Raw genomic sequence first — 126490 nt, 5'->3', positions numbered from 1 at the left:
CATTCCCTTCTCTAGGAGATCTTCCTCACCCAAGGATCAAGCCAGGGTCTCCAGCATTGCAGGCAGATTCTTTACCATCTGAGCTGCTGCTGCTGCTAAGTCGCTTCAGTCGTGTCCGACTCTGTGCGACCCCATAGACGGCACTAGAAAGCCCCAATAAGTGACAGAAATCTAATTAAATCATGGTTCCTAATTTGATGAACACACTGGATTTGGTAGGGAGCAAGCAGAAAACAAATTCATTCTCTCTCATTATTGTCCCTGAATATCTCTAAGGATCCCTCCCTATTCCTCAGACAAAATCTTGGTCAAAGCCTTTAGTTTTTTCCCTGGAATTATGATCTCTTTAATATTCATTTTTTTGAGTTTGCCATCTTACAGGGTTTTGTTTTTTTTGGTCATGCCACACAGCTTGTGAGATCTTAGTTCCCCAACCAGCGTGACAAAACTCTCTTAGCATTTTCCCTGCTTCATTGTGTACTTCAAGGCCAAACTTCCCTATTATTCTGAGTATCTCTTGACTTCCTACTTTTGCATTCTGATCCCTTATGATGAAAAGAACATCTTTCTGGAGTGTGAGTTCTAAAAGATCTTATAGGTCTTCACAGAACCGGTGAACTTCAGGTACTTCAGCATCAGTGATTGGGGTATAGGCCTAGATTACTATGATGTTGAATAGTTTGCCTTAGAAGCAAACTGAGATCATTTCGTCATTTTTGAAGTTACATCCAAGTACTGAATTCTGGACTCTTGTTGACTATGAGGGCTATTCCATTTCTTCTAAGGGATTCTTGCCCACAGTAGCAGATATAATGGTAATCTGAATTAAATTCTCCCATTCCCATCCATTTTAGTTCACTGATTCCTAGGATATCTATATTCAGTCTTGCCATCTCCTGCTTGCCATGTCCAATTTACCTTGATTCATGGACCTAACATTCCAGGTTCCTATGCAGCAATGGACTTTATTTCATCATCAGACATATCCACAACTGAATGTTGTTTCTGCTTTGGCCCAACCAACTTCATTCTTTCTGGAGCTATTAGTAATTGCCCTCCACTCTTCCCCAGTAGCATATTGGATACCTTCTGATCTGAGAGGCTCAACTTCTGGTGTGGTGTCTTTCTGCCTTTTCATACCGTTCTCGGGGTTCTCAAGGCAAGAATACTGGAATAACATGGCATTTCCTCCTGCCATTTACTTCTTTTTTTTTTCCATTTACTTCTTAAAGAGATGAGAATACCAGATCAACTTACTTGTCTCCTGAGAAATCTGTATGCAGATCAAGAAGCAACAGAACCAGACATGGAACAACTGACTGGTTCAAAATTGGGAAAGGAGTATGACAAGGCTGCCTGCTTACATAACTTATATGCAGAGTACATCAAGCAAAATGCCAGGCTGAATGAATCACAAGCTGGAATCAAGATTGCCAGGAGAACTGTTAACAACCTTAGATATGCAGAAGATACTACTCTAATGGCAGATGGTGAAGAGATACTAAAGAGCCTCTTGATGCAGATGAAACAGGAGAATGAAAAAGCTGGCTTGAAACTCAGTATTTAAAAAAAAGCTAAGATCATGGCATCTGATCCCATCGCTTCATGGCAAATAGAAGGGGAAAAAGTGGAAGCAGTGACAGATTTTATTTTCTTGGACTCCAAAATCACTGCAGGAGGTGACTGCAGCCTTGAAATTAAAAGATGCCTACTCCTTAGAAGGAAAACTATGACAAACCTAGATAGCATGTTAAAAAGCAGAGACATCACTTTGCTGACAAAGGACCATATAGTCAAAGGTATGGTGTTTCCAGTAGTCGTGTACAGATGTGAGAGTTGAACCATCAAAAAGACTGAACACCAAAGAATTGATGCTTTTGAATGGTGGTACTGGAGAAGACTCTTGAGAGTTCCTTAGACAGCAAGGAGATCAAACCTATCAATCCTAAAAGAAATCAACCCTGAATTTCATTGGAAGGACAAATGCTGAAGCTGAAGCTGTAATACTTTGGTCACCTGATACGAAGAGCTGACTCATGAAAAAGACCTTGATGCTGGGAAAGATTGAATGTAAAAGGAGAAAGCGGTGGTAGAGGATGAGATGGTTAACTAGCATCAATAACCTGGAGGACATGAATTTAAACAAACTCAGGGAGACAGTAGAGGACAGAGGAGCCTGGCTTGCTGCAGTCTATAGAGTTGCAAAGAGTCAGACCTGACTTAGTGACTGAAAGACAATTTCCTGTACCAGGTATTGAATGATGACCCTTGGCAGTGAAAATACAGATAACCAGTGGACCATCCAACAGATGAGATGGTTGGATGGCATCTCTGACTCCATGGACATAAGTTTGAGTAAACTCTGGGAGTTGGTGATGGACAGGGAGGCCTGGTGTGCTACAGTCCATGGGGTTGCAAAGAGTTGGACACAACTGAGCGACTGAACTGAAACTGACTGAACCACTGGACCACCAGGGATTTCCCTTCATCTCACTGTTCTAAGAGCAGAGATTTCAGTTTAAAAAAATCCCAAATTGGGACTTTCCTGGTAGTCCAGTGAGTAAGACTCCAGGCTCCCAAAATAGGGGGCCTGGGTTCAATCCCTGGTCAGGGAACTAGATCCTACATGCATACTGTGAGTAAGAGTCTGCAACGAAGACCCTGAGAAAGCCATAACTAAGACCCAGCACAGCCAAAATAAACAAATACATGAATATTAAAAAAAATTTAAATCCCAAATAATGGGCTTATTGTCTTCACCTGGATTAAATGTTTGCCTTGGAGCATTCAGCAAGTACATAAAAGAATAGAGTAGCTCCAATGACAATTACATGGATGAATGGAATGGAAATTTCCAAGAGAGAAAAGTAGGGGATCAGGTCAACCCAATATCACACACACACAAACTGATACTCGTTTAAAAGCTGAGGAAGAAGGTTTCTGATAAGCCAGAGAGGGGAGAATTTTTAGGCACAGTGAACTGCTTAGATGAAACCACATCAGCAAGAGGCCAAGTGCTAATCTGGGAATTTGCAAGGGGTCAGTTTTACTGGTCCAGAGATTGAGGGCAGGGAGTAACAGGACAGACTACACATAGAAGGCAGGTCATGAATGATCATGTCAGTAAAGCAGACTTTCCTCTCTAAAGATCCATGAAGAACTTTGAGAAAACCAACGACATGATGAGATTTACATGTTGGATTACTTGGATAGTAATGATGAGCATAGATTGGAGACTATTGAAGAATCTAGACAAAGCGAAGTAAAGGCCCCGCAGCGGAGATGACTGTGAGAACTACTTAGGGGAATAAAATCAGTAGACTTTGAACTGACTACATGGGGATGGAACCTCAGAAGTTTCCTCTACAGAGTCTCTTCCTTTCTATTTTGATAGTTCCCTACCACGTTTCTCTGACTCTAGTCTCACTCTACTCTAGTACCATACCATACTTCTGAACACAACTCTTCCTAAAACACAAATCAAATCACATAATGCTTTAATGATTCCTTGTTACTCCAGAGATTTTCTTTTTTCTCTTCAAGGATCTATGATGAGAGGAGCAAATTGCCCAGGGTTTAACATCTAAGTATCTTGCACCTGTCTGAACAAGAGACTAGCTTTTCAAATTGTGTGCCCTAAGCACCTGCTTCCCTGATCCTACTCCCCCTTGTCTTTAGTATTAGCCAAATTTACTCCTTCTATCTCATTTTTTGTTCACCAAACGAAACATCCTATCCTCATCTATTCTAATTTACATCCCATTCTCCTAAAAGGCAAAACACTTACGTGTGCCCCTCCTATTTAGTGCCGCTTTCCTTAAGCCTAAATCCTTAGAATGCCCCCTCCTCCTTTTTAAAAAATCTTGGCTGCGCTGCATCTTCTCTGTAAAGTGCAGGCTCCTTACTGCCGGGGCGCAGGCTTTCTCTAGTTGTGGCACCTAGGGCCTTCTTTCTAGTTGTGGTCAGCGGGCCTTCTCTTGCGGCCTAGCATGGGCTCCAGAGCACACTAACTCAGCAGTTGTGGCAAGGCGGCTCTCTAGCTACAGCCCTGGCGCCCAGGGTCACTTGCCCCTAGGTATGTGGAATCTCCTCTCAGCAGGGATCCAACATGCATCCCTTGTTAGCAAGGCAAATTCTTAACCACTAGACCCCCAGGGAAGACATCGTATTTTTTGTTAAAAGTGAACCCCCACTCATCTTTCAAGAGTTATCTCCTAGGAGAAGCTTTCTTTAACTTTCCCAGGCCATATGAGCCTGTCCTTGTATTCTCTAGAATACTTTCTAGTGATATTATACTGCTGATTATAAATTGTACAGTGTAATATCATTATACATTGCAATAATTTTTTCAGTCTCCTGAATCAAACTATGGGCAGGGATCTTTCTTACTTATTCTGGTATTTCCAGCATTAAGCATAGTACAAGGCACAGTGTAGAAAATGGACAAATCAATAAATTTGCTGCTTAAAAATATGAATAAATGTGAAAATATGCAAAAATTATGTATTTTCTAACTTGGAGAGAGAATTACTTTTTCATACTTTTCAAAATGTCCATCATTTAAATATACAGGCAGTAGATACACTTTATCTTATTAATTAATTAATTTATTTTTGTTTTCAGGCTGCACTGGGCTGCATGCAAGAGTTCTTTGACCAGGGATCGAACCTGCACCTTCTGCAGCAGAAGCATAGAGTCTTAAGCACTGGACCACCAGGGAAGTCCTTCATTTTATTTATTTATTTATATTTTTAAAAATTTATTTATTTATTGAAGGATAATTGCTTTACCAACTTTTGTTGTTTTCTGTCAAACCTCAACATGAAACAGCCATAGGTATACATATATCCCCTCCCTTTTGAGCCTCCCTCCCATCTCAATCCCCATCCCACCCCTCTAGGTTGATACAGAGCCCCATTTGAGTTTCCTGAGCCATACAGCGAATTCCTGTTGGCTATCTATTTTACATATGGTAATGTAAGTTTCCATGTTACTCTTTCCATACATCTCACCCCCTACTCCCCTCTCTCCATGTCCATAAGTCTATTCTCTACGTCTGTTTCTCCTTTGCTGTCCTGTAAATCAATTCTTCAGTACCAATTTTCTAGATTCTGTATATGTGCATTCAGTTCAGTTCAGTTGCTCAGCCATGTCCAACTCTTTGCGACCCCATGGACTGCAGCACGCCAGGCTTCCCTGTCCATCACCAACTCCTGGAGCTTACTTAAACTCATGTCCATCGAGTCGGTGTTGCCATCCAACCATCTCATCCTCTGTCGTCCCCTTCTCCTCCTACCTTCAATCTTTCCCAGCATCAGGGTCTTTTTAAATGAGTCAGCTCTTCTCATCAGGTGGCCAAAGTGTTGGAGTTTCAGCTTGAGCATCAGTCCTTTCAATGAATATTCAGGACTGATCTCCTTTAGGATGGATTGGTTGGATCTCCTTGCAGTCCAAGGGACTCTCAAGAGTCTTCTCCAACACCACAGTTCAAAAGCATCAATTCTTCGGAGCTCAGCTTTCTTTATAGTCCAACTCTCACATCCATACATGACTATGGAAAAACCATAACCTTGACTAGATGGACCTTTGTTGGCAAAGTAATGTCTTTGCTTTTTAATATGCTGTCTAGGTTAATTCTTCTAGGTCTTTGTTAATTGATTCTTGCATTTTCTCCATTTTGTTTTCAAGATTTTTGATCATCTTTACTATCATTATTCTGAATTGTTTTTCAAGTAGTTTGCCTATTACCTCTTCATTTATTTGGACTTCTGTGTTTCTAGTTTGTTCCTTCAATTGTGTAGTTTCATTATTTTTTTTTTTTAACTTATTGTGTTTGAAGCCTCCTTTTTCAAGGCTTCAGGGATGAATTCTTTCTTCCTTTTGGTCTCTGCCCTCCTAAGGTTGGTCCAGTGGTTTGTGTAAGCTTATTATAGGGTGAGATTTGTGCTGAGAATTTTTTTTTTCATTTGTTTGTTTTTCCTCTGATGGGCAAGGCTAAGTGAGGTGGTAATCCTGTCTGCTGATGATTGGGTTTGTATTTTTATTTTGTTTGTTTTTTAGATGAGGCATCCTGCACAGGGTGCTCCTGGTTGTAGGATGATGCTGGGTCTTATATTCAAGTGGTTTCCTTTGTGTGAGTTCTCACTATTTGATACTGCCTAGGTTTAGTTCTCTAGTAGTCTAGGGTCTTAGAGTCAGTGTTCTTACTCCAAAGGCTCAGGGCTTGATCTCTGGTCAGGAACGAAGATCCACAAGTGGTTTGTTATGGCATTAAGTGAGATTAAAACAAATACCCAAAAACAAGAAACCAAGTTGAACCCCAGACAAATGGCAGTTAATAATCAGGCAAATAATAATTAAAATAATGGAATATATACATATACGTATACATCCATCAGTCAGTTCAGTTCAGTCATTCAGTCATGTCTGACTCTTTGCAACCCCATGGACTGCAGCACGCCAGGCTTTCCTGTCCATCACCAACTCCCAGAGCTTGCTCAAACTCATGTCCATTGAGTTGGTGATGCCATCCAACCATCTCATCCTCTGTCGTCCCCTTCTCCTCCTGCCTTCAGTCTTTCCCAGCATCAAGGTCTTTTCCAGTGAGTCAGTTCTTCACATCAGGTGGCCAAAGTATTGAAGTTTCAGATTCAGCATCAGTCTTTCCAATGAATATTCATGACTGATTTCCTTTAGGACAGACTGGTTGATCTCCTTGCAGTCCAAGAGACTCTCAAGTCTTCTCCAACACCACAGTTCAAAAGCATCAGTTCTTCAGAGCTCAGCTTGCTTTATAGTCCAACTCTCACATCCATACACACCCATAAGCAAAGTCAAAACAGTCCAGCAAAAATAAAGTACAGTAGATTGACTTGGCAAACAAAGGAAATCAAAAATTATATTTACCAGTTAAGAACAAAACTAACTAAAGCACAAACTGGAAAACAAAACTAAAGCAAGGTGCCAAGAGGGGAATAAAGCAATGAAAATAAAACTAACAAATATGTTGAGAGGAAAAGAAAGAAAGAATAGATATGCAAAGTTAAATAGAGGTAGATGAAGAAAATTTATATACATTAAAGATTAACTGCAAGGGGAAAAGAACAGAAGGAAAGGCAAACAAAGGAATAAGTGTAGAAAAATATAATAGTTTTAAAGAAATTAAAAATCAAAATTATAAAAAAGAGATAAGAAAAAGGAAGAAGAAAGAAAAAAAGGAAAAAAGATAACTCCACAGAACTGCAAAAGCCCAATGTAGAGGCAGAGGTTTATAACAACAATAAAAAGCGTGGCTGAATATACACATACACACATACACCCATAAGCAAAATCAAAACAGTCCAACAAAAATAAAGTACAACAGATTGACCCAGCGAACAAAGGAAACCAAAAATTATATCTACCAATTAAGAACAAAACTAAATAAAGCACAAACTGGAAAACCAAACTAAAGCAAGGTGCCAACTGGGGAATAAAGCAATGAAAACAAAACTAACAAAATCTAAAGCAAAAAAGAAAAGATGAAAAAATAGATATGCAAAGTTAAATAGAGGTAGATAAAGATTTATATACATTAAAGATTAACTGAAAGGGGAAAAGAACAATAGGAAAAGCAAACAAAGGAATAAATGTAGAAGAAATAATAATAGGCTTTAAAATTAAAAAGAGCAGGAAAAAAAAGGAAAATTCCACAGAACTGCAATAGCCCAACATAGAGTCAGAGGTATATAACAACAATAAAAAATGTGACTGAGAAAGAAAAAAAAGCTCAAAAGCTTAATTAGATTTCATAGTACCAGAGCTTGAGCTTTTTTGCTGTTTTTTTCGTTACATCTGAGATTTCTTTTTCTAATCCACTGAAATTATTGTGTACTAAATTTGGGAAGCAAATCTATTCTAACTCATTAACCCAGTTGAGATTTAGGTCTGTCATCTTAATATATCATGCAGTAAAAGGAAGACTCTTCACAAAGAAACACACCTTTCATGCTACGCCAGCATTGTCCTGCTTGTGCCGATGATGTGATTAAATGTAGAGAATTTGCTTAAATTTAACCTCAGAGTTTATCACACAGCTTAATGGGTCTCATTGAAATATTCAATAATTGAACTGCAAATCACTTTTAGTTACTAAAAGAGCTGAAGCATGTCAGTGGCATGATGCTTGCCAAGCCAGACCTAGGTATCTAGGATAATTAAGGTATTTTAGTATGCAATTTACTGCCATAGTATCAAAGGTCAGTAACAGTGTTCTTTCTTTCTTCAAACTTAAGTATACCTTTGAAGATAACTTTCATGGATAAAACTGACAACCACAAGAGAGGGGGGGAAAAAGGGAAAAAAATTCCCGAAAGAATCTACAACAAGTCAAAACATAAGAATAATAAATGTTTTTCTTGAGTTACTGCTATCAGAGTCCTTTCCCTCGCTGGGAATCACAGTCCACCTCACCTCCCTAGGATGCCCTCCGACACTGTGCTGATCTCTGGACCTGCTGTGGGGGCAGCTCAGGTTCCAATCTGGTTCTACCCCTGTGTGTTCTTGCCTCTAATGTGCACAGCTATCAGGACTAGTGTGTTTTCTTTTGTGGGAGCTCTCAATGTCCTTTTATATATTCCATAGACACAGAGTCTGCCTAGTTGATCGTGTGGATTTAATCTGCAGCTTGTACAGCTGGTGGTAAGGTTTTGGGTCTTCTTCCTTAGCCACACTGCCCCTGAGTTTCAATTGTGGTTTTATTTCTACCTCTGCATGTGGGTCGTCCACTGAGGCTGCCCTGGAGGACTTGGGTTTGCCCCTGTGAGGGCCAGGTGTGGAAGTGGTACAGTTGCTTGGGTCGCAGGGGTTCTGGCAGCACCAGGTACTCAGGCGAGTTGGCAGCTAGGGCAGCAGGAAATGGCAACCAGTATTGGGCAATAAGCTCCAATATTCTTGTCTGGAGAACCCCCCTGACAGAGAAGCCTGGCAGGCCACAGTCTACAGGTTTGCAAAGAGTTGGACCAAAGATGGATAGATGGAAGGTGCATAGATGAAAGACTTTTTTTTGCCTGTGACAGCTCCGTCCCAGAAAGAATTGAGCATGAAGGTGGCACAGCTGCTTGGCTTGCAGGGATCCTGGTGGTGCTAAGTGTGCAGGGCCACAGACTGCCTCCACTGCAGGAGTTATGGCCCTATAAGAGTCTGTTTTTGAGCCTCTTGTAGCTGGCGATCAGAAGGCCTCTTTGGCCAGTCTTTCTCTGTAGCTCTGCCCATTCAAGCACTTAGAGGGTTCCCTTGCCTGGGGTCCACCCTGTAGATAGGCACATCAGGCACTTAAAGGGGCACCCTGGGTGGGGTCCTACCCTGTCGTTCAGTGCATCAGGCATTTGATGAACCAGTCTCTTTATTAGGCACCTTCCAGTGGAGAAGGAAATGGCAACCCACTCCAGTATTCATGCCTGGAGAATCCTGTGGATGGAGGAGCCAGGGGGGCTGCTGTCCATGGGGTCGCACAGAGTCGGACATGACTGAGGCAACTTAGCATGCATGCATGCATCGGAGAGGGAAATGGCAACCCACTCCAGTATTCTAGCCTGGAGAATCCCAGGGATGGAGGAGCCTGGTGGGCTGCCGTCTATGTGGTCGCACAGTCAGGGGTACATATGGCTGCCTCAAGGACTGTCTGATTCTCATTCCATTTAGGCTGCCACAGATCAGCTGTTTCACTTTCAGCCTTAAATGTTTCTCCTCTGACTCAGACACTTGCCCTGAAGTGGGGATTGGACCCTTGTTTTGGTTCCCCTATCTGCCGAAGGCAGGTCTAATCCTACTAACACTCTTGTTTTTCCCCCAATTCCTTCGTCCTACCGAGTTTTGCCATGATTCTATATATTCTTTCCTGCTGGTCAGGTACTCCTGTCCGCTCTCACCTGGTATTCTGCATGGACTTCTGTGTCTGAAGGTGTATTCCTGATGTATTTGTGGAGAGAGGTGAACTCCACATCCACCTACTTCTCCGCCATATTGTTCTCTCCCTTAAATTTATTAACTTTAAAAATACAACGTGGTTTTCTAGACCTTTTAAATATTATGAGTTCTTAATGTACAAAATAGGAATTATTGTTTCCTTGAGGTTTAATTCTAATTTTATTGCTCTTCACTTTAAAGTAGTGTTAGAATGAAGCTCTTAATAGGAAAACATTTGTGTTGTTTTTGCTTTATATTACATTTTGATGTAAATACCTCCTGATAGAATGCATGCATCTTATTGGAGCAGCTCAGTATTTTGATAACTACTGAGGCCCATGTTCAGTTCAGTTCAGTCGCTCAGTTGTGTCCGACTCTATGTGACCCCATGGACTGCAGGACGCCAGGTTTCCCTGTCCTTCACTAACTCCCAAAGCTTGCTCAAACTCATGTCCATCCAGTTGGCGATGCCATCCAACCATCTCATCTTCTGTCATCCTATTCTCCTGCCTTCAATCTTTCCCAGCATCTGGGTCTTTTCTAAGGAGTCTGTTCTTCACATCAGGTGGCCAAAATATTGGAGTTTCAGCTTCAGCATCAAAGGAGATCAAACCAGTCAATCCTAAAGAAAATCAGTCCTGAATATTCATTGGAAGGACTGATGCTGAAGCTGAGGCCCAGGTGGCTCAGTAGTAAAGAACCCACCTGCTAATGCAGGAGACGTGGATTCAATCTCTGGGTCAGGAAGATCCCCTGAAGGAGGAAATGACAATCCACTCCAGTATTCTTGCCTATAAAATCCCTTGGACAGAAGAGGCTGGCAGGCTACCACTCATGGGGTGGAAAGAATTGGATATGACTGAGTGAGCATGTACATAAGGCAATGCAGGAAAAGCATGCAGTCTCTGGCCTCCCATCTCTAGCTTTTATCATTTTCATAACCTCCTTAAGTCTCAATTTTTTTCACATAAAAAATCTTGGAGGATAACGCCTTTATTAAGATACAATTCACATGCTATACGATTAACATATTTAAAGTATACAGTTGAATAGTTTTTAGTATATTCACACATTTGCACAACCAGAACCACAATCTAAATTTAGAACATTTCACTATCCCGCAAAAGAAGTTTCATGCTATATAGGAATCCCCTCCATTTCCCCTCAGCTCTTTCTACCCTGGGTGACCATTAACCTGCTTTCTTAATAGAGTTGTCTTCTGGAAGTTTCACATAAGCAAAATCATACAATAACATAATCCTTTATGACTGGCTTCTTAACACATTTTCAAAGTTTACCCATGTTGTAGCGTGTATCAGTATTTCAATTATTTTTATGGCCAAATAATATTCTATTATGTAAATTTACTACATTTTATTTATCCATTTATCAGTTAGTAGACATTTGAGTTGCTTTTATTTTTCTTTTTGTTCTTTCTTGATTGTGTCTTAGTGCCCCAACCAGGGATAAACCATGCCCCGGACAGTGGAAGCACAATAGTCTTAACCACTGAACTGCCAGGGAAGTCCCTGGATTGCTTTTATTTTTCAGCTATTATGAATAATGCTACTATGCACATTCATGTATAATTTGTACTTTGATGTATGTTCTCATTTCTCTTTCATATTGTCTAGGCGTAGAATTGCTGGGTCATGTAGTAACTCTATGTTTAACATTTTGAGGAACTGAATCTGCAATATTTGGATGTGTAGGGAATAGATGTTCTAAATTAGCATCTAGATGTCTGGGTTGGCTTAGTTCTGACTTGTAGAGGAGTCTTGTCAAACACTCTTGGGTGGGTGAAAAGAACAAAGATACAAGAGCCAGTATGTGCCCAATGGCATTCTGTTGATTTAAAGGAAGGACCTGAGTTATTTCTGGGGACTCTGCCAGGTTTTAGCAGTTAATGCAATAGGTAATTGGATACATGAATTACCTAAAATAATTCATTTACTTAGGTAATGTAATTGGTTTTAATTGTCAGAGTGCTAGACTTTGTTCAGGCTTAAAGTTGACACTTGATAAGTACAGGTTCCACCAATAATTAATGAAGTACATTGGTTATATATTATCTCAGCTGGAGTGAGCAGTAATCCTAAGTATCTGGAATAAAATGTCAGAAATACCCAATCAGTAGAGTCAAATCCAACTTTGGTGTTTTCTGCATGTGGTCTACTCCTAAGAGCTGGCTGGGTCTTTTCTTCGGTCCCTTTAACACATTCCTCCATGATGATCTCCTCCCCTCTCCCAACTTGCTGGGTACTTTTCACTGTTTCATTTCCTAATACTTCAAAAAAAAAAAAAAAAAAAATCTGTAGCTAACCATTTAGATGGTCCACTTTGGTCCTGATTTCAAGATATAACCTTTTAAGATATAATAATTCAAGCCTGCTACATTCTGTTGTATTCTCATGGTTCATAGGAAAATTTTCCTTGCAAAATTGCAAGTATAGGCCATTTCTGCTGTAGTCCTCTCTCTTTCTGCTGTGTCATCAAATGCCTCTTTGGATAGTCTATTGCCTTTAGATTCTCCCAGATGATACAAACTACTGGGCACAGAGCTCAAATTGAGTGTTTTTTTTTTTTTTTTTTGGCTGCACCACACAGTATATGGGATCTTAGTTCCCTCAGGATTAGATCCCTGAGTCTGGAAGATCCTCTGGAGTAGGAAATGGCAACCCACTCTAGTATTCTTGCTTGGGAAATTCCTTGGACAGAGGAGCCTCACGGGCTACAGTTCATGGGATAGCAAAGAGTTGAACAGGACTGAGCACACACATCATCATCATTATTACTCTTCTTCCCATTAGGCTCAAAGTTTGAAAGTTGTGGGAAGTAGAAAAGAGGCAGCAGAGAGAAGATGGAGAAATAAACAAACACAGCCTTACAAATTTCAGGTTCTTCAAGTGTCAAGAGCACCATTTAGTTTATGCTGCTGCTGTTGCTGCTGCTAAGTCATGTCCGACTCTGTGCGACCCCGTAGATGGCAGCCCACCAGGCTCCCCCGTCCCTGGGATTCTCCAGGTAAGAACGCTGGAGTGGGCTGCCATTTCCTTTTCCAATGCATGAAAATGAAAAGTAAAAGTGAAGTCGCTCAGTCGTGTCCGACTCTTAGCAACCCCATGGATTGCAGCCTAACAGGCTCCTCTGTCCATGGGATTTTCCAAGCAAGAGTACTGGAGTGGGGTGCCACTGCCTTCTCCAACGCATGAAAGTGAAAAGTGAAAGTGAAGTCATTCAGTCGTGTCCGACTCTTATCGACCCCATGGACTGCAGCCTACCAGGCTCCTTTGTCCATGGGATTTTCCAGGCAAGAGTACTGGAGTGGGTTGCCATTGCCTTCTCCGATTTACTTTATAAGTGCACAATATTTTTAAATAGGGGCTTCCCAGGTGGCGCTAGTGATAAAGAATTGGCCTGCCAGTGCTGGAGACAAAGAGAGGTGGGGTTTGATCCCTGGGTCTTGAAGATCTCTTGGAGGACGGCATGGCAACTCACTCCAGTATTCTTGCCTGGATAATCCCATGGACAGAGGAGCCTGGCAGACTACAGTCCACAGGGTTGCAAAGAGTTGGACACGACTGAAGTGACTTACCACCCACGCATACGTTTTCACTTAGAACTCAGTCTGTACAATTTTAGTTATTATTCATCTAGTAATGTCACCTGTGGGCTTCCCCAGTGGCTCAGCAGTAAAGAATCTGCCTGCAAAGCGGGAGACAAGGAGACTCCTGTTCCATCTCTGGGTCAGGAAGATCTCCTGGATTAGGAAATGGCAACCCACTCCAGTGATCTTGCCCAGAAAATCCCAAGGACGGGGGAGCTTAGCGGAGTACAGTCCACGGGGTTGCAAGAGTCAGACACAACTGAGCCACTAAACAACAACAATAATGTCACACATTGGTATTACTGTTCATCCTATTTTCCATTTCACTAACAGGGACTTTTGAACACCACCAGTAATAATTGTTCATTCTTGTTTCTTAGATAGGAATAGTAACATGTGCTCTCATGTTTTAGCAATCCTTGCAAAATTATTTTGGCTTTTCACCACAAATATGCTCAGAAGTTGGAATTTTTAAATCCGCAATTTGGACGAAATGTTTGGGCTCAGGACTGCATATAAAAACAGCATGTTGTTTTGTTGTTCTCCCTCCTCCCTCGTTAGTGTATGTGTTTTAGACAGAACCTCAGAGCTGTGAATACCTTGCCTAACTTAGGGAAAAGCTAAAAAGGAATCGAAGCAAATAAAACATCATTAATACAGGATTGGAATGATCAACATTAATTTATTTAGGGGCTGAAGGTCTGTAGTAGACGTTCTTAACCTGGGAGCCATGGATTGGTTCAGAGTATCTAACTATATATATATAATAGATATATATTATATATATTCTCTTGGTAATGTACAAGCTATTTTCTTTTACTAATGTATTTAAATGACATATAGAGAAAATGCCCCATATTTTTCACCAGATTCCTAGGATGGTCCTGGGGCCCTCAAAAGGTTACAAACTGCGATGCCATTTCTTGACAGCAGTGTAACAGGATGCAATTCTTCCACTGTACATTTCACAGCCATTCGGGAAAGGCAGGAGCCTCTACCCTCAACAGAAATGGCGGGAGCTGCTTCACACGTAGCCCCTCACGCAGAAAGGCTAGGAGGCCCCCGCTACTTTCTCTCCACCTTCCCATTCCTGACCCCGGAAGGACTCCGCCCCCGGGGCCAGGCTGCGGCTCAGCGCCGGGCTGCGGCGGGGAAGCAGGCGTGGACCGGCTGCACTGGGCCTGGAGCATCAGGTACGTGGGTGGAGGGCTGTGTGGGGTCTCAGCGGCCGCGGGTTAGTGGCAGAGGGGTGGGCGGGAGCTCTGGCCTTCGCCCTCTGGATTCCGTGTCTGGGAGGAGGAATAGAAAGCCGAAGGGAGGCCCGCCACGGAGCGCTGAATCAGGGTGGGCTGGCTGGCGACCGCTTGGAGCCCGAGCGAGGGTCTGGGTGGCCGAGCCGAGAGGGAGCCCCTTTCCTGGTCATCTTGGTGAAGAAAAAGAAGGCTGCAGAGGAGAACGCAGTGAGGGCGGAGGAGGCTTGCGGGAGGAGCCGCTGGTGTGGTCCAAGTTTCTGCAAGAATGTCAGTGGTTTGAGCGGGGAGTGGTTTTTGGAGGAGGAAGATTATGCTTTCTTTCAAGGGGCTTACTGAGAATAATTTAGCATCAGGAGGTTTGTGGCGTCGGAGCCCTCCTGTAAATAAAGTTGTTCAACGTTTATTTTATGGAGAGAAGACTCTAAAAGATTTTGCTCATGCACAGACCTTTATTATTATTATTTTATCAGTGTTTCAAGTAAGCGTTTTTGCTGTATTTCAAGTATCTTTTCAGAATTCTGTTGTATAGATTTACATTTCATGACAAAATTTGGGGGATATTGCAGACTTTCATTCTTGCTTGGATTATAAAGTCCAATTTAAGTGTGTTTAAGAAACAAACTGTGTATATGACACATTTTAAAAAGTGTCTCATGGTTAGAATGGAGAGAAGCGAGTGATATTACAGAGTATAATATTTTTGGTGATGATGAAACTGTCTCCATTTTTTTTTATTAATACGTTTGAAAGCAACTGAAATGACTGGTTTTAAAAAGCTGTTCAATTATTAATGATTAAGTTTGGAATCACTCAGCAATTTTAAATGAAAGGGTATGAGGTGATTAGAATGCAAAAGTGAACATTTATTTTAAGAAAACCACTGCAGCAAATTGAAGTGTTTGCTTTATTTTCTTTTTCTTCTGCTTCAAAATCTGGAACTATATTACGGAGAAAATCACTTTGGGTGAATTACTTTCAGGATTTAAAAAAAATGCAATAGTATAGGTACCTTTATTGGTCCAGAATCTATTTAGTTACTAAAAATGTTTCTCAAAATGAAGGTTTTTTTCCGGGGGGAGGGGTAAATGTGCTTCCTTCTTGTTTTGTGAAACATTTGAGAAAAGTAATACATGTAGACACTTTATAAAGCAAATATTACAGAAGCACTTTTAATGAAAAATAGTGGTTTCCTGCCACCCTGCATTCCTAGTCTTATTTCTCAGACTTATTTTTCACTTGTTTAACAGTTTCTTCATGGTTTCCTTGTATTTCTCATTAATATGTCTGTACCACAGTTTGTCAGTTGGGATTAACATATTGATTATACTAAGACGAAAGATTGTAGTTAGAATATGAGTGTGGGGAAAATTAAGTTTCCACTCCTTGGGTGTCACTAATAGGGAAAAAGTTAACTGTCAGTAGTAGTAACCTGCCTTAAGAAATCTTGCTGTGTTTGATATGAAAACGAAACTATTAATCAGTGGTTTTGATAGACTTTTGAAAAAAAAAATAGGGTTATTAACAGAAAGGTTAGAAAAAGAGCAGAAATAAATGACTTGAAGAAAGTATAGCAAATAAGCTATAGAGGGATTGTTGCTAATTTTAATTTTCTGGTAGTTTGTACAGCACCATCCAAGGAAAAGAAATATTAAATTTGGTAGGCAAAAACATTCTAGTTAGTGGGAAGGCCTACTCTTGTATAATCCATCAGAAACAGTTCTCAGGCTTTTTCCCAGCCTGTATGAAATGTTGTTAAGTGAAAGTGGAAGTGAAGTTGCTCAGTTGTGCCTGACTCTTTGGGACCCTATGGACAGTAGCCTGCACCAAGCTCCTCCGTCCATGGGATTTTCAAGGCAAGAGTACTGGAGTGGGTTGCCATTTCATTCTCCAGGGAATCTTCCCTACCCAGGGATCGAACCCTGGTCTCTCCCATTGTAGACAAGACGCTCTACCGTCTGAGCCACCAGGGAAGTACTACACTTGATCTTAGCCAAAACGCCGAGAAGCGAAATATTGTTAAGGACCCATTAATTTTGTGCTTACCACAGAGCCTTTTATACTTAATTCAACTCCCTACAATGTCTTATTTCAGAAAGGTTATGTTTTGATAACATATAAAAGTATTGGGAGGTGATATATGTATACCTATGGCTGATTCATGTTGAGGTTTGACAGGAAACAAAATTCTGTAAAGCAGTTACCCTTCAATTAGAAAATAAATAAATTTTTAAAAGTTTTCTTTCACTAGTGTATTTCCTTAATATAAGTGAACAAATTTGTATACTTAATTTATATATTAGTATTGTGTGAATTTGTTTAATGTGTGTCCAGCTGGGTACACGTATAAAATTTGAGTTTCTGGCTCTACAAAGCATAGACCTAGGCCATTAACCATTGTGTTTTTATCAGCATTCTGCTCTCTTTATGGGTCTCTCTTAGTGATGACTGCCTTCTCTGTGAACAACTGACATTTCTTTCATTGGTTTCAGTAGAAATCGGCATTAAAGCAATATTAAAATTTCATAGCCGGTATATGTCATTTCTTTCAAGAGCTTAACAGTTTTTAAAAAATGGGAACAGTTCACTTTCACTTTTCACTTTCATGCACTGGAGAAGGAAATGGCAACCCACTCCAGTATTCTTGCCTGGAGGACCCCAGGGCCGGGGAGCCTGTTGGGCTGCCGTCTATGGGGTCGCACAGAGTTGGACACGACTGAAGCGACTTAGCAGCAGCAGCAGGAAGATAAATGCTTGAACTATGAAGTTCAGTGAGCCCTGAGGTTCATTTCTAGCCCCTAAAGTCAAGATTCCAATCAAATTTCTTTCAGTGCCCCCCCCCACAATCCCTGTTGTTGTTGGAAGGAAAGTGGAAATAAAAATATTTTAAGTTACTGTTTAAAAGCTGAAACATTTATTTCACTAGAAAAGAGAGAATCTAGAACCCACAGTTTTTAAAGGAAGGTTTACTAGCTGAACTCAAAGTTCAAATCTAACTCATTTTCTTTTTGGCTACTTTGGCTAATAAATAAACTTTTAGCTTAAGTAAATTTGGTTCAGAATATTATTTTCTTCAGGTTAGTGTAATATGATTAATTAAGTGCAAAAAAAAAAAAGCTTTTTAAAGAGTTAAATTTTCAATTTGTATCTTTCATTTGGTAGAATAACTAGAAATCTTTGTGGCTAATATATTTTGTGTTTCATTTAATTAAGATAGAAGAGGAGTCATGTCAGAAGAAACAGTGAGCGAATCACAGTTTTCCTTGAAGACAGCAGCACTGAGAGTGTTTGATCTTCCTCTGTCTTGGTACTATTCTCTCTGCCAGGTAAAAAAACTAAAGGAAACACAACGTTGAATAATAAGTTTATTGCTCAGAGCATATTATGTTTACAGTATTTAAATTTCCTTTGGGGTTTTAAATGGTTCAAAGTGTTTGTTAAAGTAGTTTAAAACTTACTTGGTTTTTATTTATTTCATGTTTTTTTTGTTGTTTTTGTTATCAAAAATCTTAAGTGAATTTACACAGTCTGTTCTTACAATTATTTTCAGATAATTATGTTATTTAAATAGACTTGTTCTCACTATTGGAGAAGGCAATGGCACCCCACTCCAGTACTCTTGCCTGGAAAATCCCATGGACGGAGGAGCCTGGTGGGCTGCAGTCCATGGGGTCGCTAAGAGTCGGACACGACTGTAACTTCACTTTCACTTTTCACTTTCATGCATTGGAGAAGGAAATGGCAACCCACTCCAGTGTTCTTGCCTGGAGAATCCCAGGGACAGGGGAGCCTGGTGGGCTGCTGTCTATGGGGTCGCACAGCGTCAGACACGACTGAAGTGACTTAGCAGTAGTAGCAGTTCTCACTATTAAATAATCCTTTCATTTTAATTTTGTTTTACTGTGGTAAAATATATATATAGCATAAAATTTACCATTTTCACCATTTTTAAATGTGCAGTTCAGTAGCATTAGGTGCATTTATACTATTATGCAACCAACCTTGAGAACTCTTCATCTTGTAAAACTGGAACTCTAGTGCCACTAAGCAGCAGTTTTTATTTTTCCTCCCACCAGCTACTTGCAACCTCCATTGTATGTTCTGTCTCTATGAATGTGACTACTCTAGATACTTCATAGGGCTTCCCTGGTGACTCAGTTGGTAACGAATCTGCCTGCAATGCAGGAGACCATCTGCAGTGCAGGAGACCTGGGTTCAAAAGATCCCCTGGAGAAGGACATGGAAACCCACTCCAGTATTCTTGCCTGGGAAACCCCTTGGACAGAAGAGCCTGGTGGGCTGCAGTCCATGGGGTCACAAGAGTCGGACTTGACTTAGCCACTAAACCACGACAAGTATCACCAGGTAGTTCATAAGTGGAGCTATGTAATATTTGTCTTTTTGTGACTGGCTTATTTTCAATTAGCGTAATGTTTTCAGGATTCATCTATATTGTAGTGTGTGTCAGAATTTCCTCTTTTTCTTCCAAGTTGAATAACATTTGATTTTATGTATATACCACATTTTGTTTAATCATTCATTGCTGGATACTTGGGTTGCATCTACCTTGTGGTTTTTGTGACTAATACTTTTGTGAACATGACTGTACAAATAACTGCTTTCAGTTCTTTGGGATGTATACCCAGAAGTGAGGTTTCTGGATCATATGGTAATTCTATTTTTAATTTTTTGAGGAATTATGATACTGTTAACCATAGTGGCTGCACCATTTTTAATTTCTATCAGCACTGCACAAGGATTCCAATTTTTTCTCATTGTGGTTTTGATTTGCTTTTCCCTAATTAGTCATGGTGAGCATCTTTTCATGTGCTTATTCTCCATTTGTGTATTTTATATAGTAACGGTCCTTTTTTTTTTTTTTCCTTTGGGCCAGGCCACACAGCCTGCAGGATTCTAGTTCCCTGTCCAAGGATTGAACCCAGGCCCTGACAGTGAAAGTGCTGAGTCCTAACTACTGGACTTCCAAGAAAGTCTCAATCCTTTTCTTTTTAATACCTGCTTCCAATGCAGTTTGTACTCCATTGTAGTAAATAAGTAAAGGCTTCCTCAGTGGCTCAGAGGTAAAGAATCTGCCTGCAGTGCAGGAGCTACAGGAGAAACAGGTTCAATCCCTGAGTCAGGAAGATTCCCCTGGAGAAGGGCATTGCAACCTGCCGGGGTCCAGCCCCGGCTGATCCAGGGTATTCGAAGGAGAGACGGCGTAGGCGACCTATTTATTTAAATATTCATCAAAGATATAATGAGTAATAGAATGAGGATAGCTCAGTGAGGAAATTCAGTGAAGAAAAGAGGCTGAATAATTCAGCCAGAAGGTAAGAGAAAGAATGACATGGGGAGACCAAGTTTCAGTGAACAAGGCCTGCACTTTATTTTTCAAAGTAGTTTTTATACCTTAAGTTGTGCATAGAGGATAATGGGGGAAGGGGTGGAGTCACGCAAGGACAGCAGTTCCTGACCCTAATCGAAGCCAGGCTTTCAAACTTATCATATGCAAAAGTTTAGGTGATTTACATCATCTTCTGGCCAGGAGGCCTGTTAACATTTTAAGAAACTTGTTTTTCTCTAAAGGTGATTATTCTAAAGTCAGGCGCCAGCCTCCAAAAAGCATTGGATAGAATTGCATTCCTATAGGGCAAAGGTGAGGTGGGCTCAATCAAGAAAAGAATTAACTCAAGGGTCCAAGGTTACAAACATTGAGGCTACTACTTACATTTCTATACACCCATTATATCAATCAATACACTGCCAAGGACACAGTAGGTAAGGGATACGGAGACTTAGCAGCAAACATTGGCCCAATAAGTGAAAAACCCTTCACCAATACAATTCCTACTCAAAGGACTCTGTGTTTAGACAGTTTAGAACATCTCCTGCCTATCACAGTTGGGAGGCTCTGAACAATCACATGTGACCGGAAAAACCTATTCTGGCAGGCTAGAGGATTTCCAAAGGAGTTTGTAAGTTGAAACACTGTCACACTCAGGAACTTTATTAACTGGAGCTATAAGTTAACTCTTTTTTCAGAGATAGGTAGTGGGGGACAGCCCCCCATAAAGTCAGAGGTGTAGGTGAAAGCACAAAGCAGAAAGTAGGCAGACTCTGGTTTTGGGGGTAGATGCTCGAGAATTTCCAGGGGGACTCCTGAGGCTCGATCCTGCCTTTGCGTATGCCGAGCCTCCTTCCTCATGACCTTTGCCACGGGCGGAGTTCCTCACGCTTGCTCCCAGCAGTGATAAAATTCCAACTGAGCTATTCCAGATCCTGAAAGATGATGCTGTGGAAAGTGTTGCACTCAATATGCAATATGCACTCAATATGCAATATGCCAGCTCCCGGCAGCAACCCACTCCAGCATTCTTGCTTTGAGAATCCCATGGGTAGAGGAGCCTGATGGGCTACAGTCCATGGGGTCGCAAGAGTTGGACATGAGTGAAGCAACTTAGCATGCACAAGTAGTAAATAAAAAGATACATATGGAGTGCTCGCTTTGGCAGCACATATACTAAAATTGGAGCAACACAGAGAAGTTTAGCTATGGCCCCTGCTCAAGGATGACACGCAAATTCATGAAGTGTTCCATATTTCTGAGTCAGAAAGAGAAACACCAATACAGTATACTAACGCATATATATGGAATTCAGAAAGATGGTAACGGTGACTCTATATGTGAGACAGCAAAAGAGACTGTAAAAAACAGTCTTTCAGACTCTGTGGGAGAAAGCGAGGGTGGGATGATTTGAGAGGATAGCATTGAAACATGTATATTATCATATGTGAAACAGATCGCCAGTCAAGGTGTGATGCATGAGACAGGGTGCTCAGGGCTGGTGCACTGGGATGACCCTGAGGGATGGGATGCAGAGGGAGGTGGGAAGGGGGTTCAGGATGGGGAACACATGTACACCCATGGCTGATTCATGCCAATGTATGGCAAAAACCACTACAATATTATAAAGTAATTAGCTTCCAATTAAAATAAATAAATTAAAAAAAAAGATACATATGGAAAGTAGCATTTATTTCACTAAACTTAGAATGAATTTCATCAAATCTAAGATAATCATTTTTCAAACTTCAACATTTCTAAAACTTGCTTACATCTTAAAATGAATAGTGTCTTAGAATGATAAAATATAGTATCATTTTATTTCTCTCTCTTTTTTTGGCCACATCATGTGGCATGTGGGATCGAATAGTTAGTTCCGTGACCAGGGATCACTTCCTGGTCCACTTCCCCAGCAGTGGAAGCTCAAGAGTTTTTAACCACTGGACCGCTAGGGAAGTCCCCTATATAATTTTATATAGGAGAGGATGTTACACAGATATAATGGATGAGAGTGATACTACTTAGTGTTCACAGTGTTTAAGATATTAGTTAGGTCTTTTGTACATATAATGTCTCTAATCCTTAAAAGATTCTTCGAATTTTTATATTGTCTCCAATTTATAGATCTGGTGGCTTTTTAATGGCTTATTTAACTTGTCTAAAATTGTGTATATTATATGGCATTTGAACTTGCTTTTCTTTGATCCCAAAACCTACGTTCTCTCTCTTTCTTTCTTTTCCTTTTTAGGATTACATGATTAAAAGAAAATTTGAAAAATACAGAAAAGAATTAAAGAGAAAATAAAAATTACCAACAACCCCTCTATAAAAGTTTACTGGCTATACTTTACCTAGGTCTTTTATTTCTGCATACATCTCTCTGCTCCCCAGTCCCTCACTCCCCACCCCCACTGCTTTGTCCCCCTCATTTGAGATTACATTTGAGATTATAAAGTTGTATATTTTGAGCATTTTCTCTGTCATAAAAAATGCTTTGTAAATATAGACGTGCTATAGTTTATTGAATATTTCCCTATTTTTGGGTTGTTTCAACAGTTCATTATATATATGTGTGTGTATATGTGTGTGTATATATATATATTTGTCCAATTTATATATATGTATATATATATATTTTTATTATTAAGTCTAAGTGTCTGGTATTTATTCTTTTATTTGTTTATGTTACCACACCATTTGGATGACATTTAAAAAGACCAGCAATAGGACATAGCAGCACCCACAGTGCGTAAAACACTGTCTTAGAGATTTTATATTGTATACATTTGTAAATTCTTTAATCCTTACAATGATCCTAAACTAATGTTATTCTTTAAAATGTATTATTTAAATAGTTGGAGGCTTCCCTGGTAGCTCAGTGGTAAAGAATCTGCCTGCTGATGGAGGAGATGGGGTTTGACCCCAGAGGGATCGGGAAGATTGCTTGGAGAAAGAAATGGCAATCCACTCCAGTATTCTTGTCTGGGAAATCCCATGGACAGAGGAGCCTGGTGGGCTACAGTCCATGTGGTTGCAAAAGAATCATTGTCTAAACAACATTCAGTTCAGTTGCTCAGTCGTGTCCAACTCTTTGCGACCCCATGAATCGCAGCACGCCAGGCCTCCCTGTCCATCACCAACTCCTGGAGTTCACTCAGACTCAGGTGCATCGAGTCGGTGATGCCATCCAGCCATTTCATCCTCTGTCGTCCCCTTCTCCTCGTGCCCCCAGTCCCTCCCAGCATCAGGGTCTTTTCCAATGAGTCAACTCTTCGAATGAGGTGGCCAAAGTACTGGAGTTTCAGCTTCAGCATCAGTCCTTCCAATGAACATCCAGGACTGATCTCCTTTAGGATGGACTGGTTGGATCTCCTTGCAGTCCAAGGGACTCTCAAGAGTCTTCTCCAACATCACAGTTCAGAAGCGTTAATTCTTCGGCGCTCAACTTTCTTCACAGTCCAACTCTCACATCCATACATGACCACTGGAAAAACCATAGCCCTGACTAGACGGATCTTTTTGGCAAAGTAATATCTCTGCTTTTCAATATACTACCTAGGTTGGTCATGACTTTCCTTCCAAGGAGTAAGTGTCTTAATTTCATGGCTGCAGTCACCATCTGCAGTGATTTTGGAGCTCAGAAAAATACAGTCCGACACTTTCCACTGTTTCCTCATCTATTTCCCATGAAGTGATGGGACCAGATGTCATGATTTTAGTTTTCTAAATGTTGAGCTTTAGCCACCTTTTTCACTCTCCTCTTTCATCAGGAAGCTTTTTATAGTTTCTCTTCACTTTCTGCCATAAGGGTGGTATCATCTGCATATCTGAGGTTATTGATATTTCTCCTGGCAATCTTGATTCCGGCTTGTGCTTCTTCCAGTCCAGCGTTTCTCATGATGTACTCTGCATATAAGTTAAATAAGCAGGGTGACAGTATACAGCCTTGACGTACTCCTTTTCCTTTTTGGAACCAGTCTGTTGTTCCATGTCCAGTTCTGACTGTTGCTTCCTGACCTGCATACAAATTTCTCAAGAGGCAGGTCAGGTGGTCTGGTATTGCCATCTCTTTCAGAATTTTCCACAGTTTATTGTGATCCACATAGTCAAAGGCTTTGGCATAGTAAATAAAGCAGAAATAGATGTTTTTCTGGAACTCTTGCTTTTTCCATGATCCAGCAGATGTTGGCAATTTGATCTCTGGTTCCTCTGCCTTTTCTAAAACCAGCTTGAACGTCTGAAAGTTCACGGTTCACATATTGCTGAAGCCTGGCTTGGAGAATTTTGAGCATTACTTTACTAGCGTGTGAGATGAGTGATTTTGGAGCTCCCAAAATAAAGTCTGTCTCTGTTTCCATTGTTGCCTCATCTATTTTCCGTGAAGCAATGGGGCTGGATGCCATGATCATAGTTTTCTGAATGATGAATTTTAAGGAAGCTTTTTCAATCTCCTCTTTCACTTGCATCAAGAGGCTCTTTAGTTCTTCACTTTCTGCAATAGGGGTGGTGTCTTCTGCATATCTGAGGTTGTTATTTCTCCTGGTAATCTTGATTCCAGCCCAATGCTATAATGAATAAGCTTGATATACATTAATTCACACAGTACAGATATAGGATTAATTTTTAGGCTTTGTATTTTTGGGTTGAGGAGTAAATGTATTAAAGTTTGATAGATATTGCTAAATTTTCTCCCATAAGGGTAGTATTGTTTTGCACTCCCCAAAGCTTTGGGATTTTTGCCAGTTATTTTTGTATGTTTTATCCAAACTAATTCTACTATACAACCTGCTTTTCAATCATAGGACTAATTTTCTGAGGCCATGACTATTGTCCACATTGTTCCATGGAATATTTTTTAAAATAATATAAAGAATCATTGCAGATAAATTAAGGATGCATCCTTTACTCTCCAGTCGTAGTATTGGGTATCCAAAACTCATTCCATGTTATGAAATGCACCAAGGTGGGTAAGCAGTCTACAGCCTATGGGCTAAATCAAGGCCACCACCTATTTTTACAAGTAAAGTTTTATTGGAACACAGCCATGCTCATTTGTTAATATATTACCTGTAACTGTTTTTGTGCTACAACAGCAGAGTTAAGTAGTTGCAGTAGAGACCTGTATGTTCCCTAAGCCTAAGATAATTACTATCTGGCCCTTACAAAAAGTATTTTGGCCCTGTACTAAGAGAGCAGACTATGTTTTGAATAGCATCAAAGGACCAAGGAAAAGCTCGGAGTTCTTGTGTAGACAGTTCTGTAGCTGTAGAATTATATTGGTGTTTTATGGAAAAAGACATGTATGAAAATTTTTGTTCATTAGTTCAGCCTCCCAAAACTGACAGTCCATTTTGGATGCCATTCAGTATAATTAATCGCACAGTAAGATACGTCAGTGCAACTGGAGTAATTTTAGCACATGGTACATAGCGTGCATGGGTTTAAACACATCTTCTGTGATGTGTTTTGATTCACATCCCACTGCTCTGGAATTGTGTGATTTTTGGCAAGTTTCTTATCCTTTTTGAAAGCCAATTTGTATCATCTATGAAAAGGAATGAAAAGCATGTTGTCTGGCATACAGAAAAGATGAGTGAACACCTCAATAAATGTGAGCTCCTGTTTTATTGTGTATTTAAGGAATGATATATTTTCCAAATATTTTTTTCTTTTATTTGATAAATACATACTGTAAATAAAGTACTCGTCTTTTGCTTCTGTGGTCTTTTTAAGGATTTCTTTGATACATTACTGTGTATCATACTAAGACAAGCAGACTGTTTTTTCAGTTGGAAACCACAGAGTGAAGTGGTAAGTAGTTTAGTTGGTTCTCCAGATTCAGGGTGTTAATCAGAAGAGTCTAACAATTAACTCAGCACTTTAAAATGTTAATAAAAAATCTGTCTAAATGTAATGAATGTGGTATCCTGAATTGGTCCTACAATAGAAAAAAAGAACATTAGTAGAAAAACTGGTTAAATTAGAATAAAGTCTGTAGCTTAGATATTGTCCTAATGTTAATTTCTCAGTTTTGACAAGAGCACTGTGGTTATGTAAGATGTTACTGTTAGAGAAAAACTGAGTGATAGAAGAACTCTCTCTGCTGTCTTTGTATCTTCTCTATAAATTCTTAAATTATTTCAAAATAAGGTGTTTGTTTAAAATTTTTTAATTAAAATAATAAGCACATTTTTGGAATGCATGCTATGTGTCAGATATTACTTTCAGCAATCCTTTTAAGAAGATGGTATTATTCTCTCTTGTCCAAAGGTCACAGTTAGTATGTGACATGTGATGTGTTCCAGTTATCAGAGAGATTCATTCAAACTGTGTTTATTGAATATCTTCTCTGTTTCAGTTGATATAAAGTAAATAATTTCTGCCCTTATTGAGCTTAGAACTTCATAAGGTTCTTAGAGCTGCCCTTGTGCCCCACTACCTCACTGCAATTAAAAGGTGTGTAAGGTACTGTGTTAGAGGAATAGATCAATTTAGTTCTAGTTAGAAAAGTATGCTGAGTAACAGGAAATAGATTATTGGAGCAGGAGACTTGTGAGTGACTGACTGTTCTCTGTCTCCTGAGAACATTAGATGAGGGGGGAACTTGACAAGAACATTAAACAACAGCATCAGGTTATGGAGTAGGGAGGATTGTGGAATCTGAGCATGAGGAACAGTGTGTTATTCCTTTCTTGTTATTCTCAGTGTTTGGCCTATAAGTTGGTGCTCAGTTCATGTTGAATGAATAGGACAGTATTAGGTTTTCATTTTCTCTGGAGTTAAGGAAATGGACTATATCACCTCAAAAAGCCCTTCAAGAGTTTGGGATTATGAGATGCTCTATTTTCAGTTTTCTGGGTGATGATATAGAAAGTAATTGACTTTCCTGTGGGGAAAAAAAGTAACAGAATAAATGGTAGGCAGGAGTAGTAGAAACTTTCAGACCTTGTGTTACCTAGATTACTTCTGATAAAAATCTTTTCCTGGGAAATTTACCTTGTTTTTGTCTTGGAAAGGTTTCTTTTTCCATAAGATTAAGACTGTAAGTTGTAATGGATCTTTTATGCAAAAATAATAATATGTAGACAGAATTTGGATCTTAAAAGTGAATTGATTTATATTTGAATTCATATTAATAAAGAATGTTATATTTCTGACAGTAGTTTTAATATTGTATTTATGTCTCCTAATAGTTCTCTAATTTCAGTGTCCTAGGATATAGCAGTGGCACCCTACTCCAGTACTCTTGCCTGGAAAATCCCCTGACAGAGGAGCCTGGTCGGCTGCAGTCCAGGGGGTCACTAAGAGTCGGACACGACTGAGCGACTTCACTTTCACTTTTCACTTTCATGCGTTGGAGAAGGAAATGGCAACCCACTCCAGTGTTCTTGCCTGGAGAATCCCAGGGACAGGGGAGCCTGGTGGGCTACTGCCTGTGGGATCGCATAGAGTCGGACACGACTGAAGCGACTTAGCAGCAGCAGCAGCAGCAGGATATAGCAGAACATGACCACTTAGCTGTGGCTGGGCCTGTGTTAATAGATTCTTTTTTTTTTTTTTTTAACCACACGAGACAGTTTATGGGATCTCATAGTTTATGGGATTGAACTGCAGCCACAGTGTGAAAGTGCCGAATCCTAACCACTAGGCCACCAAGGAACTCCCAATAGATTATTTTCTTTAGTAGAGGTCTTAATTTTCTTATCTTACATCTGCTTATGCCATAAATATTAAAGTTTGACCTAAGAAGCATTTTTTTGGAGGGCAGGATAATAAGATCATGGCAGTTTATAAAATATAATGAGAAGTAAGGTGTTCTTAATGACAGTGCTATTTTTAGAATTTATTTTATTATTGGATGTTTAGCTTCCAAATTCCAGGAACTGTTTTCTTTTTTCCCCCCAAATCTCATTTGGTTGCCATGAACATTGGAGCTATGGGTCCAGAGGGAAAAACAGAGATGGAAAGAATAAAAAATTTGGCAGTACCTGTAGTGAAGACATTACTGAAGAGAATAATTCTTGTAAAGGGGAAAAAGGGTTTGTAAAGGGAAAAAAGCCTGGGACAGCACTGGAATGTTCTGATTTTTCATGATAGTTTTGGAAGACTTAAGTGGATTTGGAAGAAAAATAGAGTAAGAATAGTTTTAAATTTTTTGTTAGAACATAGTCCTTGAGGCCAAATTCGAATGACAAGTGGAAGTAAATCATTTCTGGTATACAAAAAAAATGAATTTTTTTTAACTTTATTTTATTTTTGACTGTGCTGGGTCTTTGTTGCTGCAGGGGCTTTTCTCTAGCTGTGGGTGCTGGGCCTTCGCATTGCGGTGGCTTCTCTTACTGTGGAGCACAGGCTCTAGGGCCACAGACTTAGTAGTGTGGCTCACAGGCCCTAGAGCACACAGGCTTCAGAACTCGTGGTGTGTGGGCTCAGCAGTTGCAACTCTTGGGCTCTAGAGCATGGGCTCAGTTGTTGTGGTGCATGGGCTTAGTTGCTCCTTGGAATGGGAAATCTTCCTGGACCAGGGATTAAACCCGTGTCCTCTGCATTGGCAGGTGGATTCTTAACCCTGTCCCACCAGGGAAATCCCAGTGTTCATGTCAGTCTTTCCTTGCAAATACCAGTCTTCTTAGTTTGGGGGCCATTTGATTACCCTCCAACTTCAGCATTCTGATGGATTAAAAAAAAATTGAGAATTTGGCATTTGGCTTTTTTGTAGTTGGAAGATTGAACTCTTTGTGATAGTCTGTCTAGCTCTCATTATATCCCCAAAGCTATAGCTTTATTTTAAAGTTCTTTTGCATTTTAGGTGATTAATAGTGTTTGTCCTCCGAGAAAAAGATAATTACCACTTGCTCTTATGTTAGTACTTAGTTCATACTTAACATTACTGTATTTATCACATTATACTGTAGTTATTTGTAATACATTATTTGTATATCTGTCTTTACTCTTAGCTCATTGCTTGAGGAAAGCAAGATCTGTATCCTCTGGTGCTTCTTGATCAGTGGGAGACATTTGATACATACTTACTTGTTTTTTGTGGCAAAAGCAAATTTATTGAAGAAAGAATGGAAGGAACACCTCAAGGGAGGGGTGGCCAAGCAAGAGAGGCACTGGCTGATACATACTTACTGAATAGAATTATACCAAGATTTTAATTTTCATTTTCATAACACAGTCCTGGTATATTATAAAATGCTGAGTAAATGTTTGTTGATTAATTCATGAATAAAAAGTCTTATTCAAGTGACAGGTGGCTCAGCGTTAAAGAGTCTGCCTGCCAATGCAGGAGATGTGGGCTCAATCCGTGGGTCAGGAAGATCCTCTTGAGTAGGACATGGCAACCGACTTCAGTATTCTTGCCTGGGAAATCCTGTGGACAGAGGAGCCTGAGGGGTTGCAGTCCATGGGGTCTCAGAGTCAGACACGACTGAGCATCTGAACAACAACAACAAATGATATTTATAAATTGAGTTAACTTATGTTTTCCCAGATTTCCAGAGAGTTTGGGAAAAAACAGTTCAGTTTAAGATGGCCAGTGGAAATTTGCTGTATGGCTTGGAACTGAAATGAGGGCTCTGTAACAACCTAGAGGGGTGGGAAAGGGTGGGAGGTGGGAGGGAAGTTCAAGAGGGAGGGGACATATGGATACCTATGGCTAATTCATGATGATGTATGGTAGAAATCAAACCAATATTGTCAGGCAGTTATCCTCCAGTTAAAAATAAATAGAAAAAAATTGGTTCATTTTAAAAGTATGATTAAATCATTCCTGCAGTGATTCCTGCTGTTATTCAGATAGAAGATTGAGTTGCATGAATTAATCATTAGTTGTTTAACAGATATTAATGGAATTGAATTATTTTGTGCTTCTGATGACTTTTTGATTTTTAGTGTTTAGCTGAGAACTTTAGAGTAGTGGATGATAAATTACTACTTTTTTTAGTATATTTTTGAAATTCATTTGGGCTAGCTGTCATTGAAAGAGTGAAATAATGTTATCTTGGCAGTATTTAGAACTATGTTAGCTTCAGAGTAATTTTAGTCTTTTTGTAGGTTTTAAGCAAGCAAATAATCACCCTGACTGCATCTTTTCTAGATCAAATTTTCGCCAGTAGCTAAAAAGTTATTCATGGTAACTGCTGTGAGCGCTGTATCTGTAATTTTTCTGGCCCATCACTTTAAAAGAAGACGTGGAAAAAAGAAAGGAAAAATATTACCATGGGAACCAGAGCACCTCATACTTGAATGCACTAAAAGAGCAGCGTCAGACAAAGGTATGTAGAAATAGCTGAATTAAGTCTACAAAGGAAATTTTATATGTACACCATTGCAGTGCAGTAATTTCGGCATTTTAGTTTCCAAAATTTCCTTGCTTAATATATAGCAGAAAATTGGATTAAATATTTACTGAGCATGGCCCTGCCCATCAGAACAACCTGCCCCTCAGTCAGTTTCAGTTTGCCCCTCAGTCAGGTTTTCCGATCAGGAAGCTTCTATAAGCCTCTTATCCTTCTCCATCAGAGGGCAGACAGAATGAAAACCACAATCATAGAACACTAACCAAACTGATCACATGGACCACAGCCTTGTCTAACTCAATGAAACTATGAGCCATGCTGTGTAGGGTCAGTTATGACAAAGTGTGGTCCACTGGAGAAAGGAATGGCAAACCACTTCTGTATTCTTGCCTTGAGAATCCCACGAATAGTATGAAAAGGCAAAAAGATAGGACACTGAAAGATGAACTCCCCAGGTCAGTAGGTGCCCAATTCGCTACTGGAGAACAGTGGAGAAATAACTCCAGAAAGAATGAAGAGATGGAGCCAAAGCAAAAACAATACCCAGTAGTGGATGCAAGGAGAAGGCAATGGCAACCCACTCCAGTACTCTTGCCTGGAAAATCCCATGGACGGAGGAGCCTGGTAGGCTGCAGTCAATGAGGTCACGAAGAGTCAGACACGACTGAGTGACTTCACTTTCACTTTTCACTTTCATGCATTGGAGAAGGAAATGGCAACCCACTCCAGTGTTCTTGCCTGGAAAGTCCCAGGGACAGCGGAGCCTGGTGGGCTGCTGTCTATGGGGTCACACAGAGTCGGACAGGATTGAAGCAACTTAGCAGCAGCAGTAGTGCATGTGACTGTTGATGGAAGTAAAGTCTGATGCTGTAAAGAGCAATACTGCATAGGAACCTCAAACATTAGGCCCATGAATCAAGGCAAATTGGAAGTGCTCAAACAGGAGATGGCAAGACTGAACATTGACATTTTAGGAATCAGTGAACTAAAATGGACTGGAATGGGTGAATTTAACTCAGATGACTGTTATATCTACTACTGTGGACAAGAATCCCTTAGAAGAAATGGAGTAACCATCATAGTCAACAAAAGAGTCCAAAATGCAGTACTTGGATGCAATCTCAAAAACGACAGAATGATCTCTGTTTCCAAGGCAAACCCTTCAGTATCACAGTAATCCAAGTCTATGCCCCAACCAGTAATGCTGAGAAGCTGAAGTTGAACAGTTCTGTGAAGACCTACAAGACCTTCTAGAACTAACACCCAAAAAAGATGTCCTTTTCATTATAGAGGACTGGAATGCAGAAGTAGGAAGTCAAGAAATACCTGGAATACAGGCAAATTTGTCCTTGGAGTACAAAAGGAAGCAAAGGCTAACAAAGTTTGCCAAGAGAACACACTGGTGATAGCAAACACCCTCTTCCAACAACACAAGAGAAGACTCTACACATGGACATCACCAGATGATTAATACCAAAATCAGACTGATTATATTCTTTGCAGCCAAAGATGGAGAAGCTCTATATAGTCAGCAGAAAGAAGACCAGGAGCTGACTGTGGCTCAGATCATGAACTCCTTATTGCCAAATTCAGACTTAAATTGAAGAAAGTAGGGAAAACCACTAGACATTCAAGGATGACCTAAATCAAATCCCTTATGATTCTACAGTGGAAGTGATAAATAGATTCAAGGGATTAGATCTGATAGACAGAGTGCCTGAAGAAGTATGGATGGAGGTTTGTGACGTTGTACAGGAGGCAGTGATCAAGACCATCCCCAAGAAAAAGAAGTGCAAAAAGGCAGAATGGCTGTCTGAGGAGGCCTTACAAATAGCTGGAAAAGAAGAGAAACTAAAGGCAAAAGAGAAAAGGAAAGATACACCCATTGCAATGCAGAGTTCCAAAGAATAGCAAGGAGAGATAAGAAAGCCTTCCTCAGCGATCAATACAAAGAAATAGAGAAAAACAAAAGAATGGGAAAGACTAGCTGCTGCTGCCGCTGCTAAGTCGCTTCAGTCGTGTCCAACTCTGTGCAACCCCATAGACGGCAGCCCACCAGGCTCCGCCGTCCCTGGGATTCTCCAGGCAAGAACACTGGAGTGGGTTGCCATTTCCTTCTCCAATGCATGAGAGTGAAAAGTGAAAATGAAGTCGCTCAGTCGTGTCCGACTCTTCGAGATCCCATGGACTGTAGCCCACCAGGCTCTTCCATCCATGGGAGTTTCCAAGCAAGAGTACTGGAGTGGGGTGCCATTGCCTTCTCCAAGGAAAGACTAGAGATCTCCTTAAGAGAATTAGAGATACCAAGGAAACATCATGCAGATTGGCACAATAAAGGACAGAAATGGTATGGACTTAACAGAAGCAAAAGATATTAGGAAGATGTGGCAAGAATACACAGAAGAACTATACAAAAAAGACCTTCATGACCCAGATAACCACGGTGGTGTGATCACTCACCTACAGACAGACATCTTGGAATGCAAAGTCAAGTGGGCCATAGGAAGCATCACTATGAAAAAACCTAGTGGAGGTGATGGAATTCCAGTTGAGCTATTTCAGATCCTAAAAGATAATGCTGCCTAAGTGCTGCACTCACTATGCCAGCAAATTTGGAAAACTCAGCAATGGTCACAGGACTGGAAAATGTCAGTTTTCAGTCCAATCCCAAAGAAAGGCAATGCCAAAGAATGTTCAAACTACTGCACAATTGTACTCATCTCACAGACTAACAAAGTAATGCTCAAAATTCTCCAAGCCAGACTTCAACAGTACATGAACTGTGAACTTCCAGATGTTCAAGCTGGATTTAGAAAATGCAGAGGAACCAGAGATCAAATTGCCTACATTTGTTGGATCATCGAGAAAGCAAGAGAGTTCCAGAAAAACATCTACTTCTGCTTTATTGACTACACCAAAGCCTTTAACTGTGTGGATCACAACAAACTTTGGAAAATTCTGAAAGAGATGGGAATACCAGACCACCTGACTTGTCTCCTGAGAAGTCTGTATGCACGTCAAGAAGCAACAGTTAGAATTGGACATGGAACAGCAGTCTGATTCCAAATCAGGAAGTAGTACGTCAAGGCTGTATATTGTCACCCTGCTTATTTAACTTATATGCAGAGTGCATCATGCAAAATGCCAGCCTGGATGAAGCACAAACTGGAATCAAGATTGCTGGGAGTATTATCAATAACCTCAGTTATGCAGATTATACCACCGTTATTGCAGAAAGGGAAGAAGAACTAAAGAGCCTCTAGATAAAAGTGAAAGAGAAGAGTGAAAGAGTTGGCTTAAAACTCAACGTTCAGAACACTAAGATCATTGCATCTAGTCCCATCACTTCATGGAAAATAGATGGGGAAATAATGGAAACAGTGAGAGACTTTATCTTTTCGGGCTCCAAAATCACTTCAGATGGTGACTGCAGCCATGAAATTAAAAGATGCTTGCTCTTTTCATGAAAAGCTATGACCAACCTAGACTGCATATTAAAAAACAGAGACGTTACTTTGCCAGCAAAAGTCCGTCTAGTCAAAGCTATGGTTTTTCCAATAGTCATGTATGGATGTGAGAGTTGGACTACAAAGAAAGCTGAGCGCCGAAGAATTGATGCTTTTGAACTATGATGTTGGAGAAGACTCTTGAGAGTCCCTTGGACTGCAAGGAGATCCAACCAGTCCATCCTAAAGGAAATCAGTCCTGAATATTCATTGGAAGGACTGATGCTGAAGCTGAAACTCCAATACTTTGGCCACCTGATGCGAAGAACTGACTTATTTGAAAACATGTGGATCCTGGGAAAGATTGAAGGTTGGAGGAGACGAGGATGACAGAGGATGAGATGATTGGATGGCATCACTGACTTGATGGACATGAGTTTGAGCAAGCTCTGGGAGTTGGTGATGGATGGGGAATCCTGGCCTGCTGCAGTTCCTGGGGTCGTAAAGAGCTAGACATGACTGAGTGACTGAATTGACTGAACTGAATATATAACTCACAGTTAATACAGATCCATATTAGACATCTTAGATAATACAGATAAGCATCAATAAAAAATGAAAATTGCTTGAAATTCTGCTACCCGGAAATAACTACTGATAATATTTTGGCATATATATAGTCATTTATATTTGCATTTAAATATATTGAGACATAAAATTTTTATTATATACAAATAAATGATTTATATACTTTAAGTAAAATCCATACCTCTTGTAGCCTTTTAATATTTAATATTATGGGGGCTTCCCTAGTAGTCCAGTGGTTAAGAATCTGCCTGCCAATGCAGAGGACATAGGTTTGATCCCCAGTCTGGAAAGGTTCCACAAGCTGTGGACCAACTAAGCTCAGCAAGTTTTGACCACATGTGCCCAGAAGTCCATGCTCTCCAAAAGAGAAGCCACCGCAATGAGAAACCTGTGCACTGCAACTAGAGAAAGCCTGTGCGCAGCAACGAAGACCCAGAGCAGCCAAAAATCAATCAATAAATCTTAAAAAATATATATAATATTATGTAAGAATGTTTTTAAATGTCAATAGATGTATCTCTATGCTATCATTTTTAAATATATACTTAGTGTACAAATGTGCTTTACTTTTTTAACCAGTTCCCTATTATATTCTTTAGGTTATTTTTCTTGCTTCGTATATACTTATCTGATTATTTTCTAAGTTTATACAGTTCTAGAAGTAGAATTGCTGGCCTTTAAAAAAATCTGTGTTTTTTTTTAAAGATATGGTGCTGCTGCTGCTGCTAAGTCACGTCAGTCATGTCTGACTCTGTGCGAAGATATGGTACATATTATCAAATTGTATCAATTGAAATAATTTCTTGAGCATGCTGGATTTATTCTTTAAATTTTAAATTATTTTTCATTTGTTAATTTATCGTATGCTCTTGTGATTTGTTGGTGTAGCAAATAATGAAAGACTGTTTTGCGCCAAGTGTTGTTAACATTTTACAACAATAATGATGCCTTTCAGGTTCAGTTCCTGTGTTGGGAAGAACCGCTGGAGAAGGGAATGGCAACCCACTCCAGTATTCTTGCCTGAAATATCCCATGGATGGAGGAGCCTGGCAGGCTTCAGTTCATGAAGTTGCGAAGAGTCGGACATGACTGAGCGATGAACCCACACTTACTGAGGTTTTTATTAGATCTTAGGTGCAGTGTGAACATGCTGTATATTCACTGTGTTAAAATAACCTTTATAACAATCCTATGAATTAGGACTATAATCCTATTGAGATATGGAAAAGTTAAGTGACTTGCTCGAGTTCATATAACTAGTAAGTGCCAGGATTTGATTTGAGAAGTTTAACTGCTGTATTAAGATAAACTAAGACACAGCATCTGCCTAAGATGAATGGATAGATGATTAGGGGAGACAGATGTATAAAAGACTAAGATAATGTGATATGGATAAAGTTTTGATATAATTCAGGAAAGAATATAAGAAGTGCTTATATTTTGTTAAATTTATAATTTGAAGGTTCATAGTTGCCAATATTTTTATACTGATTGTACAGTAGGCCATTCAGATACCACCTTAATTAATTAAATGCGTGTTTTAATCTTCATTTCAGAAGCAGTATTAAAAATGTTATTTAGAGATATAGATTTTAATAATGGTATGATATATTTAATAATTTACACAATGAGGGGAATTGTATTTTAAAATGAGCCCTCTGAATGAATATATAAACTTTGAAATTTTATCTGAAATTTATCATAGGGGTTATTAGTACTTTTAATATGTTTGTTTGGTAGGTTCAAGTTGTTCCAGTAGCAGACAGAATTTGACATTATCTTTAAGTTCTGCCAAAGACAAAGGATCTCAGTCTTGTAACTATGTTAATGGAGGACTCTTCAGTAAATACTCGGGTTCTGCACAGAGTTTAGCCTCTGTAAGTAAACAATTTATTAATTTTTTCTTTTAATTTTAATTATATATCTATCATTATATATTGATTTAAATGTCATACAATTAGATAGCTTTTAGTGTGGAGAGATGGAGAAGGGACAATGGCACCCCACTCCAGTACTCTTGCCTGGAAAATCCCATGGACGGAGGATCCTGTTAGGCTGCAGTCCATGGGGTCGCTGGGAGTCGGATACGACTGAGCGACTTCACTTTCACTTTTCACTTTCATGCATTGGAGAAGGAAATGGCAACCCACTCCAGTGATCTTGCCTGGAGAATCCCAGGGATGGGGGAGTCTGGTGGGCTGCTGTCTATGGGGTCGCACAGAGTCGGACACAACTGAAGTGACTTAGCATAGCATAGCATTAGCATGGAGAGAACCTTAAGAAATCTGGTTGATCCTGTTCCTTCAGACAAGTAAAATTACCTTTTTGTGAAATATTCAGCTAGCTCGGTTCCAGGTTTTTTTGAGTCAGGTAATGTGATCCTATGGGGTCCTGTGAGGATGGTGTTGGTATGGAAGTGTTGCTTCAAAGCTAGGTATTCTACAAAAAGCTAAAAGATGCAGCCAAACGTGGTGTAGGTTACAAAAACTGCTTGATGAACCTGCTTATGTAGCAGTATTTGGCTTGCTGAAGCCAAGTATGGAGTCTTTACCTCTTCCTTTATACCATTAACATAGTATTGATTGACAGGTGAAGAGTAAAGTTAATGTTTATTCAAATATAATATAGTTTAAAAGTTACTTTACATAACAGGTAGGATATGCACTTGCTACTAAATAATGTACATGAAAAATGTGCTCCTAATCTTCTCAATTTCCCTCCTTAGAGATGAACACTGACAGTTTCTTATGTGTATTCCAGGGAGAATATGCCTCTAACATCATGATTATTCATTTAAAAAATAGTTTAATAGAATACTATAATCTGTTCATACCTTGCTTCTGTATTTTATTGGAACAGATAGCTGCTCCTTTCTTAAATGCCTAAAAATATATCACATTTTAAAGGCTCTTCTGCTGTGCTGTGCTGTGTTGTACTTAGTCACTCAGTGATGTCTGACTCTTTGCGGCCCCTTGGACTGTAGCCCACCAGGTTCCTCTGTCCGTGGGAGGAACATTTAGATCAAAGACGTGCCCTTTCAATTCCTCTGGGAAACTGAGTAGGATAATGAAGTATATGCCCTTTCTATAATCTGGACCTCCTCTGTGTCAGAGAGGTACCTCTCTTAAATTTTCTGAACTGAAAATTGAAGCTGTTCTTGACTAGAGAAAAGAAGTTTTATGATAACAGTATAAATAATTAGTCTTTAGAATCACTTCGCTATCCATGCCTTCGCTGACCTACTTACTTACTCCGCTGTTAGGACTGTGAACCCAGATTTCTGCCTCTTAATGAGTGCCTGAGTGAGAGTCATAACAACAGGAGTAGAAAAGGAGGGGACAGGGTCCACAAGACTTGATAACTAGATATGAGAGGTGTGGGAAGAGAAGTTAAAGATGACTTCTTGTTACCTAGTTTGAGAAGTTATGGAGATAAAAGTAATTTTACTGAACTTGGGAGGAGTTTTTGTTTTGGGAAGATGGAAAGCTCTTTTTTCGTATTATCAGTTTGAGATGCCAGCAGGAGAGCCACGTGGAGTCATCAAATAGGCAGGTGGAAATGTGAGCTTAGATTTCTCAAAAGAGGGCAGAACTGGAGTTCAAGATTTGGGAGTCTTTGCAAAGAAGTGACAAATGATTGGCTCAGCAGACCTTGCTAGAGAAGTAAAGATGATAGAGGCTTTTCGATTTTCATTATTACAGCAGATAATCAGCATTGTAATAAGTTCTGAAAGGAAAGTAAGCTAGTTACCTCAAATCAAAGTAGGTGTGGGTAAAATTTATAAGTAAATACTTAAATGACAGTAAACTATAAAAATAGCTGCTTGATTTTTGATGGAAATAAATTCCCTGGTGGCTCAGTGGTAAAGACTCTGCCTACAGTGCAGGAGATGCAGAGATGTCGGTTTGATCCCTGAGTTGGGAAGATCCCCTGGAGAGGGAAATGGCAACCCACTCCAGTATCCTTGCCTGAAAAATCCCATGGACAGAGGAGCCTGGCGGGCTACAGTCTTTGGAGTCAGAAAAGAGGTGGATGTGACTGAGCGACTAAACAACAACAACTGGTTTATGTTCAAAATATTGTTCAACATGTATAATTTTGAGCAAATAAGTGTTCAGAGTACGTAGGGTCTTATGAATTCTAAGTTTGATTGAGTATAATCAGATTTATCTCTTCAGGTAGAAATCTCATGGGTTGTTCTACCAGGATTAGGATTTATGTAAATAATTTATAAATATAAAAGAACACAAAATACTGTTACAAAAGAGATTTTGAAGTAACTTCTGTCCATCCAATTTTAGGTCCAGAGTGTCAATTCTTGTCATAGCTGTGCTTGTGGCAATTCTAATTCCTGGGACAAAGCAGATGAAGATGATATTAAACTTGTTAATATTCCTGTGACGACTCCTGAGAACTTATATTTGATGGGTAGGAATAACATAATAATGGTTTAAGATACTGTACTCACATGTAATGTGAAAATGAAGAATGATGAATTGTTCTAAGGGAAGCAGCTGTAATTCTAAAATGTTCTCATATCTGTTGACTCCAGTCTACATAACATAACATGTTGTATTAGTTTTCTGAGGCTGCTATAGAAACTACCACAAATTTGGTGGCTTAAAATGATAGAAATATACTCTTTTGGAGTTCTGGAGGCCTGAAGTCTGAAATCATTATCATGGACTGAACTCAAGGTGTCGTTTGGGCCATGTTCCCTCTGGAGTCTTGGAGGAGAATTCAGTCGGTACCTCTTGCAGCTTCTGATGCCACTTTAGGCTTGTGGCCACATGACTCCAACCCTTGCCTTCCTCTTCATCGTGTGTTTCAGATCTCCGTCCGCCTCTCTGTTATGAGGATGGTTGTGATTGGATCTAGAGCCTATCAGATAATATAGGGTAATCTCCCCATGTTAAGATTCTTAATCACACCCACAAAGATTATCTTATATGGTAACATTTACAAGTTCCATGTACTAGGAACCATCTTTGGGTGGTCATTATTCAGTCTGTTACACTCACCTAACCTCATCTGTTGACTTCTATCTAATGAATCAATCAAAATGCACTGAAAGTAGCCTTTTATCTAGCTATCATTTGTATTCTTCCTATATCTAGGAAGGATTTTACATAGAAAGGGGCCTCTGTTACAGCTAGAACATAAGAATGTCTAGAAAGTTTCACAGGAACCCAGAAAGAGGACCAGAGCCCTTAATACTGAATCAGACTCAAATACTTTTTCAAATCCTTGCCTGTGTTCCTCTGTACTCTATTTCAGGCTATATTCCTTTTAAGGGAAATGCATGCTAACTAAAAAATAAAACCAGAAAAGTCTTGTGGTCCTAGCCAGTGAGCAGTAAGGGGGTGATGAGTTGGCAGAAGGACTGTGTGCCTTCCTCACACTCTAGAATCAATCATTAAAGATGCTGCTGTGGTACACTGGGTACTCCTGCCCTTGGCGAAGGATGTAAGAGTAGTTCTTCTGCTACCTTTTCCGAAGTTTCCAAGAATTAAGCTCACTGTGCTTCTAGATTTAACTATGCCTAGTAAACCTACTTTGGCCACTTCACAGGACTATAGAGAGAGTTGAAGAGAAATAGAGCAAAGCTTAGAGAAGCTGTAGGGAGTCTCAGTGTCATAGAATTAGGATTGGTAGGAAATACTGTTTCAATTCTATTACAGAATTGCTGATATGTGACAGTTGGACTGTGTTCTGCAGTGAGGTGAAACACAGAACTTCCTGAGAGGCACCTTTTCTCTTTGGGCATCTCTGGCGTTAAATAATTCTTCCTTCTATTTAGCCAAAATAATTGGAGGGGCAGAGAGAGGATGGAGTGAGAAAAGGATGAAGGAATGAGAACTACATAGATTAGAAAAGTTAAGTCTTTTAAGTGTATACATTTTTTTAGAAGGAAGATCCAGGCAATGATTCTTTGCTACAGAAAATGAAACAAAGGAAAAACCTACATTTCATTCACAGAACATTTTATTTGTTTAGAGTAGTAGATTCTCTAGATAACAGAAGAAATGATTTTTGAGGACAGGTGTTCTGTTAACTTCTGGAGAAGGGAATGGCAACCCACTCCAGTATTCTTGCCTGGAGAATCCTTATGGACAGAGGAACCTGGCAAGCTGCAGTCCATGGGGTCGAAAGAGTCAGACACGACTGAGTGATTAACACACATTCTTTTAACTACCATATCTTAAAAACATCTTGAGAATGACTTGGCCAGATTCTTAAGCAGCTTTTAAAGATCTTTTACTTTTATATGTCTAGAGAAATTGAGCTTTTGAAATATTTTGGTTTTGTTTGAGGTACATAATTATTTTGGTAAGCTTTTTTTTTTTGAAAAAATTTGAAGAAAAAGAGGCACATAATCACTTATTTTTTCCACAAAAGCTTTCTGTAAGCAGGGATATGAAATTCCTACTTGGACTGTAACCTTTTATGGGTTCTTCTTGTTTATTTTTAACTCTGGTCCAGCACTTTATCCATCCAAGTCAGCAAGTTGGTATCATAGTGGATTAAGACACCTTTTGGTGGAAAAAAGATAGAAAAGACATTATTCTAGACTTCTGTGCTATTATTTTTCTTCTTAGCTTTGCTTTCTTCTTCTGAAAGCCTCTTATAAACCTTATAGTTTCTTCTCAACCTGTTTTTCTATTTGCCTATCAGTTTTTAATTTAGAGGGATATTTTGAAAGATAGTTCTGTGACTATAAAAATTAGCTATTATTGTTGGGACTTTGATGAATTTATGATATTGTTTTGGAAAAATTCCAATTATTGTATGCATTTGACTTACTAGTTTTTAGAAAGGAAAAACACATCGGTCATTTCTCCCTGATTGTTGGTTGACTGGAACTGTAGACCTGGAATATATTAGGATATTAAGATTCTACTAAGAAGGACTTCTGGTGGTTAAGACTCTACACTCCACTGCAGGGGGTGTGAGTTTGTTCCCTGGTCGGGGAATTAAGATCCCAAAAGCCGCCATGCCAAAAAAAATAAAATTGTTCTGTTCTTAATTTTTAGGTATGGAATTGTTTGAAGAGGCATTGCGTCGATGGGAACAAGCTCTAACCTTTCGAAATAGACAGGCTGAAGATGAAGCCTGTGGTTCCATTAAATTGGGTGCAGGAGATGCTATTGCAGAAGAAAGTGTAGATGTAAGGGTGACTTATTTGGGAGTGGTCTTCATAATATTGGAAAAATTTAACTATTTTTAATGTTGATTCAGTGTCCTTGATTTCTGTGGCATTTAACAGAACTTTTTATGTTTTTCTCCTTTGGGATTTGTGTAGGGATATTTCTCACTGGGCTCTTCCTCTTCAGTTAGCTGTTAAATTTCAAATTTGCAATTCATCATTTCATGATTTTCCAAGAATATATAGAATTAAGCAGATATGATTTCTGAAGGAATTTTTTAACCTCTGCTTTGTGCTTTGGATTGAATTAAGTGCCATTATATTTATATAGTCATGTAGAGCTAGACTGTTATTTATTGATCATCATCTAGGCTAATGATTTTCAAAGTTGAGCATGCATCACAAGCCTCTGAAAGGCTTATTAAAACACAGACTTGGGGGCCCCACCTCCAGAGTTTTCTAATTCACTTGTAATTTGTATTTCTAACAAGTTCCCAGGTAATACTGATGCTCCTGATTAGGGACCTTACATTGAGAACCCCTGATCTAGTCCAACTCAATTATACAGAGTAGGAAATGGAGGTGACTCCATGCGAGGCACAGCCAGAACCCCAGCCCCCTGACTTCTATCGCAGTATTCTCACCACCCAACCAGTAGTTTTTTAAATAACATTCCTCACTTTTCTTTCATTTAAAAGTGGAGAATATGTAGAATTTTAACATTAACATCTAATACTTGCTGTGTATGTGTTCTCTTCTTGTAGGATATTATTAGTACTGAATTCATCCATAAACTTGAATCTCTGTTGCAAAGAGCATATCGTCTCCAAGAGGAGTTCGAAGCTACCTTGGGGGCATCTGATCCTAATTCCCTTGTTAATGATACTGGTAAGGTGGTTATTTTATGTGTTTTTTATGGATTGTGTCATTTTATTCTTTTATATTCTTGAAATCATTTGCTAAAGTGTGTTAATATGGTTACTACTTTTTAGAAAACAGCCAAGAGATAAACAGTTCTATCATATTTATTGGTTTTTCTCCTTTCAGTTTAACTTTGCAAGTGAACTTACTGATACAAATTCAAGCACTTACCACAGATAGGATTGTAACATTATTTTAAAATTACATTCCAAGTGAAAGAATCCCAGTTAAAGTGTTGGAGGGTGGAAAAAAATAATAATATGAGAGGGAGACACACTACCTCAGAAATGGTCGTGTAGCTCATGACTTACATTTAAAGTATTTTAAGTAATTCTATTTCTTGTCCCTGTTTCAGTTGCAGGCTACATTTTGGTGTAAGTAGTCAATACATACATTATCACATACCATTATGTTTGTTTCCTACTTTAAAGAGAAAAGAACTTTGAATAGACTTCTTAAGTGAAGTCTTCTAAGGAGGAATGATTAAAACTGCTTCTGGGAGTAGTCGTTAGGATTCTGGGCTTTCACTGTGATGGCCCAGGTTCAATCCCGGTCAAGGAACTAAAGGCTGCCCAGCGCAGCTGAAAAAAAAAAAAGAGAGAGAGAGACAGAGTGAGAAAAAAAAAAAAATTGCTTCCTTGACTTACTGTCTTAAAAAATTTTTCATTAGACTTGAGTGTTTTTTAATAGTTTCTCTGCTCTTGGCATAGGTATAAGATTTTTGACATATAGAGATTATTGGCCAGAAAAAAAATAGATAATATTCATGTCAACAAATAGAATTTGTCAAAGCTTTCTTTAGATATATATATAGGTATATATTTATACAGTTTCTTTTGTAACTTATTAGAATGGTATTTGTGACAATAAGTTGGAAAAAGAACAAAGAGAAGGATTTTTAAAAGAAGTCAGATGTAAAAGTGGGAATGGAACAACTAGAAAAGATAGCAAAGTGGATAAGCAGCAAAGAAAGCCACAGAGAAAAAGAAGTAGGAAAAATTTATAAATATGAGGAAGGGGACCTGAGACTATTCATGTTTTATTTTAGGAAAGTTGTATTTGCCCTCTCTATTCTAATCTTCTGCTTGCAGTTTCTGTCTGACTTCATGATAAGGATCAGGTAGATGTGTTGTTGTCTACTTATTAGTCTCCTAATATGCATCTCAGATTTTGTTCTGTTTGGCATGCCCAGAGTTTCTTTTTTCTACTGATCATAGCAGTTGGTGGAATCCATCTCTCATTTCTTCAGGTTATCAGTTATAAAAGGTTTTCAGGCTACTGCTCAGGGGGTCTGTGTTGGGTTTACATTGCATCTGGCCAAGAAGACCTCTAGGCAGATGGTTTTATTTCTGGGGCTTCAAGTTGTTTCTGAGGAATTGCTGTTAATTTGGAACTCTAAATGGGTAGGATTTCTAGAGTGGGACCCATAATCCACCCATCCATTCAGTTAGCTTAGGTTTGTAATAAGTTCCTGACCCCACCCATGTCTTAACTTGAGCTGTCAATGACTATTTGGCTGGCTGGCTTTTCCTTTTCTCTGCAGCCTAACAGTGCCTTGGCCTGTTATTGCCCTGGAGACTCCAGTTGACATGATGCTGTTATATTTTGTTCCTTCTTGGGAATTATTTGAATATTTTGTTATTGCAAGTTTCCATTTTGGAACTTCTGGACTAAAAGAGCTGAATCTATGGCCAGAACTCCAGTAAGGGAGTACTTCTGTTATATCTGTTATTTGCTATTAATCAGGATTGCTCAGAAGTCATTTAACTATCCTCGTCCCCTAAATCCAAATTCATTTTTCACATTTGATATATATTAATGAGAGGCAATTTATTAATAGTCATAAATGAAGAGAGGTTGACAAATGCCTTCAGAGGCTCAGGGGTAAACTTTAACCAAGTATTGATCTGACTTCAGTGAGTACTTTATCATTTTGGAATTTGCTTTGTCTTATTTGATAAAAATTAATTTTTTTTTCTTGTTAAGAATTTGATAGATTTTCAAGGTTGGAAGTTTTTTTTTTTTTTTTTTTTAGCAGCATCATCTAATTCATCTCCTTTCCCCTGAACTTAATATCTAACAATTACCATTGTTTGCATGTCATGTTCTAGGCTCTCTGCTACGGCCCATGGTTCCTTTTCTGGGTCAGGCACAATTCGGAGTAAAAACCATCTCACTTAGTCCTCACAACAGCTTTTATGAGGTAATTATAGTTCTCATCCTCATTTTTCAGATGGGGAGAGAGGTACACAGGTATTAAGTCACTTCCCCAGAGTTACACAGCGACAAAGTGACAGAGCTTAGACTTGGCTCAGACAGCTGACTCTAGAGTCCAGAAGCCACCGTGCTGTATTGTCTCAGCACCTAGAAGACAGATGTGTTCTCTGGATTGGAAGACTGACTGTGAACTCTTTGTGGCATAGTTCTCCGTGAGAAATGTTGTTTTGGAGCTTTTAGTCCAGAATCTCCACAGCTGCTGAAGTAAGGAATCTTATTTCTGGTAGTGGTATCATTTGTTTTGTGTGGATCTTCCTTTCCTAGAAATTGATTTCTTCCTCCGTATCTACCTGGGAATCTGCAGTTAACTCATGTGTCTTTCCTCCTCTCTTAGGCTCTCAAGGCAGTCTAGAGAGATTTCACTCATTTAATAGAAAGAAGATTTAATCCAGGAACTAATGGAGTGAACTACTCTATTTAACTTGAGGGAATAGGGGGAGAGGGCCCAACTGTGCCAACTGGATTTAGTGTTATTACTTTAATAAGTTACTCTAATGGATTACCTTTTGGCCCTCATCTGTATAATGACTAAAAATACAGATTGTAGATTCAGACTGATGGAGTCCAAATTCTAGATTCACCATTTATTATTTATGTGATTATATAACTTGCTTCTTCATCTGAAAAATGGGTATATCTTACTTAACAAAATAATTATGAGAATTAAATTATATAACAAATATAAAGTCCAGGGAACAGGGTAGCAATATTTATTGGCTTGGAGTTTGGAACTTCCCTAACACACAGAGGAAGATGATTTTTGCCTCTAGGATAATTGGGCTATGGTTTTTTAGGACCTGATTGAGTCTCTATTGGCTAATTTCAAGGTATTCTCTAAAATTTCTGGTCTGGTGATACCTTTTCCATGTTTTCCAGTGATGCTGTTATTTTCTTCCTGTCTTTTTTTTTTTTTGGTTGCACCATGTGGCTTGATTGAATCCATACCCTTGGCAGTTCAGGTGGGGAGTTCCAACCACTGGACTGCCATGGATCCTATCCTTTTTAGTGGGCCTTTAGAAAGGAGAAGTAGATCCTTATGCTCTGTCATACTGAACAAGAAATTCTGAACATTATAATTACAGAGTCTAAGAACTGTATTAGTTTTGGGGTTTTTTTGTTTTGCTCTTAAGTTTCTTTATTTGTTTTTGGCTGCTCTGGGTCTTTGGTGCTGCACGTGGGCTTCTCTAGCTGCCATGAATGGGGGCTGCTTTCTCGTTGTGGTGCGCAGGCCTCTCACTGTGGTGGCTTCCCTCGTGGAACATGGGCTCTAGGGCACGGGGCCCGTAGTTACGGCTCACAGGGTTAGTTGCCCTGTGGCTGTGGAATCTTCCCGGACAGGGATGGAACCCATGTTTCCCTGTACTGGCAGGCGAATTCTTAACCCCTGGACTACCAGGGAAGTCCCTACATTAACTAACATTGCTAATGTTGAGCTAATGGTAAGCTGAAACTTAAGTTCTTTGTTGTTATTGTTAGCTATGTTATTTTTAAGTCACTTCTTCCCTCATTTGTTCTGTGTAGTTGTTTCTTTGGACCCAAGCTTTTAGATGTTATGTTTATTTTTCCTATTCAGTACTAAATTGTCCTTTCTCAAGTCATCATCCTGAATTAAGATAGATTTAGATTTGACATCCCTCTCAGCTTTCTATCACTTTCTCGTTTGTTCAGTTTGGTCTTCTTGGTCATCAAGGCTCTCATTGAAACCATTAACAAAACATGTTTAAAGGAAGACTTGTTTCCCTTTATTTACAACTTTTGACACAAAATGAGTGGAATTTCCATGCCAAGAAATTCTCCAGTTCTCTGTGGACACCAGTTGGGGTGTCCTGCAATTCCCTTCAGTCAAACACTCAAATACCCAGTGTTAGTGCAGACTCCACAGGTTAAGGGCTTATCTCACAAGAGTGCACCCCACTCACATGCCAGTTGCAGCGCCAAACCTCTCGTGCTTCTGACCAGTGTTTTTTCTATAAATCACAGGTTCCCACCAATCCCTCCTTAGGCTTGATAGTTTACTATTGATAGGATGGTGCACAGAATTTTGAGAAGCACTTTACTTTCTAGTACTCATCTATTATGAAAGATATAATTAAGCAATAGTCAAGTGCAATAGATGCATAGGGCAAGGTATGGGAAATGGGTGTAGAACTTTCATACCCTCTTCAGACACAGCACTCTCCTTGCACCTGGATATGTTCACCAACCTGGAGCTCTCTAAACTCTATCGTGTTCTTACGGAGGTTCCATTATATAGGCACAGCTAATTAAGTCATCAGCTATTGGTGATTAACTTAATTCTCAGCCTTTCTCTCTTTAAGGGTCAGGGTTGGAGTTGAAAGTTCCAATTTTTTTTCTTTTTAATTTATTATTATTGGCTGTGCTGGGTCTTCATTGCTACACGGGCTTCTCTCTAGTTGTGGTGAATGGGGGCTACTCTCTGGCTGTGATGTGTAGGCTTCTCATTGGGGTGGCTTCTCTTATGGAGTGTGGGCTCTAACATACGCAGGCTTCAGTAGTTGCGGCTCCCAGGCTCGAGAGCACAGGGTTAATAGTTGTGACGCACAGGCTTAGTTGCCCCGCAGCATATGAGATCTTCCCAGATCAGGGGTCGAACCCATGTGTCCTGCATTGGCAGGCCTGTTCTTTACCACTGAGCTACCAGGGAAACCCCAGAAGTTCTAGATTTCTAATCACAGGGTTTATTCCCTTGGTAAACATCCCCCATCCTCCAGGAGTCACCTCATGAGCATAATCTTTGGTTATAGTTGAAAAGGACTTATGAAAAGCACCCCTCTCACCACATCACGCAGGAAATTCCAAGAGTTTTAGAAGTTTTACTGTCACACTTTTTTCATGTTGATCATAAAGAGATCTTAGGATACTTTACTATATATCATGCCAAAATATATGTGTATTTATCTACTTAACTGGTAATTTAAGAAAATATAAATTTTTTTTTGAAAAAGAGGCAGATAACAATTCACGGTTTTGGGCAATATTGTCAATGCTGAGATTTTTTGCAGATAGGTATTTGCCATCAAGTATTCATGGCTGGTTTTATACTCACTTGCAAATAAATAAATCATTTTAGTTTTCAAAGGCACGTATGTCAGATTTTATTGATACAAGAGCCTCAGCAAAACTTACTTCACTAATTTGAGAATTCAGAATATACACAGGGACTCTACTTAATTTCACATTCTCTTGTACTGCTTATGGTGAGTAGTTTTCCATGTTAACATTGTGCACGAGTTTAGAGGACATTTTAAATCCTCCCCAGCATGATCCTTTTAGTATGTTTAAAACTGTCTTAGCATTTTTCTTTTTAGATAGCAAGTGTGTTTGTTGAGAGTAAATTGTATCTTCCCATTTCAGCAGATCCAAGAAACTTTTGTCAGTATTTTGAGTTAGTTTAGGTAAGTGAAGGGCTTTCCCGGTGGCTCAGCAGTAAAGAATCTTACCTGCAATGCAAGAGACTCAGGTTCCATCCTTAGGTTGGGAAGATACCCTGGAGGAGGAAATGGCAACCCACTCTAGTATTCTTGCCTGGGAAATCCCATGGACAGAGGATCTTGGCAGTCCATGGGGTCACAAAGCATCATATACACCTGAGTGACTGAGCACACACAAGTTAAGTGAAGCTAATAAATCTAAGATTTAAATTTTAGAGTTAAAAAAATGTATAGTACGGTTCTAACACTGGATTGTGTTGAAATCTTGAAATAGTTACAAGACTATGTATTTACTAAAATTAATTGAATTGTACACTTAAAATGGAGAAGTTTTATGGTTTGTAAATTACACTTCAATAAAACTATTTAAAATACAGTATGATTCTGTTAACTAACTTTAAGTGATTTTTTTGTGTGTGTGAATTTGAAACAATACAAAATAGCACTTTATACTACAAACTTTAAGTAGTACAAATGTCAAGCAATTTATGAATCTCTTAGTTTCCAAGCTGATGGACCTAGTGAATTACAAACCATGTTTACTCTAGGTGGTACCACTTCAGCTGGTAACAGGAATAGAGTATCATATGTCAGTATCTAGAGAACCATACTGTTGTTTACATGCATGGGAACTTCTGCAAATGGTTTTGATGATTATTGTGCTGTTATTTTTACTTTTATTCTTAAGTTTTTTTTTTTTTTATTCTTAAGTTTTTATATTCTGTAATATTGTCATTCCAAGTGGTCATCAAATGTGGTAAAGAAGCTCAAATAACTGCTGACGATCTTGCTGTTAATTTAGTACAAAGCATCCTGGAAGTATTGGAACTAATGCCAAGAAAATAAAGGAGCAGAATTGAACGAGGAGCCCTTTTATTTAAAAAAATGAAAAATCTCTGGGAACTTGGCTTTAAAATCTCAAGCAGTCTAGGGCACCCCTAAGCCAAGCTATCATCTGTGTTAAAATAGAAAATTATTTTTGATGTTTGGGAAGGAACTGATAGTGATACAAAAAACTTTACTACAAATACTTTGTGTTTTTAAAGCATTCTTAACATTCTTTAGTATATGTGCTGCTCACTTTGGCAGCCCACTCCAGTACTCTTGCCTGGAAAATTCCATGGACTGAGGAGCCTGGTAGGCTACAGTTCATGGGGTCGCAAAGAGTCGGACACGACTTTTGTGTGTGTGTGTGTCAGACACTTTCACTTTCTTTTCACACTAAAATTGGAACAATACAGAGAAGATTAGCATTGCCCCTGCTCAAGGATGACACAAATTTGTGAAGCGTTCTGTATTTTTAATAGTCAAATTAATGAAAAGAAAACAACAGTAGCTAATAAACTAATAAAAACTATTTGCTTAGTTGCTCAGTTGTATCTGACTCTTTGTGGCCTCATGATCTGTAGCCCACCAGCCTCCTGTGTCCATGGAATTTTCCAGGCAAGAATACGGTTGCCATTTCCTACTCTAGGGGATCTTCCCGACCCAGGGATTGAACCCACGTCTCTTGGATCTCCTGCACTGGTAGGCAGATTCTTTACCACTACACCAACTAGGAAGCAATAAAAGCTATAAAAGCACCCTCCCCCCAAAAAATATACCCCGAAACAAACTACATTTCCGAGACTCCCTTGTCCTTAGGAATCTTAGTTCGGGTTTCACAAATGAGATAGATTCTTATGAGATTTGGAAAGCAAGAAGAGGCAGTGACCATCTTTCTACAAATTCTGTTTCTGATGATTGAGAGTATTGTGGTTTTCCTGATAAGTATGCTATTTTATAGTAGGAAAAATTGGAGGAAATAAACCTTCACAGATTAAAAAAACCAGACCTTATTATAGTCACTTATTATGCTTTGAAACTATGCTTGGGAAAAGACATACAGCACAGTAGTTGTAAGGCACATTAGTATCCATTTACATTTATTCTTACAGGAACGTAGCTTTGAATTAGGCAGTGTTTGAATTATGTTTTAAGGCATGAATTCCTTATATAAAATGTAACTACCTGGTATTCTCTAATTCATCTTTTGTCATATTCTGGACTGATACTTCCTTAACTGTTATGAATTAGTGAATCATTATTGGATATAGTTCTGTATTTGCTCTTACATGTCAGAAGTTTACTCCTGGCCTAAGCAGTCATTGTTTCTTCTGTTCTTCTGATTATTAAATAAAATGAAGATTTTAGTTCTCTAATTAAAAAAAAAAGTTTTCCTTCTTCACTTAGGAGAGACTGTTTAACGTTAAATGACAGGTGTTGAAATCACTAGAGGGCAGCACATTTTATCTGAGAGTGGCACACCTATGACGCATAAATGCCATTCTGGGTTGTTCATAGCACTGGGAGTTAAATTTAGGTCACCACTCACTCTCTTTCTGGCATGTTCCGTATACACCTGCTACTGTAACTCATAGTGAGACAGAGCCAGGAGGTTATGCACAGAGACTTGAAATAACATTAGTGTACGTTTCCATTTGAGTGTGAGTTCTAGCTAACATCACATAGTTAACATTTATTTGCAGTTTTTCTTTTTCAGATAATCGTTAAATTATAATTGTTAAACTATTATTTTGTTATTGTAATTTTTGAAGGCTCACCCAAAAAACTCCAGTATGTTTTCAGTTGTAGACAGTATAGCGTAGTAGTTCAGGACATGGGCTTTGGAGTTAAACAAACATGGATTCAAATCCCGGCTCTCCCACTCTTACTAGCTGTGAAACCTAAGCAGGCCTTGACCTTTCTTAGATTCATCTCCTTCATCTGTAAGCTGGAGGAATGCATTAGGATCAGCTTCATAGAACTGTGAAGATTAATTGAGATAACATGCATGTTGTATTTAGCACTAGTACATGGTAAACACTTACTGTGCTTTCATATATATTCTCACATTTTTATGAGGCCTGTTCTAAGATTGTTTAAAAAATGCGTGGTTCATCCCCATAGAGTCCACCTAATGATCTCCCACTCATATCAGTCTGTTCTCTCAAGTGGTGAACTGTATTGCGTCCTTATCATTTCTTTGACGTTCTTTTAGTTTGAAGCATGTAAAATTTCCAGTATTTGATCCTATTTGCCCTATGAAACAAGCAATAAGATGAAATGCCATTGACTTATCACCCCGTATGTATTCTTGTCCAGTTTATACATTTAACTCTTTCTTAGCTTGTTAGAAGATCAATCTTAGTAGAAGATTAATCTTAAAATATGAATTTTGTGTCCTGGTTGTTCCTGTAATTATTGCACTTTTGAGGTTCAGTCATGTTGGTGTAGCAGAAACAAACTCATTTCTAATGCTTGGGACTTTACATGTGGGATCTTTTCAAGATATATGTTCCTTCTGTTACTGATGGAAATTTTGTTTCTGTGTAATTAGTTCTCTGCATAAATCTTTCTTGAATAGGCTTTTATTTTTAAAAATTCATGGTTACTGGTAGGTGATATCACATGTCCATAACTTTTTTTACATGATATTATTCAGGTATATTGCAGGAAGGATTTATTTATTTCTGGAAATTAATTTGACTTTTTCTCATAATAATAACATACATTTCATTTCCTGAAACAAAGTATTTAGCCCATGTTCAAAGTTATTTATTTGGGAAGGTAAAAAAGATGCCCCTTATAAATCTTTTTCTTTGTGTTAGAAAATTGCCATCTGAAGGACAAATATTTTGTCGAAGTATTTATTCTAGATATAGCTAAGATTACTGATTTTCCTTAATTCTTGATCTTGCCATATGCAAAGGAGGAAAGCAAGAAGTGATAATGAATATACTCCTTGCCAGCACATCCAGTTATCTAGTTCAGTTCAGTTTAGTTCAGTCGCTCAGTCGTGTCCGACTCTGCGACCCCATGAATCACAGCACACCAGGCCTCCCTGTCCATCACCAGCTCCCGGAGTTCACTCAGACTCACAGCCATCGAGTCAGTGATGCCATCCAGCCGTCTCATCCTCTGTCGTCCCCTTCTCCTCCTGCCCCCAATCCCTCCCAGCATCAGAGTCTTTTCCAATGAGTCAGCTCTTTGCATGAGATGGCCAAAGTACTGGAGTTTCAGCTTTAGCATCATTCCTTCCAAAGAAATCCCAGGGCTGATCTCCTTCAGAATGGACTGGTTGGATCTCCTTGCAGTCCAAGGGACTCTCAAGAGTCTTCTCCAACGCCACAGTTCAAAAGCATCAATTCTTCGGCGCTCAGCCTTCTTCACAGTCCAACTCTCACATCCATACATGACCACAGGAAAAACCATAGCCTCGACTAGACGGACCTTTGTTGGCAAAGTAATGTCTCTGCTTTTGAATATGCTAACTAGGTTGGTCATAACTTTCCTTCCAAAGAGTAAGTGTCTTTTAATTTCATGGCTGCAGTCACCATCTGCAGTGATTTTGGAGCCCAAAAAAATAAAGTCTGGCACTGTTTCCACTGTTTCCCCATCTATTTCCCATGAAGTGATGGGACCAGATGCCATGATCTTAGTTTTCTGAATGTTGAGCTTTAAGCCAACTTTTTCACTCTCCTCTTTCACTTTCATCAAGAGGCTTTTTAGTTCCTCTTCACTTTCTGCCATAAGGATGGTGTCATCTACATATCTGTCAATTCTACCTCCATAATATAGCTGTTATTTGTTCTCCTTTCTCTGCACCCTCATTATATTTTGCTTGGATTTAAGAATCCTCCAATAGGGTTCCTGCCTCCCATCTCTCCCCCCAGGAAATCTGTACCTTGTTTCTGAAGTTATCTTCTTGATGCAAAACTCTCATCTTGTCACTCCCAGGTTCTTAGATCACTTTTCTGATTCTATTTGTTTTACTGTTTCCCATATATTCCAGCCAGACTATATCTTCCAAAACTGAAATTCTTCTCTAAGATTGTAGTTTTATAATCAACTCCAGGTTTTTATTAAATTTACCATATATTTCTTTTTCTTTTTTTCTTTTTTACTGATACTCTTCCTTTGCATAATTAAACATGCTGTGAATCATTTTTTTCCACCTATTGTGGAATTGGTTAGAAGCTGATTTTTTAAAATGTATATTATTACTCCGTTTTTTGTTTTAAACATTTGGATAAATAGTGGCCTCAGTACCATTCATTGAATGATGTGTTCTGTTCTTACTGATTTGAAATACACCCTCTCATATGTAAAGTTGTTTTATATGTGTGTCTTCTCTGGACTCTCTTGTTTTGTTCTGTTTATCTGTTTCTGCATTGGTTTCTAGTATCTTAATTACTATAGCTTTATGAAGTTTTATAATGAGTCTGGATACCTGGTAGGGTGAGTTAATTCACTGCTTTTTTAGAACTGCTTTGGCTATTCTTAAGCCCTTTGCTTTTCCCTGTGAAGTTTAGGACAGCTTGTCAAGCTTCATGAAAACGCCTCTTGAGATTTTGGTTATGTTAGGTCAACTTCATAAGGTGACCTAGTATTATGAAAAATTTACATCTTCATTGCATTAACGTTTCCATCTACAAACATAATATGGCTCTTTATTTACTTAAATCTTGTATGTCTTTCATAATTTTTTATGGTTTCTCCTTACAGGTCTTATATATCTTTATTCCTAGGTCTCTTATAGTTTTGTTGTCATTGTACATGGTACTTTTTCTGAATTTATTTTCTAATTTTTTATTACTGGTATCCAAAATATTGTTGATATTTACATTTGAGTATTATCAGCATCAACAATATTTTGGATACCAGTAATAAAAAATTAGAAAATAAATTCAGAAAAAGTACCATGTACAATGACAACAAAACTATCAGAGACCTAGGAATAAAGATATATAAGACCTGTATGGAGAAACCATAAAAAATTATGAAAGACATACAAGATTTAAGTAAATAAAGAGCCATATTATGTTTGTAGATGGAAACGTTAATGTAATGAAGATGTAAATTTTTCATAATACTAGGTCACCTTATGAAGTTGACCTAACATAACCAAAATCTCAAGAGGCGTTTTCATGAAGCTTGACAAGCTGTCCTAAACTTCACAGGGAAAAGCAAAGGGCTTAAGAATAGCCAAAGCAGTTCTAAAAAAGCAGTGAAAAGGCTATGGTTTTTCCTGTGGTCATGTATGGATGTGAGAGTTGGACTGTGAAGAAGGCTGAGCGCTGAAGAATTGATGCTTTTGAACTGTGGTGTTGGAGAAGACTCTTGAGAGTCCCTTGGACTGCAAGGAAATCCAACCAGTCCATTCTGAAGGAGATCAGCCCTGGGATTTCTTTGGAAGGAATGATGCTAAAGCTGAAACTCCAGTACTTTGGCCACCTCACGTGAAGAGTTGACTCATTGGAAAAGACTCTGATGCTGGGAGGGATTGGGGGCAGGAGGAGAAGGGGACGACAGAGGATGAGATGGCTGGATGGCATCATTGACTCGATGGCCGTGAGTCTCAGTGAACTCTGGGAGTTGGTGATGGACAGGGAGGCCTGGCGTGCTGCTATTCATGGGGTTGCAAAGAGTCAGACACGACTGAGCGACTGATCTGATCTGATCTGATTATCAGCAACACTTGTTAACTCATATTAGTTGCACCACTAGTAATTTGTCATAGGTTCTTTTGGAATTTTTATCTAGACCGCATATCTGCAAATGATAGCCTGTTTATTTTCCTTCTTTTCAACTCTTCTGCTTTTTTTCCAACCTTTGTGTGTTCCTTTCTTTCTTCCAGACTTCCCCCGTCCCGCCCACACCGCCCCCCGCCCCCCCACCTTACTGCTCTGGACAGATTCTTAGAGTCTTTTTGCCTCTGAAGAGCTGTTTACAAAGGAAGACTGTGAGTTAGCTGGCCTGCTACACAGAATCAAAGACTGTGCCTCTATTGCTGTAGCCTCCCAGTTAGGTACAAGAGCATTTACGTAGGGACTTGTGAAGACTGCTAAGGTGAATTACAGCTTAAAAGTCAACTTGCAACTATTTATTTAATTGTTTATTATATGCTTTATGTGTGATGACATGCAGATGAAATAAGGACTAACGTGCCTGTTTTCAGGTTATTTGTGGTCTGATTGGCAGTTAGAAAGCAATATCATATAAATTAGTATAAACCTCAGTGAGCTATTTTGTAAAACACAGAGCTTAAGCTCCTTCTACAAAGCAGAAGACCCTTCTTTTATCTTTCCCACCTCCATTCTTTCCCATACTTCCCAACTGAAGTGCCCTCAGCCTGCTTAAGAGCCTAAGATAAGAACTTAAAAGTAAACAGATCTGGTTTGGGACATGTGGTTATCGTTGGTTATCTGCTGCTGTTTTTACTGAATATCTCTGAAATTTATTTGGAGACTCATATATCATGAGAATCTACAGTACTGTCTTCTGCATGATTATACTTTTCTCCTTTCAATTCAGTTCAGTTCAATCTCTCAGTCGTGTCTGACTCTGCGACCCCATGGAGTGCAGCATGCCAGGTCTCCCTGTCCATCACCAACTCCCAGAGTCTACTCAAACTCATGTCCATTGAGTCAGTGATGCCATCCAACCATCTCATCCTCTGTGGTCCCCTTCTCCTCCTACCTTCAGTCTTTCCCAGCATCAGGGTCTTTTCCAATGAGTCAGTTCTTTGCATCAGGTGGCCAAAGTGTTGCAGTTTCAGCTTCAGCATCAGTCCTTCCAGTATTTTGTAAGTTTTGTAACATGGTTGTAGGGACTTGCCTGGCAGTCCATTGGTTAGGACGTTGCACTTGCACAGCAGTGTACCCACGTTCCATCTCTGGTTGGGAAGCATAATGCACCGTGTGGCCAAAAAAAACAAGTGGCTGAAAATGAGTAGTAGATTCACAAATGTTTATTTCAGTATTTTGATTCAAAATATTATACACACCTATGCTATGTATAGTTTTTGTACATATCAAATATTGTATAATGAAAGTATATATATCTATTGTATTAAACAGAAATTTATGTTATTTGAATTATTTTGGAAAAAAAGTTAGACTTTAGTTGATCACAACAACTAATGAGAGATTGGTAGACTATGGGATTAAAACCTGACACCAAGGAATGCTTTATATTTTAGGAGACTTTTCTTATCTTCATATCATGCAGAGTGTACACCAATACATGGTTTGGTAGTTTGTTTCTGTAACAGTGCATTGAGGAAGTAAGGCTATTTTTTACTCACTTTGGTTAGACTATTAGGGCAGGACCAAAATGCTGAATTTAATACGAGTGTAAAAATAAACCTGATTAATGACAGATGAAGCTTGTTTACAGTTTCTTGGGCACATTATTTAGTTGATATGTTTTACAGCAAACATAATTTAAGGAATCTCTATTTTAGATCTCTTCTAAAATTAATTGGGCTTTATAGTTTGCTTACATTTCTCTCTTTTTTAAATTGAGGTATAGCTGATTTACAGTATTGTGTTAATAACTGCTGTACAGCAAATTCTTCCCAGGTAGTGCTAACGGTAAAGAACCTGCCTGCCAACGCAGGGGACGCAATAGAAACGGGTTCGATCCCTGGGACAGGAAGATTCCCTGGAGAAGGAAATGGCAACCCACTCTAACATTCTTGTGTGGGAAATCCTATGGACAGAGGAGCCTGGTGGCTCTAGTCCATGGAGTCACAAAAAGTTGGAGACGATTGAAGCAAATAAGCAAAGATACAGCTAATTATCTCAATTATACATATATATACATATATATGTGTGTGTAATATATATATGTATATATATATATAACATACACATATATGTGTATATATATATATAACATACACATTCTTTTTCACTATGGTTTATCACAGAATATCGAATATAGTTCCCTGTGATCTAAGTAGGACCTTGTTGTTTATCCATTCTATGTATACTAGTTGCGTCTGCTAATCCCGAACTCCGGAGAAGGCAATGGCACCCCATTCCAGTACTCTTGCCTGGAAAATCCCATGGACGGAGGAGCCTGGTGGGCTGCAGTCCATGGGGTCACTAAGAGTCGGACACGACTGAGCGACTTCACTTTCACTTTTCACTTTCATGCATTGGAGAAGGAAATGGCAACCCACTCCAGTGTTCTTGCCTGGAGAATCCCAGGGACGGTGGAGCCTGATGGGCTGCCTTTCTATGGGGTCACACAGAGTCGGACACGACTGAAGCGACTTAGCAGCAGCAGCAGCAGCAGCAGCAGCAGCAATCCCAAACTCCCACGCCTACCCTCTCCCACCCCCTCCCTCTTGGCACCACCAGTCTATTCTCTATGTCCATGATTCTATTTCTGTTTCATATATAGGCTCATTTGTGTCATATTTTAGATTTCTTTTATAAGTGATAGCATATAGTATTTGTCTTTCTGACTTACTTCACTTAATATGATAATCTCTAGTTGCATCCATGTTGCTGTATGTTTACAGATTCTATAAAGAATAGTATGTGTTTGCAATAGCTGTGTTAGAAGGCAACTCTGAAACCATGAGTTTGATAAGTGTTGATTTTTTTGGCTAAAGCAAAGGACTTTGAAATTCTTTCATAGTGATGTGTATGAATAAATTATAAATTTAGCCCTTAGAAACAAACCAGGAATTTTTGTAGCTTAACAGCATCACTGCATATTTCAGATATGTGTTTAGGCCTTTTTATAATCTATTTTTTTTAACAGAATGAACTCAGAGTCTTAGGGCTGGAATATTTATTTAGTCAACGTTTGATTTCCTGGTGTATGTCAAACACGGTATAAGACACTGGAGGGACTAGAGTGAAGAAGCTCTCACTCTTGCTTTTAGGCAACCCAGAATCTGTCTTTGAAGATAGGCATTAAATTTTTTTATTTTAATAAAAAAGTGCTGTAATAATGTGTTTAGAAGGTGCTCTGGAGGTGTCATACAGAAGTGTGCTTGCAGAAGGTCCATCAGGAATAGGAAAAAAGGTTTTTCCCAGTGGAGGGAACAACATGGGTCAAGGTGGAAAGTGGGGCCTGTTTAGGGAACTGTAAGTTGTTTGATACATCTTGGGAACACAGTGTAAGTAAGAGAGTGGTGGGAAAGGAATCTAGAAAGGTGGGCAGAAGATAAATCTTGAAAGTCTTTGTTTTATACATTTAGGCCAAAGGGAGCCGCTGAGAATGATAAGAAGTCATTTAATTAAATTTACCTGTTTGCAGGAGATTGTGGGAGCATTTACTGATACAGTTTAAGTATTTTATCCATCTTTCTTTCTGCTTACTTATGCATAGGACTTCATTGAGACAGGGAAAATTAGGGATTTTTCCAGCCTAGTACTGACTGTTGAAGAAGGAAATGGCAACCTACTCCAGTATTCTTGCCTGGAGAATCCCAGGGACAGAGGAGCCTGGTGGACTGCCATCTATGTGCGGTGGTCGCACAGAGTTGGACGTTACTGAAGTGACTTAGCAACAGCAGCAGTACTGACTGTACATATTTTCTGGCAGAGAACAGGAAAAGCTGTAAAGTGGGACCTCCTGACCACTAGAGAAATGTTTTTCTTCTTTCTGGTAAGCAGCCAGGTAGAACACTTAGTGAGATTGAAAGAGCTGGCAGCAAGAGGAAATAACCTCAACCTATTGTCTTATGTCAAACGTCAGACAGTTGACGCTTTAAGACCTCGTCCCTTTCCTTCCATGCAGAATCACTGTGGTCAGAGGATAAACTCCCTGAGGGTTTATTTTTAGGAGGTGACATGAATTACAGGCTTAACTTGTATACTCAGACTTCTAAATATATATACTGCAAATTGCAGAACACGTGAGAAATTTGCCCCATAACTTCCTGTCATGCATTAAGGCTCATAATCCTAATTTCAAAATGTTTAATAATACTACAAAATGAAGTCTAACTGGGGTTTACAAGTCAAAATAGGTTCAGAGATGAAAGCAGTATAATGAAAATTGCTGGGGTGCCACATAAAAAGGAAATCCCTGCTTCTTGACTTTGCTTTTTATGTATTCAAGTTATATCTTACCCACTTGGATTTTGAAGTGCAGGACCTACACTAACCCATCCAAGGCCTTTGTTTGATGTAGATAAAGGCCTATGTAGCCCCTTGGGAGTGGGCTTCCCTCATGGCTCAAAGAATCTGCCAATGTAGGAAATGCAGGAAGATCCCCGGAGAAGGGAAGGGCGACCTGCTCCAGTATTCCTGCCTAGGAAAGCCTATGGACAGAGGAGCCTGATAGGCTACAGTCCATGGGATTGCAAAAGAGTCAGACATGACTAAGCAACTATACAACAACAGGCCCTTGGGAAGGGCACCTTTGTGATAAGAAAAAGTCCATCTTCCAGGATAATATAGGCCCAAGATGTGGGTTAGAGTTCGCCTCCTTTGTCCCATTGACCAGGGACCTTTTGTGTAGTGTACAGATTGACTAGCAGTGCTAGTCGCCCCATTAAAGTCTCTATAACGTCGGACTTACCCTTTATTACTTTTTGCCCTTTAGGTTATCCAGTTACTTTTCTCTTCTCCTAAAAAAAGATATAAAATGCTGTTATTCCTTTTTCTTTTCTTCTGTTACTCGTTTTGCATCAGCAGCTGTATTTCCCAGTTAGGAAATCACAGTTGTTTCATTGGCCAATCATGGCGTCTAAGAAGTTTTGATAAGTAGGGGAAGCCAGAGACAACTGTTGTGGAAACATTGAGCAGTGCCGCGTAGTATGGGGCTGGTTTGTGCATGTGTTGTTTCATATAGGCAAAATTGTGTACGTGATGATAAAGTAAGACTTGATTTGATTAGATAGCCTTTCTTTTGTTTTAGGAGATTTCATTGTTATTCTTTTCAGTGTTAAGGCTCATCAAGGGAAAAATCAAGAAAATATCATGTTAGCTCACTTAACTATTCCTCTTTCTGAAATTATGTTTTTTTTCCTTCCAGTTTTATTAAACTGTAATTGACATATAGCACTGTGTAATTTTAAGGCATACCGAATAATGATTTGACTTACATACATCATAAAATGATTACCACAGTAAGTTTAGCAAACATCCATCATCTCATATTGGTGCAAAATTAAAGAAACAGAAAAAAGTGTTTTTTCATTGTGATGTGAACTCTTAGGATTTACACTCTTAACAACATTCATATATAACATACAGCAGTGTTAATTATATTTATCATGTTGTACATTACATAACTCGAAATTTGTATCTTTGACTACCTTCATCCAATTCCCCCCGCCCCATTGTTTTTGGTTTTTGTATTCCACTTTGTTTTTAGTATTAAAATAAATGAGAATAAAAAATTATCCTCAGTATGGATGGAACAGATAGTTATACAGGGTAAACAACTGCAGTAATTTTCTAGATTTCTTAATTATTTTAACAGATTATAGAAGATTCTGGAAAATAGCTTGTCTTGTCAGCAGCGGACCTTTTCCATTTTTAATAAAACCGTAGAAAAGACAAGGTTCCAAATCATATTTTAACTGCTAAAAATCATCTGGAGAATAGCTGCTGACATAGAAGTCAGATGACATTGAGACATTTGGCAGACATCCTCTTCTTGCTGGTGTTACAAAATCCACAGTGGACAGCCTGGATTTGAAAAGAAGAGTGGCATCTTTGGAATCTCCACTAGAATCTGTTGAAGTTAAAATAAAGCTGATGCCTTCTAAGTGACATAAAATGGACCATGTCTGGGGATGGCAAAAGTGAGACATGTTGAAAACCCACTTGGATTGGTTTAAAGAAAATAGATCCAGGCCTAAGGTTCCAAGTTCCAGAGCTGAAGTGTCTTCTGATTTTTTCCTTTTATAACTTTCAAGCAAATTCTGTCTTGGAAAAAAACTTAAGTAATATGTGAATTATGAGATTGTGAAAGGAGGAGGAAGGCTTGAATCCAGTCAGATTTTTGGCCTAAGCTATTTGACTATTTAGTTAAAAGTAAACATTATTCTTTCAGTGTTCTTCCAGAGAAGAACATAGTTTATGTCTGTGTATGAATATTTTAAAAGTTCTGGGTGATTGAGACATGTAAAAAAAATGTTCTTAAAAATGTTAGAATTACTATTTAAGAAGGTTAAAAAAAGAAAAGCTGCTCCTCTAAGAGCCAGTGAGGTAACCCATGGTACATTTTTTTGTATTTAGACATCCAATTATGTGAAAAGCTTTTTTTTAGGTACTTCTAAGGTTAATGATGAATCCTTAAGGGGCTTAAGCTGCATATTTCAGGTTTATAGTATCATAAGTTTAATTAATTCAATATATGGAAACATAAGAATTTTAACAGTGCTCTCAAAACAAGATAAAGTCATATAACAGGCAAAATGACCCTGGAAAAATATAGGAGAGGCTCAACAATTAGCATTAGTTCAGTCATGTCCGACTCTTTGTGACCCCATGGACTCTAGCCCGCCAGGCTCCTCTGTCCATGGGAATCTCCAGGCAAGAATACTGGAGTGGGTTGCCATGCCCTCCTCCAGGGGATCTTTCGAACCCAGGGATCAGACCCAGGTTTCCTGCATTGCAAGCAGATTCTTTACCATCTGAGCCACCAGGGAAGCCCTCATAGCCCGGAATCTGGTGTCAAATGACCTGAGTTTGAATCCTGCCATTCCATTTCTAAATGGTGTGACTATAGGCCAAGTTACTTGACCTTCCTGTCCCTTAACTTTTTGAAAATAAAAAGAAAAAAAAGAGTACCTACCTTAAAAAGGTAGGATTATTGTGAGAATTATTAGATAATATATGTGAAACGTGTATTTGGTTTCTGGAGTTTAGTATGTGCAAAATAAATGTTTATTAATCACAATTTTATTGTTAAAATTAGATTACACACCTCATAATTTGTCTTCTTCCTGAGAATAGTTCATTATCTCCACCTAAAAATTCTCACTTAAAATTTGAAAACAATCATTAAATAGCAAAGAAAAATCAGTGAGCTTGGAGAAGAAAGATTGTGAGTGGTACACACGCGTGGCATTAGACTCTGCTATTGCTACTGGTGTTTCCCTAGAGGGTGCTCTTTTCAGTTTGCTCTTGTACTTAACCAGACTTTTTTCAGTTTGCTCTTGTACATAACCAGACTTACCAGATTTTTTGACGTTTTGAATTTAGTATCATTTAGATACTTATTCTATCAGGGAATAAAATTCATATCTAATAATTTACAGCTTCATTGTGGACATTGAAATATGGAAAGTATTTTGTTTTTTCAGCCATCAGGGGCCAAGATCCATAGATATCATTTTTCTTTCCTTTTATTTAAACCCTTAGAAGAACTGTGCACAAAACAAAATATCACAGTGATTTATCATACCCTCTTGTGTACCTGTTAGAAGATAGAAAAATAAAGCATTGCCAGCTCCCTAAAAGATTCTTCTGTACCCCCTCCCAATAAATAACCTTACTACCAACCCCCCAAATTAGCCCCCTGTCCTGAAGCTCATGCTAATTACTTTCTGGCTTTTCTTTATAGTTTTACCAACCAAGTGTGTAGTCCTGATCACTCTTATTTAGTTTTGCCTGTTTTTTTAAATTTTATTTGAATGAAATCATGCATAACATTTTTTACTCAACATGTTGTGAAATTCACTTGTGTTCCTGCATGTAGCAGCAGTTCATTCAGTTTTATTGTTGTATAGTATTTAATTGTATAAATACACCACAGTTTGTGTATTCTGTGGTAGACGGATAGTTGTTTTCTTTCCAGTTTGGGGTTACTGTAATCAGTGCTGTTATGAATATTTCTGTGCATTTAAGCACATATTTCTGTAAAACACACCCAAGGAGAGAATTGCAAAGTCATAAGAATGCAATCTTGAACTTTGATAGATAATGGCCAAACTTTCCACAGTGGTTTTATCAGCTGTTTCTACCAGTGATGTGTAAGTTTCATTGTTGTATACCCTTAACAAAAAAATGGCCATTTTTTCCTCAAATTGATCATTCTGGTAGATGTGTAATGATATCTTATGGTTTTAGCATTTTTTTCCTAAGAAGAATTTGGTAAGAATTTTCTAAAACTATTGACTAAGATGAAGCCTTTGGTTTTTAATTTTCCTTGCTTTCCATGTCTTTTAATAATTAAGTTAATGATACTTTTAGAAAATGTATTTTAAATTTTAAAACTACATGAAAGCAGTTAATTTGAGATATTACCCAATATTCTTTCTTTATACTTTTTGCTGGCTTATCTAAAAAACAGATGTATTATTTCTCTTCATAATTATTAAGCTGCCATTCCAGGAATCATAACAATTACTGAAATGAGAGGTATGGTCTGTGGTTTATGAAGTTGAGTTTAATGAATAAAACTTTCCAATTCCTCTGAGCCATTTTTCTTTGTTAGCTTTTTTTAAAAATAAAGTACAACCATGGTAACTCATCTGGATGACATTGAATGGCTAGTTACTGTTGAGTGAAGTAAAACAGACTTTTAACAGCTCCTGGGTAATGTCTGAAAGGTAAAGTGACATAAGATAAATGTCTGTGTTCCACTCCGAAAATAGCAAAAGGCATATGGAACCAAGATTTAACTTAGTTGACTTGTAACTTAATCCCACTTTAATTATGCTTTTGGGATAATGAAGGTTGTATTATGATTTCTTTTTGCAGAATTAGTACCAACAATGGGAAATAATTAAGAAGATAAAAGTTGGAAAGTTGTGAATGCTGATTTAATTTTGTGAATAATTTTCAAAAAGCATACATACATTGAAAAGAGAATATTGGAAATTTTTCAGGGATAACTGAGTGCCCCAAATAATAGTATTACAGCTATTTATAAGTGTAAAACAATTTATTCTCAAGCTTGAAAAAATTTTAAATTCCTAAAAGGACTTGTGTTTTTGAAAATAGAATAATTTAACCTCAGATTTCGTTCTGTTAATAGTTATTTATTAGTAGGATTTTGAAGTGAGAAGTTAGGTATTTTAAAAGGATTGATGTAAGCTTTATTGGAAAACAATTATAACTTAAATTTGGAAGATAAATAGTTAAAATGTCAACCATGGTCCCACCAAATGTAAAGCAGAAAAAAATATGCTATGTGTATTTATACTTAATTGATAGGAATTGATGAACTTTGTCCCAATTTGCTCTTCTGCTTGGCTTAGAGATAATAATACAGATTGGTTGGAAATCTTTTGAATTTCAACTAAATTAATGGTTTGGACTGTTTTAAAAACTTTACACTTCCTGTAGAGAATCACAAAATGTCTATTTTCTGGTATTTGGGGGTTGTAAATGGGATTTGGAACATTTATGGTAAAGATAATGAACTTTATTTGGGGAAAAATGATGGAATAGAAATCTGGATGAATGAAAGCCAAAGATTTCTGATTTCTTTTCAAAGAAGATAAAGTATCTGACACACTTAGCAGATTGAAAATGAAAATAAAAATCTGTATATTTTGTTCTTTGCTTTTTTATTCTTGTGATAGAATTTGAAGAGTATCACTTCTTGCTACAGTGTAGTCAGATCTATAAACAGGTATTGAATTTGTTTGAAAATATAATTTCTTTAAACTTCGTTTTATGTTGGAATATAGTTGATTAGCAATGTTGTGATAGTTTCAGGTGTACAGCAAAGTGATTGTTATACATACACATGTTTCTATTCTTTTTCAAATTCTTTTCCCATTTAGGTTGTTACATAATATTGAGCAGAGTTCCCTGTGCTATACAGTAGGTCCTTGTTGGTTATCCATTTTAAATACAGCAGTGTGTATGTGTCAATCCCAAACTCCCAATGTATACCTCCCCCATCCCCCAACCATAAATTCAGTCTCTGAGTCTTAATGTTTTGTAAGTTCATTTGTAAGATTTATTTTGCATATAAGCAGTATCATACATATTTTTCTTTTTCTGACTTATTTCACTCGGTACAACAATCTCTAGGTCCATTCCTGTTGCTGCAAATGGCATTATTTCATTCTTTATAATGGCTGAGTAATATTCTATTGTATATATGTACTACATCTTCTTTATCCATTCCTCTGCTAGTGGACAATTGAAGTTGTTTCCATGTCTTGGCTATTATAAACAGTGCTGCATTGACCATTGGGGTGCATGTATCCTTTCGGACCATGTTTTTCTCTGGATGTGTATGCTCAGAAGAGGTATTGCAGGATGATATGGTAGTTCTGTTTTTAGTTTTTAAAGGAATTTCTGTACTATTCTCCATAGTGGCTGTACCAATTAAAGTGTAACATCAACAGTTAAGATTCCGGATGATAGTATGTGAAGATACTGACATCCACATTCAGAATGCTAGGTGTTGGCAATAGGTAGCCTGACTTGGTATGGTCAAATTAATCATTTAGAAATGCCTTTAAGCTTTTTTAATCCTTTGAAATCATTGTGGGGAATTCCCTGGCAGTCCAGTGGTTAGGACGCTGTGCTCTGACTGTCAAGGGCCCAGATTCAACCCCTGGTTGGGGAACTAAGACCCGTAAGTCACTGCGCTGTGGCAAAAAAATAAATAAATAAAAATAAAATCATGAGGGCAGTTATATTTGACCCTCAAGTAAGCAGAATCAACATCAGTGAGCTACCCTGATCACTTTAGGCCTTTCAGTGTTTTAAAGTAGACCCTAAAGACTAAATCTTCCTGAGTTATTTTAATTGGTTGGTTTATCACAGATGACTAGCCAGATAACATTTTATGCTGATAGCTCATTTAATGTAAATGAACCTGCCAGTTATCTCAGTTTGGGTAAGGCCACTTGCAATTTAAATTGCTGTGTTTCAGACTACCTGTGGTATAACATATTCTGATTTACCATGCTTGGTAGATAATCAACTCCAGTTATTATATACCAATTTATTATTTACTCAAAAGCTTTAAAAATCTGAAATAGTTTTAATCTTTTTTAAAAATAAAAGTGCCTCCTGTGTACTATATAGTACTTTTTTCTCTGCTTGGTGGTGTTCAGCATCAGTTTGAAGCACTTTGAGAGTCTTGTTAGAGTATATCCCATCAGTTTGTATTGTTTTTCTTTTAGATTCCAGAATTCTAATAAAGACTGAAGTTTAAACAAAAAACAGAAAAAATCAACAATAGAATATGAAATATGGCAATGACAAGGAATGTCAACTTCTGAGCTTTTTGCCTTTTCTTTTCAGATAAAGATACAGATGTCACCATGAAAGGGAATGCGGATGACTTCAGCCTGAGAGACACCCTGAGTGTCGCATCAACCGATTCCTTTACTTCAACAGCAGAGGTAGGACGTGTGTGTTCCTAATGAGGATTTCTTATTCTTTCTCAGCTGGACATTACTGTTTTGCCATTGTGCTGTAACTCAGTTCAGTAGCCATTTATTTAGTATTAACTCTGTGGTAGATACCAGGATACAAAGATGAATGTACCATGAACATAAGTTCCCACAGGAGTTTAGAGTCTCTTTAGAGAGGTGGACGTGTAAACATAGACTCTAAGTGAACACGTTCATAGACTGGGTTATGGATGAGGCATATCAGTGTGTTAGTGGAAAGCAGTTCACCTTAAGAATCTTAAAATTATTCAGATTGTTTAGCTGAGAAATCATGTTTCTAGATATTTTTTTCCCAAGGAAATGAGATTCAAAGATTTATATATACAGACTATTCACAGCATTTTTAATAATAATGAAAAACTGAAAATAGTGTAATGCCAAATTATGGAATATCCATAATTTGAAATATTATAGTGCCATAAACACGCTTCCAAAGTTTGTAATGACATGGGAACATAAGTTAAGTGAAATGAGTATACAGAGTATGTGCTTGTAATTTTGTAATGAAGTAAAACCTGTTTGTGGTGTATTACGTGAGTATTTAGTCTGAGGGAAAAAGGCTAGATATAAATACACTAATATGTAAGCAGTGGTGATCACTAAATTATGGATTTATGAGTAATTTGTTTTACGCTGAGACTTAAATTTTTTATCCAAAGAGAAGGTTGCAAAGTGGTCATCTGTTTATAATCTTTTCTACTTGAGACAGTTTTAAAAATTACATATGGCCAATTTTATCTTAGAATTATTTCATTTTTATGGTAGATTCTTAGATATTACTGCTGTCCTTTTTCATATAAATAGTATCACACATCTGTTACTGATGTGTGGATTCAAGCTCTAGTGTGGAAAGCTTGGTATTCCAACACCCTTTTCCCTAAACTTTGATTCTGCCTTCTTTAAAGCTGTATAGACCATAATCTTTCATCCTCTCAAGATTTTTCTGTATATGTGTATTTTAGCTATTGCTTACAGTATCATCTCCTGAGTTCACAGTTTTACTTATAAGTAAACTTGTAAGTTTGCAACACACAAAATATATCTACTCATTTTATGAAGTAGCTATTTCCTCTGCTTTTTATGGATTGTTATAGACAGGGTTATCTTTCTTTTTTTTCCCCCCAGCTTTATTGAGATGCAGTTGACTTAACATGAAGTTTAAGCTGTACAGAGCAATGATTTGAAACATATATTTGGAATAATTACCACAATAAGGCTAGTTATCACCTCTGGCACCTCACATCATTACCTTTTTTCTTTGTGGTATGAAGATTTGCTCTCTTAGCAGCTTCCAAGCATATAATACAGTACTGTTAACTAGAGTCATGATGCTGTACATTACATCCCTGGAACTTATTCATCTTCTAACTGGTAGTTTGTACCCTTTGATCAGCATCTCCCAATTTTTTCTACATCCTGCTCCTGGTAACCACCATTCTGATCCTCTGTTTCTATGAGTTTGGCTTTTTTAGATCAAAATTATATGATACCATACAGTACAGTTGACCTTGGCACTACATAGGTTTGAACTGTGTAGATGCACTTATACATGGATTTTTTTTTCAGTAAATACATACTGCATCATCTGCAGTTGGTTGAATCCAAGGATGTGAAACTATGAATACTAAAGTGCCAACTATGGGACTTGAGCATCTGAAGACTTTGGTATCTGAGGCAGGTCCTGAAAAAGGAAATGGGGGGATGACTATTTCAACCACAGAAGGGGTCAATTCCCCTAACCCCCAGGTTGTTCAAGGGTGAACTGTATTTGTCCTTCTCTGTCTTATTGCACTTTACATGCCTTCAAGATCCTGCCCCATACATATTGTCACAAATGGCAAGATTTCTTTCTCATGGATGAATAATATTTGATTGACTGTACATACATTTATGTATACCACATCTTCTTTATCCGTTCATCAATTGATATACACTTGAGTTGTTTCCATTTCTTGGCTATTGTGAATAATGTTGCAATGAATATGAGAGTGCAGATATCTCAAGATAGTGATTTCATTTCCTTTTGATACATACCCAGAAGTAGGATGCTGAATCATGTGGTTTAAGCTATAAAGGTTTGATAAATTCTGGAAAGAAAATGCATGAATACCACAGGAAGGGCTCACTATCGACAAAATCTCCTAGGAATGCTTCTAAGTATAAATGTATGATCTCAGAATGTGAATGTTCCAAGATCAATTCCTTTTTAAGAAATGTTTGTTAAATTATTTTTAATTGCACTTACTATATGCCAAGAACTTAGCAGAAAAAAAAACTGTTTAATGAAGAAAGTTGTTAAGAAAATAAGACCAGAAATCCTTGGGAAGTTTAAACAGTTTGTGATAATTTGAAAGCTTTAATTCAGAATTATCAGAAAGAGTTTTTGCCTAAATATTTAGATTAAAGCAAGTCCTGGCATAGACTTTTCTCTAAGGTTGGTCAGTCACTTTTGAAAGTGATTAACAAGATTCTCCTGTATAAGCTTTACCAGACAGTGGTTTGGAACCAGAGCCTTTTTTCCCTGAAAAGTCTTTTTTTTTAAAGCTAATACCTTTATTGAGATATAATTCATGTAGTATAAAAGTTCACTCTCTTAAACTGTACAGTTGAGTGGTTTTAGTATATTCACAGAGTTGTGCAAACTTTCTAATTCCAGTACATTTTTATCATCTCAGAAGAACTCCTACCTATTGGTAATCAATTCTTTTTCTCTCCTACCCCACTGTCCGGGCGATTACTCCTGTACTTTCCATCTTTGTGGATTTGCCTGTCCTGAACACTTCATACTAATAGAATCGTGCAGTATATAATCTTTTGTGTTTGATGTTCTTTTACTTAGCATAATTTTCAAGCTCTGAAGAGTCTTTTGAATGTTAGGGAGCCACTGCATTGAGTACTCTCCCGACTTTCCTGTCTGTTAAAGAGATTACCATTTAATTGTTGTTGTTCACTCAGTGGTGGCCGACTCTTTGCGACCCCATGGACTGCAGCACACCAGGCTTCCCTGTCCTTCACCAACTCCTGGAGCTTGCTCAAACTCATGTCCATCGAGTTGGTGATGCCATCTAACCATCTTGTCCTCCATTGTCATTTAATAGGTAGAATCTAAAATTGCAAAGGGCTTCCCAGGTGGCTCAGTGGTAGAAGAACATGCTTGCTAAGCTGGAGAGGCTGGTTTGATCCCTAGTTCAGGAAGATCCCCTGGAGAAGGAAATGGCAACCCATTTCCCAGGAAATGCCTGGGAAATCCCATGGACAGAGGAGCTTGGAGGGCTACAGTCCATGGGGTTGCAAAGAGTGGGACATGACTTAACGACTAAACAAGAACAACAGTATTTTTTAGCTGTAAATTTAGTTTTTCTTAGAATTACCACAATTACCATTGTGTATCTGTATATAAATTTAATATATAAGTTGTAGGGTTCTCTTTATTTATTTTTAAAATGTATTTATTTATTCAGCTGTATCAGGTCTTAGTTGCAGCATGTGGGATCTTTCAGTGCATGCAGGGGCTTGGTAACTGTGGCACACAAGCATAGTTGTTCTTCAGTAGGTAGGATCTTAGTTCCCAGACCACGGATTGAACCCATGTCCCCTGCATTGCACAGCACATTCTTAACCACTGGACCACCAGAGAAGTCCCTAGGGTTCTCTTTAAAGAGAAAGTTTTATTTCTTATAATTCAGATACCTCTAGTCATATTCTAAAAGGAAACTTGGAAAGCTTTTGCTTTACCTCTCTGACTTGATAGCTCTTGTTTATAGCAACCCAGAATTATCTTATTTCCTCTGGGGTCAATTTTGTCTGTTTATCTTGGGCTTTCATTTTTGTACTGATGGTTTTCTTTTCAAATTTGAAAGCTTAATTGGTGACTGGATTGATTTTCTCAAGTAGATTGTGTGGGATAACAGCCTTGTTTTATGTTTGTTTCTTCTGGAAGAGGTGAACAGGGAAGGGTAACTGGGCTCAGTCTATTTCTTTGAGGTTGTTGATTGGCAGGTATTTCTTTAGGATGAATGATGTGGAAATAGCCCAATCCTCAGGGCACACCTGAATACAGAATGGAAAGGGCTTTACTCTGGCAGATGCATCTCTCACCCTGGCAGACTTGCTTTCCCCAGGTGGTTCAAGTAATTTGTTTTGCTTTTTGGCTATGGCACATGGCTTGTGGGATCTTAGTTCCCTGACCCTCGGCAGTGAAAGCACGGAGTCCTAACTGCTGGACTGCCAGGGAATTCCTGTTCAAGTAATTTTTAAAAAGAAATGTTCTCTGGTTGCAAATTTGTTTTCCTGTAAGCTGCCTTTCTATTCCGTGGCAGAAAGTAGAATAAGATATAGGACAGCTACAGTTATTTGGACACAGACTTCCATTTAAACTCCCATTTTCAATCCCTCTTCTTCAGTCCTGCCCTCATACCTGCTCACTGTGGGCCTGGCGCTCCTCTTTGACTATATCTTCTCTTGAACTTGGGTTTCCCTTGTGGCTCAGCTGGTAAAGAATCCACCTGCAATGTGGGAGACCTGGGTTTGATCCCTGGGTTGGGAAGATCCTCTGGAGAAGGGAAAAGCTGCCCACTCCAGTATTCTGGCCTGGAGAATTCCATAGACTGCATAGTCCATGGGGTCACAAAGAATTGGACACAGTTGAGCGACTTTCACTCTCTCGAACTTATTCAGGACTATGGCTTCCTCATCTCTTTCATCTGTCAACACACTTCCATTTGCTTTCCAGTTTTTGGAAGTCTGTGTATCTCTCCACTATTACATTAGTAACTTGTTGCTATGTAATAAACTACCCAAAGTTTATTGTCCTAGAACCAATAAAATCCAGATGTGGACTGGGGGCTGGTGCCAAGACTGTAGGTCTGTCCCAGGTCTCAGGAGTGTATCTTAAAGGGTGGGACCATGTGCTCCGGTTCAGAGGTTAGTTGCTAGAGTCCTCAGTTTTCTAGGGATTAAATCAGTTAGGGGGCATGTGTCTTTTTGTTAGTCTATATTATAGCCTTCTATATATACTGGGGGTTCCACAGTCGGGGTTTAATTTTAGGAGTCTCCTTTAAAATCCAAGTCTTATGGGGTGGTTTTCTGGAGGTCATGGGCCTTAGGGTTAGTCCTGTGAGAACTACGTCCTGAGCACTAATCCAAAGGGCCTGTTGTTTTGGTATTTAATTCTAAAGTCACATATATTAGATAAGGAATATATCCTGGACTATATACTGGAATATATCCTGGAATATATACTCCTGGACTGAGCGTGCCTACCAAAGGCAAGCAGACACCATTTTTCAAAATAGAAAGAGGGTCCTGCTTGAAGAAACCATCAGGGAGAGGCTCTCACAATACAAGAACGTTGGTCTGGGCTTCTAGGCACCCAGATGGCCATTGGGGGCACCTACATTGACAAGAAATGCCCCTTTACTGGTAATATCTCCATCTGAGGGCAGATCCTGTCTGGGTGGTGACTAAGATGAAGATGCAGAGGACCACTTTCATCCCCTGAGACACCTCTATTATATCGAAAAATACATAAAAACATGTCTATTCACCTGTTGTTCTACGTCAGGGGCATCCAGATCGGTGACATTGTCACAATGGGTAAGGCTGCCCCCTGAGCAAGATTTTGTGAGTTCAGCATGCTCAAGGTCACCAAGGTTGCCAGCGCCAAGAAGTGGTTCCAAAAATCAAAAATCCTGAGACTGGACACCTGCCCACTCCCCCAGTTATTTCCCATTCAACAGTAACAACGATAGCAAACATTTATTATCTTGTTGTTCTGAGGATCAAGAATGTGGAAATGGTTTATCTGGGTGGTTTTGACTTGAGGTCTTTTGTACACTGTAGTCAAGTATGTTGGCCGGGGCTGTAGTCATCTGAAGATTGACTGGAGCTGGAGAATCTGCCCTAAGCTTACTTACATAAATGGCACGTTGGTGCTACCTTTTGGTAGGAAACCTATGTGTTTTATGGTTTTATGGACTTTTCAATAGGACTGCTTGAGCCTTTTCATAACATGGCACCTGGCTTCCACAAGAGAGAGTGAGACAGAAGCAGTGATTGTTTTGATGTAGCCTCAGAAATCACACGCCATTATTTCTATCTGTTATTGGTTACCCAGGTTAGCCCTCTTCAACATGAGATGCGGTATGAAGTACCAGGAAGAGAGAATGATCATGAGTGGCATTTTATTTTTTATTTTATAATTTAAAAATGTTTGTTTATTTGGCGGCATTGGATCTTAGTTGCAGCGTGCAGGATCTTTCATTGTGGTCACATGTACATGGTACTCAGATTGGTTGCCCCATTGCATGGTGATCTTAGTTCTGCGACTAGGGATCAAACCTGTGTCCCCTGCATTGGAAGGCAAATTCTTAACCACTGGACCACCAGGGAAGTCTCATGAGTGCCATTTTAGAAGGCAGTTATTGTAAGTTTATTTCCTTTTTTTTTCTTTTTTATTAGTGAGATAGGGGATATAGTCATTCCTGCTTTCTTTATAAGTCCTATTTATAATTTTAGGTGGTTATTTTGAAAGGAAAATGTAAATGTTAAAAATAGTCTATATTAAAATTGAACTTAGCCTATTTTATGATCCAACTTATAATAGTTTTGGGACTTTGGACGTTTCTTTCATGGTTGTTCAGAGGCTTTTAAAAATATTAGGGCTTTTAAAAATATTACTTCACATTCAGCAAAGTCATTGCTCGCCAAAGAAGATAAGGCCCAGTCTCTCCTGCATCTCTTGGAAGGCATGGGGGAAGTAATTTGAGATGTTAAATAACTTAGAAATGAAGGGCATTTCAAGTTTCAGCTAGCAAATAAAAGAACCCTTTTTCATGGTGAATTACATGTTTCCATATGTGGGGATTAAACTGTGTTACTGACTTCCGCTTCTGAAGTAACATCTCAGGTCTAGTAAAATGTTAACCTTTTTTTGCAGCCTTTTAAAGTTTTTAAGAATTTTGTCCAAAAAAAAATCTTACTATAAGATATACTCTAAAATGAGAATTTAAGCCATCATTTAGTGATTTGCCTTTTAAAAATTCAATCCTAATTTAATTTAGGATTTAAATTAGTAAATTCTGCGTTGTCATTGTCTCTTAGGAAGAGTTGGTGATAACGTTAGCTAGTGTCAGATCTTCAATGTGACGTATTTTCACAGCTGCAAGCTTATTTTAAGAGACTTATTTACACAGTCAACTCAGCCAAACCAACAAATAAGCAAGATAGACTAATAAATCAAGACTTGACTCTGGAATCTCTTATTGTTGGTTTTGTTCACTTCTTATTAGTATAAAGTATTTTATGTAGCAAGTTTAATTGGAGCCCTAGTTTCCTCTTTAGGATTTTTTCTACTGGTAGGTGTACATAGATCCTATTTGTTTTGACAGTGGTACAAAACTTTAAACTATTTACTGTCTAAAGAATTTCCACACTAATTTTTTAAACTGTTATATTTCTTTTTAACCTCAAAAACACTTTTCCTTTAGCATAATCTATTTTCTGTAAAATATAAAGGGAAATATTACTTAAAGCCGACAGTATATAATGTCAAATATTGTCATTTCTGTCTACTTTTTTTTTTTTTTTTGCCTCTGGACTAATAGACACACATATATATATATACACTATCCTAAATACTGCTGACACTACTCCTTTGGATTTTTGGATAAGGCTGATAGTAGAGTACATATCGTTTGATATTTAAAAGTACATATAAGCTCTGGAATAAATGCCTGGTTATAAGTTCTGCCATTTAGTAGTGGGCCTTGGGGCAAGTTCCTGCTAATCTAAATCTCTATTTCTTTACCTCTGAAATGTAGATAGTAATTTGTTGTTGTTCCGTCGCTCAGTCGGTCCAGCTCTTTGTGACCCCATGGATTGCAGCACGCTAGGCTTCCCTGTCCCTCACCATCCCCCAAAGTTTGCTCAAACTCAAATCCACTGAGTCAGTGATGCCATCCAACCATCTCATCCTCTGTCGTCCCCTTCTCCTATCCTCAGTCTTTCCCAGCATCAGGGTCTTTTCCAGTGAGTCAGCTCTTCGCATCAGGTGGCCAAAGTGTTGGAGTTTCAGTTTCAGCATCAGTCCTTCCAGTGAATATTCAGAGTTGATTTCCTTTAGGATTGACTGGTTTGATCTCCTTGCTGTCCAAGGATTCTCAAAAAGTCTTCCTCCTTTATCAGTGGTTGTAAAGAAGTGAGATAATTGAGTATTTAGCACAGCATTTAGCACAGCACTGGGTGGAAATGAAGTGCCAGAACTACAGCATGGAGAAACACTTCTGAAATAGTAGGGTAAAAGCTTCCAAAGATCTCCTCCACAAAAGCAATGAAAACTCTGGCAAAAATTGTCAGAAATTTTCAGAACTCTGAAAATTAAACACTTGTAAAAATTCAGAGAGCATTTATTTAAGAACAGTGGCTGAATCTCCATGCAAAGAGTGAACTTTGTAAATCTTTTTTTTTAACTGTTAAAAATTTTGGCTCCGCTCAGTCTTTGCTGCTGCCTGAGGCTTTCTCTAGTTGTGGCGAGTGGCAGGTTTCAGGGCATGGGCCTCTCATTGTGGTGGCTTTACTTGTTGCAGATCACAGGCTCTAGGGTGTGCAGGCTTCAGTACTTGTGGCCCATGGGCTCAGTAGTTGCAGCTCACCGGCTCTAGAGCTCAGGCACAGTAGTTGTGGGTCAGCTGCCTTTTAGCATGTGGAATCCTCTTGGACCAGGGGTCAAACCTGTGTCCCTTGCATTGGCAGGTAGACTCTCAACCACTGGCATCACCAGGGAACTCCACACTGTAAATTTTTAACTTGTTCCTTTTCCATCCCTCTCTCCAGAGGAGTCTTGAAAACCAGCAGGTTCACCACTGTGGTGACTGTGAAAATCAAGGGCTCAGCAGCCACTGGAAGAAACTTAATGGCTTTGGAGCCTCCCAACAGTCCCATCACTAGAGAATTGTCACCATTTGACCTGTATGGCAGCTCCTTGCAAAGCTCCGTTCTAAGGACTTGTCTTTATTTGACCAGACTCAGAGCTTGCTATGTACAAAGTTTCTATCCCTAGAGTCTTTGTTGAAAAATATCAGCGGGAATTAACATTGCAGCTGCTTGAAGTGGTAATACCATCAGAGCTAGCAAGAGGGTGAACAAAAAACTAAAAGGAAAAATTGGGTAAAGAGATGTTTATAGGGAGCTTTGAAAAGCTCCAGCATATTCCTGAGAATCTAGAAGGACACAAGCATGTGCAGGGCTATGCATGTGTCCAGGGAAGACCTTAGAAATCCCTAGCCTCTCACCTCTGGCCAACCTTCATGTTCTGCACAAAACAAAACTTAAGGTGGACAAAAGGAAAAAAAAGCAATTAATTGGCATTTATCAGAAGTAGAAACTTTTGTGCTTTAAAGGACACCAACAGGGAAGTGAGAAAGTAGTAGAATGGGAGAAAATATTTGTAAACCATGTAGCTGATAAAGGTCTTATATCCAGAATACATAAAGAACTGTTGTAACCCAGCAATAAATGGACAAATAAACTAACTTAAAAATGGGCCAGGGATTTCAATAGGTATTTTTCCAAAGAAGATACACAAAGGCATACATAAGGATACATAGGATACATAAGGATACATAAGGATATGAAAGATATTGCACATCATTAGTCATTAGACAAATTTAAACCACTTCACACCCACTAGCAGAGAAGGCAATGGCACCCTACTCCAGTACTCTTGCCTGGAAAGTCCCATGGGCGGAGGAGCCTGGTAGGCTGTAGTCCATGGGGTCGCTAGGAATTGGACACGACTGAGCGACTTCACTTTCACTTTTCACTTTCATGCATTGGAGAAGGAAATGGCAACCCACTCTAGTGTTCTTGCCTGGAGAATCCCAGGGACGGGGGAGCCTAGTGGGCTGCCGTGTATGGGGTTGCACAGAGTCGGACACGACTGAAGCGACTTAGCAGCAGCAGCACACTCACTAATAAAAAAAAGATGGACAATAACAATTGTTGACAGAGGTGCGGAAAAATTTAAATCATTATACGTTGCTAGTGGGAATGGAAAATGGTGCAGCCACTTTGCAAAACCTGTTTCCTCAAAAAGTTAAACACAGAGTTACCATCTGACACTTCCATTTTTTAGTTATATACTCAAGGGAATTAAAAACATAAAAAACTTGTTCAGTTGCTCAGTCGTGTCCCACTCTTTGTGACCCCATGGACTGCAGCACACCAGGCTTCCCTGTCCATCACCAACTCCTGGAGTTTACTCGAACTCATGTCCATTGCGTCGGTGATGCCATCCAACCATCTCATCCTCTGTCATTCCCTTCTCCTCCCGCCTTCAATCTTTCCCAGCATCAGGGTCTTTTCCAAAGAGTCGGTTCTTCGCATCAGGTGGCCAAAGTATTGGAGTTTCAGCTTGAGGATCAGTCCTTCCAATGAATATTCAGGACTAAAAAAAACTTGTACATAAATGTTTAAAGCAGTCTTATTCATGACTGTCAAAAAGTGGAAAAAACCCACAAGTCTGTTAGCTGTGGAAAGGATAAACAAAATGTGATATACTCACACAATTCAGTCATAAAGAAGGCTGGAGTACTGTTATATGCTTCCTTATAGGTGAACCTTGGAAACATGATGCTACATGAAAGAAACCAAATGCAAAATGCTGCATGTACTTCAATCTGTCTATATCGTTTCCAGAGTGGGAAACTCCACAGACACTGAAAAATTATTGGTTCCCAGAGCCTGGAGAGAAGGGGGATGGGGAGTGACTGCTAACAGGCAGAGGGTTTCTTGTTGGCATAGTATAAAAATATTTTGAAATTGCAAAGTGGTGCTGATTGCATAACCCAGTGAATGTACTAAAAACCACTGAATTACATACTTAAATGGGTGAATTTTATAGTATGTGAATTATATCTCAGTAAAGTGTAGTTTATTTTATTTTTAAAAACCAAAAACCCCTACAGCATTCTATTTAAGTGGATCACCTGGTATTGGGAAATGAAATTGCTCTGGAGTTTTTCTGCTTAGCTGCCAACTCTGTAGTGTTTACAGTTATTTTTTAATGAACTGTCAGAAGCCTGGAGTTCCATTTGTAGAGTCGTTATGCTAGCCAGAGTACATGACTATTTTTCAGTTATACAAATGTTAATCAAAGATACATATAAGAAAAAAATTCCCTAGAATTCACCAAGTTGAGATTATTACAGTATTTTTGTAGAAAGTTTTACTTCATATACAATCATGAGTTAATACTTTAAAGCATTCTTTGGATGATAAAAAATTCTCTTTTTTTCCCCCAGTGCTTCATCATCAATTATTATTGTTGATGACCTGTGAAATACTGCTTTTCTGTACACTGTGAATTTAAGTAATTGGACTCAAAATAAACTAAGCTTGTTATAAAGTTTTACTTGTTACAACTGAACTTTGAAATAAAATGAATTCAGATCTTACTAGCTGTAAAATCTTATTGAATTATTTTCACCTTTTAATCAGATTGAGCATATTAGTAAGATCCTATTTTTTATTTTTTATAATTTTTCATCCTGTATCAGTGTAGTCTGTTTTAACACACGTATTCTTAGCTTGCAGAGCACAAAGAAGCGCGGCATACCTACAGCCTGGAGTCCCTTTGCCACTGTCCTTTTTACGAAGAGGCCATGCGCTTAGTTGAAGAAGGAAAAATTTACTCAAGAGTGCTTAGGTATCAGGCTTATGTTTATGAAAAATATTAAGATGCTGTTGATATGTTTGTCTGATATTTGTTTAAAATATTTATGAGAATAGGGGGAAAATGTTTTTAGGCACAAAACAATTTTTTTATGTATTTTGTCAGTATTGAAAAGGCATGTGTTTTTTATTAAGGTCCTGAGGTTAAGCCTTATTCCAGACTTGTAGTAGGCTTGATCTTAAATGCACTTTAACAGTTGTCTCCCCTGTTTATTACTTAGAACTGAAATGTTGGAGTGCCTAGGAGACAGTGATTTTCTTGCCAAACTTCACTGTATTCGACAGGCTTTTCAGGTATTTTTTTTTTAACATTAAGTGACTTCATCCAGCCACTCATCCCCACCCTCATGCTATAGAGTCCAGCTGAATATAAACAGGACAGCTCTTTGCTCTTTATTATCCTTATTCGTAATGGCAAATAAAAAGTACTAAGTTTATTTTTCCTCCCTGCTGTCTCCCTTCATTTGTCTTCATTTGTCATCCTCTCCTGTAATTTCCTGGGTCTACCACATTTTGTCAGAATACAATATTTTGATGCTAGAGATGTGTATGTACAAGTAACTGCTTAAAGTATAAGTCCTTTTTCTTATTATCAATTAGTATGTGTTCTAGAATGTTTTTCAATTGAATCAGTTGTAAAATCACCAATTTCCTAAGGTAAAATAAGGTCATTTAACAACAAAATTCTCTTTATTTTTCTGTTCTGGAGTTGTGTAATTATTTCAAATTTTTCTAATATTAAATTGAACAGATTTAAATTCAGATTTATCTCCCTTTAATCTTTTAAAATTTTCTGTTCAAGAGCTCTTTTTATTCTAGTTACTTAGGACTTTTTTATTCCTGTGGTGTACCTGCTGAAATAGTACCGTAGAGAAGGAAATGGCAACCCACTCCAGTGTTCTTGCCTGGGGAATCCCAGGGACGGTGGAGCCTGATGGACTGCCGTCTATGGGGTCGCACAGAGTCAGACACGACTGAAGCAACTTAGCAGCAGCAGCAGCAACATGTATTAACTGTATTAGGGTTATTTGTACATACATGTGCTATAAAGTCAGATATCCATTCAAATTAATTATAGGTTTCCTTTTTTCTTTGGGGATGGATATTTTTCAGGTAATTCTTTCAGAAACAGCCAACAGGATATTCCTTGCTGAGAGTGGAAGGAAAATTTTATCAGCGTTAATTGTAAAAGCACGAAAGGTAAACTTGTTTTGTTGGCAAGTTTATTTTATTGTTATTATTTCAATTGAACTGATGATTAAAAATTATTACATTTTTAATAGAAGAAAATGTTTTTGTAGATATTTGTAAAAATTCACATACTAAAAATAAATAACCCCCAAAGTATTTCTTCTTGGGTTGATTTATTTTCTGTGTATAAAGTTCATACAGTTTTGAGCAGGTTGATGAATATATTCAGTTTCCCATTTAAAAATCTACTAATGTCATGGTAAGAATTATCATTAAATCAGCTATACGCCCACCACTATTATTATTTTGATACCTCTTTTCTTATGCCTCCCTCAATCCTGTTTAGTAAGAAGGTCCTAGGAAATAGTGTAGATCTCAGAAATCTGGAAATACAAACTGAACTGCCTTTCACTCGTATTCATCTTCATGGGTCTGAATGAGGCAGAAGCAATGGCAGGAATTTTATTAATACTGTAAGGAACCACTTTTCATTTATGCAGGATGTGTCTAGATGATGAGAAAAAGAAACCTCAAACAGACTTTCCCTGAGCCATTTGAACACCTGGTTTTCAAACACAATCCCTTTGAATCTCAGTTCCCTCATTTGTATAATAGGATTATATTTATGGTACCCTATTTCAGAGTTCTTATGATGATTAAATAAATGATAAATAGGAAAACATATTTTAAAAGTGCTACATAAATTTGCAGTTTAGTCTCTAAATCATGTCTGACTCTACAGGATACTGTAGCCCTCCAGACTCCTCTGTCCATGGGATTTCCCAGGCAAGAATACTGGAGTGGGTGGCCATTCCATCTCCTGGGGATCTTCTGACCCATGGATTAAACCCACATCTCCTGCATTGGCAGGCAGATTCTTTACCACTGAGCCACCAGGGAAGCCCAGTATAAATTTAGGATCATATTAACTACTTATAATTTCCAATGTAAATCTTTTTTTTAAAAAAAAACAAAAGAAACAGAATATTTAATAATTATATGAAAAAGTTCCATAGTATTATAGTCAAATAAATTCAAATTGAAATAGCACAATAGGACTTCCCTGACAGTCCAGTGGTTAAGACTCTGAGATTCCAATGCAGGGGGTGTGGGTTCCATATCTGGTCAAGGAACTTAAGATCCCACATGCTACGTGGCCAAAAGATTTTAAAAATAATAATAAACAAAACACAATAGCCTGTTCTGCCTATCAATTTGCCACCACTAGAAAGACAGGGAAATGTGTTGGTTGCTCTGTCTTTGTGACCCCATGGACTGGAGCCTGCTGGGCTCCTCTGTCCGTGGAATTCTCCAGGCAAGAATACTCGAGTGGCTTGTTATGCCCTTCTCCAAAGGATCTTCCTGACCCAGGGATCGAACCCAGGTCTCCCTCATTACAGGCAGAAAGACAGTAAACCCAATATAAATCTTATGTTGCTATCTTGGCCTTCCCAAGGCTGATAAACCCATTGATTTGAATTAGAGTGTGATTTGAACTAGAGTTCCTCCAAAAGGAATAGAACTCTATCAAAAGTATCACATAGTATCTTCTGTAACCAAGTTTTCATCTCAAAGACTAACCTAAATAAGCACATATATTTGAGTAGTAAGCATTTGCTTATGACATTTTACTTACATTCTTAGTCTTGACTTCTGCAAAATGTTGGGCTAACAAAATAAACCAAACGAATATGGCATACCTTGAAAATGTGTTTTAATTGTTACCTAATAGAATGAAGATCTTACAAGCTTACTTGAATATTTACTTTGAGGGTTTGAGCATTGTTATAAAGTTGAGATTAGGATTAAAGTGTGTTTTCTTCTGCAGAATCCAAAGAAGTTTGAAGATGTTTTTGATGAAATGATCTATTTTTTAGAGCAGACTGATCACTGGGATAATACTGAAATGGAACTTGCTGCTAGAGGAGTAAGTCAGATTTTTTATAATATTTATCCCCTTTCATTATTTATACATAATATTTACATAATTTGAGGCCACTGTTTCCTTGTCCTTGTTAAATGACAGTAAAACCAATTTTGTGAAGGTTATTATGATACAGTCGTAAACAATAGCAACCACAGTCTATACATTGGGGCAACAATTGAAAATAGTATATTTTTTAAAAAACCCTTTGTTCCTTCTTGTGCTTTTTCCTTCCTTCCAAAACTCAATGAGCAGAGGCTTTAGCAGAGTGGTAATGGTAACCTGTATAAGGGTGGTTTCAGATAGGACAGTGGCAGCTCAGGGGAGATGGGGGATTGGCTACCTATACAGGATCAAACAAAAATACATATATTGAGAATAATCAGAGTGAGATTTCTCATGATTAGAGAAGTGAAATATAAAAAGCTAGGGTTGGAATTGGAGCTATTAGTGTGAATTCATAGTTTACTAAATAGAGAAATAAATAGGAAGGTTTGCATATATGTAAACATACATAAACTTACTAACTCTATTCACAGAGAGGGTCTGGGAGCAAGAACACAATCCCTAACACACAAATCTTGGCTTCTAAGTCCCACTCTCCACTAAAAGGAACTAGGACTCCATGGAAATTTGGCTGATTTCAGCACTAGAATACAAAAAGCATGTGATGAGCCTGGAATATTTTATTGTAATGGAAGCTTAAAGAATGAGTTTGCAAGGGGCTGGAAGGCTTTCTTGCAGAGAAAACAGTAGATGCCGAAACACAGAGGCACAGTCTTCACAGTCCTTCTTTCTCTGGTGTTCCTTCACTCAGTTAAGAACCTCTCAGTATCTAGTTCACACGTGGTATAGCGTGTAGTACAGTACAGTCTGCATGAATGAAAGAGTAAGAGATTCATAATGTGGTGGAGAAGACAGGCGGATATACCAGTAACTAAAGGACAGGCTTCCCCTGTGGCTCAGCTGATAAAGAATATGCCTGCAATGCGAGAGACCTGAGTTCAGTCCCTGGGTTGGGAAGATCCCCTAGAGAAGGGAAAGGCTACCCACTCCAGTATTCTGACCTGGAGAATTCCATGGACTTTACAGTCCATGGAGTCACAAAGAGTCAGACACGACTGAGTGACTTGCACAGAAATGACAGAGCAGAAAGAGCCTGTAGATACCATAATGAAAGCACGGACAAAGGACTTCTAGAACAGAGTGGAGGGAGAGATTAATTTCACCTGACGGGATCTAGGAAGGAACAACTGACATGTGAATTACAGCTTTTGGTTGTGAGTTATTTTCAGTGTTGTCTCTCCTCTTTTAACCTGATTCACCTAAAAACGTGCTGCTGTTGTCATATATGAAGCCCTCACTCAGACTTTATTTCAGCTCTCTGTAATAATGATTTCTGTTTTAACTTACAATTTAATACAGGTAAAAAATCTAAACTTTTATGATGTTGTTTTGGATTTTATATTAATGGATTCCTTTGAAGATTTAGAAAACCCACCTACATCCATACAGAATGTAGTAAATAATCGCTGGCTAAACTCCTCCTTCAAAGAAACTGTAAGTGATGGTTCACGTTTCTCAACATTTAAATTTGATAAAAAAAAGTAGTCAGAACTGAGAAGATGAATAAAATTAATATATATAAATATATGTCTGCCTGTAGAACGACTATTATGGAAACTGAGCTCATCCTTTGATATTGGGATCAGATGTGTATGATATATAACATATGAAAGTGAAATTTGCCTTTGGGCTCATCTATCAGTCCCTGCCTTGATTTTGAGCACCCAGTACTTCTTTAGATCTCAAAAAACACTTGGGTTTCAAACTAGGTCAGGCCTAACAAAAAATTGTAACTGAAATGACTCTATGACTAAATAGAAATGTAGCAGTTTCAGTGAAAAGATGATACATATATTTTTTTTGCGGAAAATGCAGAGTTTCTTCTTCCCAAATACTATAAAAAATTCAAGTAGAAGGGAATTCCCTGGTTGTCCAATGGTTAGGATTCCACAGTCTCAGTGCCAGAAGGCCTAGGTTCAATCCCTCGTCAAGGAATTGAAGAACCCCAGGCATGGACTTGCAAACCCCTCCCCGCCAACACACACACAAAGATTAAGGTAGAAAAAAATAAGCATGTGCAAAAATAAAATGGGTTTAAACTGTATTGTATGCTTTGGATATTTTCAGTTTCTGTTGTTTATTGTACTCAGATTTCTATTTAACATTTTTTTTGTTGGGCTGAAGTGTGTACCTTGAAGTAGGTGGAATTAATGAAAGTTTGAGTCTTTAGAAAACTAAAAAAAGTTTCAGTTGGGTATTTCACAGTCATTTTGGAAGTGCCTGATACCACATTTTAAAGCATTTTTCATAAATCCACTTTTCCCTCAAAGTATGTTTTAACCATAAAAACTGGATGTTCTTCATTTCTGTAACTGCTTCGGGACAAGTTAAAAACCTTGATCGAAGTTAGGTCATGCCACAGTAGGGTCAGATTTCTTCAGAATCCACTGGGGTGTTTTAGTTCCTGTTACTAGGGATGTCTCTTCGTTCTTTATTGGAATAAAACTTTTGGCTCAACTCATAACTATTTCCAGCACTACTACTATTCTTGAGGAAAAAATATTACTTGAATTTAATTACTGAGTTTCTTGGCACCAGAGTTCAGCCTTTCTCTGTCAGTGGCTTTGAATTTAATTTCAAAATTTATAAATACCTTTTCATTAATATTTACAAACAATAGAAAGAACATGAACTAGTTCTTTTTAGTTAATATTTTAAACATTTTAGACCTTTTAACTTTGAATTTCTAATAATAGTCACTCTTTTTTAAATGGAAAGTTTATATAATTATTCATTTAAATCTTGATTTTTCTCCTCTGTATATATTTAGGCTGTGGCTTCAAGTTGTTGGTCAGTGTTGAAACAGAAAAGGCAACAGATGAAGGTAAAACTCATCATGTCTTGGATTTCTTCGTAATTTGAGGCTCTTGTTGAAGAAACGTCTGAGTCAGTTTTCAGCTGGGGATGGCAGCTCATAAGCCCTGTCCTTCAAGCTCGATGAGTGATCTGTTGGCACTGGGTTGGGTTCTCTGTTTTTGAAGTTGGGAACAGAGCTTTTGCTTTTTTGTCTTTTCACTTAATGATATTACAAGATTTTAAAAATTGTTTAACATAGTGGATGTTAGTTTGTGTAATCCAATTGAGAAATGATGATTGATTCTTAAAGCTGCTTTATTTAACACCAAAAATCACCACAAAGTCTATATCCTGTGCCCACACCGCACACCCTCCAGCCCATCTCACCCTCTACACACTGCTCTCGCCACACACTCCTTTGGTAAAGGATGGACTCTGGAGTGAGACTGGTTCCAAATGCCACTTGTGAGCCATGACCTGGGGCAAGTCTTAACCTTCCTGTGCCTTAGTTTCCTCATCTCTAAAGAAGAGCATAGGATCTACCTTGTGGGGTTTTTTGTTAGGATCAGTGTGCTCAGAGTAGTGCTTGGCATAGTGCATTATGCAAGTGTTGGTTATCATTATCATTTTTTTATTTTTTTTTATTATTTGCCCACTGACCTATAGTATTTTATCATGTCCATATTTCTAAGCCTGAGCCTTATAACTTTGAGATAGTATTTCTGAGGGCAGTGTTTTTGAGCATCTGCAGAAGGGTGCTTGTTACAAATAATTCTGGAGACCATATATTTGAATAATTCTTGTTTAAAAGATGTTGAACAGGGATGTATTGTAAAACATGGGGAATGTAGCTAATATTTTGTAATAACTGTAAGTGTAATGTAACCTTTAAAAATTGTATAAAAAATGAGGGACTTCCCTTGCAGTCCAGTGGTTAAGACTCCATGCTTCCATTGCAGGGGGCGCAGGTTTGACCCCTGGTCCAGGGACTAAGACCCTGCATGCCGGGCAGCACAGCAAAAATAAAAAGAAGAAAAAAAATTGTACAGAAAATAATTCCAAAGACCCTGTGTTTTTAAACAAGATGATTAGAAACTCTAATGTTTGAGAACCACTGGTTTAGGGCTGGGGAACAGACTTGTAGACGGGTTTGATTTTCATATTCAGTGGTATGATCATAGGTAAGTTAAACTGTCAGCTGACCTTCAGTTTTCCTACTTGCAAAATGGAATTAATACTTGCCTCATAAAGCTGCTGCAAAGATGAAATGAGGTAAAACATAAAAGTTAAAAGAGTAAATATATAAAAAAATAGTAAATATATAAAAGTTTAATAAATAGTAGTATCTATAATAATAGCGATTGTTATGGAATATTATTACTATGTTATTATTATTATACCTAACCTTATTTCTTCTTAATATAAATCTTGTGCCTTGGACTACTGTTCTTCATGTACCCACAGATACCTATATATTTCACCTCTTGGTGAACTATTTCCTGTACCTGGAATGCCATACTCTGTCCTCTGTACTTAAATAATTCTTACCTACTGTTGAGTTCAGCTTACATTACTCCCTGGTGCCTGTGCTAACTTCTTACATGTCTGAATTCCTAGTATAGTTAATATATGTAGTTAATACAAATATAGGATTTAGAATTTAATATACACAGAACATCTTTTAGACTGTTGTCAGTGTATCCATGAAAACCTTTTGGCCTTTACTTATTTGTGAGTTAGGATAGGTTTTATAACCCCTCTGAAGCCTCGCTTTTTATGTGTGATAATGATGTTAACATGACCTACTTTTTCAGGAACATTTTATTAAATTAAGTAGAACTTAGCTCATTATCTGGAATATAATAGGTACTCATTAAATGGCAACGACTGCTATATTTTTAAATTGAGGTTTAAACGATGTCTTGGAGCCTAGAAAAGAGAAAATAACTTCTCCAAGAGACAGAACCTTAAGGCGTACTTAAGCCCAGTAGATGCTATGATAAATCTCACAGGATTCTATTTAACATGGGAAATTTAGAAAGTTATTAATAAACTTAGAGAGTTTCCTACATCATAGCTGTATATATTACTATTTCAAAAGAAGGTGCATTACATAATTAAATGCTTCAATAATATCTGTTCTGTAACTGAAAGTTAAAAATCCTAGTAAGCATATTTTTGTGCTTAATCAGTGTAAACTTTATTTTAGTCTTTTTCGGATAATCTAAGTGAGTAGAAGTTCTTCAATTCTACTGAACTAGCTAAAACCATGGTAGTCTCATTAATCCTAAAAATTGTACTGCTAAGGAACATTGTAGCATTCTTGTTATTGCTTGGTTACAGCATTGTGATTTCTTTTTTATGAGGTGAAAATGCCTTTAAGAAGTAATGTTTTCAGCACATTGAAATTGTTGGATAGATTATGAAATGTTCTAAAAGCATTCTGTGACTCCTAACTGTTCCTTGTAAGTTTATTAGACTGGCTTATCATTGACCCTTGGTCTGTCCTCAAAAAGAGCTGGTCATATGTTGGCTAGCAAGCAAATGCAGGAAGGCAAAAATAATTTGATTCTCCTTTACTTTGCAACAGATCCCAGATGGATTTTTTGCCCATTTTTATGCCATTTGTGAGCAGATCAGCCCTGTCCTAGCCTGGGGCTTTTTGGGTCCTAGAAATTCTCTCTATGATTTATGTTGCTTCTTCAAGGTATGTTTAGTCATTGAATCATGTCTTCTTTCTAAATTGAAAAAAAGTTTTACTGTTTCTTTTTGCTTTTGTAGAAGAAAGAATGTTATTTAAATATAAAGTTATAAAGTCACCCATGCCCGTGGAACAGTTTTATATAGATCTGTGCTTTATCCTGGATAAAAGACAACAATTCCATTCACCATATCAATTCCTTCTGTAATGGATATATGTTTTCATGTGTGTTACAATGTTAAACAAGTTGCTATAGATAATTCTTCATGCCTGACACTTGAAATTTGTAAAACAAATAATATCTATTTTATTGCACATGCGGCAGTTTAAAAATAAGTTCTGGTTCAAAATAATGTGAATGATAAAATCCTAGCTATAAGAAAGAAGATGGAAGTTTAAAATTGTATTCTAATGTCAGCAATTTAAATCGACAAAACACAAATTGCATCTTGTTGCAGAATTTTCTGCCTGGCACAGTGCCAATAAAAGTCTCACTATTTAATAGTCCTTAATTTAGGCTGAGTTTAAAGGAGCAAATAAAAGTAAACATAATCAAGTATAAATTTGAAAGTTTTTGATATTTGGAGTTTTGGATGTTTCTCTATACCTTTCATTTAAAAAATTAAATTATTTTGTTTATGTGCTATTAATGTAGCATTTATGTAAATAGCTTAGGACTTCTTTTTTTTTTTTTTTTTTTACTGTCATTGAAAACTCATACATCTTTGATGCATTTACTTGACCTCTCAACTGTAACGTAGGTGTTTAGTGGGAAAACTTTGGACTGGGAATTGTCTAACCTTAATGAACATTTGTGACTGTGGGCAAATCATGCTTTGTTCTCCTCTTTATCATCTGTAAAATGAGGGGACTGGAAAGTTGATTGCCAACAACCCTTCCCAGATAGAAAATCCATTGAAATCTATGATGTGCCTTCTTAGTACTTCTTAACATTTGATTTCTGGAGCTTCCCTAGTAGCTCAGATGGTAAAGCATCCGGCTTCAATGCAGGAGAACTGGATTTGATGCCTGGATCAGGAAGATCCCCTGGAGAAGGAAATGGCAACCCACTCCAGTATTCTTGCCTGGAGAATTCCATGGACAGAAGAGCCTGGCAGGCAAAGAGTCGGACACAACTGAGTGACTAACACACATAACATTTGATTTTCTGTAGGATAGAAATTAAATATTCCTGTTTGTTTGTTGTTGCTCTTTGGAAATACTTTTTTCCATCACAACATAACAACCTGAGACTTAATACTTAGTAGTATACAAGATGCTTAAAATGAGTTTCAGCCTAAGTATTAAGTTATTGAAATGAAATATCCTTCACCATCTTCCACTGATTTGAGACCTGAAATTATTTTTATTTTTCACATGTCTTAACTTTTTTTGGCACAGAAAAATAGACATTTGGAATTTATAATTATTGGAGATAGTGTACTCTTCTGTCTTCAAATGGTACCAATGCTCATAGGTAACACTGAAAACTTCAGTTACTGGGAATCAAATAATAATAGTAGACCCTTATACTTATACAGTGCTCTAGTGTTTACAGGCATTTCTCAGAGAGCTCTTTTTTGGTTGTTGACCATTACGTCAGCCATGAGTAGTAAAAACAAGTAGTAATTAGCCCTTATTTCACCGAAAAAGAAAAGACCTTCCAAAAAAGCTGAAACACTTTTCCACTGAGATTTGAAATTAGTAGTGGAAGTGACCCCTAATTCAACATTTGTTACAATACTATTAACTATTTGGATTTAATATAATTTTGGTCTAACAAGTGCCAATTTGTTTTGTGTTCATTTTCCAGAATCAAGTTCTTTTCTTTCTCAAAGACATTTTTGATTTCGAGAAGGTGCGCTATTCCAGTATAGAGTCTCTAGCTGAAGACCTCATGCAGTTGCTTGTTCGCCGCACTGAACTTTTAATGGCCTGTCTTGGAGCTGATGCACTGAGGCATACTAGTAGCTGTTTAAATAGTCATGTTCCTGTTATGCCCAGTGGCCTATTAGAAGCCAAAGTACAATAAGTACCATAAAAATCAGACAGTTTAGTGTGCTATGAAATATTTTAAGGTAACTATTAATTTTGTAACATATATTACAGAATTGATGGATATGGACTCAGGGAGGATTAAAACAACCTTGTAAAGAATGAGTGATTGTACTGTACTTACACAGAAGTTCTGTCATTGAATCCCTGTGTAGTGTATCCAAAGTGTCTTTTTACAAGCTTTAGGTAATAATTGTTGTGAAATGTTGTTTATTTTATAGAAATATTGCTTGACTTGAAAGCAGTATGTGGGAATTAATCGATTTGTTGTCTTCAAGCTGTCTGAAATGTCCAGTTTCATTCTCAAAAGCTTTGTTTTTACGCTTCACACCTTGAAGATATGTATTTTAGCCAAGACTTCTATGGCCCACACATGCAAGAATATATTACTCCTAGTGTCAACGAACTTAACTTTGCCTGAAAATGTATTTTTAATTGTAAAGTTGTTCGTTGTTTAATCTAGTTTAGGCAGTAGTGGTGTTTAATATGTACTGCTTACGTTATTGCTTGTGCATTTGCTTAAGTATTTGAATCAAAGAAATTGTAATGGCCGAGTATTGTTATAAAACATTTAAATGAATTGCCACTGAGAAGTTTACAAGTTTATATTAGATTTACTGAAGTTTCCCAAATATGTTACTGTTGGTCCCATAAGTTACAATAGAGAGACTAAAGAAATTTCTTTTATCTTGGTATAGATAAGAGCATTTCCCTTGAATGAATGTTGATTAAAAATATAACATTTGTTAACTATGACAGCAATTAAAATTTCTCCCATGTATTTTTGAGACTCTCTCTCAACATCCTAAGGTATTAATTTTGACTTAGTAAAATCATTTCTTCTTTCTCCTTCTATAAAACTAGCTTTTAGTTATTTCATAGAGAACTTAGCACACTTGAGAGTTTGTCATATTATGCCCATATTTTTAAAATATTCACTGACACTTTGAATCTTAGGGAGGTCTTAAAGAAGATTTCCCCCCCTGAATATAGAACAAAATATTTTTTAATGGTATAGAAGTATGTTTTCTTGTCCTTTGTGATAAATATATGAACAAATGGGTAGTTTGTATGAATAAGGGTCTGGAGTATATTAGATACTTTCACAGTTGTTTTAATTTTGTGTGTAAATTATATACCACTTAGAGTGGCTGGCTCAGTATAACAATGGATTAGATTTGTTGATTTTGCTCCTAAAGTGTTCTTTATTCATTTTGGGAGTGAGTTATCCAAAAGGATCTAAAATATATTTTTTTAAATGTATTTTTAGATTAAAGTGCCTAGTTTCTGATTAATGAGTAGAAAATGAAAAGTGGGGAAAGAAGCATAATTGTTTAAGGTTTTAAGTTTATGTATGTGCCATATTTATGTAATACTAGTTACAAAATAGATTCAGAATCTTTATGCTAGTTGCATGTGCTGTATTCCATAATGTGTAGGTTACAGCATTAAACAATATGAAATATTGCTGTAATATTTTTTGAGTATGTAGCTCCTGGATTTTTCTTACATGTATTCTTAATTTAACACTTGACTGTTCATAATTCTTATTATTAATAGAGGAATATCTTTAGATATATCAAAGCTAAAAATTCCATTATATAGTATTTTGCATTTCATTTTTTAATTTAAATTTTGTATTTTGGTTTCTTGTTGAGGTACCAGTGACTTTGAATGATTCACACATATACATATGTCTGCACATACCCATCCCTAGTATTGTGTAAGCAAGATAGTTATTGCTTGGGTTAATTTTCCTGTTTGAAGGACTGAAAGTTTTAAGCTGTGGTTTTATAAACAAAGCTATAAGTAAACTTAATTACTTTTTTATTTGAGTAGAATATTGTTTGAAATCTGTTTCAAAGAATTGCACTATTTAATAATGCTGCTAGTACATGAAACAACTCTGGGGAATTTATTTCATCAGATAAAATGAGTGGCTTTCCAGAAGTTGTATTTTTCTCTTTTATACTTCACCTAAAAAAAAGAAATTGTCCATGTTAAAGAGAATGGTTTGTCATGTTCAGTGCTTGAGGTTGGTTAGTTTCTGGTCAGTTCAGAAGCTACTACTTTAGTAAGATGCTTTCTTTGTGGCCTTTGACACAAGAGACAAGAGTGACCAAATAGATTTTTAGGGTAATGGGTATAAAAAACCCCTCTCTATTGTAAGGGAAGAAACCTGACTTTTCTAAAGAAACATCTCTTAAAAATGTTTCTAACCACTAAAGAGTACTTAAGGTGTATGTTCCAATTCCAATTTGCCTTGAAATTGGGTTGAACAGATAAAGCAATGTTTTAAAAATATAAAGTAAGTAAACTGGTCTAGAGCCTTTTAGGATAAAACCCTGTTTAACACTTACTCATGGTAGTATTATCAGAAAATTGTCTTTGCCACCATGAATCCTACTATCTGCTTCTCTATATAAATTATAAGAGGACCTTGAATTAATCATGAGAAAATGGATTTTTTTTTTCCTCCTATTTTCTGGAAGAAAAAAAGTAAGTGTTCAAGTGATTTCTATTTGATAATTTTTCTTTCTCCTTTGGTTTCTCTACATCTTTGCTCAACTAAAAGGCTAGTTATTTCTGAAGGATTACAATATGTTTATTAAATGTCAAAATGAGATTCTTTTTTAAAAAGAAGGCAAGTTTTTCATACTGTTACAGTCAGCGCCAAAGAACTTTTTCCTTCCCATAAGTATTTTTTATTTGCATCTGTTTGATTCTATTAATTTTTTCAATTAACTGACTTTATAAAAAATATTTGCAAACTTTTTCTTGCCTTAAGATGTAATATTTTCCACTTAACTGATTGCCTACGGATGATTATCTGCATTAAAAAGAATTCTTTAGCTTATCATTCCTTTAAACCTATGAGATAGAAATGCCAAAGTAACATTTAACATACTTCTCTGTGACCTTTCATAATCAGAAATTTTAAATTATGTTCATAACATAATATGCTTTTATTTTTAGTGAACACATATTAGGGAGTTATTTGGAATATGTCAATACTTTTCAAAGTGATTATAAGAATGACACTGAATTAAAAAAATTTTTTTTTGCTTGGATAAAGCAAATTTAGAAATATCTCTGTATGTGAAACTGAAGAATTTATATAATCTGTGATTAATGGAAATAAGGGCATCCTTTCTTTGTTACTTGTGTTTATATTGTTGTTTTGCTTAGTTTGAGAACAACTGTGTATTAGCTTCACTTGGCTGATATCTGTAAGTGTCTATTCCTAAGTGTAAAGACTGCATTCATTAATTTATGTAAAACACTACGATAGCAGGAAAAAAAAATAGCACTGACTCTTTAGCCAAAATAAGCACTGTAACATGGTGTTTCTCTATTGCCAAATAAAAAAGTGACGGTACATCTTGCTGATATATTGAGTACTTTATACAATACTTACAATTTGCAAGGTCACACTTGTCTCATTAAATCCTATGTACCCTATGGAAACTTTCAGTCTCCATAAGACCACATATATAGGCATGAAGAATATAGAACACTGCAGAAGTATTGAAATCAAGTGTGAAAGTATGTTTCCTTTACATACTAACTGGGAGAGAAAACAGTTTCGTGATGAATAAAGGTAAAGTACTTGTGGTTTTTTTAAATTAATAATTTCAAGGGTTATGATTAAAATTGCCATCAAACTCAGTATGAATCTATCATATTGATGGACATGCATTCTTCCCTATTCAGACATGCCCCTTGCCCACCACTTAGTAGGGATTCAGATACATTTACTTAAGGAGAGGGATGCTGCCTGGATACTGCTGATGATACCAGATGGAGAGAAGGGTTTATTTGGTTATAAAAACTGTTTTGATTTGGGACTTTTAATGAAGAGGTTTGTTTTAGAACAAACATGTACAGGATAGATAAATGTATATAGCTATATTTTTAGACTCTTAAGTTAAACATAAACTTAAGTATATTAATAAGCAAATCATATAAATAGGAGTTAAACTTTTTCCTAGCAAGGATTTGAGGTTGGAGATAGAATGGAAAACTAGATCTGTGTTTCCGTCTCATCTTCTGTTTTCTTTGCTGTCTGCCATCCTTCTGTTATCTCATGCCATTTTCATTGACTGTGCTATGTGAACTTAATATTTTGCACTTTAAATATTTCTCTCTGAATTATTATGTTTGTTTAAAATACCTCTCTACAAGCATCTTGCTGTCTTCATTGCTTGCATGCTCACAGGTGTTAGTCTCTCAGTTGTGTCTGACTCTTTGCGACCCCATGGACTGTAGCCAGCCAGGCTCATCTGTCTGTGGGATTTCCCAGGGAAGAATACTGGAATGTGCTGTTCCCTTCTCCAGGAGATCTTCCTGACCCAGAGACTGAACCTACATCTTCTGGGTCTCTTGCATTGGCAGGCAGATTCTTTGCAACTGCACCGCCTGGGAAGTCCAATTGTTAACACCATTTGTAGAGCTTTGCTGGAAATCATTAAAAACTCCCTTGGTTTATCCACTGTCTTTCTTACTTTTCTTGTGCTGCTTTGACTTCCATTTTTTAATGTAGTGTTGCTTCCTACACCCTGTATTCTATAATCCTTTACCCTGTGTTTCTTCTCCTTTAATCTCTTTCTCTCCTCATGCTACTGACATATTTGATCAAGCTGCACAGCTCTTTTTGTTTTTTTTTTCTACCTTTTAACAGTGAGAACCCTTAAGTAACCTCTATCATTGGGGCAGGAAAGGACTGAACTCCCATACAGAAAAAAAAAAGGGCAAACCTTCCTTCTATGATGCTTTTTATTCTTTACTTAAAAGCCACAGCAAGGCAACTGGTATATCAAATACCACCTCAACGTTTTGCTTTTAACTGTCTCTTATGTGTGTCACAGAAGCCTTTCACAGAGTGTACTTATTTATAGGAAATTACAGAACTTTTATAATTTGCTATTTGAAATAATATCACAATACTTAAATATAGAGAAGAACTTTGACATTTGAAAACACCTGAGATACATGACTTCTAAAAGTTTGCTAATTCTTTTATTTAATGACACAGTGAGAGAATAGGTCCAGAGACTTTAAAAAGGATTGAATACTTTATGTGATAGCAAATGGGATTTTTTTTTAAAGTAGGTTAAAGTAGGTATACGTGTTATCTATTGCTACCTGAAAAATTATCCCCAAATTTAGCAGCTCTAAACAATGAACATTATGTCCCATGGTTTCTGAGGGTTACAAATTTAGGAATGGCTGGTTCCAGTGGTCCTCGCTTAGAGTTTGTCCTGAGCCTGCAGTCATCTGAAGGCCTGACTAGGCCTGGAAGATTTTGCTTCCAAGAGTTGCTTACTCATATGGCTGTTGTCAGAAAGCTTTAGGTCCTTGTTGCATGGGCCTCTGAACAGAACTGCCTCAGTATCTTTAAAACCTAGCAGCTGGCTTTCCCCAGAGTGAGTAATCCAGTAGACATCAAGACAAAAGACAGTATCTTTTATAACCTAGACTTGAAGGGGACATACCAGCATTTGTGCCATATTCTGTTAGTCACATAGACCCACCGTGATATGATGGGGGAGGAGTTTACACAAGGATGGAAAGACTAGGAGGCAGGATCATTTGAGGTTATCTTGGTAGTTGACTATCACACCAGGGAATCATAATAAATTGTAAAGAGATAATGTATATATAATGTATCATAATGTATTACACATTGTAGTTACATTATATAAAAATATATATTACATTATGTATTACAATTATTTTAATTTTAAATGAATATGTGCATATTCTTGGGCCAATCTTTTGGGGTAGGGTCAGAGCCTATATTGTGTATACGGATCAACACAGTATTCTGAGATGACTGTTGCATAAACTATACCTTTAAATCATCATCTGGGATTTCTAGTTTCCCTTTTATTTATTTATTTATTTTGGCTGTACTGAGTTTTTGTTGCTGCATGGACTTTTTTTTTTTTTGCATGGACTTTTCTCTAGTTGCAGGGAGTGGGGGCTACTCTAATTGCAGTGCACGGGTTTCTCATTGTGGTAGCTTCTCTTGTTGCAGAGCGCAGGATCTAGGACACATGGGCTTTAGTAGTTGTGGTTCCCCGGCTCCAGAATATAGGCTCAATAGTTGTAGCACACGGGCTACACGGGCTTAGTTGCTCTTCAGCATGTGGGATCCTCCCAGATCAGGAATTGAACCCGTGTCTCCTGCATTGGCAGGCAGATTCTTTACCACTGAGCCACCAGGGAAGCCCTCCCTTACTTTTAAAGGAGAAAAAATTTACATGAAAAGCAACAAGTGCCAAATCCCCATAGGTTTTCATAATTTTCTACACAGTCTTTTACATTTGTCTTCCCCACACCTAGTTGGATGGTAATTTTTGAAAGCTGTTTGCCTTCAAGTCTTCAAAGCATTCAACTTAGCTTTTATAAAAACAATAACTTTTTGCTTTTGTGATTTTTCCTTTTTATGATGTTTATGTAATTTCAATAATGTGCGACTCATAGAGTCAAGTCTGAGAACAAATCCAATTGATTCATGATAAATATACAAGAAGTGTTTATGTAAGTCAGCAAATCTTGAATTTCTAATAGCTTTCTCAAACTTAGCATGTCCAAAAGGGAGCTCTTACCCATACCTGCCTAAACCTCCTCCCAGTCTTTCTCGTCCTAGTAAATGACAACTCCATTTTTCCAGTTCCTCAGGCCAAAAACTTCTTTTCCTCACATTTCATACTCAGTCTGTTACCAAAATCCTACCAGTTCCACTTTTCAAAAGTATCAAGAAAAAAATACACCAAGCATTTCTCACTGCCTTCAGAACTATCACTTTGGCCCAAACTCCCATTGCCTGTCATCACGATTATTTTGGAAATCTCCTAATTGGTCTCCCTGCTTCATTTTAGTGTATTTGCAGCACACCAGCCAGACTGAGGACTTCTCTTGTGGCTCAGCTGGTAAAGAATCCACTGGCAATAAATGCAGGAGACTCCAGTTCAACTCCTGGGTTGGGAAGATCCGGTAGAGAAGGGATAGGCTACCCATTCCAGTATTCTTGGGCTTCCCTGGTGGCTAAGCTGGTAAAGAATCCGTGTGCAATGCAGGAGACCTGGGTTTGATTCCTGGGTTGGGAATATCCCCTGGAGAAGGGAAAGGGTACCCACTCTAGTATTCTGGCCTGGAGAATTCCATGGTCAGTATAGTCCATGGGATCACAAAGAGTTGGATACGACTGAGCGACTTTCACTTCACTTCAGCCAGACTGAACATGTTAAAAATACATCATCACATCATGTCACTGCTTTGTTCACAATCTACTGATGGTCACCCATCTTACTCAGAGTAAAAGCCAAAGTCTTTACAATGTGGAAAAAGGTTGCTCACAATCAGTCTCCTGCCCCAATCCACTTGGTATCATTTCACCCTTTGCCTACTTAGCTAGAAAGATGATGCTGTGAAAGTGCTGCATCAATATGCCAGCAAATTTGGAAAACTCAGCAGTGGCCAGAGGACTAGAAAAGGTCAGTGTTCATTGCAACCCCAAAGAAAGGCAATGCCAAAGAATGCTCAAACTACCACACAATTGCACTCATCTCACACGCTAGCAAAGTGATGCTTAACATTCTCCAAGCCAGGTTTCAGCAATACATGAACCATGAACTTCCAGATGTTCAAGCTGGTTTTAGAAAAGGTAGAGGAACCAGAGATCAAATTGCCAACATCCTCTGGATCATCAAAAAAGCAAGAGAGTTCCAGAAAAACATCTATTTCTGCTTTATTGACTATGCCAAAGCCTTTGCCTGTGTGGATCACAACAAACTGTGGAAAATTCTTCAAGAGATGGGAATACCAGACCACCTGACCTGCGTCTTGAGAAACCTGTATGCAGGTCAGAAAGCAACAGTTAGAACTGGATATGGAACAACAGACTGGTTCCAAATAGGAAAAGGAGTACGTCAAGGCTGTGTATTGTCACCCTGCTTATTTAACTTTTATGCAGAGTACATCATAAGAAACGCTGGGCTGGATGAAGCACAAGCTGGAATCAAGATTGCTGGGAGAAATATCAATAACCTCACATATGCAGATGACACCACCCTTATGGCAGAAAGTGAAGAAGAACTAAAGAGCCTCTTGATGAAAGTGAAAGAGGAGAGTGAAAAAGTTGGCTTAAGGCTCAACATTCAGAAAATGAAGATCATGGCATCCAGTCCCATCACTTCATGGCAAATAGATGGGGAAACAGTGGCTGACTTTATTTTTCTGGGCTCTAAAATCACTGCAGATGGTGATTGCAGCCATGAAATTAAAAGACACTTACTCCTTGGAAGGAAAGTTATGACCAACCTAGGTAGCATATTAAAAAGCAGAGACATTACCAACAAAGGTCCGTCTAGTCAAGGCTATGGTTTTTCCAGTGGTCATATATCGATGTGAGAGTTGGACTATAAAGAAAGCTGAGCACCGAAGAATTGATGCTTTTGAACTGTGGTGTTGGAGAAGACTCTTGAGAGTCCCTTGGACTGCAAGGAGATCCAACCAGTCCATCCTAAAGGAGATCAGTCCTGGGTGTTTATTGGAAGGACTGATGTTGAAGCTGAAACTCCAATACTTCGGCCACCTGATGTGAAGAGCTGACTCATTTGAAAAGACCCTGATGCTGGGAAAGATTGAGGGCAGGAGAAGGGGACAACAGAGGATGAGATAGTTGGACGGCATTACCTACTCAATGGACATGAGTTTGGGTGGACTCTGGGAGTTGGTGATGGACAGGGAGGCCTGGCATGCTGTGGTTCATGGGGTCCCAAAGAGTCAGACACCACTGAGTGGCTGAACTGAACTGAACTATTTAGCCTCACTCACATGGCCTTCTTGTTCTTTTTAGAATATGTCAGATAGCATCTTTCATGGGGCCTTTGCACTTCCTCCCGGACCAATCTTCTCACAGAGATCTCCAGATACTTACATGGCTCATAGGCTTTTCTCATATGAGGCTTTCTCTAAACTCTTATCCAAAGGGGTAATATCCAGCCATTCCATTCCCAGCATTTCCTACTTTTCTGCTCTGCTTTATCTGTATTGCTTATTACTAAGCTGTTTATCTGCTTACTGTCTGTCCTCTTCCACTAGAATATATGTCATATGATGGCAGGGCTTTTTGTTTTGTGACTGGTGTATCCTAAGTAGAACTAAATATTTGTTGAGTGAATGAATAATGAATCGAGGGGAGAAGACACAGCTTTGCATGCTGTGGGTAGCTAGCAAAGTTTATAGAATGAAGAGCTTTGTTGTGTCTGGTGAATCTGCTGAGTAGATCCTTTAGAGAGTTTCTCTCACTTCTTTAAGTCATAAATATAAAAGTGTAATTATAAATTGGTAAGTGTAGGGAGGAAGAGTGGAATAAGAATTTGTAATGGGACTGATACGTGCATGCATGCTGTTTGTCCAGTTCTTTGTGATCCCATGGACTGCAGCCCAGACTCCTGTCCATGGAATTTTCCAGGCAAGAACACTAGAGTGGGTTGTCATTTCCTACTCCAGGGGATCTTCCTGACCCAGGGATCAAACCTGTTTCTCCCACATTGTGGGTGGATTCTTTATCGTTGAGCCACATTGAAAGCCCAGGGACTGATACAGATTGGGGTAAAAGGAAGACTGCTCTGAGAAAGCAACATATAAGCAGATAGCAAAAGCATATGTTGAATTTAGGTAGGTGAAGAGTCTAGGGAAAGAGAATTTCATACAGGGGGAACAGCTTATGCAAAGGCTGGGCAACTGGAGTGACCACAGAAAATTCCATGAATCGAAGAAGGTCAGGGTGATGGTACTGAAGGGAGCAAGATAACAAGTTTAAATAGCTGCTTTTTAATTAACCAATCTAGAACTTTTCTGTAATTTAAGAATGAATGGCTTATACCTCTTAAAAGAATTGCCATCCTGAGCAAATAGTGTATGGGGATGGGGTGGATAAAGAAGGTTGTAGTTAAGACCAGAAGACCTTTTCAACATCTTTGAAAATGTAACCTGAGCACCACTGTCTTGCTAGTGCTAGAAGTTGGAGGTGGTTGTCCCTGGTTTGTGTAGATGCTAGTTCAGTTTTGTTTATTCATTCATTAAATTGATATTCATCTTATGCACGCAGTGAAGACTTGAAGATCTCCCCCACCAGGAAAATGTCCCCATTAAATGAGTATTTCAGGTTTTAATATGGACTGTGTGATGGCTTTAATTGACAGGCTGATGGTCCAGATTGAAAATATTCAATCTAGTTCTAATATTCAATTAGCTGGTGCTAATATTTGCAAGATGCCTTAATGTGGATTTAGAAAGACCAGAGATGATTTGCCCTCAGCTAAGGAAAACTGGGATATTATATAAATCTTATTTCTTTTTACGCCTCCTCCTCCGCGTCCACCCCTCTTTCGCATCCTCTCTTTCGTCCACTTTTCTCTATCAACCATTCTGTTGAGAGTAAAAGACCAGAACCAAGAGAAGGAGAGCAACAGACAGATGAAGTGGTCCCGGGTCTGCTGGTCTCTGCTCTCAGCAGTAAAAGGAAAGTTGGCTGAGGGGCGACGCTTTGGATGAAGATGAGGTGGTGGTTTGGCTACTTAGACCCCAGAACCGATAGCTCAGCTGAGAAGCAGGCCCTAGAGCAAACCGTTAGTGGGTAGAGGGAAGGCAGCTGCAGCCTGTTTCCGAATCCCACTCCAGTAGCTCCCGCTCCTCACTGGGGAGGCAGCTTCCTTTCCCCGGAGCCCGCCGGGACGCGAAGGCGGACCCGAGGGGAGGGGGTCAGCTCCGGGATCCAGAGTCGGGCGACCGGCAGGTCCCGGCGGAAAGTTGGCAGCCACCGCCCCCCTCGCCCGCCTTCCTTCTCGACTCTCCACCCCTCTCTGGGCGATACGGCGGAGGCGGGGGTTGGGGGAACTGGCCTCGTGTTTTGGAACAGCTGCAGCCGGCTCTGGGCCCGCCTGGAATGCGGGAACAGGCTGCGCACCAGGACTTTTATGGAAACTTGCTGTTGGAGCGGGCGGCGGCGGCGGCGGCCAGAGAGATCGCAGCGGCTGGAGTGGCGGCTGGAGCACCCGGACCCCTGCCCACACCCCGGCGCCCGACGCGCACAGCCTCCCCGCGCGCACCCCGGACCTTCGCGTGTCGCTGGCTTGAGGAGGGTGAGAGGAGTCGCGGGGACGTGGGACTGGGGCGGCCGAGATCGAGCCGTCGGCTCCCCTTGGGGGACTGGCGGGGGCGGCGGGGACGCTCGCCGCGGCTCCTGGCCGGGATCCATCCAGCTGTGTGGATGTGTTGGTCCTCGGCGCGAGCGAACCGGCCCTCGGAGCCGCATCCCCGGGCTCCGCGCGGCGCGGGGCGGGCCGGGGCGGCCTGGCTGTCTCTCCGCGGTCACCGGCCTTGGGCAGAGTCTGGCCGCGACATCCCTGCCCAGCTCCGCAGCTTCAGCTCAGCTTGCGCCCTATGTGTGCAGTTTCGGGAGCTTTCTGGGTCCCGCAGGCAGTGATCCTCCGGGAGTGATCTTCTGCAAGTGGAGCGGGCTCCCGACCCCTTGCTCGGTCCCAGTGGGCCCGGCAGGTAAAGTGCCGCGTCCTCCCCCACCACGTGCCCCCGGCGCTGTCTCCTTGTCCGCCGGCACTGCCTGCTGTTTTTAAGAGAAATCATTCCCTGTCCGTCCCAGTGGGAGGCTGGGGAGTGAGATGTGATTTAACTACCCGTCGTCTGCCCCCTCCCTCCAAACTAGTTTTTCGCGATTCTGTCCGAGGTCGGATGTTGGGAGTTGTGCAGCTAGAGCTGAACTTGGAATGAGTGATGGAATCACCTCTCGAGACCTCCCTTGACTATATACTCTTTAAAAACGCCAGACATTCCAGCTGTTTGTAAACTGTGAAACGCTCTACAAATGCTAATATATATATATATATATATATATATATATATATATATTATTAATGGCTTTTGTAAAGAAAATAGCCAAGTTCAGAATCGTTGATGGCTTCAAGGTCTTCATTTCATATTTATTTAAGGTCCAGAATGTGAACAAAGAGTTGGAAAGCGGGGTGGGGGGAAGAGAGAGAGAGAGGACAGAAGGAGAACAAGATAAAAATAGCATAAGGCTATGTCCTAACAAAATGTCTGTCCTTGGGTAGGAGGCAGGTAGAGAAAAGAAATAAGCCATAATAAGAAAGAAATCAGTTCCATGAGCGAAGCAACTGGAGCATCATTCACCAGCTAAATTTTGTTAATGAATTCATGTGTGGGCCCACGGGTCTTCGAGTCACAGCATAACTATGTGTTGGGTAGCATGATTAAGTCAACTTAAGTATTTATACCATCTTAGTCATCCGTCAGTCATTGAATGAATTGCATTACTTTCCCCCTGATAATCCTTTTAACAGGTTAAATTTCTGCCCTAAGAAAACGCAGAATACACATAAGTCTGAAATTCTTTTCAGTTTTGAAGTCCAGTAGGGTGGAAAAGTGAATAATTAATTAAATTGAGGGACAAGGTTTGTTTTGTTTTTTTGAGGAGGTATATTTAGTAATAAGGCTTGCCAAGTGGCTCAGTGGTAAAGAGCCCACCTGCCAATGCAGGAGAGGCAGAAAAGTCAGGTTCGATCCCTGAGTGGGGAAGATCTCCTGGAGGAGGGCATGGCAACCCACTCCAGTGTTCCTCCCTGAAGAATCCCATGAAGTGAGGAGCCTGGCAGGACTACATGGAGTCCCAAAGAGTCTGACAGGACTGAGCACACACACATACCAGTATAAATAAACTTTCATTATTTAATGTAGTTAATTAAGATTCTCACAGCTATTAGCCCCCTATTTTTAAAAATATTTTGTATTTTAACTGGAATATTTTAAAGAAAAATGCGGGCAATTCTGTATTTTATCTGCAGTGATTCCCTTAAAGAGCCCAAAGTAAAAACCACAAGATTCTTTAAAATCCAGTTTACCTTAAAACAGTATTGATGTAATTCCATTTTCATGAAAGAGTCACACTTTTAAATCCATTTTAAACTGAAATGTAGAGAATAGCAATTTTTCCTGCTCACCTGAAAATGGAATCTTGCTGTTTTTGAAAATTTGATATGTAAGACTGATCGTTGTCAAAATGTATGTCATCTTGAGATGACTATATTTAGCATCAACAAAGGAATGCATTATCTAGGTTTTTGAACAGTATTTTTCCCCTGAAATTACATTTGAGGTATTTGGGTTAGAGTTTCACTTGTGAACAGAATAAAAACTGGGTATGTATATTTGGGTGAGATTAATTGGCAATTTAAGAGCTTCCCTGGTGGCTCAGCAGTAAAGAATCTGCCTGTAGCACAGGAGAGGTGAGAGATATGGATTTGATCCCTGGATGGAGAAGATCCCTTGGAGTAGAAAATGGCAACCCACTCCAGTATTCTTGCCTGGAAAATTTCATGGACAGAGGAGCCTGGTGGGCTACATACAGTCCGTGGGGTTGCAAAGAGTCGGACATGACTGAGAACATGCACACACAATTGGGAATTTAGATTGCTTAGAACCCAAGTGGCCTGAAATGAGATACTATTTCATTTAGGGGGGAAGAACCCCTACTGTTACCTTTGAAACTCATTAAGGGAAATAAGGGCTTCCCCCGTGGCTCAGCTGGTAAACAATCCGCCTGCAATGCGGAAGACGTGGGTTCGACCCCTGGGTCAGGAAGATCCCCTGGAGAAGGGAAGGGCTACCCACTCCAGTATTCTGGCCTGGATAATTCCATGGACTGTATAGTCCATGGGGTCCCAAAGAATAGAACTCAACTGAGCAACTTTCACTTTCACACTGGTGGCTCAACACTAAAGAATCCTCCTGCAGTACAGGAGACACAAGAGATGTAGGTTTGATCCCTAGGTGGGGAAGATCCCCTAGAGAAGGAAATGGCAACCCACTCCAGTATTCTTACCTGGGAAATTTCATGGACAGAGGAGCCTGGCAGGCTACAGTCCATTGGGTCACAAAGAGTCAGACACAACTGAGCATGCGTGCACACACACACACACATGCAAAAGCAAATAAAAAATATTAAGTAAAAATACATGCCTAAAAGAAAGAAAACAATGTATTACAGTAAATGTATAAAAGTATGTAACAGATGGGCAGATATCTGGATATTTTTATATAAAAGAGGACTCTGTGCATTTTATGTTATGCTGGCCAGACACACAAAACATCTTAATAGTTGGCTTTATAATTAAGAGGGAAAATGACCTATACCATTCTTAGTAATTTCACATATTTCTGTTCTTATTTAAACTGTGGTCTACATCACCTGTATGGTTTCTTTTATGTTCTCTTCCTTCTGGTTTTATCATTTATCAAGATTACATATTTATACACACTTGGAGTTGTTATATTTTCTTCATCTATTTAAATACTCAGTGCATGGTTTGGCTTGACTGTAATAGTATGGGTCTTCCCAGATGGCTCAGCAGGTAAAAAATCCACCTGCAATGCAGGAAATACAGGAGACGCAGGTTCAATCCCTGGGTCGGGAAGATCCCCTGGAGGAGGAAATGGCAATCCACTCTAGTTTTCTTGCCTGAAAAATCCCATGCATGGAGGAACCTGCAGGGCTACAGTCCAAAGTGTCGCAAAGAGTCACATATGACTGAGCACATCCTTCACATTGCATGGTAATATACTTTCAATATGGTAGGATGGATGAATTTTTACCCAGAAATCCAGCTATTTAACTTTCAGTCAAATTTGTTTTTTATTAGAAAATTAATACAACTATGTTATAGTTATGGTTAAAAATTGGGGGGAACCGAAAAAGGGGCTCTCATCATCTGACATGTAAACTGTTAGTACTTTGATATAGTTCCCTCTTTCTCCACAAATAGGACTTTTTCCCCTCAGAATGCCATATCTCAGTGAAAGCACCTATGTGAAAACATTGATGCAGTATCTGCCATCTAGTAAGTATTCAATAGTTGGTTATTTTTCTCCCCCTCCTTTTTTTTTTTTGTCATCTCTTCCTTTTTGTTCTCTGATTAGAAGACAGTCTGGGATCCATCCCTTGGCCAGGTTTTGAGGTTGGTGAAAAAATTTTTTGTCTTGATACAGGCAGTTTGATTTTAGATTATATGGGCTTCTGTTAGAAGTGTAAACCAACAGAGTTATCACCATTCAGCCCCTTACACAAACCCTGGGATTTACTGTCCTGATTCCTAGTCTGATGTTGCTACACGCTGCAAGGCAGTAGAGGAGGCGGGCAATGTCTCTACAAGGCTGGTTGGCAAGAGCCTCCCCGCTCAAACCTGGACCCTGGGTCTGGTTTTGAAGGGATGACCCTATCAGCACACTTAACAAGATGGATGAATTGAAATGCTGCTACTTTGGAAATCCAGGCATGTGATTAACAGAATGGACATTTAGGCTTTAATGACTTAAGTAGATACTTGAGAAACCATAACTTCTTGATGCCTGGACTCATTTGAGGTTGGTGAAATTTGACTTCGCCTTTCTTTCTGGCCCTCCTTCCTGCCATTTCCTTCCTTTTCACTCTGCCTCCCTCTTTCTAGCCAAAACAAGCCCCCACCCCTGTCTCTTTGTATTTTCTTAGTGCTGCTTGTTTATTTAGATCAGGGTCTACAATTTGAGAGCCAAAAAGCCACGTTTAGCCACAGGCATATTTCAAAATTGTACATTTTATATTGAAATATGGATTTTCAGCCTCTCTTGAAAAATTGAAAGGTCTTAGCAAAACTGGTCCACATTTCTGCATAGCAGGGATACTCTAAAACTAAGTAGTGACTCCCTTCTCAGACAGGGCACACAACACACTCTCCTCTTAACACAGTCTCTACCATCCCCTGTTGTTTGATAACTAGTCATCACTGATATACATTATTTGTCAATTATATTGCATAACATTAACTTACATTACCTGACCATAGACACTTGAATATGCAGGGCCCTGATCTAAGTTTAGGGTAAGTCTGAAGCCATGATATGCTGGACTTGGCACCAGGAAGCTGAACTTTAAATGCTATAGATATATTTTGATTCGCATCCTTCTCTCAAATAATGTAATCATGGAGCTGGGAAGGAGAGGTTAACTGTCATTGACACACTGTAATTGCTAGTGTCAGTTGAACTGAAAGGAACCATGTTTTGAGAACTAAAACAAAATATTTTAACTGATGGGATTTTAGAAAGTATAGGGGAGATACTTCTGGGAAAGAATTCTTTCCTAGGAACTCTTAAATAATCCTACGTCTTCCCCATCTTAGAAGTCTTCAGGAGAGTTTTAGCAGCCCTTACACATTGGTCATAAAGTGCAGTTTACTGCTATTCTTCTACTTAACCGCCCTACCCACTTGTTTGGAGCCAGAGGCCTGGGTCTTTCCATTCCCAGTTATGTCCCTCACTGAAAGGCCATCTTCCACTTGAAGAGGGTTGAGGAATTCCAGTGTGCTCCAGAAATCACCACATCTATTTGCTTGGGAATCCCACATCTGGTTTTTCATGATATCTAGTTTAATGTAAACTGACTCCATTTAATTTTATTCTCTACAATTTTGTTTGTTTGTTCACTCATTCATTCATGCATCCTCATCATCAGCTTTCCTTTAGAGATATCATACAAAAGTTTCATTTGGGCTCATTTTGGATCAGACAGTTTTCTGGTATCTCTTAGTTATTCATCCACTAGCTCAAACGTGAACTGACTTTGTACTGTGTCCTAGTTGCTAGGTGAGACACTAAAGATAAAAAATGGAGTAGAGCACAGGTTTTCCCTTCAGGGACTCAGAGTATGGTGAATGCTCTTTGAAAAATATTCCACACAGTCATACGAGTGCAAAGTATTATATATTAATATGGAAGAATGACGAGGCAGGTTGAAAATAAGATTGTTGGTGTGACTGCAACCAGAGATTATCATTCTAAGTCAGAAAGAGACAGACAAATGTCATATGATATCACTTATATGTGGAATCTAAAATATGGCACAAATGAACCTATCTACAAAACAGGAATGGATTCACAGACATAGAAACAGACTTGTGGTTGCCAAGGCAGAGGTGGGTAGGGAGAGGGAAGGACTGGGAGCTTGGAGTTGGTAGACGCAAACTATTACATTTAGAATGGATAAACAGCAAGGTCCTAATGTACAGCACAGGGAACTGTGCTGAATATCCTATGATAAATCACAATGGGAAAGAATATTTAAAAATGTGTAAATGTGTGTAAGTGAGTCACTATGCTATACAGCAGAGATTGGCACAACACTGTAAATCAACTGTACTTCAACTAAAAAACTAAATTAAAAACTAAAAAACTAAATGAAAGAAACAGCCAAAGGAAAAAAAAAAAAGATTGTTGATTATCAGAGAGGAATTATGTATTGGTAGGAGGAAAAAACTCACTATTTTAAGTAGGTAAAATAGGATCTAGTTTCATATTTTTGAACTGTAATGAGGTTTATAATGTTTAATAATATAATTTTCAAAGTAGAAGGTTACAACCTTCATTAAATGTAATAAGGTTACATAAGTTTATATTTCTTGTACAAGTAGAAAATGATAAAAATTTAGGCTCACATTTTATGAAGCTGAAAACAATGTTGTTTGTTCTATAAAGAGGTGGATTTTAACATTTACTTCTAGTATATAGGTAAGTGTTCTGTCTATAACCTTCCTAAAAGTTGAGACAAAGAATTTACTTGAGTTTAATGAAATGCAGATTTAAAGCTGTCACTTTCTTGTCAAGTCTGTTCTCCTTGAGAAAGGAGATAATACTTTCACACGATGAAACAGTTATTGTAAATGATAGAGAGTTATGATTTAAAATTCTTAAGTCTTGCGTTATTTGCTATCTTGAAATATTTTAATTGCACATATAAAAATCAAATAAAGTAACTAAATTTAGAACATTTAGAGGTCAAACAGAGGTCCAGTGAAATTTTAGAATGGGAACATTAGCATGCATATTTTAAGATAATCTGTTATACTTAATATTATATTCTACTTTGAGACTTTCATATTATTTCAAAGTTTGAGTTCTATACCTTAGTATTCAACCTGTAAGTTACTTTATAACAGCCCCAAAGTATATTTTTGAAACACCTTTTATTAAGCTATTAAGTCATTTTAAAAAACTTCCTGAAGTCTACCTCATTAATTGCTATGCCAGTTGATACCAACATTAGTATATTTGTTTATGTATTCATGTATATGGGCTTTCCTGGTGGCTCAGAGGTAAAGAATCTGCTTGCAGTGCAGGCTACAGTCCATAGGGTCACAAAGAGTCAGACAGGACTGAGCAACTAAGCACATCAGTTCAGTTCAGTCACTCAGTCGTGTCCGACTCTTTGCGACCCCATGAATCGCAGTACGCCAGGCCTCCCTGTCCATCACCAACTCCCGGAGTTTACTCAAACTCATGTCCATCGAGTCAGTGATGCCATCCAGCCATCTCATCCTCTGTCGTCCCCTTCTCCTCCTGCCCCCAATCCCTCCCAGCATCAGTCTTTTCCAATGAGTCAACTCTTCACATGAGGTGGCCAAAGTACTGGAGTTTCAGCTTCAGCATCAGTCCTTCCAATGAACACCCAGGGCTGATCTCCTTTAGGATGGACTGGTTGGATCTCCTTGCAGTCCAAGGGACTCTCAAGAGTCTTCTCCAACACCACAGTTCAAAAGCATCAATTCTTCTGTTCTCAGCTTTCTTCACATCCATACATGACCACTGGAAAAACCATAGCCTTGACTAGATGGACCTTTGTTGGCAAAGTAATGTCTCTGCTTTTGAATATGCTATCTAGGTTGGTCATAACTTTCCTTCCAAGGAATAAGCGTCTTTTAATTTTACATATATACAATTCATGTATATGTATTTCAAGTACTTTTAGATAAAAATGTAGAATGGTAGAGTGAAATAAGTAGTTGACTAGAAGTCAAGAAACTTGGAATCTAGTTCCTTGTTCTGCTGCTGAACAGTTTACAACCTTGGATTAGTCACTGAATCATTTTGAGCCTCCTGTTTTTTCTTATGATAAATGAATGGCTTTGACTAATTGGTCTTTAATGTCTTTAGTGAATAAGCTCTAAAAATTCATAATTCTTAGTACATGTATAACAAGACCCCTAATGTAATTCTGACAGGTAGTAAGACCTGTTCAAAGCTGAACTCATTTTTTTACCCCTTAAACATGCTTTTAATGGTAACCCTGTTCATCCATTCACTCAAAATAAAAACCTTGAACCAATTCCTTCCTTCCTCTCCTCACCTCTGCCCTCCAAATCTAATTGGTCAAAATTTTTGCAATAATGCTCCCAAGACAGCCCCCTTCCCTGGAGGAAGGGACTTTGTCTTTTTGTTCACTTTCATTTCTTCACAGCCTAGGATCATCTCTGGCATATAGTTGGAGCTTAATAAATACTTCTTAAATAAATGAATAAATGGGTTACCACGTCTTGTCAATCCTATTTCTAAAATATCTTTTATGACTTGTCATTCCTAATGCTACCATCTTAATTCAGGCCCTTATCTTTTCTTGCCAAGATCATTGTACTTGTCTTTCTCCCTGTAGTCTTCCCTCATTTTACTCCAATTTTCTGCACTGCTATCAGTCTCTTTTTCTTTTCTATAATACATGTATCATTAAGTCACATGTTTGCTTTAAAAATCCTTTGCTGGCTCCCATTGACTGTAGGATCAAGTCTAAACTTTTTCTTAGTCTGGCATTTGGGAATCTTTCCATTCTGTGTCCAGTCTGTCTTTCTAGTTTACCATACATTCTCTGGACAACTCATAGCTCCCCAAATTTTCAGTGGGCTGTCAGGCTTGGATGTTTTTGTTCATGTTGCTCCTTTTGCCTAGATGTCCTTACTCTCCTTTCTACTTTGTGAAATCCTCTTATCCTTCAGTATCTACATCAAATGTCACCATTTATCTCTGTGTAATCTGCCTTAAACCCCACCATGATCTTTTCCATGACTTTTCCATATTTCTATAGCTCTGTACATATCCTGCTATTATGTACGCTTACTACTTTGTATTATCATTAGTTGTGGTCCCATCTATTTTTCCCAACAAAGCTAATTGATTTCAAAGGCTGTCACATATATTTTGCATACCATCACCAAGGCATAATTCCTGGTACATAGTAGGTTTTCCTCACAAAAATACTATGTTATAAATACAGGTCTAATCTGTCAAGTTTGAAAAAAATGCATTTTTGATAGATCATAGACAGGCTATAGTAAGACTGCATACAATATTCCCTCAGAACCCTATGCTGGATACTTCGTTGTCTTCATTTAACATCAGCACTTAATATGCTGGATTGGCATTCTTAAATCCCTTCTGTGTACTGTTCTTGGTCACTCAGTCATGTCCAACTCTTTGCAACCCCATCGACTGTAGCCTGCCAGGCTCCTCTTGTCCATGAAATTCTTCAGGCAAGAATACCATAGTGGGTTGCCATTTTCCTTTTCCAGGGGAGCTTCCCAACCCAGGGATCAAACCCAGGATTGAACCTGAGTCTCTTGTGTCTCCTACATTGGCAGGCAGATTCCTAACCATTAGTGCCACCTGGAATTAAATCCCTTTATTATTCATCGTCCCTTTATTATGACCAAACTTGTTGATGAATCACATGTTCAACCTTATCCTTAGGTCATTGTTTTCTCTTATTTTTGATAACAATTCATCTGGCTTGCCTGAGATCTCAGACATTTAGAAAAGTACAGTGGGGCCTAATTGTTGTGCTGCTGTTACTCCTTTAAGGTGGCTAAAGACCTGACATCTGCCTGCTCAGATAAGAAAAGTCACTTAATACTAGATTAAGAAAAGTCTGTGAGATTCCAGATATAAAATCCCTTGGTATTTAGGTTACTGAGTGTAAGAATTAAGTTGTTAAACTAATCCTTATTTAGTATTCTAGAATACAAACAGGGAGTGCCCACTCAAACTACTTTCTTTTTTGAATTAAAACTGGTGTGATTTGATAGAATATTTTTCCTATAATTCAACAAGTCTCAGAATATGGTTTTAGAATCCTTAGAAGTCCCCAAGACCCTTCAAGGACCCATAGGCCTTTCTTTTATAACTACATATCTGTATGAGGCCATACTTTCTTTACATACTTCAATCAAAACAACATATCACAATAGTTTGAATACAGAAGTAGATATGAAATATAGCTATCTTTTTTTAAGCCAGATATTAAAGAGATGTGCAAACATGTAAAACAATGTCATTCTCCTAAGTATTTTTATTTTGGAAAATACATTTTTTTCATAAAATGTGTTTATGTTGATGTATAATAGGTTTGTTATTATTTCCCATGACAAGTATATATTTGAAAATTCTCTCTAATTTTTAATACATTGATATCTGTAGATATAATCTATATAAACAAAAGCCTTCTGAGCTCCTCAATAGCAGGCCTGTACGTTGGGCCCTTTTATATTTTCTTGGTTATTGTCTGTCATCCCATGTGGTCTATGAGTTCCCTGAAAATAAATATTTTATTCTACATTCATCTTTGTATATGTAGTGCCTTATACTGTCTAGCACATTGTAGAAAGATGTTTAATAAATGTTTTTGAATTAATTAATAAGTACATATTTATTCATTTTAGCTAATTTTTAATTTCCCAATTATTTCTGACTCTATCATACTTATCACCTCTAAGTTTATGAAATAACATGCAAACCACCTAGTATATGGCAGATAATAGGGATTCAGTTGTTAGTTTCCACTCTTCTCCTTTATATAATGTAGAGAAACCAGGTCTTTCCTCTAATTTATTATAACTTTTTAAAAATTCTTACATTTTGTTGATATACGTAACTTCATTTTATTAATGACTTCCTCAAATGAGAACTCACCAGTTTTCTTTGAGTGGTTACTTTAAAGTCTTCCCAAGAAAGAATCAAAGGCCAGAATTATAGGGTTTGATTCTGGGCATAATTCTGAGGTGTTAGGAGGATGCACTGCATGGTGCCTAGAATGTGGCGAGTGTAGCTGGAGGAGGATTTATAGCATCTATAAAGTATTGTGCATTATGCTGAAATAGATATTGGACAAAGTAAATGAAATAGATTGTATTGTTGAAGACAATGGAAGAAGCGAATACTTGTTGAAGCTTAGTGGTGGGTATATGAGGTTTGATTATATTAGTTGCTTTCACTATATTCCTGAAATAATAAAAAATTAAATAAAGAAGATAGATTAGACTAATATATCTGATATGTTTAATATAAAATTTTTGATTTATGTCAGATGCATCTGGAAACCAGAAAATCTACATATATCTAGAAAAATCTAAGCACATTTTGAGATGTCAGAGACTGAAAGCAAAAAAGTCCATTCTTAGCGTGAAATGCAGAAAACCACCATTGTTAGTTTGGGAAAATACTTCACTGGTAAGGAAGTGGCTTAAGAATTTTCTTGGAGGGAATTCGCTGCAGTCCAGTGGGTAGGACTCTGAGCTTCCACTGCAGTAGGCACGGGTTCCATCCCTGGTGGGGAACTAAGATACTATATGCACTACAGGGAGAAAAAAAATCTCTCAGAGGTCGAAATAGTCACTGAATATATTTGTCAAGGTGGGAGGTTGAAGGAATGGGAGAAGACAAGGTAAGTCAGAGAGGCTAGGAGAACCTGCAAAAGGGCCTAATAAGCCCAGGTAAGAATTTTAGTTCTGGGCTTACGTAGTTAACATCTGCAGAGCTGGAGTCATAGACTAGAGTTAAAGAGCACAGAGTGGTAGAGAAGGTAGTAGCCAAGTTGATGAAGGTAGAAAGAATGGCAAGCTGTTACATTATTAGAAATCAAAATAACTGGGGCTGGAAGTTACTCTGAATTTTTTTTTTTGACTGCACAGCATATAGGATCCTAGTTCCCCCACGAGGGATCGAACCCGAGCCCCGAGCCACCTGCATTGGCAGCACAGTCTTAACCACTAGACTGTCAAGGATGTCCCATTCTGGAGCTTTTGAAACTTTATTTTACAATATGTAACCTGTACTTTAAAATCATTATTCTGATTATATGTGCCAGTTAAGAACTTTGAAGAAATTGTGTTTAATAAGTTTTCCTATAGCAACCAAGGTAACTTTGTGTCCTTAAACTTTGTTTAAGTTTATTGATCATAATGATAATGATCCACATGAATAATAAATATATATGAATATTTCTAGTAAGGATTATTATGTGAAGTTGAAGGAGGGCCTGGGAACTCTGTGCTATACAGCAACAAATATAGCAGCAAATTCCACATAAGTTTATAGACAAGTAGGTGAAACTCATCTATATGTTAACTAATAATATATGTAGAAAGCATGAAAGTGGGAGATGATAAAATGATCAAAGATTGAATGGATATTTGAAATTTGAGAATATATTTCCAAAAGATTAATTTGAAGGAAACCAGAATTGAAAGAGACATGTGTACCCCAATGTTCATCGCAGCACTGTTTATAATAGCCAGGACATGGAAGCAACCTAGATGTCCATCAGCAGATGAATGGATAAGAAAGCTGTGGTACATATATACAGTGGAGTATTACGCAGCCATTAAAAAGAATACATTTGAATCAGTTCTAATGAGGTGGATGAAACTGGAGCCTATTATACAGAGTGAAGTAAGCCACAAAGAAAAACACGAATACAGTATACTAACGCATATATATGGAATTTAGAAAGATGGTAACAATAACCCTGTGTACAAGACAGCAAAAGAGACACTGATGTGGGAGAGGGAGAGGGTGAGATGATTTGGGAGAATGGCATTGAAATATGTATAATATCATATATGAAATGAGTCACCAGTCCAGGTTTGATGCACGATACTGGATGCTTGGGGCTGGTGCACTGGGACGACCTAGAGGGATGGTATGGGGAGGGAGGAGGGAGGAGGGTTCAGGATGGGGAACAAGTGTATGCCTGTGGCAGATTCATTTCAATATATGGCAGAACCAATACAATATTGTAAAGTTTAAAAATAAAATAAAAATTAAAAAAAAAACCAAAAGATTAATTTGAAAATCTTTTGGAAATATTCAACAGCAGATTTTAAAATGTAGTATAGACAGTTTATTAAGGGAATTAAAAATTGAGTCAAAGGAATGGGATCTTTTAGAGTTCTTCGCTTTGATGGTTACTACATGGATATTGAAAACCTTTTCATGATGGCTTTGGGGATTTATTTTAAATTATAGTTTATTAATTAGCAGGCATGGAGCTAGGCACTAGGAAGGAATCAATCCTCTGTGTTGTAGAAAAGGAACATAAAGTTTACCAAATATGCAGATGAAGGTCCAGGTGGAAGTAAGAGAAGAGCAAAATGTGGGCTGAGAATGGAAGTCCCCGACCTTAGGCCTCTAGTGGGAAGGTTGGGGTATGGTGTCTGCTGTCTTCAATTCTGTATCAGGTGTGGTTGATGTTAGAATCTTACCTGAGTCTACAGATAGCATAGTGGGCTGGACCATTAAAATTCCTGTTCCAAGGCTTTTGTTCAGAGTTTTGGCCAGGAGACTATTAATAACATGAGAATAGGGAGAGTGTCTGTCTATTCAGTGCTGCATTTCTCAACATCTGGCAGAGTGCCTGGCACATAAGAGTTGCTTAATAAATATTTGTGTGATGAATGGTGTGTTCTATTTATATTGTAGTCCCACATAATGTTAACCATAATGAGAGTCACACAATATATCCCAGCATATAAAGTGCTTCCTCTGTAAGTTGGCAGGATTTACTTATTCAGTAAACAATTATTATATAAGTCTTCTATATATCTGCTGCTGCTGCTAAGTCGCTTTAGTCGTGTCCAACTCTGTGTGACCCCATGGACGGCAGCCCACCAGGCTCCCCCATCCCTGGGATTCTCCAGGCAAGAGTACTGGAGTGGGTTGCCATTTCCTTCTCCAATGCATGAAAGTGAAAAGTGAAAGTGAGGTTGCTCAGTTGTGTCCGACTCTTCACGACCCCATGGACTGCAGCCTACCAGTCTCCTCCGTCCATGGGATTTTCCAGGCAAGAGTACTGGAGTGGGGTGCCATCGCCTTCTCTGTTCTATATATCAGCACGTGCTAAATACTGTGGATACAATGGTATATAAAATACAGTCTATGCTCTCAAAGACCTCACTTTCTGGTAGAGGAGGTGGTCAAGAAAGTGCTTTATTACCACATATTATGGTTGCTGTGTTTGTTCAATTGCTAAGTCATGTCCAACTCTTTATGATCCCATGGACTGCAGCCCACCATGCTTCTCTGTCCTTCACCATCTCCCAGAATTTGCTCAAACTCAAGCCGTTGAGTTGGTGATGCCATCCAACCATCTCATCCTCTACTACTGCCTGGAATGCTCAAGTCATATCTGACTTTGCAACTCCTCTCTCCTCTGTCCATGGGGTTGGCCCGGCAAGAATACTGGAGTGGGATGCCATTTCCTCTTCCAGGGAATCTTCTTGACCCAGGGACTGAACCCACATTTCTTATGTCTCCCGCATTGGCAGGCAGGTTCTGTACTACTAGCACCACCTGGGAAGCCCTTATACTGTGGTGAATGCCATAATTAGGGTAAGCATGGGAGTGCTGTTTTAACACACACTAGTGGAGAAGGCAATGGCACCCCACTCCAGTACTTTTGCCTAGAAAATCCCATGGATGGAGGAGCCTGGTGGGCCACAGTCCATGGGGTCACTAGAGTCGGACACGACTGAGCGACTTCACTTTCACTTTTCACTTTCATGCATTGGAGAAGGAAATGGCAACCCACTCCAGTGTTCTTGCCTGGAGAATCCCAGGGACAGGAAGCCTGGTGGGCTGCCATCTATGGGATTGCACACAGTTGGACATGACTGAAGCAACTTAGCAGCAGCAGCAGCAGAGAAGCACCTAACCCAGTCTCATGAGTCAAGGAAAGCTTCCTGGAGAAAAATGACAGTTTCAGAACTAAAGAATTAGTAGGAGTTAGCTAAGAGAATGAGTAGAATATCAAGCTGAGGGAGCTAGCTGTGTAGAGGCTCAGGTGGGCCAGTATTTCAGGACATGTGATAGAGTGGGAGGGAAGTATGGAGAAAGATGAAACCAGAGAGGTAAACAACCAAAGTGTATTAACTCATTGAAATAAAAATGCATGTTGATGTATGGCAAAACCAATACAATATGGTAAAGTTAAAATAATAATAATAATAAAGTCTAGAGTGAGAAGAAAAGGGCAAAGACTGAAACATGGGGGCAAACAACACTGAAGAAGTGTAGAGAGGCAAAGAAACCCTCCAAAGAGAAGGAATGGTTAGAAACATGAAGGAACAGGGAGAGAAATGGTATCATGAGCCAAGTGAGAAGGATTTCAGAATAGAGAAGTGATAGAGTGTCAGATGCAGCAGTGAAGTTCAGAAGGTAGAAACTGTCCATAAAATGGACATTATGGACAGTTTCCCTTAAGGCTCAGCTGGTAAAGAACCTGCATGCCATTGTAGGAGACGTAAGAGATGAGGTTGGATCCCTGGGTTGGAAAGATCCCCTGGAGGAGAGCAAGGCAACAGACTCCAATGTTCTTGCCTGGAGAATCCACATGGACAGAGGAGCCTGGCGGGCTACAGTCCACAGTGTTGCAAAGAATCAGACACGACTGAAGCGACTTAGCATACACGCATAAAGAGAAAAGGGCTTCCCTGATAGTTCAGTTGGTAAAGAACCCACCTGCAATGCAGGAGACTTAAGTTCAGTTCCTGGGTTGGGAAAATCCCCTGGAGAAGGGATAGGCTACCCACTCCAGTAATCTTGGGCTTCTCTTACGGCTCAGTTGGTAAAGAATCTGCCTGCAGTGCAGGAGACCTGGGTTTGATCCCTGGGTTGGGAAGATCCCCTGGAGAAGGGAAAGGCTACCTACTCCAGTATTCTGGCCTGGAGAATTCCATGGACTGTATAGTCCATGGGGTCAAAAAGAGTCGGACACGACTGAGTGACTTTCACTTCACTTCATAAAGAGAAAAACATTATTATGCCTAATTTACATGTAAAATGGAAGTTCACAGAATTTAACTGGCTTTCCCGGGGCCATACATCTAATAAATGACCTCATCAAAGTTTTCAGGCTCTAATTCCAGTATTTCTTCCACCATCGTTGTCTTTTGTTTTTGCTTTTCTGGCCACACACACTGCACAGCTTATGTAATGTTAGTTCCCCAACCAGAGATCAAACTTAAGCCCCTGGCAGTAAAAGTGCTGAGTCCTAACCACTGGACTACCAGGGAATTCCATCTTTGTTGCCATGTGTTTGAAAAATCAACAATTAAGTGAGATATTATCATTAAGATATATTTATAATTCTGAATTCTACCAAGGTCCTTAAGCATCAAAAGTTCTAGGAGAAAATTTTGAAAGATTTCATATTATATTTGTATGAAACTTTTGTCCAATTAAAAAAATACACAAATCTGTAAGCTTTTGTATGAGAAGGTTTATGAAATGTTATGACAAGATTGAAACTGTACGTGTTATTTGTTTTTAAATTTTAATTTCATAATACACATTGTACAACATATAATTACAGTCATTTACATATTGAGCAACTTAGTCCACAGCATGGTCCCTGGTTGGCTGACAGAAAAGGAGACAGTTGTGTCAGGGTTAAAGGTTACTGCCCAGGTGCTAGTGATAAGAATCCACCTGGCAATGCAGGGAACATAATGAGACTTGGGTTCGATCGCTCGGTGGGGAAGACCCCCTGGAGAAGGAAATGGCAACCCACTCCAGTATTCTTGCCTGGAGAATCCTATGGGCAGAGGAGCCTGGCGGGCTACATACAGTCCATGGTGTCACGAGGAGTCAGGACTGAAGTGACTTAGCATGCACGAAGGTGACTGTGTCTGTCTGGTAGGAAGGGCATGAGTACTTCAGGCTTGTAGAGTGAGGATAGAGATAGAGAAAGAAGAGGATTTAAGGAAACAAACATTTTCAGCTGCAAGTTAGCACTATGGCTCCATTCCTTGACTAAAGTTCAGTGTCTGCGACTCCCTTTCACAGGAATTTCCTTGATGGATTTACGGTTTAGTGTTGAGATTCACTAAAATGTGTGACATTCAGCTAATTTTTAAATGCTTCATAGAGTCCTTATTATGACTTTGTTGGAGTCAATTAATACTTTAAAAAGTTTTCATAGGACTTCCCTGGTGGTCCAGTGGCTAAGACTCCACATTCCCACTGCAAGGGCCCTGAGTTTGATCCCCGATCAGAGAACTAGATCCTATATGCCTCAACTAAAGAACCTGCATGCTGCAACACATAAAAAAGATTCTGTGTACTGCAACTAAGACCTGGCTGCAGCCTGGTGGTTCAGCGGTAGAGTCCAACTGCCAGTGCCTGCCAATGCAGGAGATGTGGGTTCGACCCCTGGGTCAGGAGGAGCCCCTGGAGAAGGAAATGGCAACCCACTCCAGTATTCTTGCCTTGGAAATCCCATGGACAGAGGATCCTGGCGGGCCACAGTCCATGGGGTCACAAAGAGTTGGACACTACTTAGCAACTAAGCAACAACAGCATTAAAAAAATAAAGTTTTCATAAAATCAAAATTCTCAGTCATTAAGCAAATAAAAGAATTTGGATTACACTGTTAAATAATGTTCTGTTAGATAAAAATTTAGAAGGCTTTTGTACTTTTGGCAATTTAGCAGAATGATAGAATATATCCATGTGTTCCTTAATCAAGAGAATAACATGCATGCGAATATTGTTACTGGATTCTTCACTGTCCTTAGTTGCAGCAGTCAGAGTGCTGCTTGCGTGTTGCTGACTTGGGCACTTTAAAAATCAGAGCCCGAACGGCCCCTGACTTCATCCCACATGAATGAGTTCGCTAAATGAATTCTAAACCACAACCAGCTGAGATAGCAGCATTTCATTCAGTACCTGGGAATAATTTCGTAACCTCAGTCTGTGTTCTGCTTAACGTCAAGAGAATAACTGTTAGCCTGTATCACTTTAAAAGGAAATAAGCTACTTAAATAAAAACTCTGTGATGCTCTCATAGGGCAAAATACCTGTTTCTCAATTCATCCAGCACCGTATTCTGCTACTAGTTGCCAGCTAAAGATTACAAATTCACTAAGTGTAGAGAATACCGTTAATCATGTCTTTTCAGCTTCCGACATATTTCTACTGCTTGGAATTGTGGTTCTCAAATAATTGGATTAAAGGCTCTGTTGATTACACAAGTAAGTCAAAGCTTATAAGCTGGTTGGTATTCCCCTCATCCCCATCACACAAAGCAGTTGTGCTGCTTTCTTGGCATCAGCATAATACAATGGGTAAGAGTGCAGACTCAGTAGTCACACTGCCAATCTGTGTCCCCTTTGTCCACCACTCATTGTTTGTATGGTCTTTGGCAAGTTACTTGACTTTTCTAAGTCTCATTTTCTGTAACAATTTCCATAAGACTTCAAATCCTACTAGAGAAACTCCAAGACATTTTTCTCATATTAATATTTTAAGAAATTTTAAATGACTGAGTTTGGAAAGTTTTTTGAGATAGGGTTTGATAATAGTATTCACTTCAAATGAATATTGTGGAAAATAAATGAAATAATGATTGTTAACCAGCTGGTACATTACCTGGCACACAGTAAAGGCTCAATAACTATTAGCTTGGATTATTATCATCATAAATTATTCATATTGTGATAAAAGGATGTACTAGTGAGATAGTACAATAGTACCAGTGAGAGAATACAATGCAGTCAATGACTGTGGAACAGAATTGTTTCCTGTAAAATTAATAAACCAAATGTAGTCTAATTTATACCTTTAACCCTGGTTCAGCACAGAAAGACAACAGAGTTAGCAATGGAATCCTGCTATCGTTTCTACCAGGCAGTGTAATGTCTTTTAAAAATTATCTGTAAATCCTACAAATATTTATCTGCTTGATTTTGAAATTTTTTTGTTCAACCTAAAACTATGAAAGATATATAGGTCCTACTGGTTTGTAATTTACACCTTAAAAAACAAGAGCTAATTAACTTATTTTGCTACAATTTTTTTATCCTCAAAGCTCAGAACAGAGTAAACTGTCAGCAAAGGATAGTTTGCTTATATTTTAAGCAATAATGTTAACATTAGTACTACTCAAATTTTCACAGACTTTCAAAGTGAGAGCTCAGAATATTGAAATGACACTTTAAAAACTATTTTAAGTGGTTTTGTTCATACTACATTTAAAAAATCAATATTTTATTCTGAATCTATAAAGAAGTCAAAATTTAATTTGAATTTTTTTTTTTTAACTAGGTGACAAGTGTTAACTGATCCATTTATTCTCCAGGATTACTCTTGACAGTATCAACAAGCCACACAATTTTATTTAATTTCACCAGGATAAAAAGACTTCCTGCTGGTCAATTAATTCAGCTAAAATGATCAGTCCTTATAATCTCATGAGATTGCACAAATTTTCATCATACACTTTTGTATTACTATTTTAAATTGCACAAATAACATGTTAATATATGCTCACTGGCAGGGAAATGTAGGTTTTTGCTGAAAAGGTTAAGGGAGACCATGAGTAATGAAATCAATCAAAATTATTGATACCTAATAATGTAAGGCATTATTTTTGAGATAACATGTTATATGTTATCTAATCCTAACTAGGAAGCAACAGAGTTGGAATTTAGATCTGATTATCAAATTGTAGTAATCAAACTGTGAGGTGATGAAGGCTGTATTAATACTGGAGCAGTAAAAATAGTGAAGTAATTAATATATAAGAATAAATTTGAAAGTAACATTAACGAATTGTGATAATCTGTTAAAATTAGGATATATAGAAGAAGAATGAACCATAAATAACTCTAAAACTTGAGAAGCTATGACAGTGAAGACTAGGTTTTGTTAGTTATACAGGAAGAAATATCTAATAGGTAACTCTAGATATAATAGAATGGCTCAGGTAAGAGAACAGAACTAGAGCTGTTTGTTATTTTTATCTCAGGCACATTCATGCATGACCTACTTTTATTGGGCAATTATTGTTAATAATATAGTAAGCACTCACAGACCTACTAACTGACCAAAGTTAAGAACTTGTTAATAATTACATGGAATCATGTCCACCTCCCTCCTATCATATTTTCTCCTGCCACAAAAGAAAACTTTAGCCCCAGATGGCTTCACTGGGAAGTTCTTGCAAACATTTAAGGAAAAATTAGTACCAGTTCTGCATGAAACATAAAGAAAAGGAAGAAATTTCTTAGGGAAAATTAAAGAAAAGGAAATACTTCTCAACTCATTCTATGAGAGCAGTATTACTCTGTTAACAAAAACAGACGTTATAAGAAAAAAAAATCTGCAGACCAATATGCTTTATAAACATGGTTGCAAAACTTCTCAAAAGGTTTTATCAAATTATCAGTATGTTAAAGGATAATGCATGGTGAATTTTATCCTGGGAATATAAAGTCTATTTAACATTTGAAACCAAATTAATGTAGTTCACCATAATGAAGATGAAAAAACATAATTATCTCACAGACACAGACATACTTGGGCCACCTGATGAAAAGAACCAACTGATTGGAAAAGACTCTGATGCAGGGAAAGATTGAGGGCAAGAGGAGAAGTGGGAAACAGATGATGAGATGGTTGGATGGCATCACTGACTCAATGGACATGAATTTAAGCAAACTCTCGAAGACAGTGAAGGACGAGGAAGCCTGGCGTGCTGCAGTCCATGGGATTGCAAAGAGTCAGACCTGACTTAGCAACTGAACAACAATAAAATGGGCAAAAGATTTAAGTAGACACTTTCATAAAAGAATATTTACAGATAGAAAAGAAATATACGAAAAGATGTTCAATATCATTAGGTACCAAGGAATGTTAATTAATACCATAATATGATGTCACTGCATACATTTAGAATGTCTGAAATTAAGAAGACTACACTAAGTGTTGGAGAAGGCAATGGCACCCCACTCCAGCACTCTTATCTGGAAAATCCCATGGATGGAGGAGCCTGGTGGGCCGCAGTCCATGGGGTAGCTAAGAACGACTGAGCGACTTCACTTTCACTTTTCACTTTCATGCATTGGAGAAGGAAATGGCGACCCACTCCAGTGTTCTTGCCTGGAGAATCCCAGGGACAGGGGAGCCTGGTGGGCTGCCGTCTATGGGGTTGCATAGAGTCGGCCATGACTGAAGCGACTTAGCAGCAGCAGCAGCAGCATACCAAGTGTTGACGAAGATGCAGAGAAAGTATAGCTCTCATATTGGTGGGAAGATAAAATAGTACAGCCATTTAGAAAACAGTTTGGCAGTTCTTTAAAAAGTTGAACATACATTTACCATAAGGCCTAGCCATTATACTTCATTTATTTACCCAAGAGAAATAAAAAAGCATATGTCCACACACAGACTTGTACGTGAATACTCATACCAGCTTTATTTTTAATAGTAATTGGAAACAACTTAAATGTCCATCTGCAGATGAATGATTAACAGTGGTTAACTCTGGTATATTAATACAATGGAATATTATTCAGTAATAAAAAGAAATGAACTTTTGGTATATGCAATGACATGGATGAATCTCAAAATAATTATGCATGGTGAAAGAAGCTGAACAGTAGAGTACATGCTTGTATGATTCCTTTCATAGAAAACGTAAACTAATCTACAAGTGATAGAAAGCATTATCTGCCTAGGAATGGAGGTGGGAACAGCTGAAAGAAAAGGGAGGTTAAGGGGATCTGGGATACTTTTGGGTGTAAGTATATATTCAGTTTTTTTCTTTCTTTTTTTTTTGGCTACACTGTGTGGCTTTGGGATCTCGGTTTCCTAACCAGTGATTGAACACAGGCCACGACAGTGAAAGTGCTGAGTTCTAACCACTGGACCACCAGGGAATCCCTATATATTTATATCTTGATTGTGCTGATAGTGTCCTGGGTATATACATATGTCAGAACTCATTGAACTATGCACTTTCAAAAAATATAGCTTACTGTATGTCTATTATACCTTCGAATTTTTTAAAATTGAAAATTTAAAGCCAATAGGCAAATTAAAATAAAATTGTAAAAAATATTCAATCAATACAGAAGTAGGCAGAAAAGGGGAATGGCATATGTACACACACACGCATGCATATGCATTGTTAAAAGTTTGAAATTACATGAAATAAAAATGACAGAATTAAAGGAATAGACAATTCTAGATAGGTTAAGAACTGCTGCTGCTAAGTCACTTCAGTCGTGTCTGACTCTGTGTGGCCCCATAGACGGCAGCCACCAGGCTCCCCCGTCCCTGGGATTCTCCAGGCAAGAACACTGGAGTGGGTTGCCATTTCCTTCTCCAATGCATGAAAGTGAAAAGTGAAAGTGAAGTTGCTCAGTCATGTCCGACTCTTAGCGACCCCATGGACTGCAGCCTACCAGGCTCCTCCATCCATGGGATTTTCCAGGCAAGAGTACTGCAGTGGGGTGCCATTGCCTTCTCCGAGGTTAAGAACTAGACCAAAACAAAATTTTTTTTATTAAAGACATAGAAGATCCAAATAACATCATCAACCACCTTGACCTCGTTGATAACTATAGAATAATACGCATCCAATAACAATACAAATTCTTTGCATAGGCACTTGACACATTCACTAAACTATTTTGGGTTATTAACTTACAAGGATTTTTTTAACACCATGCACCTTATACCTTCTATACCCTAAATCTTGGGGAAAGAACTGAGAGTTACTGTAGTTAATTATGTGCTTAGATTATGTCATTATTTTTTGAGGGGTAATAAATGTGCTATTTCTCTTTATAAAAATATTTATATAGCACTTTAAAAAATTAAGTCATCAAAAATTCTTACTCAATACTAATATTTTTTTCAGGAGCAGAAAATTACAAAGCTTCATAATCACCCCAAGACCACATAGAGCAAACATGAATGATATTTCCCAAAAGGCTGAGGTAAGCTTTTTAACTTAAAAGTTAAAAAATGGGGGAATCTTAGAGGTGACTGCATAACTGCTAGAAGGGCAACTGGTGGAAAGGTCATCCACAGAAGTTCATAGTAACATAGTGTCAAGATGTAAGACATAAGAAGAGATAAAATTCACAAGCTGGTCTCAGTATTTTCATTTGGATTCTTATCTAGGAAGCATGATTATAAAATTGTGTGTGTGATGGTAAAGTGGATGTGATGGCTAGCATCTTGAGTAAATTTTAACATATTGACAAATCTTAGAAATTGTTTTTTCAGTATTAAAAAAACCCAGAATTGACATATACTCTTATGAGAAATCAATGACACCATAAGTAGAAAATAAAATAGAGGCTGTGTATGCCACAGATTAATTAATCAATTTGCCATTAACACTAGGAGAAGGAGTTTGGCGTTCTGAGGCGATGAAGTTTTATTTACTGAAACTTCTTTTAGAAATCAGTGTAATTTTCAAAAAGATAAAAATAATTTGGTTTCCTGGTTTCAAAATGGAGGAAACCCGTTTCTCCAGCCTTTTAACAGATTCCTCCTTCTTTGGAAAGCTTGTTTGTCATTTGGAAATTTTCCCTAGAGCACATCCTACTTGGAATGATACCGCATTCTCACGTATTTTCAGTGTTGGCTTAAAGAAGTTCTAGATGGGCAGTGCAGCAGTAGTAACAACAAAAATCACTGCTTGTGCACAAAGGCCATGGCTCACCTCAACCACAAATGAGAAGCAAAGGCTCTTCAGTTTTCCTCATATTAGATACAGAAACAAGCAAGAAAATTAATATATAAATTAGGCTTAAGCTTTTTGCTATGTTTTCAACTTATCTAACTTATTAAAATTAGACTTGGTATCTTTTAAGCAAGTAAAATCTGAATCTTTAATAATGAAATAGGTCAGTAGAATACAGGTTGTTTTGAAATGGAATGCAGTCTTCAAAGTTTATATTTTTCCAGCGTTCAGCTTCAGTGGAACACATACAAAATGGGACTTCCTTGCAATATATTAGTAACATTTTTACTCTCATATTTTCTGTAATATCATCTTTCATACTTAGATTTTAGAAGGTATCTAATCTGATTCTTATACAAATAAAGGTTTCAAACTCATTTCTATATTCTGTTTTGATAAATATTTCTGATATTGCTTATTCTGATCTATCTTTACCTAATTTCTTCCTTTCTTATTTTTTTTTAACTTTCTTCTCTTTATTTTCTTCTAACGAAGATTCTGCTTTCTTCATCTAAACCTATACCAAAAACCTATGTGCCAAAACTTGGCAAGGGTGATGTAAAGGATAAGTTTGAAGCCATGCAGAGAGCAAGGGAAGAAAGAAATCAAAGGAGATCTAGAGACGAAAAGCAAAGAAGAAAAGAACAATATATTAGAGAGAGAGAATGGAACAGGAGAAAGCAGGAGGTTATTTTATTTTATTTTTATTTTATTCTTGTGCAAATTTTCACCACTTGAATTTACATTTTATTTATTATTCACATTAACCACATTTCATATTAACTGTACTTAAAATATTTTCTGCATTTATAAGCTAATTTCAAACTCTGCATATAATATGATTTAGTCTGAAGTTTTGACATGTTCATGTTAATTTATTTACCCATCTAGATTAAAGAAATGCTTGCTTCTGATGATGAAGAAGAGGTATCTTCTAAAGTAGAAAAGGCTTATGTCCCAAAGCTAACAGGTAAGCCACTTGAGGGGTAAACTGTAAATAAAACTGCAAACAAAGAAACAAAACAAAATGTCAAACTTGTTTCATATATTCTTAGGAACTGTTAAAGGTAAATTTGCTGAAATGGAGAAACAAAGACAAGAGGAACAAAGGAAGAGGACGGAGGAGGAACGAAAACGCCGAATTGAGCAGGACCTTTTAGAGAAGAGGAAGATACAACGTGAATTAGCAAGAAGGGCTGAGCAGGTATACAATAGATATTCAGTCAGTATTTGCTGCAGAAACTAATTGTACAGAATAAAACTAACCAGTATGTTGCCTAATCAAAGTGTTTTACTATAACATAAACCTATTAAATAGCAGCTAGCATGAAAGTAAGGTCTTAAGCACAATATTTAATATCGAATGCCTAGAAAGATAAGGGCAGAATGTGTCTATTTCAAGGTTGAGTACTGAGATGACTTTTGTTATATACTGTCTTATTCTGTCCACATTCTGTATTTTTCTTGACACATTAGGAAATTTTACAAAGATATAAGGCAAATTCACACATAAATTATCCAGACATGTAACAAAATGCTGATCTTTTAATAGCAATCAAAAATACTTGCTGGATATTATCAAGCACTAAGGCTTAATTAGAATATCTTCCTACTCAATTATTTGTAACATGTAACAAAATTAAGTCACATTTCATTCAATAATGGTATTATTAGCAAGTTGGGGATGGTGGTAGGAGAGGGGAGATAGGTGTGACAGTCATGTCCTTTACTAGCCATTCCTGATGCCCATAGCCATGAAGAACAAACTAGAAGAAGAAAGACATTATTACTATGATTTTATAGAATCTCTTAATGAACTTAAAATTCGCATATATTTTCTTTATTTTTTTTTAATTTTATTTTTAAACTTTACAATATTGTATTAGTTTGGCCAAATATCGAAATGAATCCGCCACAGGTATACCCGCGTTCCCCATCCTGAACCCTCCTCCCTCCCCTACCCTCCCTCTGGGTCGTCCCAGTGCACCAGCCCCAAGCATCCAGTACCGTGCATTGAACCTGGACTGGCGACTCGTTTCATACATGATATTATACATGTTTCAATGCTATTCTCCCAAATCTCCCCACCCTCTCCCTCTCCCACAGAGTCCATAAGACTGATCTATACATCAGTGTCTCTTTTGCTGTCTTGTACACAGGGTTATTGTTACCATCTTTCTATACTGTATTGGTGTTTTTCTTTCTGGCTTACTTCACTCTGTATAATAGGTTCCAGTTTTATCCATCTCATTAGAACTGATTCAAATGTATTCTTTTTAATGGCTGAGTAATACTCCATTGTGTATATGTACCATAGCTTTCTGCTCAAAGGATGAGAACTAAGAGGCTGGTAAAGATTTTAAAATACTCAAGAATCTGATCTAAGTTCCAGAAAAAGTTAATCTCTCAAAATGATTAATGATTGTAATGACATAGAAACTTGAAATTCTAATAGTCAAAATGAACATTTTATTAAGTAAAGAACTGATCAGTTCACAAAATTTCTCTAATATATTGATATTTGTTTTATATTATAAATGATCTGTAGTCATAGAGTTGAAAAAAATGCCAGAAGACAGTTATATTGCTTATGTACTTTAACCTTGTCTACACTGTAGGATCAAAAGAGATGATTAACATACTGATTTTAGTGAAACTAAACTAGTACAATAACAGTATTTATCTCTCAGAGTTTTATTAAGATTATATGAGTTAATAAGTGGAAGCATTTAGGACAGTGCCTGGTACAAAGTAAGTGGGCTATAAATGAATGTTTCATCTAAATAGTAGTACATATAA

At 38.2% G+C, this 126490-nt stretch overlaps 2 protein-coding genes, 2 non-coding genes and 1 pseudogene across 9 annotated transcripts in view; all 5 read left to right on the top strand.

Moving 5' to 3' along the window:
• Positions 1 to 14650: 14650 nt before the first annotated feature.
• On the top strand, positions 14651 to 92355 carry MIGA1 (mitoguardin 1). The gene is made up of 16 exons (XM_024990105.2): positions 14651 to 14745; positions 18016 to 18128; positions 30252 to 30429; positions 36228 to 36364; positions 38789 to 38915; positions 41522 to 41655; positions 42399 to 42522; positions 66302 to 66402; positions 78039 to 78157; positions 78405 to 78477; positions 79297 to 79383; positions 81203 to 81301; positions 82724 to 82858; positions 84195 to 84248; positions 86811 to 86927; positions 88735 to 92355. Exons 2-16 carry the CDS (start codon positions 18030 to 18032, stop codon positions 88951 to 88953), a joined length of 1803 nt encoding a protein of 600 aa, XP_024845873.2. The 5' UTR covers positions 14651 to 14745; positions 18016 to 18029; the 3' UTR covers positions 88954 to 92355.
• Positions 21302 to 21409, top strand: LOC112446069 (U6 spliceosomal RNA). Its single transcript, XR_003034147.1, has one exon. It is a non-coding gene; the product is annotated as a U6 spliceosomal RNA (small nuclear RNA).
• Positions 49482 to 49586, top strand: LOC112446071 (U6 spliceosomal RNA). The gene has a single exon (XR_003034149.1). It is a non-coding gene; the product is annotated as a U6 spliceosomal RNA (small nuclear RNA).
• LOC107132317 (small ribosomal subunit protein uS17-like) lies at positions 71359 to 75958 on the top strand (annotated as a pseudogene).
• Positions 92356 to 100008: 7653 nt separating the features above from the next.
• NEXN (nexilin F-actin binding protein) overlaps positions 100009 to 126490 on the top strand; it is a 55730-nt gene continuing 29248 nt past the window's right edge. For 3 of the 6 annotated variants that reach the window (XM_005204429.5, XM_003585886.6, XM_059885108.1), the window contains exons 1-5: positions 100009 to 100132; positions 122858 to 122936; positions 124187 to 124378; positions 124583 to 124661; positions 124747 to 124895. In XM_005204429.5, coding sequence (XP_005204486.1) covers positions 122910 to 122936; positions 124187 to 124378; positions 124583 to 124661; positions 124747 to 124895 — 447 coding nt within the window. In that variant the 5' untranslated portion in view covers positions 100009 to 100132; positions 122858 to 122909. The remainder of the gene's footprint in view (positions 100133 to 122857; positions 122937 to 124186; positions 124379 to 124582; positions 124662 to 124746; positions 124896 to 126490) is intronic. The other 3 variants (XM_024990103.2, XM_005204430.5, XM_005204431.5) reach the window with 1 other exon arrangement.

The sequence above is a fragment of the Bos taurus genome, chromosome 3, assembly GCF_002263795.3.
Source record: "Bos taurus isolate L1 Dominette 01449 registration number 42190680 breed Hereford chromosome 3, ARS-UCD2.0, whole genome shotgun sequence".
In the NCBI taxonomy this organism is placed as follows: Eukaryota; Metazoa; Chordata; class Mammalia; order Artiodactyla; family Bovidae; genus Bos; species Bos taurus.
The sequence above is the reverse complement of the archived record's forward strand: the minus strand, read 5'-3'. Positions and strand labels throughout refer to the sequence as shown.

Excerpts from the sequence above, each read along its gene's own strand:
- MIGA1 (XM_024990105.2), top strand. The coding sequence starts at position 18,030 with ATGTCAGAAGAAACAGTGAGCGAATCACAGTTTTCCTTGAAGACAGCA. Across the intron at positions 18,129-30,251 it reads GGTACTATTCTCTCTGCCAG|ATCAAATTTTCGCCAGTAGC; the intron begins GTAAAAAAACTA and ends CATCTTTTCTAG. Across the intron at positions 66,403-78,038 it reads CCTTTACTTCAACAGCAGAG|CTTGCAGAGCACAAAGAAGC; the intron begins GTAGGACGTGTG and ends ACGTATTCTTAG.